The sequence below is a fragment of the Patiria miniata genome, unplaced genomic scaffold (assembly GCF_015706575.1).
Source record: "Patiria miniata isolate m_02_andy unplaced genomic scaffold, ASM1570657v1 HiC_scaffold_25, whole genome shotgun sequence".
Taxonomy (NCBI): domain Eukaryota; kingdom Metazoa; phylum Echinodermata; class Asteroidea; order Valvatida; family Asterinidae; genus Patiria; species Patiria miniata.
The window spans coordinates 10,028,533-10,134,917 of NW_024037064.1; the positions used below are offsets into that span (position 1 = coordinate 10,028,533).

At 39.0% G+C, this 106,385-nt stretch overlaps 7 protein-coding genes and 1 long non-coding RNA gene across 9 annotated transcripts; 7 read left to right on the plus strand and 1 right to left on the minus strand.

Annotated features, from left to right (window-relative positions):
* Window positions 1-11,417: 11,417 nt before the first annotated feature.
* Window positions 11,418-67,638, minus strand: LOC119733224. Of its 2 annotated transcripts, none has more exons than XM_038206812.1 (9): window positions 67,457-67,638; window positions 65,932-66,048; window positions 63,796-63,912; window positions 50,399-50,468; window positions 30,776-30,938; window positions 24,301-24,502; window positions 14,437-14,696; window positions 12,796-12,951; window positions 11,418-11,510 (listed from the first exon to the last, which is right to left on the minus strand). In XM_038206812.1, the coding sequence occupies exons 6-9, from the start codon at window positions 24,335-24,337 to the stop codon at window positions 11,496-11,498; spliced, it is 468 nt and encodes a 155-aa protein (XP_038062740.1). In that variant the 5' UTR covers window positions 24,338-24,502; window positions 30,776-30,938; window positions 50,399-50,468; window positions 63,796-63,912; window positions 65,932-66,048; window positions 67,457-67,638; the 3' UTR covers window positions 11,418-11,495. The 2 variants fall into 2 exon arrangements, with proteins under 2 accessions (XP_038062740.1, XP_038062739.1); XM_038206811.1 differs by having other exon boundaries at window positions 50,395-50,468.
* On the plus strand, window positions 37,719-44,325 carry LOC119733024 (MAM and LDL-receptor class A domain-containing protein 1-like). The gene is made up of 6 exons (XM_038206605.1): window positions 37,719-37,839; window positions 38,445-38,585; window positions 39,803-40,003; window positions 40,336-40,665; window positions 42,872-43,000; window positions 44,150-44,325. The coding sequence occupies exons 1-6, from the start codon at window positions 37,719-37,721 to the stop codon at window positions 44,323-44,325; spliced, it is 1,098 nt and encodes a 365-aa protein (XP_038062533.1).
* Window positions 45,237-60,929, plus strand: LOC119733025. The gene is made up of 19 exons (XM_038206606.1): window positions 45,237-45,478; window positions 45,652-45,987; window positions 46,097-46,237; window positions 46,360-46,515; window positions 47,164-47,220; window positions 47,913-48,239; window positions 48,703-49,026; window positions 49,439-49,744; window positions 50,829-50,981; window positions 51,419-51,437; window positions 52,017-52,078; window positions 53,170-53,382; window positions 54,442-54,552; window positions 55,142-55,326; window positions 55,936-56,058; window positions 56,794-56,905; window positions 57,944-58,040; window positions 58,978-59,077; window positions 60,527-60,929. Exons 1-19 carry the CDS (start codon window positions 45,253-45,255, stop codon window positions 60,605-60,607), a joined length of 3,129 nt encoding a protein of 1,042 aa, XP_038062534.1. The 5' UTR covers window positions 45,237-45,252; the 3' UTR covers window positions 60,608-60,929.
* LOC119733225 lies at window positions 50,660-53,419 on the plus strand. The gene is made up of 4 exons (XR_005271716.1): window positions 50,660-50,981; window positions 51,419-51,437; window positions 52,017-52,078; window positions 53,170-53,419. It is a non-coding gene; the product is annotated as an uncharacterized LOC119733225 (long non-coding RNA).
* Window positions 67,639-75,059: 7,421 nt separating the features above from the next.
* On the plus strand, window positions 75,060-77,577 carry LOC119732885. The gene is made up of 2 exons (XM_038206478.1): window positions 75,060-75,472; window positions 76,206-77,577. Exons 1-2 carry the CDS (start codon window positions 75,067-75,069, stop codon window positions 76,826-76,828), a joined length of 1,029 nt encoding a protein of 342 aa, XP_038062406.1. The 5' UTR covers window positions 75,060-75,066; the 3' UTR covers window positions 76,829-77,577.
* A 4,619-nt stretch (window positions 77,578-82,196) lies between these two features.
* On the plus strand, window positions 82,197-84,215 carry LOC119733026. Its single transcript, XM_038206607.1, has one exon. It carries the CDS (start codon window positions 82,197-82,199, stop codon window positions 84,213-84,215), a length of 2,019 nt encoding a protein of 672 aa, XP_038062535.1.
* A 2,236-nt stretch (window positions 84,216-86,451) lies between these two features.
* LOC119733027 (E3 ubiquitin-protein ligase TRIM71-like) lies at window positions 86,452-89,443 on the plus strand. The gene is made up of 2 exons (XM_038206608.1): window positions 86,452-87,748; window positions 88,484-89,443. Exons 1-2 carry the CDS (start codon window positions 86,452-86,454, stop codon window positions 89,104-89,106), a joined length of 1,920 nt encoding a protein of 639 aa, XP_038062536.1. The 3' UTR covers window positions 89,107-89,443.
* A 4,519-nt stretch (window positions 89,444-93,962) lies between these two features.
* Window positions 93,963-101,685, plus strand: LOC119733433 (E3 ubiquitin-protein ligase TRIM33-like). Its single transcript, XM_038207002.1, has 3 exons — window positions 93,963-94,055; window positions 96,323-97,625; window positions 98,363-101,685. Exons 2-3 carry the CDS (start codon window positions 96,329-96,331, stop codon window positions 98,983-98,985), a joined length of 1,920 nt encoding a protein of 639 aa, XP_038062930.1. The 5' UTR covers window positions 93,963-94,055; window positions 96,323-96,328; the 3' UTR covers window positions 98,986-101,685.
* Window positions 101,686-106,385: the final 4,700 nt, after the last annotated feature.

Here is a 106,385-nt window from a genome sequence, read left to right on the forward strand (position 1 = left end):
ATTCACTCCACTCCACAACACTGCATGGGTGAATGCTCAGGTTCCCTCCAGGGTTCCCTAAACTTGGATGCGGGAGTTGCCCTGGTGCTCCAACACTCCGCTGGGGACCCTTCGGGGTTTCCGTAACATGGATGAGGGTATGTGCCAGTGGTGTGCCCAAAACCCTGTGACTGATGTGTGGTGCTCGTATATCATCACGGGTGAGGGAGCAGGCCGGATTGAAAGCCCGAGGGGGACTGCACTGGCGAGTCAGGGTTTGTCAAGACCACAGGCTTCAATGCCCGTGAAGGAGGAGAATTAATCCATGGCTGGTGGTGCTGTTTTAATGCCGGAGAGTTTAAGTCAGTGTTTGGCTGTTTTGCTCAAAATGTGGTTGCCCTGGCTAGTCCAGCTCCATTGATAATCAGTGTATGCCATGAACCCGCCCAGTGCAAGACATTGTGGTGCAGTGCGACATTGTGGCGATGCAGGCCAGAGTTTGATGTGCATGAGGCTAGCAGGCTTTAGAAGCTTTACAGGTCCTGTACTAGACAGGCGATCCACTGGTGCCTGATAGCTCTGTGGTCAGATATTGCTATAGCATTGAGGAATCACAGGCGAACTACATGTACTTTACTGAAGTTCACCCAGAAAGGGTGGTTGATCATAATAGAATCAGTATTGACTCCGAGCTCTTGTTTTGACTTGACCGGTGCTTGGGAGTCTGGTTCGGATTGCTAAGCCCCATTATGCAGATAGAGGTTTCCTCCAGCCTAGGTCAGCTGTCAAACTCCGCACAGGGGAAAGACCGGCTTTAAGTTTGTCCCATCAGATGGGCAGACGGTGCGTTTCGAGTTACAGTGGCGATATGTAATCAGTGTCTGCATGATTTAGGTTGGTTCCCCATCTCTTGGAACACAGCTACCAAGAAGGAAGGGCGACCAAGCGTGCCCGGCCAACTTCCGGTCGATTGCCCTGCAGTCATGCCTGTAAAAGTTGCTGATGGCAGCCTTTTGACTCATTTGGGTGCAAGACTGTCCTCTCATCAGTGACTCACAGAAGAGTGCTAGGCCTGGTGAGGGCTGCTTTGAGCTCACCCACCTGATACGTTGTCCATTGTGGGGGGTGCACGCTGGATTCGGGAAAATATGTATGTGGCGTGGCTTGATCTACAAAATCCTTTTTAACAGCATTCACCAATATGCTATATGCACTGTGTTGGCCTGGGTCAGTGCGCTGCAAGGGTACATAGACATCATCCAGGATGTCTATATCTGGGCCGGCACAGAGTTTATGACGCCTTCAGGGAGGACTGAGCCCATAGCCATCTGTTCAGGATGGCTGGTTTCTGTGGCTGCTGGTCCAGCTCAGTAGTCACATGTATGAGATGCACTCCAAAAGCATTACCACTGCTCTGCAGGCTGCTGCCCGAGAGTTTTACCCCAGTAAATTACTCTCTGTGACAAGCGACCGCGGCTGGTAAATTGAATCAGCCCTCTTTCGCACCCTCTCAAGAATACTTGGCTGTCAATCAACATACAACTTCTTCAAACCACTGCTCGTCATTCAGAGTATCATTGAAAGATAATAATGCTATATAAGCTCAAGGCTTCACTCAAAGCACACAGTGACCGTACACAATCAAACAGTTTGCCATTACTCGATGCACAAACACTTTATGTATTGACTTCGTAAAACCTGTTTCGTTTGATGACAAACCTCAGCAGACACTCAAAATTTCTCTCATGCAACTGACACAGTGATTATTCCATCTGTGATGACCAGAACACGATCAGGTTGCCATGTTATTGACCTACGACACTAAAAAAATGTGTGCATTCACTGGTGGGGCTCTTGTAACATAGCCAAGATATTGCATTGCACCTCTTTGCGTTGTGAACACTAAGGTTAATGTTCGCTGATTCTGTAACATTCCGTTCTGTGTGCTCAAGTGACTTTTCGACACATCACATGAAATCGCATTTGGTTACCATTTTGATTGCCTCTGTAGGTCAGTCATTTGCTCCGGATAATAAATCTGAAAGCAAACATCTGCAGCCTTACGAGTATTTTGAGCTATCGTGCATAACTAATCTATATTATTTGCACATTCTTTGATAAGACAGGACCGGATGAGTAAGTTTTCCTCTCTCAAAATTCATCAAAAGCCTGACACACTAGCACAAGAAGAGGAACACATGTTTCAGGTGAGCTAAAAACTTCTCAATATACTTGCTTTGCAACAATATCTATGTGAATTATGGGTTGAATATAAATTTATGCTAGACATTTTCTGTGAAAATGAATGCAAATGAAGCTAACTCTCCAAATTCTATCTTCCAAACTTCTCCCTATGTGATGCGATAAAGCTACATGAGTAGTTTGTCGGGATTTTTTATTTGGAGATACAGGCCAAAATAGGGCCACTTCATCACATCTCATGGTGTTGCGACTTCCATAATTTTTGAACTAAAGATGGTATCAGCATGTGGTTTTCACAGCAGTAATGCTGAGATTGTGCTCTTTTCAAATCTGTAATAAAACATTTTTTGACCGGGGTCGACAAACGACTCATTTAGCTTGATCGCATCACCAATAGTTGTCGCAACTTTTCCTCTATCGACATTCGTTGAAAGCCTGTTACCAGTACCACAAAAAGAAGAACACAAATATACTTTTACACTTGCTTTTGCAACAATATTTATGTGAATTATGGGTTGATTATAAATTAATCCGACAGGAACTCAACCCATCAAAGCCCAACAGCAGGTGTTGTTAGAATGGGTGCAGTACTGATGGTCTTTTACAAGTCCAACAGTGTGTGTGTATAATTTCCCATGTGGGTGTTGGAATTTGCCAGGATGGGTATTACAGTTCCTAGTAAATTATGCTAGGGAGTTAGGGTTATGCTACAATTTTGCTGTGAATATGAATGCAACTGAAGCTAAATTTCCAACTTCTATCTTCCAAACCTCTTCCTATATATAGTGGTTGTCCCAACTTGTCCTCTATCAAAATTCGTTGAAAGCCTGTCATCTGTAAGCTAAGAGGAACACATGTGTTTCAGGTGAGCTGAAAACTTGTTCAATATACTTTGATACTTGCTTTTGCAACCATTTTTATGTGAAATGTGGGTTGATTAAAAATTCATGCTAAAATTTTGCTATGAATGTGTATGCAACTGAAGCTAAATTTCCAAATTCTGTTTTAACAACTTCTTTCTATAATTCTCCCAACGTAGTGGAGCCTCAAAAGCTACAAAGGCCTGCAATTTTTTTTTTTAATCCTTTACTATAAGTATACAACCATATGCTATTCATATTCAATTGGTTTTATTTTTTAACTTGAATTTCAGGTTTTCCTGCTCTTACCAAGAAGATGTTGCTCTTGATGCTGGAATGCCCTGATACTGCACCACTTCGTGATGACATCAAACATCAGAGAAACTACATCCAAGGTGCCTTGGGCCTATTTAGAATGAACTAGGCTATTAAATGAATAAAAGTATATGGGCAATTCCATGCTGGTTGACACACAAGACCAAAAAAAAAAAAAACCAAATTGATTCGCTGAAGAGACGCAATAGAACATGGCGTTTTTAAAACTGAAATATAGTCTAGTCCTATGTGCGCACTGTTTTGTGAGTTACGTACAGTACACCATCGCATCAAAGTCTGCAATGATGTCCTGATAACTTATGGAGCACTGGTAAGGAATTTTTGATCAGTCTTTTGCTATTTATACAGTAATATTTCAATTTGCTATGTTACCGTTTTGAGGGCATCTTTGTGAAAATTGGTATTATTTTCAAGTTTTCAATTTCAGTCAGATTTTGCTTGTATGAGATACATATTGAATGATTTGAAAGCCATCAAAAATAATTTTATGTAAATGGCTACATTTTCTACCAATGAAATATTCTGTTAACTTTCCTTAGCTTGAGTTCTTAGAAGTGTTTAAAAATGATTTGTCAGAAGTTTTTGTTTTTATACTTAGGGCAGCCATGAAATATTGTAATAGTATTGGGCATGTGTAATGTCATGCAGTCACATTATTGCACAGTCTGTACTCCGTAATTGAGGAATGAAATAAAAAATATATTTGTTTTGCTTTTGGGCACAAGTAGTCTATCATTGTCCATTCTGATGGGGTGGGGTGGGGAAGTCTTCCCTGTGAGAACTGAATTATTGTTTGGCACCAAATAGTTTAATATTCATAATTCCTTATTACTAATGTTGGCTGATTTTATATTTGTTGATTTTATATTTGTTGTTGGTTCATTGGATATCTTAGGAAGTGCTACAGAAACAGGAATTAAAATTGTGTTAATGTTAACATGTACAAAATACTAAAAATTGTGTTAAATATTTCATATTTTTCAGGAAAGATATACACCCAGGTTGCAACTTAATTACAGCAGCACAGAGAACAACACAGCAGAAACAAATTTGGAAGAAAAGGATTGTATGAAGACCACAAGAGGAACAAAAGAAAGAGGAATAAACAGAAAAGAAAAGAACATGAGGATTTTAATAAGTGAGCAGGGGTTAACACTTTGAGAAAAAGTAGTTAAAATTGAGGTTGGAATTTGAGACCTCAAATTGTTAACAAAGAAAATATTAATATGACATGTATTAAATATGCAAGACTATTCACACAGTTGATAATGGCGATAACTTCTAATATTTCTAGATCATTTTGACAAGTTCTTATTTCATCTGCTTTATTTTGAGGTCCTGACAGTGTACAAGTTTTTGAAAGATTTTCTTTTAAATACCGCTACAAGGTTTGATCTGAAAAGTGATTTCTTCTTGCATACAGTCACAGTTTGATATAAAAGAAAATAAAAGCCGAACCTGAACAAGTTTTGATGTCTGTTAATGTCCAATACCGTCTAGTTTCTCAATTGATTACAAATTTAAATTTTCCATGTACGCACATGAATTATATGATAAATAATGATATTATTATATGGCTATGATAAATAAATGGAATATTGTATCTGTTAACATGAAGATAAATGTAAAATTTGTTCTATCATTTGTTTCCTGCGTTTCTTTTAAAGTTGTGTCAGTCATGATAAAGTCTACTGAATATAAAAAAATAATAATACGCATCGGTACTGAAAGTGTACTGAACAGTGGCGTAGGAAGTTCATTTTGAATTTGGGGGGGGGGGATTTTTGAAAAGGGCACTTGCACATTAGTGTGGAATTGTAGACCCGTTTTTTTCTCGGGACACTGCCTCCGTAAAATTGGGGGGGGGGGGTCTGGCACCAATCTGTCGACACTGCTGCTGTACAATGATTATTCACACTAACGGACAGTATAGGGCGACAAAAGGCACTCTTTACAAAATATTTGGGGGGGGGGTTTAGGCGCTGGCAAAAAAATTGCATTTGAATGGAAAAGGGCAATCTTTCGAGACTATATATTGAAAAATCTATATTGGAAAATGTTCCGAGGGGGGGGGGGGGTTAAAATTGGGGGGAAATATTGGGGGTAAATACCTAACACTCTTAAGAGCTTCCAATTCTAATTGCAATTCGACATGTCGGGTTCAAAATGAGAAGTTGATACACATGGTAATTACGCATTTTTAAGTAAGTGAAAATATAGAAATTTGAAGTTACAGTACCTATGTCGATGTGATGACGTCACGTCTAATATTGTTCTGAATATGCGATATTTCTGCGAATTTGAAACCTGCCGAATGTCTCTTTATGTCTGTCGATCAGCATGGAATTGCCCATATACTTGCTAAAACTATAGATTTTCTGGTTGCCCAATAAGTTACTGGGTGTCATATTTCTGTTCATGTATGTATTCATCTATATTTATGTATATTGAAAAGTGCAATCCATGCAAAGTATTGTAGTAAGCCATTTGTGCATTACAACTTGTACACACAAGTAGTCAATGTAATAATAAAATGAAACAATACGCCTAAAACATCAGTGCATAAACAATTGAGGTATTTGTTTGTACATTAGAGCTTGCTCCTAAAATTAAATGAAATTTTGTAAATGTTTAGTTGGACACCCTAGTTTTAGTAAATAAAAACTAGTCTCAGTGAGCAGCGCCCTCTTTTGTCCATGAATTGCTGATGGCTGCTTAATGAATGAATTAATGCATGATCCACTTGGCGTCATAATAGTGCTTTGTTACAAGGTGTAAGATATGGTTTACATGTCAAAATGAAATGAAACCAAATTTGTGTGATGTAAAAGTTGTAATCAAACAAGAAAGTTAAACATTAGTAACTTCTTCCAAATATACGATTGATACTTTTTTTGGTAAAATGACATTTTGTGAAACCAAATTCATAATGGGGAAAAGTTATGGGAGGAAAATCAGTGTTTTAAGGAAACAAGATCCCTACAAATTTGCTCTCTAAGATATCCTTAAATTTATGGAAAGAAAAGGGAAATGGGAAGTGTTCATGAAGTAATTTGAGCGTTCTAAAATTAATTGGCATGAATATCTAGCCAGATAGACAGTTAAAACTGTTAGACGGTCTACAGAGGGCAGTATGCATATACTATATGTAACGTGTTGTAATCAGAGTTAAACTCATTTAAATTTAGTTGTACTAGAACGTATTCCTGAAATAAGGTGTCTCTCTGTATTAAATTGTGAAGTGGTTATAACTTTAGGAATTAGAAAAGCAAATATTGTATAAGATGCTGTAGGCAAAAATCACTGACAATTTAAGGATGGCCCTCAAGTAAAATGCAGGTGTGAACTTAAAATACTCCATTTTCACATTCAATCAAAAGTTTGCCCTTTTATAGAAACAAATTGTGTGCCTCCCAATATTAGTAAACATTTTAAAGTAGGACTGGCTACTTAAGCATTAAGAAATTTAGAATCTTGTAAAGGGAAGTAACTAATGTTTACATTCATCATATTAAACAGAATGGTGTTTATTTGTAAATACATGTACATGAAGTTAAGTTTAAAAACAACTGTAATATTAATTTTAAAAAAAAACCGGTGAAATGCGTTTCAAAATAGTGTACAAGCTACAATAAGTGTATGGAATAAATATGTAAATTTGAGAACCAGAATTATGGACCTGTGGTGGTTCCTTCTGAATATTCAGTTTTCTGCTTTTTATTATTCATTTATTCAAATGAAGGCGGCCATTTTTTTTCTTTTTTTTTTAAATTGCGCAATCTAACCTTTAAATATAAGTTCCGAGAACAAATTTTCGAAGAGGCCAGTGGCCTGGCGGTCTAGCTCGCTGACCGCCAGGCGCCGGGTCCCCGGTTCAAATCCAGCCGGGGACCCGGGAGGAGAATTTTTCTTCACAGCAGTGATAAATTTAAAAAAATATATAAAATAGTAGCATGGAGCAGGGTTGAACCGCGTACCTTCTGCATGCCAGCTCTCTCTTTTTCCGCTCTGCCATGGCACTTTCTTGAAAATTTATCCGGTTTTCGTAATTAAAACCCTTAGGTTGTTGGACTTAGACAATTTTTCAGCTTTGGCCAGAATTTCAGAAATCAAGGGGTACCCCTTGAAATTTTTTCAGATCTGAGGGTCTGGCTGGGAGGTTGAGAAGTTGGGAGCTGAAGGGGTTTGGAGCTGGAGGGTAGGCTTTGGGACTTTGGGCTGACTGGTTGATGGTTGAGAGGGAACTGGACTATTAGTTGATGGGCTTCCAAATTTCTGCAAGTTGAGGGGTTGGGAATTTATATAAGTTTTGGGCTTGTTGGACTTAGACTTTTTAGAGGTAATGGGGCTGACTTAGACTTTTTAGAGGTAATCATGGTAATGGGGCTAGACTTGGAGTTCGCAATATTATTGCTGCTTAGGATAAGTGTCTTTGGGCTTGCAGGACTTGGAGTTATTGGGCTGGACTTAGATTTGGGAATATCATTTCTTATTACTTGGACTAAATTTTGGATTGTATACCCGGACTTCTTTTTTGAAGTTCTGCCCTGTCCTGAAAGTTCAGATCAGTCTTCGCAGCCAATCATCAGTCAGACTGGTTGTTAGCCTTTTCCTTTTTGGAGACTGCTGCACTTGTTGATGCCTGATAAAGACCATACGTGTATATGATTGCTGGAATGCTGGTTATTAGTGGTGTGTGAGGTGGATGTAGACTTCTTAGCATGAGGGTCTTGATACAACCTGGTTGAAGGGCCTTCCTCACTTGACCGTGTAGCGTGCCGTCAGAATAAGTTTTCATGCTTCAGTGATTTTGTATGGCTCATCGCCCTCCCTTGTCGAGGTTTTTTAGAGGTCACATGATAGTCTGGTGCCGGTGAAAATATAAGAATTTTTTTCTTTTTTTTTAGAAGTAACGGTTCAACTTTTCAATTTTTCTGAGGTACATGTAGGCCATAACTTTTGCAATTATTAGATTTGTTTCTCATACATTTTCTAAAAAATCCATTGTCGCGCTTGAAGCAGCAATTTCAAAGAGCGTAGAAAAGTGAAGAAATGTACTCATTAAGGAATTGTGCAAGACTTTTTGGTACAATGCATGATAAATGCAACGTTAAATTTTCTACGGCTTTTGACTATATTTTGCATTTGTACACGTTTAATCGTTTTTTATAGTTACACAATTTCTCTTGAAATTTTATGGGGTTCTTAAAGACTTTATGAACAATCAATGGATACAATTTTAATTAAACTCAACAGGTATTTCCAGCGTCATCATACTTGTGTGTCATTCTTGTAACGCATTTGGAATATTTTTAGTTTCGATTGAAATTTTCACACCGAACATACTCTTTTTTTTTTTTTTTTTTTTTTGGTCAATTGCTGTTGAAATTAAGTAGGTTTTTAAAGACATCACAGCAAATAAATGTGTAGGTTTTTTGGCTTTTTTTTGCATAGGGCTGATTTTAATTCTGATTTTACTTTGCTCACGATTTTTTTCGCTACATTAACTGTATTGTTTGATAAATCCTGTAAAAGTTTACAGACTTCACAAAAAAGTCATAATTAATCAATTGTGGAATTTTTATTTGAATATAATGGCTATTTCTCAAGTTATCATCCGGATGAGTGTGGTTTGTTTTATTAAAGATTGACTGAGTTGTCATTGTACTTTTTTTACTGAATTAACACTCTTTGATGTTAAATTTGACACTTCCTCTTCGAATTTGGGCTTTTTATAGTTTTTTTATTTTTATTTTTATTTTTTTTTATTTTATTTTTTTTCATTTTTTTTATGCATGTATTCTGTCATGACCACAGCAGGATAAGTGTTCCTTACACCTCTGCACTAGGTAACAGCACTAATTTCATGTTGATGTTAAGCTGTACGAAGCAAGCCAGGCCACACTGTGGTATTTTCATAGGCCACTAATTTTTCGTAGGCCTATAGACATAGTTCCTACTCTGCTTATAGGTCTCTCTCTCAAATGACGTCACTTCCTACAGATTGCCATGCGCATCAGCGTTTTGGCTGTCAATTCTTCGTGATACGCATCGGCTGCGCCATATTACGAAGACATTCCGAGCAAACGAGCGCGTGTTAAAAACATTTGGCGCACTATGCGCACATGTACCTGACACTCAGTTGTGATTTTTTAACAAAGATTGCGTCCTATGAGAGAGATCTTTTGGAGAATCCGGGCCTCGTTACCACAACCAATCAACAAACAAAATTTCAATTGACTTGCATTCTGACTGTACTTTTTCCACTAAACACACTCCATTGTGTTATATTTTATTGTTGCAAGAAAAACTATGGGAATTGTTACGCACTCCCTTTTATTCTAGATTTGTATCTGCACATGTGCACTTAATCATGCCATAGAGCTATAGTAAATTATTAGAGAGCTTTTTCATATATGAATAGGATGAAGCTTGCTGGGCGCATGCATCCATGTTTGTGCAAAAATCAAAAGAAATTAGCTCAAAATGTTGTACCTGTACATGTATATTCTAAAACATTTCAAAGCTGTTAGTGTAACTTTAATTTCATTCGTCAGTGCTTTGCGCTGCACAGATTTGGGATTTTTCTCACTGTTTATCACTTTTTTGGGATTTTTTTTCACTTGGGATTTAGACCACATGCCTGCATCAGAAATATATTTTAGCTACATGTACAGAAGTGCACAAAACCCAAAAATATGGATTTCATATTGGCGACAGGACTTGCACATTGATCTCGCTACATGTACATTCTTCATACTGTGTTAAGCTCGGACAACTTCGAAGTGTGCAAGGCAATGAGGAGTAAATGCTCTCATAGTTTACTACAGCTCTATGGAAATGAAATTCTAAATGATACACTACTATGATTGAGATAACAGAGGTCAAAGGTCACCCAGGTTAACTGACCTTGATGTTGTAATGTACATGTCAACAAAAACATATTTTCAACCAGGGTAGCTTATCATCTATTAACATACAAAATCAAGCAAAAAAGCAAATTCAATTTGTTTACAGTTAGGCCAAAAAAAAAAGTCTTCGGTTTCTGGTATGGAGCTTGCCCCAAAAGTGGTGCGGCGACGCGTTTTTTTTCTTTTCTTTAACTAGTCAAATATCGGCTGATGACTGGCAAATGGTGACCTACTAAATTCAGTGCAAAAGGTATGGGAGCCCAGAGAGGCCACTTAAAACTTATACTCCATCGTAACCCCATCTAAACTGTAAAACACATGTTAAAATTGTGCAGCAGCAAGATTCCAGTCAAACAAGTGAGTGTGGCGATTTTGAGACATCTTTGAAAAAAGAAACTTTTTATTTTGCCGATGCGCATGGCTATGGCGATGCGTGTGCAGACCAGAAACAGGAGCCGTTTTTGGCCTAACGTAAATGAAGTCAAATAAAAATGAATTGCTGTTTACAATCATCTTCCATTTCACAGAATTGTTCCTTTTTATTTTAACCAAGGCTTAATTATTTTGTTAAATTATTCTTTTCTCGTAATTATACCATTAACAAATTCTTTCGGGCAAGTAAGGCAACAAACCCACAGACAAATACACGCATAGACCGCTGGGTCCTATTCAGAACTACAGTAGCATTTAGTGATTTTATACCAAGCGCCCGACTAAAATCAAAACGAACAAATTCACCTCTTGATATATAGGGTTTTTGCATACACTTGAAGAGTTCCAGTCAAACATGTAACAAGAAATTATGAAGTTAGTTTTTGATTGTAAACAAATCCATTGTGAACTAAATACGAGTTTACAACTTTTGCGTAATACAGCCCTTACCAAAATAATTTATAAATTGTATTTCAATGTATGTACCATATTAAGCATTTTGGCGCATTGAACCAGCACTGCGTAGTTATGCACGCTGTCAACAAACAATTTGCCATATAACCAAATCACACTTTCAAGTGCCTGACTGGCGGTCTATGCGTCTATTTGTCTGTGAAAAAACCCCAGATAGCATTATGGCGCCCTCTATGGCTGCTGGACATCTAAGAAAAATTATTAACTTAACTATCTCTTTGTGGATGCTGCGGCTGTGATGAACAGCGCCCTCTATAGGAATGGAAGGAGAGGTGTCGTCATGTCACATGACCGGCTGGCTTTATGCTCCCCAAACCTGGGAAAATGGAAGACAAAATTGCAAATTAATAAATTTATGTTAAAAACATGAGGATTGTTTTGTTGGGTGACTGGGGGTGTAGTTCTGATACCAACTACATGCAAATGATGTGAAAATATTATTTCAGAACGCGTAGTTTGTGTCCAACTATTTTAGGCCCTCCCCCCCCCCCCCCCCCCCCCCCCCCCCCGGGGGGAAATGGGAATGGAAAATACTATTGAACAGTAAGGATCGTTTTCGTTCCATTCCGCGGATTTAGCTTGCAAATGCCGGTGTGTGTGTTAAACGTTGCGAAAAGCGTGTGTTGTTCGTAAGAGCCAGTAGCTTCAGAGTTGGGTTCAAACGTTTTGTGAAAGGGTGGTTTGGAAGAGAGAAATACATTTCCCACAAATTTTTAACAGTAATCAAATGACAAGGATCTGTATGTTAGTTAAAGAAAACAAATGTTGATTTGCTTCAAATTGTAAAATGGGAGGAATATTATCGCTCGGTAAATCTGGACTTAAACGTCCAGATTTTACCTGGCGTTAATATACCTCCCATTCCACTCTGAGCCACTCAATATTTGTATATTTCTGAGCAGGTACTTTAGACCTCTTAACGTTTAACAACTTCAAAACTTGGGCATTCACTACATCAGGAATATATTGCGCCTGGCCTAAAGAAGGATTTTGCAGTAACTATTCAAGGAATTTAAGTTTAGAAATAATGACAGGTTTTAAAAAGTCTCCCAATTGCTGCAGCTAGTAATAATGCGCATATATATGAAAGCGGCTGATAGACACGTGTTACTGACGACCATATATGTGAGGCGTTCTGGCAAAATGAGACAGAACTGGGCAGAGGTTGAAATGAGGGTTTGCAGGTATTAGGAAAGAGAATAAAATTCTCCTTACAATACTGTTTACTTTCAATAAGAAATTCCGTTGACAAGTTATGGCTCACTTTAAACTTTGCTTTTATCGACATGTAAAAATAGCAAAATACTGAGAAAAAGGCCTGGCTGTAAAAATTCGAGTTTTGTATTCACGAAAATGAACGATGCCAATTATCTTATCTTAAAAACTCTTGAATTCCATGATTTTTAGACTACCTGTTTTGCTTACTTATACGAATATCACTCTGAAAATCAGCAAAACAACCAAAAAATCCCCCCTATCATTTTTTCGTGCATTTTCCCTCCACTACGGCCTGTGCCCAGTTGCGTCTCATTTTGCCAGAATGCCTCACATATATAGCCTGATAATATTGACACGGACTTAAGCTTTGAGACAGGACCCACCTTTGGACTAGTGCCATGAAGTTGCATGGTGGCTACAGGGTTCCAGACCACTCCTGCCATTCCATGAGCTGTCACCCCTCCCCCATCTCCCATGGCCATGTTATGATGCATGCCAGACATTGGCTCATGTTGCTCACCAAACCAGCTGACAGGTGTCTGTAGGAAATAACCAGGGCAATAAAGTTAGAGCTTGCAAGCATGATGACATTTCAGTAATGTCTTGAGATACAAAAGGTACATCTTGATGAGGTTTTGATTTCTCTATTTGATTTTCTCAATGATCGCTGTTCAGTTTGTGCTGGTCCCAGAGGGCCAGCCTACAGTCCTCTTTGTACCTCACGGCTCGACTCACTGTCACTTGTGAGCTGGGCAGTGCTGTTGTATAGGATTACCCTGTAACACCAATTAATGGACTAAATCAATTGAATAGGACTGTGTGTACTCTGGACCCAAAATGTGTGTGTTTTTTTTAAAAACTGTTTCCAAGTCCTGAACTCATGCTGATTGCAATGGATGAAGTGGGGGGGGGGGGGGGGGGAGGGGGGAGATGCTTACCAGGTATTTGGAAGCCATCCTCTCTTGACAGTGTCTAGATGGAGGAAGTTAACCTGGTATGTCTTCTTAGTTGCTACTTAGGATCCTGTCACCGCAGCTTCCTGGGGGGGGGGGATTCAGAAGACAAAGAAAATGTTAAAGGAAAACATTCTCTTGGATGGATGACAACTAATATTTTGCTAATCCGCATGTGCTGTATGTCATTTGGGTTGAGAAATCTCATTAGTTTCTTTTTAAATTCATTTTTCTGGCCTGAACGTAAATGTAATCATATCCCTGAGTTGATTTTTATAGCATGTTTTAATCAAGAAGGATGCTTTGGCTATAATTCCTTCAATTAGGATTTTTAAGTACCAGTATACTGAGCCAAGAAAATCTGGGACTATTTCACATTGCTCTTATCTTGATGCTCCAAATATAGTCAGTTTTTATGCATCCGATGAAAATGTGTATACGACTACCAGTATATGTGTGCAGAATGAGGAGACAAGTTTCATATTTTTACATGATAAGAATAAATAAATCATGAAATTGAATTGAAAGTGTGCGATGTACATTTAAAGGGAATGTACGTCATTTGCTTTTGCTGCAATTTTCAGAAATAATTGGATTTGGAGGAATAGTATGTTATAGCCAATATTGTTACACTAACTTGTTTCATGTTTTGGGTTCGTATATGCTGGAAAAACCAAGAAACCAATTATACTCTTGAAGTTTGGTTCCCCGACCCCACTTAAGATGAAACGGAGCAATTTATAGACTTTGGGGAATTGTAAGATCAAAGAATCAGTCTAGCAGCGTTGTAGTCTTCACAGGTGTGTAATCAATTGCAAAGAAAATGCAGATGAACTAAATATAAAAAGGAAGGAGCACTTTTTGAAAAAAGCCAGTTTTCTCCAACGCTGGTCGGCCGAAAAATGCAGTTTTTCTTGAAAATGTCAGCACATCAGGAGCCACAACTTTACAGGATGCTTTAGACTGTCATTCCCAAACAATCCAGTAAGATATTTTGTGACAATTTGATCATTTCGTTTTTTGATGTTTCCAAATGTTGTATCTTCCCTTTAATTATAAAACTGTGCTTACCTGGTGTATAAGCCCAGATGCTACTCCCTGGTGAACCAACAGGGTAACCCAGATCACTGACAGGTACAACAACAAAGCTGACAGGTGTCTTGAGTTGCCCTCGACTACGCTCATTGCTGATTGGAATTGGTAAGCGGCGATCTTGACCAATGGCTGCTGGAGGCTGGGCCTGAGGCTGGTCAGTTGCCATGGTGACCAGACTGAGCACAGTGGTTGCTGAATGAAGATGAGCATGATATCGCTGGATATGAATGAGCCGTCTACAATGAAATAGAACATATAAAAAATAAAATGAAACTTAATGAGAAGGACATGTGTACAGCTGTAGTCTTTTTTTTCTTCACAATTATGTAGGCTTTTGTATTTGTTTAGGCTTTCCGTAGTTGCAAGTGCAACTGAAGAGATCTAAAGATACAAAGTGATGTGACTGACGAATAACAACATTTTTACTAATTAAACCCATATCGCACTCTGTCCACAAATAACTGGTACTGCATCAGATAGCGACTTTCTTTTTCTCTGTCGTTAGGCACCAGGGGAGAGGTTGGGGAGGAGCTGAGGGAGATGCTCGGGGGGGGGGGGGGGGGGGGGGGTGAGGAGGCCAAGGAGATGCTGGGGAGGGGCCAAGGGAGATGCTGGGGAGGGGCCAAGGGAGACGCTGGGGCGGGGCCAAGGGAGAGGCTGGGGAGGGGCCAAGGGAGAGGCTGGGGAGGGGCCAAGGGAGAGGCTGGGGAGGGGCCAAGGGAGAGGCTGGGAGGCGGGGCCAAGGGAGATGCTGGGGAGGGGCCAAGAGAGAGGCTGGGGAAGGGGTCAAGGGAGAGGCTGGGGAGGGGCCAAGGGAAAGGCTGGGGGAGGAGCTGAGAGAATTGCTGGGCAGGGGCCAATGGAGATGCTGGGGGAGGGGCCAATGGAGATGCTGGGGGAGGGGACAAGGGAGATGCTGGGGAGGGGCCAAGGGAGAGGCTGGGAAGGGGCCAAGGGAGAGGCTGGGGAGGGGCCAAAGGAGAGGCTGGGGATGGGCCAAGGTAGATGCTGGGGGAGGGGCCAAGGGAAAGACTGGGGGAGCTGTCTATTTATTTATTTTATTTTATTTCTTTCTGGTAATGAAACCAAGGATTCCTCAAAAGTACCATAAGCACTGTAGCTCGAAAGCCTGAAGAAACTTGTAGAGAGAAGACAATGCGAAGAAGTTACAGTTTTAGAGGTGGGAGGAAAACCCAGAGGAAAATTTTGAGGAAAACCCATAGAACCAGGTAGGGACTGAAAACCCAATCCACATATTGGCCTGGGCGGGATTCAAACCCAGGTCATGCAGGTCACAGCAGTGGAAGGCGTGGAAAGTATCGCTATGACAACCTGACTGAAAAATGTCAAAAGGTCATTTTACTTCAAATATCCCTGACATGAAAAGTAATAGTAAATTTGGATTCCTTATGATGTTAACTTTGCAAAGCAACCAAGACTATTAAAATTGGCCCACAGGTTATGGAGATGTGGTCATTTGAAAATTGGCAGCCACTGCTATTTTGACAAAAATTGCCAAACAATGACGGGCTGTAGCGCAAAAACCGTTTGTCCGACGGCTCTAAAACTTAATATTTCAGCATTTTCAGCCTAAATTACACCATAAACTAAATATGAACCAATTTGAAGGGGGTGGGGTTTAAACTTTAAATTTTGGGGGGGTGATTTGCCACGGAATGACCCAGGACTCCAAATTTTATGCGACACTAAGTGATTAAAACCGGCTACAAGCATGACAAGACGGTCTCTGGGCTGATTGGTCAATGGGTACATTTGTAAATTGGCTTCATTGTGAATATCGAAAGAAAACTCTAAAACTCGGCTGTTCCCACAAAGATTTGAGTAGATTGAGGACTTCCCACTGTCCTTCTGATGGCTTTTGTTTGGGTAACTTTTGGCAACTCCTCTCATTTGATTAAAATGGTTTCCAACTGAGGACATAGTGTCCTCTTATGCACATGTAGTTTTTATCTTGACATTTAAAACTGACGGAAAATGTTTTTGGACAATCAAAATGATAACTTCAAATCAATTAAAATTCTTCATCAGTATTTATAACACAAGGGAAATGAAACCTTTATTTTGTGCAATATCAAAAGATATTGGATGAAATTAGTGTTCTATTACAAAGTTCTTAAATTTCTTAAGATACTACTTAAATGCATGCTGAGGGTGTAAGCGATTGAAATTCAACAAAGTGCAGCATATACATGTATGTACATGTAGATAAAATGCACAGACCTATCTAAGGTCCAAAACTCAAGTGTCAAGTAAATATGAACACAGATAGGCCTAAGGCAAAAAAAGTTCTGTTTCCGATTATAGGGAAGAATTTTTATTTTTTGGGGGGGATTTTTTTTTGAAAGATCACATGGTGTCTGCATGTAGTAAAGAGTAAAAAATAGTAACTGATGGTTTTCGGGGGGTTTTCCTTTATTTATACCAAAACAAAAATAGGGTAGGTATAGGTAGCCGGAAGTAGAACTATTTTTTATTTTGCCTAAGCCATGTAAGCAGAGTCTGTGTGTGACATATATGAAGGAAAACAAAAATCCTCAGCTCTGTATATATAAACTGTCATGTGACAATTCTGTGTTTGTCCAGCGCCATCTTTTATCCGCCCCAAACGACTGAACTGTTTGTGCGCTTTACGTCAAATTGGAACAATTTTGTTTTAAAAGTGATTTGGTGGGAATTTATAAGAGGTAAGAAAATATTGTCAGTTGTTTGAATGAGATTAAATGCTAGCTTATTACAGGTACAAGTGTATGGCTTAAACAACAAAGTGTGAAGATTGTGTATTGTAATGTTCCAACAAAACCTATTTAGTAACAACTGGAGATGGTGCTAACTATCAGAGTTCTTCAAAATGCCAGAGCAATAAAAGAATTTGACAGGAATAAAAAACCACTGTATTTGATGTCTTGTTCAAAAGTGGATACATGAATTTGTCTTTGTTCGCCAGTGTGAACCTTAAGTGGAAAGTGCAGTATAAATGTATAATGAACACGAGCATCGCCAGGATTTTTGCTAGAGGGGCAAAGCACTAGCGTATTCTCAATTGTTTTGGTTTTTTTCAATTTTTCGAGGGGGGGGGGGGGCCAGGGACATCCCCCCAACCCATGAAATTAATAGCAATACGACGTCACGCTTCATTTTCTTCAATTTCTCCCTCTCTTTTTCTTCTTTTTTTTTCTTTCCAGAAGGGGGGGGGGGGGCATGCGCACCCCACTTGCCCCCCTGACCTTGCGATGCCCATGATAAAGAAAGAAGTCCCCATCGCTGTATTTTAACCATTGCAATTTCTTTTTAAATACTATTTGTATACAGATAAAATGGCTACAGCTCCTTCTCAAGGAAAGGTGTCCTGTTCAGCAGAGCAAACATCAGATCAGTCTAAATGCCAGAAACACAAGGGGGAAGTGAACTGGTTTTATTGTGAGACATGTAAAGAGTTTATCTGCCCAGCCTGTACTGTTATAGATCATCGTGAGCCAAAACATCACATCATTGACTGTGGAGAGGCTTCTCTCAAATACGGAGAGCCACTGAAAGACATCAAGAGACTTGAACAGAGGACTGGCAACATCAATCTAGGCAAGCCTGAGGTGCAAGCAGTCAAGTGGGAAATGTGTCGCACGTTTTCTAATGAGGCAGGTGGTCCAGAAGGGTTCAATGGGCTTCTAGGTATTACTGCAAGTGGTCATGAGATCGCGGTGGCAGACAGTTTCGACTACCGAGTGATCATCTGCAGCAATGAGGGACAACATAAGGGAACCATTCCCCTACCATTACGTAAGTTTCTTGCATGCAGTACATATGCATGTTCTCAAAGCAAACTGCCATAATAATTTTGAAAATATAAGTCTTGCATGAGCGCATGCAATTTGGGGCATGAAGGAGACTTATTTATGGTTGGAAATACATAATACGTGTCAAAAAAAAAAATGTCTGGGTTGGCATTGGTATGTACTTAAAGGGAGTATACATCATTTGCTTTTGCTGTAATTTTCAGGAATGGATGGAATTGGGGGGTTGGAAATATATAGCAAATATAGTTACACTGACTTTTTTGAGGTTTTGGGTTCGAAAATGCTACAAAAACCAAGAAAAACAATCATTTTCCTGTAGTCTGGTTCCCTGACTCCATTTAAAAAGAAACAGAGCAGTTTACATACATTGGGGAATTGTAAGGTCAGGGAACCAGTCTAGCTGGCTTGTACCCGTTCATAGGTGTTTAATCGATTGCAAACAAGTGCGCGATGGTCAACTGGGGCCAGTATTTGAAAAAAAAGCCAGTTTTTCCCAACGCTGGTCAGCCGATCAGCGTTGGAAATTGATACAAAAATACCACTTTTCTTGAAAATGACAGTATACATGTACCAGGTGCCATGATTTTACAGGATGCTTTACACTGTCATTCACTAACAGTCCAGCAAGGTATTTCAAATGATTTGGTAGTTTTATTTTTTGATGTTTGCAAATGTTGTATTTTCCCTTTAAACAGGGATGTGTATACTGGTAAAAACGCAGGAATTGACATATCATGACAACTCCCTGCATCATGTGATTTTATATGAATTATTCCATTTTTGGACCTGTAAGTCATATCTCATGAACGGAAATTAGTATTTTCAAAATTCTTTTTGTACAGTAATAGGTTTGTTAGGTTATACATGTAGATATATGCACAAAATTTCGAAAAATGTGCGACTTCATCATGACGTCTTAAAGGCGGGCTATTTATATTGACAGTATATTTATATACAGAGTGTTTTAAAATAAAAATGGAACTGAGCTTATTTTGTTGATTTCTCAGGTGTGACTAATTATTTAGGAACATGGTAACCACCTTCTGTTACATAACCATGTCTTCTTTTTCTTGACACCATAAACTCCATTTTAACGTCCCGGATGACTGAGCACCAAGTGATGTAACTGACATGCCAAAAAATGGCCTTGTACCACATGCACCATAAGACCAATTGACAATTATCAGAGAGAGAGAAGCAATCAGTAATTCGTTCACAGCGATGAGAACCTGGACAGAGATGTGCGTTCAAAGGAATGGGGGCATTTTGAAGGACAGTGGTCCTTGCTGGAATTGCTCCAGCAGAGATCAAACGAGAAGCAGCCACGCTGGCCCTTGCTCGGAAGGCACAGCTGAGTGAATCTCACCTCCTCCACAAGGTAGTCACGGAGACACCACAGCGCACACGCCTCAAGTCCCGGCGTCCCTTTGCCATACAAGCCCAGGAACTGCTCCACACAACACCAGCGGACACCTCCAAGGATTCCTGGGTGAAGGCAAGATGGATGGACCAGTGGAAGGCAGCAGAACCATCCAGGCTTCACCACTACATCGAGGATCCAGCAGAAGTTCCGGGCCAGCACCTCCGCCGTAAGGAGTGGACAACACTCAATCGCCTGAGGACAGGTGTGGGACGCTTCGGGGCTGCAATGCAGAAGTGGGGTCTCACAGACAGTGCCCAATGCGAATGTGGTGACCCATCACAGACTGTGGAACATGTGATGACCAGCTGTCCCATATACCGGCCACCGAATGGTGATCGTGGCCTAATTGACTTAGACAATGACACACTGGACTATGGCTTGCTGCAACGGAGCTGAAGGTCTAAGGACATACGACAGAAGAAGAAGAAGGACAGTGGTCATAAAGAGGACAGTGATAAATCTCGATATGTTTTAGCAATTGAATAAATGACTTTGATAATGTACATTTTGGATTTTGTAATTGTCAACAAATGAAACTGTCAATTGGTCTTATGGTGCATGTGGAACAAGGCCATTTTTGGTATGTCAGTTACATCACTTGGTGCTCAGTCATGGTAAAATGGAGTTCGTGGTGTCAAAAAAAGAAGACATGGTTATGTAACAGATGGTGGTTACCATTTTCCTAAATAATACGTCATACCCGAGAAATCAGCAAAACAAGCTCGGTTTCCTTTTTTTTAACACCCTGTACAGTGCATATGCTACATTTGGGTTCTTCTTTACCCACAGGTCCAGAGGCAGTTGCAGCCATCCACAGTCCTGAGCGGCGCTTGCTCGTGTTGGAAGGTGGAAGCAAGTATGTCAAGGTGTTCAACATGAAGGACTACACTCTTGACTTTCAATTCCCAAAGGCATCACCGAGTGAGGTTGATATGACACAACCTAACCTATGGAGTGCAGCCGTGAAGAAGGGAGGAGCATTGTTAGTAGGTGATGTCAAGAGCAAGATGTGGACTGAGCACAGACCCACTGATGGTGAGATCCTACGCACCATACCAGTGCGGACTCCACCTTACTACCTGGCTGTCCATGATGACACTGATAGAGTTGTGATCAGTGGATATTACTATGGGCGAGTGGATGTTGTTGATAGCACAGGTACTGTACTATCCACGATCAAACCATCAATTGCTGGTGAACCAGCAGAGGTCTGCTTGCATTGCAAGGGTGTATGCTGTGACAGCTCAGGCATCTACCTTGCAGTGAGCCATTTTGATCATTGTAACACTGGTCATATTCACCACTATGATATAGATGGCAGGTTTCTTGATTGCCTGGCTCATGGTATCCTTGACCCATGTGGAATCACATTCACTTCTGATGGGGAGCTGGCAGTGGCTGACACCTTTGCAATCGAGATGTATCGCAAGGTGTGATGTCATCCAACATGACTTTGACTAGCAATCGTCATCTCGACAGCCAATGTTGAGCAAGACATTGTCCAGTCATTACAGCACCAATTAACATTCATATGTCCACTTATTCCACATCTCTCCTCACAAATCCAAACACAAACACAAACTGCCAATCCCTCTAATGAGAAACTTTCTAAACATATTGTACATATTCTTCAAAACAAAGTTGTTTAAGTTTATGATGACTGCATGGAAACTAAATGTTTGTCTTAATAAACTGGTAAATTTGAAATTAACACCCCTCCTATACTCAGTATGGGTTTAACTGCCATATATCTGTTCAATACTAATCAATCTGAGGTGTAAAAAAACCCAGAATTTTTGAATTAGTAATCATTACTTTTTGGGTCATGCTCTGGAGGTGCTTGAAGCGGGCTTTCTTAGAGATGGGGGAGGGGTTGTGTTGCCAGTTAATGAAAGCTCTACACTTCCTGAATTTTCGTCCAGTAGATTCTATCACCATCTCTTTGAATTGGCTCCCTTTTTCAATCTGGTCTCCAGCCGGTGGTCTGGCTAGCAGTCATGGCATCACCAAGGTTGAATTGGTATTGCTCATCCTTCATTGTCCGAATTCTACCACATTCAAACTCAGTGAAAATACACCAAGCATCCATTGGCCTTGTGTGACAGGGTTTGGGGTCTCGAATGAAAAATATGGCGCAGTATTGAACAAAAGTTACATCAGGGAAAAAAAATCAAGCAGCCTGGAGCCAGAGCCCGGACAAAGCCAAGAATGCATAAAACGCAACTAAGATTGTTAAATTGCTCCCTATGAAACTTGCTGTATATATGTATGCTGCAATCTCTTATAACAAAGATTTGAGAAACTTTCAGGATCATTTCATTCTTGGGCAACATTCTTAAAATTTGATTTGAATAGTTTTACATGTACATGTACATGTCCATGTAACTTTACAATTACTTCCAGTTGGTGTTATGATTAGTGTTCAATAAACGCCTTTAAATACTCAGTTATTTTTTGGTTACTTTTTTTGCAGTTTGCATTTACATATGCAGTTAATAAAACACTACTCTTCAAGTAAATGGACTTGTCCCAATGTATCTTAAAGATAAGTGACAAAGCTCATTCTATATTAATGTGGTTTCAGATCTTCATTCACAGCATGGAGAGTTGTGCTGACAGTGTTCATGAGGTTTATATCTTGACCTCATCAGACAATGTCAGAGGCTTTTGATAGTAGAAGCCAAAGATGGAGTCAAAGCCAAGATTCTAAAACGCAGATTCAGAAATTTGCTCCTAATGGAAACTACCTATTATATATTGTACTTATGTTAATGGCAATTTTGAGACAGTTTCAAAACTTCATCCTTGAGATGTAAGCATACTACAACTAATTTTTGACTGAATAATCATTTTAAGTATATGCATCACTATGAAAGGTAGTACTCAGAATACTCTTCGATATAAGTTTTTATTTACTAGATTTTTATGTTACTTTTTGCATTTTTCATTAACAAATTATTTAAATCTATGGTACACATACATTGAAGATAATTTGATCATTGAAATATATGCTAAAGAAGAGTGGCAATATGCATTTGGTTTCCTTTCTTAATTCACAGAATGGAAAATTATGAAGACTGTTTACGAATGTAATATGTCAATTTGAATTGCCATATTTTTCTTGGACTGTTGCATATCTTTTCAGCTTGAAAAATTTGAAATTATTTAGTCCAAAGTTTAAATCTGTGTCAAGTTATTGAATTTTAGAAAGCTATGGCCAACCAGTGGCATATCCGGGGGTGGGGGGGGGGGGGGGGTGCTGGATTTTTGTGACTGATTTTTGATGTTGATAGAGTTCATCTATCAATCCTACAAAAGAAAACCCGCTCCGTCAACAACCATAACAATGCGCCGTGAAAATGTCGATTTACATGTAATAACCATTACAATGCGCCGTGAAAATGTCAATTTAATATGTAGTATGCATAATAAAGATAAGTTTTAAAGAGCGCCCCCATTTGGGAAGATGGGTACCAGCCGCCCTCCCCCCCCCCCCCCCCCCCCACCCTATTTGACAGCCCCTACCCTATTTTTGGGGGGCAAAAAATGAGGAAAAAAATCGAAAATCATCAATTACTACCTGTTTCTGTTTCACACCTCCATAAGATTGTTCAAAAAAATTTGCAACAAACAAACTTCCCTACCTACCTACCTACCTACCTATCCTCTTTTCAAATGCCATGTAATCGGAAGCAGAATTGTTTTTTTTTGGGCCTAAAATAAGGTTTCAAAATGGGCTGCCTACAGAATCCAGTTACGAGATCCAACGAGCTTTGTACAAGCTTTGTACATTAACATTTATATCAATGGAACACCTATAATGTTGATGATAATTTTATCTTCAAAGCGCTTGGTAAAGATCAGTCACAATACTTATGGTTTCTCCGTCTGAATTTACAGAATAAAGACTTGTATTAGCTGTTCCGGTATTTGTTACTTTTTATATAATTTTAATTTCAGAGGAACATCACTGTTACCTTTTGAAAATGTTTACACAAACATACTTCAGAATAAGCCTTTGGTTTCTTCCATTTTTTTGATAGTTTTTTTTACACAACCAGGGCTATAAATGTCAGGGTGGGGGCGGGACCTATTTTATCAACTCCCACTTTTTCATGCGAAACCAGAATAAAATGCAGATTCAGGGTACATTGGAAGTTTTTTGACACTTTTCAACTACCAAAATGTACTAAGTAGTACTGGAAAAGGGAGTTCAAGTATTAAAGTTTCTAATGCACCGTTTATTTGTTGGAGGTGTGTAAGAAGGTACTGGTTATTTACAAGACATACTTCTGTATCATAAATAGCACCCCCTTGTGTCATGTGGTGTCCAGGCCTGTGATGTCATGTGCCTTGAAAGTAATTGAAAATATATATAAATGTATAAGAAAAACCTTACGTCATGAATTGGCCCCGTCAAATTTGTAAACAGCTGACTTTCAGGCATTCACTGGTTTACATGCTATATCTACTGCTCTATCAGATTCAAACCAGACAGTCCTAGGGTAGCAAGATGAAGGTTCCAAGACATTAAGTACATGTAGGATCACTAGTCATCAAATCTAGCTGATGCAGTTATTATTTTCAGACAACTTTCATTCTTACTTGACCATGTTGACTCGAGACGTTTACCGGCCATCATCTTCTTGACTCCTCATCGTCTCTCAGCCAACATTCTCTCAAGATCTTCCTTCAATCTCTTCCTGATGTCATAGAACCCAGGATGAATCCTGCCAAGAACCTGACCATGTTCCTTGAGTTGTCTCATCTTGTTGTCAAGGGAGTTTGGGATCATGCCCTTCACACCCTGGAAACAAGCCAGACAGGATGACAGGTTTATGTTACCATGGTTACAGCATTAAACAAAATATCAGCATTAATATGGAAATAAATGTGTGCTTAGCCTGTCATAAACAATATTTGTAAGACCAGTTTGAGTCTGGATGCTGATAATTACCTAAGCCTTTTTGGTCAAAATCAAATCTTTTCAGTACAAAATCAAAAAGAGTTAAACAATTAAAAATTTCCGACAATTTGTTTTCTCAATTTTACTTCATGTTTTTCAGGACACCTCTCTAGCTTAATTACGGTACAAATTATGTCCTTCATAAACAACTCCTAATGTGGAGATTGGAGAGCGCATCGTGCGTAGTCCCCATTGGCACAGAACACAGCTGTGCTGGTGTATTATGAATTTGGGACTATGAAAAACTGACTCAATCATACAGTTGTTCTGTGCATGCCAACATGAGGATTCTGAAGGTTCAACCAATAAATCAGTAAAATTTAAGCAGCTGGATTTTGATACGAGTCCAAATGTCATGTGACACTGGAAATTGATTTAGATATATTTGAAAATTGGAGGAAAACTCTAAAACTCTGTACTTTCAAACTTCTACAAAGGTACTTGTGCCGGTATATGTAGTTTTAGGACTTCCCACTGTCCTTCTGATGGCTTTTGTTGGCAACTCCTCTCATTTGATTTTGTGGATGATCAAATTGATAAACTTCAAATCAATTTAAAATGTGTTCATCAGTTTTTCAGGCATGCAACTTGGAAGAAACAAAAAACGAGGAAACTCCAATCTTTACAAGACTTTGTACAGTGTCTTTTCAATTTTCAATGGCATAAGTGTGAAATGAAAAACGAGGAAATCAGCTGATCCGAGGAAAAGTTGCATGCCTGAGTTTTTACAAAAAATATTAAACACAAGGGAAAAGAAGCCTATATTTTGTTAAGGATCAAAAGATATTTGATGAACTATTGTTATATTATAAAGGTGAGTTATAATGGTTGGGGAAAAAAAAGATTCAATACATAACAAAGTGCATATAATACACGAACCTATCTAACATGTCTAAGGTCCAAAACTCAAGTGGCAAGTAAATATGTACACAGATATACAGACTGTACATGTACATGTACGTATACACAGCAATGCAGCATCCCAAGCTACGTATACATGTACATGTACCATGTCATGTGACTTGATGACGATGCTATGTTTGTCAAGCGCCATCTTTACCAGATCCGCCTCAACTATTTGTGTTCTTTACATCAAATCGGAAAAAAAACTTGTTTTTAAGTGATTTAGTGGGAATTTAAAAGAGGTAAGAAATATTGTCAGTTATTTTGAATGAGATTAAATGCTAGCTTAATCACTAGGAATCACAGTTCACTCACATAAAATGTGAAGAGTACGTAGGGGCCTCCAGTAGGAAACTTCCAACAAAACCTATATTTGGTTATAACAAGAGTGGGCACAAACCATAAGAGCCCTTCAAAACATCAGAGCTCTTTAAAAGTTGACAATTAAAAAAAAAATGTATTCGATGTCTTAATCAAAAGTGGATACATGCATACAAAATGATGTTTTTGGCCAGCGACTGAAACGAACGTGGACAGCATAATAAAAACAAGTTTAGGCCTAATACATATCTGTACTATAACCATTCCAATTTCTTTGTACATGTATCTATTATTAATTTGTATACAGGCAAAATGGCTACACCTTTCAGCTCCCTGGAGTGTGGCATATGTCACATCAGATATAAACAGCCCAAGATACTTGATTGCCTGCACAGCTTTTGTGAAGTATGCCTGGAGAAATACCACACTGGCAAGCATGGCAGTCAACCAGAGATTCCTTGCCCTGTATGTCAAAGGGAGACAGTACTTCCAACGACAGGCATTCAAGGCCTGAAAAAAAATTTCCATTTAATGGAAATAGTTCAGGAGATCACTCTTCAAGAAAAGGTGTCTTGTTCAGCGGACCACACAACAGACCAGACTAAATGCCAGAAACACAAGGGGGAAGTGAACTGGTTTTATTGTGAGACGTGTGAAGAGTTAATATGCAAAGCTTGCACTGTTATAGATCATCGTCAGCCAAACCATCGCATCATTGACTGTGGAGAGGCTACTCTCAAATACAGTCAGTCACCGAAAGATAATTTTCCAGATTTCACCACAAACAGCCCACATGTCAAAAGGCTTGAACAGAGGTCCGTGATTCCAAGCTCTGGAAAGGAACGCCGGCAATATTTAAGCCCTCTGTTTCGCTAAATAACCAGAAACAGTTTGGTACAATCAGCAATCAGCGAAAAAAAACTCAACCCAGAACCGAAGTCAAACCAGATAGCTTTTAAGATCGAAGTTTCACTTCTTGTTAACTGTTAGTGATACATGTACAAATTACTTGCTCTCTATTTGTCTCAAATTGACTCAAGCTATTAATATTTGATGCAACTCAACTTGACTCGACGAAGTCGAGTTGAGACTTTGACTCAACTCGACTCGACCTTCTTAACCTAACGAATCGACTCGTCACTTCTTTAAATTGACTCGACTCGACTCGCGTCACAAAAATCAGTGACTCGTTACAACGCTGTGTACACATGGGTCCAATTTCATGGCTCTAACCACATAATTCTGCGCTTATTATCACCATTTGCACTAACAGCATTAACCCTGTAAGCACAGAATCCTTAGTTACGGGGATTTGGCATGCGCAGAAGCTAAAATTCCTTGCTTACCCATGAACTATGCTTACCGTATTGCATGGAATTGGCTGCTATAGTAAGCAGGGATGTTTTGCTAGCAGCGAGCAGAGCCAAGAAATTGGGCCCTGTTTTCAATGTTTTGCGTTTGTGGTCGCCTTTTCAGAAAACTTGAAAAAAAAAAAATCATCACTTAAGTTTGGGTTTCAGCCAAGAAATTATTCATTTGTTGGCAAGTATCAATCTTATTGTAGTACTATTATTGTATCTTAGTAGATTGTCTAACAATGCACACTGCTGTATATGCACTTGACTTTGTACACTCCCTTTATGTATATTTTGTTCCTAACAGAACACATCTACTCATTGTATATTGTGCTTTTTATGTGCTATCACTACATTACATTTTCTGATATTAAAAATTACAGCAACAAATACTTATCCTATTAATTTGGTTTACCTGTCCGAGAAAATATGTGTATAATAGTCAAAAGGGATTATACACATTGATAAAAATTGTAATATTTTTCCTTAACAGTAAACAAATTCTTCAAGTGTGAAAGGTTGCAAACATTTTGACAAACGTTTTAAATTAAATGTATTGAATTCAGAAGCTATGGATTCCTTTGCCTTGATTTTGGCCTGACTGCCTTCTTGAAATTTCCTTGCCTTTTCAAGTTTGTCAAATGAGCAAAAATAAATCTATTCATTAATTATCTGGAAAAAGCATAAACTGTTTTTGTAGTTCTTTGTAGTCGCTCTTCAAAATAAATCTATTCATTAATTATCTGGAAAAAGCATAAACTGTTTTTGTAGTTCTTTGTAGTTGCTCTTTTCTTCAGCTAAAAATGTATAAGAAAAATGATGCCTTGATACAACTGTATTGTTATTCCACTTCGACTATTACAATTGAACGCCGCTATAACGAACATTGCGGGATCCACAGATATTGTTCGTAATAGCGATCGTTCGGTGTAGCGATTTTAAGCTGCCGGTGCTCCGGTACTCACTTTTCAATAAGTAACGCCCTTCAGAACTTCGCCCTGCTCGCCCTGGTAGTTACTGAAAGACGACTTCGAACATGTGCCGAATAGCTCACTGTGTTGTTACACTGATACTGGGTAATTGGTTGCAACCCCCGACCCCTGGCAAAGGAACCCTGGATGTTCCACTACACAACACCATGGCTGAATCGTACTGACAGTTCATCCAGCTTCCCCCTCCCCGCCCTCCTTCCCTCACCCGGCTCAGCAGGGCTAGGGTCGCGTCTTTCACACATGCGCCGAGCACGGTGACCGCAAGGTCAGCCGCCGAGTGCATTTGGCACACACCCCACATTACTGCCTACATCCCCCTAGCCAAACTTCTATACTTCCCGAGTGTGCCTAGCCTACATAAAGCTCGTTAACTGATAGTTAAACCAAATGCTATCGGCACGTGCGGGTCGACCAGAGGCCTAATAATCATATTGGGTTCACGGCGTCTGAAAAGTACGGAAGCGTTAAAAGGCCATAATACAAACTAAAAAAAAATAAAAATAAAAAAATGTCACAATTATGATCATAGTTATAACTTATATCTTATAATAATGACTTAGTATTAAGTCATAATTATGACTTATATCTCATAATTACGACTTGGTAATTGTTAAATCATAATTATCACTTATATCTCATATTTATGACTTATTATTAAGTCATAGTTATGATTGATATCTAATAATAATGACTTATTATTAAGTCATAATTTCGACTTACATGTCTATCTTATAATTACGACTCAGTGTTAAGTCGTAATTACGACTTTGGATGTTTCATAATTATGACTTAATACTAAGTTATTATTATTAGATATGTCATAACAATGACTTAATAATAAGTCATAATTAATTTTTTTAGTTTGTATTATGTCCCTTAAACGCTTCCGTAGAAACGCGTCTCGTTTGTCTGATGATCGATCCCAGCAGGAACACAAGTTTGAGGGAAACAGGCTTGGTCCCTCAATTTCAAGATTCGCGTAGAGATTATTACAATTATTTCCTGCCGTTCCACAAACTTATAACAATAAGCAGCCTTTCTGATTTTACACATACAAGTTCCCCATATCAATTACAAGCAAAGCACTGAGGCGAAGGCTATTTGTGCCTTTTAAATTCTTTCCTTGCTTATCTTTTATTTATATCATTTTTGTTATTTGAATTGTTTTCCCTGTTTAATGATATGAAACCATTGGGACACTTGCGTTTCCGTGGTGCTAACATCAAATTCAGCTATAAAATGCTTCAGTTAAGCAGGCTTCGGGCACGACATTGTTTTTAGCCTCTTGCACTAACAGTTTTGGTTCTAATCCTGTGCTGATTTTTCAACTTTGATTATAGACCTGTCCACTGGTGCGGCCAAAGAAGGGGGGGGGGGCTTGGGGAGGGAAGGGGAGGGGGGGGGGAGGAAGGGGGAGGGAAAGTGGGAGAGGGAAAGGAGAAATTTGACCCCTAATAATTTAGACCTGCTTTTATAGATACCCAAGTTTTTACTTTGCCCCCTCCCCCTCTGGAAAATATCCTAGTGACGCCTGTGGGCCTTTTTGATTTTACATAAAATGCTTCAATGCTGCTTAAATACTACTTTCCCCATGCCCGTTATTTGATGTACATGTACATGTATGATACGCAGGTTGGTTTGATGTGATTGACAGCATTCAAGTTTGAACTAAAAAAGAAAATACATAAAAAACAACAACAGTAGTAGAATATCTGTTAAGACAATTGTATTCGTTGATTGTCGTGGCATGCATGGCTGGCTTTATTTTTACGAGGTAGGCTGAGGTAGGGTTTCTTTGCCGATAACTATCCTCAAAAGTTTCCAAAGCTTAATTTTTTTTTAATTCAACTGTAATTCAGTTTCTACGCTTAACATTTGTTCAATGAAAAGCGGATTTCACAATAAAATTAACATTTATAGCGGTTTCGATGCTGCGTTCTAAACAGGGTAGCACTACTACGATAGGCCGACTGTTAATTTTATGGAGGGCAGGTGTCCGTGAAAAAACTTGTCTACCTTTCAGCATGGAAGGAAGAAATGTTTGGGAACCCCTCCATTGTAACCTCAAGGTATTAGGAAAAAGAATAAAATTCTCCTTACAATACTGTTTAACTTCAATAAGACATTCTGTTGACAAGTTATGATTCACTTTAAACTTCGCTTTTATCTACATACATGTATCACAAAAGCAAAATGCCGAGAAAAAGACCTAGCTGTAAGGTTTCAAGTGTTTTATTCACGAAAATGAAAGATGCCAATTATCTTTCCTTAAAACTCTTGTATTCCACTTGTTCAGAAAAAAAGGGCACTTCTTAACAAAAAAGGGCACTCTTTGCAAATTATGGGGGGTAAACGCTGGTGAAACTGAAAGGGCATTGGAATGGAAAAGGGCAGTCTTTTCCAAAAAAGTGGGGGGGGGGGAATAAATTTTAAGGAGTGACTTTGCACACAAAACTGACCAAATGCCTAGAGGAAATAATTATGAGGAAATAAGTATTTAATGTGTTTGTAAATGTCAGAATATCCGAACTATAAATAGCTACCCTGGTAGTCATGTTCATCCATTTCCCCGTGGCTGTGCGTGTACTTGCTATGAAGCCCTTCTGAATGGCGGGGGTTTCTCGGACGGCATTGGGGAACTAACTCCACACGGGCGTACATTAGTATCAGAGCTTGGATAGTCTGGGCCTAGTCCACTGCAAGCATCTGAGAGAAGAACAAAGAGGTTGATTTGGGAGATGTACCGGGTAGGCTAGACAGGGCGCTGGAGTGCTCTGAAACATGCAAAACTAAAGCAGGCCCACTTTACTCACAGTTTAGCCAGCAAATTTCTCCAAAATTTCCACTGGGGCAAAGAAAATGTCCTCAGTATTTCACCAACCAAGTTTGCAGACTTTTAAAAGGAGAGAGGGACGTCAAGTGATTTCGAAATGGGGCTAAAGACTAGACTGGTGCATGTCCGACCATAGTCCAACTATTTGAAAAGACTGACCTGTTCATGTAGTGTCAATAGTCTGGTGGCTTGACTTAATGAAGAAATGTGAAGTAAATTCAGACTAGTTTCCGCTTCATGCCTCATGTTTCTTAAATTCTTTTGGCATGGTTGACTGATGCAGTACTGAAGCTGTGTTGGGACTGGTTGTTTTAGGTGCCAGTTTATTTTCTTGTTTTGCATGTTTTCAATACCTTAAGTTTGACTCTCATACACAGTACTGAGAGTCCCAAATTTTCGGACTACGGCCGGGTAGGCCTGCATGTAGTCAAATTTACATGTAATATTAAATAATAATTTGGGACTTTTGTCCTTGGTGCATCTACAAAGTTAAAGGGAATGTACAACATTTGCTTTGCTGCAATTTTGAGAAATAAGTGGATTTAGTGGATTAGTTTGTTATAGCAAATATTGTTAAATTGACTTGTTTCACGTTTCGGGCTTGTACATGTAGATGCTGGAAAAACCAAGAAAACCAATCATGTTCTTGTAGTCTGGTTCCCTGACCCCACGTAAGATGAATATATATAGACTTTTGGGATTGTAACGTTAGACAATCAGTGTAGCAGGCTTGTACTCTTCACAGGTGTGTCAAATGCAAAGAAAATGCGGAGTAACTAAATATGAAAATTCAGGAGCCACGGTTTTACAGGATGCTTTAGACTGCCATTCCCTAACAATCCAGTAAGGTATTTCGTGATAATTAGATTAATTTCGTTGTTTGTTGTTTGCAAACGTTGTATCTTCCCTTTAAAGAACAATCAATTTCATTCATGGTCAAAGTAGACAGTTTTGTTCAACAGACACCAGGTCTCCATCAAATCAAATAGTGCGGGGACACACATCTGAGAGAAACAGGGTTGGTCCCTCACTTTCACAATTCGAGAGGATATTTTAAATTTTATTTTGTAATATTTTTTAACAGTTTCATAAAACTCACAATAGGGCAACCTTTCTGATTTCATACAACAACTTCCCCATTTTAATTTCAAGCAAAGCAATGAGATAATGGCTTCACCATATGCCTTTTAAATTATTTCCTTATCTTTCATTTATAAGTGTTATTTGAAACATTTCCTGTTGAAGGATATTTAAACACTGGAATGCACTTGCCTTTTCATGGTGAAAACATTAAATTCAGCTATAAAATGCTTTAATTAATGAGTTTGTCTTTCAGTCACTATGTGGACATGTGAACAAAAGATGTCCACATACTGCAGGTTGTGTTGACGTTATGTGGACTAAGCTGTAACGTTTCGCCCTCTCTGGAAAACATGTTTAGAGGCATTTTTAGGTTAGGCTTATCTGTTGCAGAATAAAGAGAAACATTCAAGGAAATAAAAAAAAAAAAATTGGGGGCTGAAAGAGTTTTCATAGCTCAAGTAAATTTATTTATTGTACCAAATTTCCTTAACTACACAAAAACAAAGGAATGTCCACATAGCGTATGTAAAACAAACATGTATGCGCATGACATTGTTTTAAACATCCTGTCATAACAATTGTGGTGCTAATCATGGTTACATATACTGTGGTTGACTACAATGAAACATAATTATTTTATGAAGGAATTCTTCCTGCAACTTTCGATATTTTTTCTTCAATAGTTAGAGCAACACAGTGGGATGTAAATTGTATTATTTATCAGTGAAAGTCACTTGTTTTTGTTCTTTCATTTGCGCTTTTGTTTTTATTTAGCTGGTTTTTTTAAATTGGTTTCCCCCCCCCCCTTTTTGAGACAGCTTATACAACATCACTGAAACCTAACAAGGAAGTTGAATACTTATTTTTATTTAATGAACCATTTTTGTTAGCTGTTGAAACAAAGCTATCGGTACTGGTATAAAGAGGCTACATCCTTGTCTTGTCAACCACAATGACAAGTACGTCCAATGCACAATGGCGTCTCTAAACTTCATGATTGTTGTGTCATTGCTGGCTTTACTTTTACGAGGTAGGCTAACTTTTTGTTCCTTTTGGGGTTTCTATGCCGATTTCTATCCTCCTAAGTTTATTTTTTTTAAAAATCGACTTTTATTCAGTTCTGCGCTTAGCATATTTGTTCAGTGAAAAGCCGAATTCACAATTAAATTCACAGTTATCGAGGTTTTGATGCTACGTCCTAACCAGGGTAGCACTACGATAGGCCAACTTCTAATTATGTAATAGATTTTGAACTGTTTGAAGGGCTACATATTGATAGACTGTGGGTCAGAAACCCTAGCTACATGTATCTTAACTACAAAATGAAGTCCGTTAGAAGTTTCTGGTATCAACATAAATAAAATGCTGTTCTTTGCTAATATTCGGGATGCTTAATTCAATTCTGCCTGTTGCTATTCTGTCAAGTTGCACATTAAGGTGCAATCTTTGTCCGACTGTTTTTTTCCTAAAACGTCCATTTAGGGGTCATAATCTCAGGAACGGTTACAACGATTTCAATCCAGATAGCTAGGCACACAAAATAAACGAATTAATACATGTACATGTATGTAATTTAAAGACAAGTAAAAATACAGACAAATTAATGTTTGGGTTAAAAATCAAAGTATGGGTAGCCTTGTATATGGTAGGTTACATTACCATACTGGATTGATTCAAGAATGTCACACTATCTAGTCAAGCCATCTCAAATACCATATGCGTGCCAATTTATGAGAATTTGTGGTAGGATTCAGACGAAAAACAACGCCTTTTTTTTATTAAAGCTATATAAGTTTCAATGTTTCCATTCCATATGTATTTATTACATTGCTACATGTATGTAAATACACTTTTCCGAGCCAAATCAATGGTAAATCATGCCTTGTAATGCATCAAACTCTCAAGCACTGCAGGTGGGTTTCATTTTATGGAGGAATTTTGATAATTTAAATACAGAGAATTAGTGTGAGATAAACTTATGATTGTAATGTTAAATGATTATGACTGATTTGTGATTTTACACGCCGATGTACAGTGTTCAAAACCACAATACATGTACTCATATTGTAAAAACACATGCAGTCTCATAAACGACCTGTTTGCGATTTTATTTGGAGACTGCATACAAGTACGGAACATCCCCATTCAGATTTCTTATACATGAATTTAAAGCTTAGTAATGTCTAGAATGACTGTACATTTAAAGGGGCGTCCCGAAGTCAAATGTTCATGTTTTGGATTGTTTACTTATCCTAGTTCAAACATCTGGTTGAAAGGAAACCAACCTTATGTCTTACCGTTTCCGGGAAAAGATGGGGAAAAAACCGGTTGTTTACATCGGACACGACGGAGTATGCATACGTTTTTCCTGTCGTTTTCAATCAATGTACGATACACGTTTTGTGTGTCACATAAATTACACACAGCACCAATGCACAAATGTGCTTTCTTAAACGTTCGCAGAAGGCGAACACTTTATGGCTGGAATCACAACTAGCATGAACACTGTAGGTTTGATGGGCGGTTCCAATCTTTCTGGAGCCGGTTCCGGTTCTCAAAAAACAACCGGTTCTGAGTTGGAACCGGCTCCCGAAAGTTCAATGAAAAACATAAACTCTTGAAATTACATGTAAAGAATAACGCAGTTTCACCTTGTGAGGTCCGTGTTCCGTGGATTTTGATGTGGAGTACACGAATATTCAACTACGTATTTGGTTTCAAATCATGAATTTTTTTCCTGTGAAACTATTTTTGAAAGCAAGCTTAGCGTTTATTACTTTATTCTCTGTTCCTTGCCAGAGCCGATTCCAGAGCATGAAAATGGGACTCCTGTGACAATCGGACTCCTTGTTCGTTTTATTTGTTAACCCCTCTCACGCGATCGGTCCCTTTCCTAATTATCCATGCATGACATGTCCGTATTTTATAAAACCTTAAAGTAAAACACTTCACTGTTAGTGTCCAAGTACATGTAAACCCCGAGCGGTGTGGCCACGCCCCATGCACGTTTAGTATCCATCGTACAGGGCCAGTATTGGGCTAATGCTCTATTATGCACGCTTCATGGCCGACCGCAAACTAAAAAAGGGCTCTGTTGAGCTGTTTGTCTCCGACTCGTGAAATATTGTTTTGACTAGCCGGCCCGAGTGAAAGTCCCGGGCCGCGCCTCCGCGATTGATTTCCTGTGCAGTCGATTCTCGGCTTTGGATTTTGTGCACAGAAAATAGGTAATTTAATCTGGAACCGATTCTTTTGGGCCCAGAACCGACGATAGTGGGTACCCGGTTCTTGAAAATATTGGACTCACGGTTCCGGTTCCCATACTGGAACCGGTTAGAACCGGGGAACCGCCGGAACCGCACAAGCAAGTTACATCCCTAATGAACAGCCCGACTTTTTGGGGTCGCAACTAGTGGACCCGAAAGTCGTCCTCGCACGCATAACACAAGAATAACACAAAACGCCCAGCTTTTAAAGGATAGTTGTGTGGATGTTCATATCCTACTTTTAAATGTTCTTTTTCCGATTAACAGCATTTCGTTTAAAGCGCGTTTTGTAGCCGAATTGGGCGCATTCCCGGACGCAGTGTCCCTTTAACTCTAGCGAAAACAAAATGAGTTTGTGTAATAAGTTCAGAACGTACAACAATGATAGCGACAATTTTTTTTAGCCAAAACTCGTAACCGATCTTTTTTAAAGTGTGAAATAAAAACAATTCATATTTCTGAATTTGAGGAAAAAAAAACTTTTTGTAAACAGCCCCTGTTATACATGTAGAAGTTCTCTCTTTAAGTAGGCCGATCTTCCAATACTATTTTGCAAGTTTAATACTACCACTATACGCAACATTTCTGATAGGAGCTTTTTAAGTTGGAACAATCGAGCGTAGCCTTTGAGAAAATGGACAGTTCTGAACGTTCATGGTAATCAGTAAATTCCTTCGTCGTTCCCAGGCTCAACAATGCAAAAATCCGACTGCCGAGCTCATGAATAAAAGTGATACACTCAAATAATTCTTTATTAGATAGTTCTGAGAGCCATGGAGTTGGGCAAATTGAAGACATATGGCACTACACCTCTGGTCTGGACTTGGGACTTCCAATTCTGAGCTTTTGTGATACAATTGGGTCCGAAAGTGGCGCTATTTAGCCATGTTGTGGAGGGATCCTTAATCCTTTTTCAAAAAGGTTACTTTTCAAGTTTGAGAAGCATTAGTTTTAGGGGTGGTCTGCATTGGGTGAAAATTTCTCAAAAAGTCAATGGTCAACCCACCGTGAAAAGAAAAAGAAAGATGACGTGCTGATCATCATTTTTCGGCAGCGGCGTAGCCAGGGACCTTATACTAGGGGGGCGTGTGGGGAGGGGGGGAGCCCACAAATTTAATCTGTTCTGAAAGGAAGACAGGATCTGTTCTGAAAGGAAGACACCATCTTCCCATGGGGGCACTGTTCAAAACCAGGTACAAGCGCAAGCCCCTTCCTTAGCAGGTTAAACTACTGCCCTCTATCGGCAATTCCAGAAATGTCAACAGAACAAATTAATATTATTTTGGTAATTTTCAACCTTCATTTTCTTATCGACGTGCAGCATTTTCAATTGCCAACAAGCGGAATATCATGTCAAACATTGTGTTTATTGGGGGGGGGGGGGAGTAAGCTGCCACTAAAACATTGCATGAAACTTCACGCCACGATTTCTGACCCATAAGAATAAAATGTGGCTAGATTTAAATCATTTGTAAACCTTGCTACATTCTTCTGGAGGTGGTAACTCATGAGTTTTAAATAATCCTTGTATGTGGTAACCTACTACCGTACGTCATCAGTTATGAGCAATTCCTTGAGTATTATTTCCGAAGAGGGAAAATTCACTCAACATTCAAGTGAAGATTAACTCCCACCAACTGATACTATGGTCCAGACGATTTATATAGAGTTAAATTCATTCACTCTTGAACAATTTGCACTTAACATGGGTTTCCGGTTTTTTTTCCCTTTTTTTTTTACAGCATTTCAAACTAAAATGCGAGTGAATTTACAAATACAAATACTGTAGTTCATGGTTTCACTATCTCTACTATGTTTTTGCCAGGCATATAGGCCCTTTAATCCTTAATTGCACGCATGGCTTTATTAAAGTCAACCACATGTCAATCACAACTCATTCAGTTGCCAGTAAAATAATAACGAACGCATTTCGAAAAGACACCCCTTTCTGAATAATAATTCCTGTGGTTTCATTCCTGTATCATAATTTGTTTTAACTCATTTATATATAAATGAAGGGCTTCACAAGGCAGTACTCTTTCTTCCATAATAATTTCAGGTACCAATGGTTCCTCCACAACGACAAACTTATTTTTAGAGCCGAGCGAGACGGCACAAATAACGTCGCCTTCCTACCCAAACAACTATGCCAATGGATTGGACGTTAGATGGATTATCCAGACAGTTGAAGGTTGGCGGATTCAATTAATTACATCCACTTTCCGCACCGAGAGTTGGTTTGACAGATTGAAGGGTGGTGACGGCACCAATAGCTCCGACCTTTCAACTGTGCTATTTGAGTCCATGGGGAACGATGGTCCTGATGCACTCTTCGATGGACCTGCAATGTGGCTGAGGTTCACAACTGATGGAAGTGTCACGTATAGTGGATTTAGCCTTTGGGCTATCAGCATGCCGCCTAATGGTAATTACAGTTTTAAATCTTCTTCAATACAAAGGACATATGAAACGGTTTTCTGAAGTTTGTATGCCATTATTTTGGTATGCAATAATTGTGGTTTCATAAGTGATTTTCGACCCCTTGTGTAATTTACTTACAAGTTTATCATAGTACACAGGTCAGTCGTTAAAGTACAAATAACAAGCAACAAGCTACTTTATACGAACAAATATACATGTTTCAATTGGGGTGTTGATTGTTTTTCTTTTAAATTAAAATAAAGGCTTCAAATAATGTAGGCAAACATTAAATATGAGGCTATATGACAACCGATGCGTCAATCACGACGTCATCTCAATTTTTGTTACTTCAGATTTCAACTTTGTAACACGCCCCTAGCTATGTAAATACCAAATTTCAACTTGTGATTAAACAGATGAAGGGCTTCATATAATTCTTATAATTCATAATGTCACTTAAATATGCGACTAGCTTTTTCAAGAAACTGCCCAAATTGTATTATTTAGAGACCAGTTGTTTCCAGTGGAAACCTGTTGAAAACAGTGGACATTTTAACAGGTTTAAACTGAGATTGTCAGCCAAAAGCGTTTTGTATTTACTTGTTTCAGCAAGCGCAGACTTCAACTGCACCTTCGAGAGAGGGTTTTGTGGCTGGAGACAATCCAACGAGGACAGTTCCAACTGGATCCTGCAGAATGGACAAACTCCTTCCTTCAATCCCGGACCACTTTTCGACACGACATTAGGCAGTTAGTATTATTATTTTGGATCAGGATGCAGTTTCAGTTCTTAAAAATTGAATATCTTTCCCTAAATGTCGACCTTGAGCGACAGTGTGTTTTTATTTAAATATTTTGGTTTGTTTCAAAGTCTAGGCGAGAACCAATGGTCGAAGCTAGACTATAGTTTTGATTCATACTGACCTTACATTGAACTGAAGCTGCATACAAAGTAAGAAGCCAACTCACATCACTGGATAAATTTGCTTAAAAAATAATAACATCATCAACGCAAAATTTCATTGGAAATATATCTTCCTCTTCTTTCTTTATTGAATAAACATCACCCTGTTCAGATGCAAGTGGCCTTTACATATACTATAAAGGGTCCGGACATGGAAGCACTAACGCCATACTTACCAGTCCTGTCGTTTCACCAAATAGAGAACAGCTATACCAGAAGTGGTGCTTCAGTTTTTGGTACAACATGTACGGAAGGGACATGGGTAAGGATTTAAACGGTTCGAACAATACTGTTTTAAATACCTTTTTATGATTTATGGTCTGTGCATCGATGATTTAATCATGATAATTCTGGAAATGAACCAATGTATCTCGTTTACCTGTTCAATCCACCTTTTGCACCTTTAATGGTGTTTTGGGGCATATAATGTCCGTATTCGTAAGCAAAATCATCATGTCTATTGTTTTAGCTTTCGGTCAACTTTCCAACAGTCCAGATGTATCAAATGGAGAATAGAGCGGGGGAGGGTTAGCTAAAGCACTTATGAAAACAGAGAACATGCAGTGAAAAATGTTTAATTGAACCGTTTTGATGCAAAGTAAAGGGTTGTAAGCGCGCTAGTACAAGATGTAAAACTGTGTAATAAACAGCATCCCCTAGTGTCACGCGGTATCCACCCTTATAATTGACCATAAAAAGCTCCTTCAAGGAACGTTTATACTGCACCACCAAATAGTCACCCAACCTACCGAGCTCCTTAGTAACACGAGCACTAATCGGGACTTAGACACGGGTGACTTTAGCTCAATCCTACACAGATTAATTAAAGTCCGTCAGGCTCCAACAGGCCAGCTCGTATGTGCCTGCGCACGCGTGCTGCACGTCACCAAGCAAGGACCAACTATGCCTAAGTAACCACCCTGTGGGGTCAGGGGTCAATTGTGAGCTCGGTCGAAAATATATGATTGATTTTGTCTTGGTTTTATTTGTATTGTTTTCACAGGGACTCTCAATGTGTACCATGTTCCAGTTAATCAGACAATCAGTGAGGGTGAAATCATCTTTACAAGTGGTCACTATGTAAGAGATTGGATCAAAGCCAGGAGTTGTGTGAGAAATGCTACTTCAGAATTTCAAATTGCTCTTGAGGCACTCCATGGTAACAGCTTTCGGTCGTACACTGCAATCGATGACATTAATACTGGTATGATTTTCTTCCTTTTTATTCAAACTTATAACAATTTATAGCTACCCCAAATCTGGAAAATAAACTTCCCCCGCTATTCCACTGAATAACAGACTAATTTGTCAAACTTTGTCAAACATGAGAGATTCATTTTTGGGGGTTAATATTGTGATTGTTTTTTCTGTTATTTATCCCAACATGTAAGTCGTCCATGTCGATTAAACCATTAAAACCAGTAATCTGAGTCATCTTGATGTGACATTCTGTTGATAAGAACAACTATTAATTTAAATTAATTTTCCTCCAGCTATTGCCCTTCCTATATACTGGGATTCTTCCTTTTCCCGCAGTTATCCCTCGAATGTTCCTCTTTGATTCAACTGAAGACTTTCCAGCTAATGATGGAGAAGCAGTCCTTATAGAAGGAGAAGATCATGCATTTACGTGCATGGTACCACACGTAAACCGCGATGTAGAATTTGTCTGGACCTTGGCTGGTCAGCGAGTGAAACAAGTCAGTAGCAGAAGCGTTGACACCATCGACGGATTGAGTGCTAGCAGTAATATCATTGTGTCACCTAACGGAGAGATACCAGTACATGGAAAGACACTACAATGCGAAGCGTTCGACGCAGACGGTGAGCTGATCGACAATATGACTGTATCAATCGCTGTAAAAGGTGAGATGCAATTTTAACCCCTTTAATACCATTGAGCGAAATTTTCTAAAGCGTAACTGTCTCATCTTTGCAGGTGTGACAAACAGGTTTACCAAGTTAATGTAAAACCAAAACTGACAAAAACAGCGCCCTCTCTTTAGTCACCGCTTGTTGTTGCTAAATTTTGAAGAAAAATGACAGGGTCATGGAGAGCAAATGAAACGTAAATAAATATTAAACAAAACCATTTAATTCTATGGAAGAAATTAAGAAATTACACACCCCAAAGACACTTACAAAATATGCTTTAAATACATGGACAAATCTAGAGACTAATATAAGCTCTGGGCTTCCCAAAATCAACGATTATTGGTTGCCGGTACAATATCCTCATTTATTATGAACAGTTAATCAAACGTTTCGATTTACTTACACATCGTATGCAGGACTGACTTCCGTCAAATACACACAACGAATGAGCATTACAGATTTTCATGCGAATGATTGAGGTATACAGGGGTTTTCTGGGTCCACAACGGCATTCTGGTGCAGAAAATACAACCACACAGTAACGACACTGAACATTGCGTAGGCTCCATGTTGCAACTGCTAAACCTTAAAAGCATGTGCAAATCTGTAGGCACACACCCATGTGAAAATACCCTGATACAATTGCAAATTAGCTAAAATTCACAAATGATACGTACACACAGAATATAACATAACTTCAATACTGGAATGTCCCAAAATGACACCAATATGAAACAGAAATATGTTTGTGACGTTGACAAACAGCTGTTTCGGCAGTTTGAAATGATCTGTGCCTTGTGATGACATCGTCACGATGTCACTAAATTTCATGTATAACACATAACTCTATAACAAACACCAAGTTACAACCGAATCGGTCCTTTATAGATATAGCTCCTTTAACGTGACGTCACATGACCTGAGATGACGTTATCAAAACGGCACAATATTGTCATCTACATGTACATCCTGGTCTATGTATCAACCAAGTTACGGTACAACCAAATGTGGGACACACAGCTTAGTACAAATTGACATCTTGCGATACAGGCCGTGGAAAAATGCCCCTTTAATGTGACATCACATGACATGTGATAATGTCAGGATGGCGTCACTTTAATTTTCATCTATAACACATCCCGGTATAGGCACATATCAAGTTACAAGCAGATCGGGCCTATTGTTCTTTAGATTATAGGCCTTAGAAAATTGCCCCTTTCATGTGACGTCACATGACTTGTGATGACGTCATTCAGACATCGTTTCACTTGTCATCTATAATACGACCCTGTCTGTACAGAGCTGCATGTCTGATTGGGTTGATGATGGCATGCACTTAGACAGGGACGTATTATAGATGACAATTGATGTGGAGTGTGATGACGTCATCAGGTGTCATGTTACAACGTTGTAACGATGGAAATTAAACTAATGTCATGATGACGTTATCACATGTCACGTGACGTCATATTAAAGACGCATTATTGTAAGGCTTATATCTATAGACCTATTGGTCCGATTTGTATGTAACTTGGCATGCATTTAGACCGAATGTGTTATAGATGAACAATGAATGACGTCATGATAACGTTATAGCATGTCATGTGACGTCACATTACATGTGATTTTCTAAGGCTTTTATCTACAGAACTGCATGCCCAATTGTTTTGTAACTTGGTACGTACCTAGATACCGGTAGGGATGTTATAGATGGAATTTGGAGTGAGGTCTTGATGACGTCATCGAGCGTCTGGTGACGATTCATTACATGTGGAATTTTCGAAATATTATCTCTCAAAAACTCTAAAAATTTTACATCTCAAAACTTACAAGCCCCATTGGCTTTACACTTTGTATGTACATAGACGGGGATCTGTTATAGATCAACATTTGAGTGTGCCATGATAACGTCATCGATTTTACCGTGATGTCACATCAGAGGTGCAAATTTCAAATTCTCGCTTATTTTCACGCCTTGCCTACAACGGCCGTGTCACTTGTCGAAGTAATTTCACATATTAAAGCGATGAACTCATGAAACACCCGAAACAGCCCTGTGTTTGTCACATAAAAAACCCACATATATATCTACATGTAGTTCCAGTTGAAACCAATTGAAATGAGTTGACATTTCAACTGGTTCAACTGGAATTGTCCGCTGGGTGCGTTAAGTTAATATTAATCACACCAAGCGTAGGCTTCAACTGCACCTTCGAGGAAGGGCTTTGTGATTGGAGACAGTCCGATGAGGATGGGTCCAACTGGCTGCTGCAGCAGGGGCGAACTCCTTCCTCCAACACCGGACCAGATTTCGACAGGACGCTAGGTAAGTGTTTGGGTCTGGCTATAATTTAAATCTCTGCGGTTTTGGGTCTTAATTTGTTCCTTAAAGTCGACAGTGGGGTAGATAGGGGAAATATTCCGGAGAATAGTGCCTTTGATGATACAAGCATGGTATTTGGCACACAGAGTATGTCTTGCGAAAGATATTTGGCTATAGGGCCATCGCAGATTTGTCCTTTGAAAAAAAATAAAGGTAGAATATACAACCAATTTTCAAAATGTTCAAAATGGCTGTCATTGCTTGTTATTCTACCTACATGTTTCAAAGGACAAATCTGCAATGGCCCTAAACAAAATATCTTTCTCGTGACTTTAACTTTAACTTTAATTTCAATACAAAATTGGTGGGAAATGTATTAATTGGTGGGAAATGTATTTCCTCTTCCAAACCAACCCTTCACGAAATATTTGAATTTAACTATGTGGCGCACTCTCTTGGGAACAATATGCACTACGCGCAACGCGCAACGCTCAACGCGCACACATGCATGCATTTGTATACAAATACCGCGCCATGGGTATCCGGTTCGTTAGTAAAAACATCACATACGCGCGCACACAACTGATTGCTAGCGCACCACTAGCGCACCACTGATTGCTAGCACCACTGATTGCTAGAGTGGATAATCACTCAAGTTGCGTTAGCTTCCAGTTTCAATTCCATGGTTCCAATTAATGCTACTTAATGGCAAATGTGCGTGGTTTAAACTTAATTCTATAACCGACATACAGATTCTTGTCATTTGATTGGTGGAGCTCACATCACGCGACATTCGTTATTACTCCCATTCACGCCGGGTCTCAAAAAGTGCCACCCGCCCATGGGGAATGGGAAATACTATTGAACAGTTTAGTATCATTCTTGTTCCAAGACGCGGTATTTGTGTGCAAAGGCATGCTTGTGTGCGCGTTCAGCATACAGACAGCGTAGGATATTCTAATGTACCGGTAGGATGTTCGGCCGCATATTGGGCTTGACTTAATCAAATGAATCTGCATTAAAAATAAGAAGCCAACACCTACATGTTTCAGTGCTAAGTATTGTTGATAATCTGTCGACATAATTACATCATCAACACAAATACGCAAAGTAACCTTTTTTCTTTACTCTTTAAAAAATCACTCTGTCCAGATGCAAGTGGCCAATACGTCTATTATGAAGCATCCAGTGGATATGGAGACACTAACGCTATACTTATCAGCCCTGTCATTTCGCCAAGTGGAGAACAGCCATACAACAAATGGTGCTTCAGCTTCTGGTACAACATGTATGGAAGGGACATGGGTAAGCATTTTAATCCGTTCTAGTAACATGTTTCAAACGGCTTTTTTTTACGATTAATAGTCTATGAATCGATAATTTAATCATTATAATTCTGGAAATGAACTAGTGTATCTTGTTTAACTGTTCGATCCACGTTTTGCACCTTTGACTGTGTTTTGGGGCATGTTTGTATTCGTAAGCAAAACAAAAAAATACTTATGTCTCATTTGAGGTTTTAAGTCAACTTTCCAACATTCCAAATGTATCAAATAGCTATGAAAACAGAGAACATATAGGCCTATGGTAGTGCATAAGGTTTAAATGGGACAAAAGCGCGCAAGTCTGCATAAGATGTTAATCTGTATAACATGTATAATAAACAGGTCCCCTAGTGTGGTAAGCTCCTACAAGGAACGTTTATACCGCACCGCATAATAGTCCCTCAACCTTTTTCTTTCGTTTTCACAGGCACTCTCAATGTGTACCATGTTCCAATTAATCAGACAATCAGTGACGGTGAAATCATCTTTACGAGAGAAGGCCAATATACGAATGCAAGGGTTTGGTTAAAAGCCAGGAGTTGTGTGAGAAATGCTTCTTCAGAATTTAAAATTGCTCTTGAGGCAGTTCGTGGCGGCGATTTATCGGACATTGCAATCGATGACATTAATACTGGTAGGATTTTTTTACCGCTACTCCGGATGGGTAAATTAGTCATACTTGAACGGATTATAATCGTTCTGGTTTACCGACATGTACTTTAATGTAATGTTTGTGATTCTTGGATTATTTCGAAAGAAAACAACAGAGTTCAGAGGTAAATATTGATTACTTCAATTGCGTACATTCACTGGAGTATTTCCTTCTCCTCAGTTATCCCTCGAATGTTCCTTTTCGATTCAACTGAAGACTTTCCTTCTGATGCTGGAAAAGTAGTCCTTGTGGAAGGAGAAGATCATGTATTTACATGCATGGTACCTGACATAAAGCAGGAAGTAGAACTTGTCTGGACCTTGGCAGGCCGGCGAGTCAAACAAGTCAGTAACAGAAGCGTCGACACCATCAACGGATTAAGCGTTACCAGTAGTATCGTTGTGTCACCTAACGGAGATATCCATGGAAAGACACTACATTGCGAAACCTTTAACAAAGATGGTGAGCTAGTGGACAATATGACTGTACCAATCGCTGTAAAAGGTGAGATGCAATTTTTAATAAATATAAAGGACCTACACTACATTGTCTTACATTGTGTTTGTGAGAAATGGGCAGGGCGGTTTGAGGAAATACTGTGATTGCGAAATGCCGATTTATCCATGTACATCTTTAATAGCCTCAAAATGAATGCGATGTATGCTTCTCTTTTATAGTGAAACCAAAGTCATCATTGATGTCCCTGACCGGTCCCAGTGGAAACAAACTTCGACCTGGTAGCACAGTAAATGTTGTAATAACTATATCATACACCTTTACTTGTGAAACAAAGGATACGTGGCCTGAAGCTGGAATTCAGTGGTACCTTGGTGACACCAGGAGAGATACATATAGGCCTACTTTTACAGGAAGCGATGAGTTGGTCACCACAAGAGACAGATGGGCATTTACTCCTACCTCAGAAAGCAATGGATTGGAGCTGCGGTGTGTGGCAAGTATCGAGGAGCCATTCGAAGCTCAGGCATCTCTTGTAGTCAGACTGGTTGTCAATAGTAAGTAAATTCCATACTTGGAATATACAAATCATTGGGTATTACAAACTCATTACAATCACAGGGTCGCATATATGTTGAATTGGATATTATGTGCTCTATATTGTAGCGACAGTAGGTTTCAACTGTACCTTTGAAGAAGGGTGGTGTGGTTGGAAGCAGTCAAAACAAGACCGTATAGACTGGAGACTCCAGGCAGGCTCGACATATCCTTCTTCTACTGGTCCCGATTATGACAAGACTGTAGGAGGTACATGTATGTGGATGGTTTTTGAATATCCCTGATAAACGTTGAAGTCCATTCTTAACTTTTTATTACCAAAGCTTCCTCTGATGATATTTTATCGATTTATCACAACTAATATTGGCCAGATTACAGAGGCCGTTATGCCAGCTTTCATCCATACTACTCGTCTGACGGTACCAACGCTGTGCTTATCAGCCCTGCAGTTGTTCCAAGCAAAGAACAGATTGGTAACCACGCGTGGTGTTTCAGTTTCTGGTACAACATGTATGGAAGCAATATGGGTACGTAATTTAATGCTGACATAAACAAATTGTAATGTCATTTAAGGCACAAGCCCACTTGACAGCGAATGATATCATCGCAACAACAACAACGGTTGTCATGAAAAAGCGTGTAAATTAGAAAAAAATGAAAACTGTTTTGATTTTTTTCTAATTTACACAAAAGTACTTCTATATATCAAGATTCCTCTTCACGTGAAATTTATTTTGTGGCTCATTCAAGCTGACGCTTTAAAAACAAAATAAATTCTTGTTATAATCAGTATTTATATTGTATTAGAGCATTATTTAAAAGAAACTATTAAAAAACAAATAAAATAAACATTTAAAGTTTCTTGAGCACAGAGCAGCATTTCAAATATTACATATGCCGTTGCGTGACCTTTACATTCCTTTATGTAGGCCTAATTTTGAGGTTTGAAAATAGTTATTTTGATATTTAAGTATCGGCCTATGCCTTTTAAAGGCTTTTAAATGAATTATACCATTTAGGTACTCTAAATGTGTCTCGCGTGCCTATTGGGGGATCAGTCACCGGAGCTGAAGTTCTCTTTTCAAGAAGCGGTGAGCAAACGAACAGAATCACCTGGCTGGAGGCTGAGATTTGTGTCACGAATTTATCTTCAAACTTTTTCATTGCGTTTGAAGCGATTCGTGTCAACGGTCGCTTGTCAGATATCGCCATCGATGACGTTGGATCTCAAGGTAGCCTTTACACAATTTTCTCATTGAATTATCCAGGAAACTTACTTGTTTTTCACGAATACAAGCAAAGTCAACCAGGTTATTTTTGTTCAAAAGATTTCTATTGAAAAACACCCCACAGCCAAAGACAGCTTGTCAGACTTAACAGGCAGTATCATCTCATCAGGATGACTAAATTATTCTTTGCACTTCTGACATCTTGTAAAATTTATCAACATGACAAGTGCTTGAATAAACTGTCATTAACATTAACTTTTTACTTTTATTGGAGCGTATAATAACATAGCCATTTTAGTGGTACGACTTTTGAAAGTTTATATTTTGGTCGCCACATAAATTAGAAGCAAATTAAACTTGTAGTGACAACATCATAAACTCCTCGTAAAATGAAGGACGGGTTGCAAGAACGTGGTTCAGAAACCCTGAAACGAATGTTTCGTTCTATGGGAGGAACCGTTTTTATAAATTCCATCGTTGATAATTGATGGACTGCCATGAATAAATAAAATGATAAGAAAAAGTAACTTAGTAACAACATGATTCGAGATTTTAACACAACAGACTTCTATTTATTTCTGTGAGGTGCGACAAAACAAAATGTCATTGTGAAAGTCGTACGCCCCGACGAGATGTAAAATTTGGCCAACATCTTTTGTCTTTTTTCTATTGTCTTTATTTTCTTTCCTTTTAAGTGACTACACATATCGCGTTATTCGAATGGTTTGGATACGACCTTTCTATTGGAGATATAGTGTATGTATCGGAGGGAGAGCATCATCGATTCACGTGCATGGTACCCGACTTAAGAACACCCGTCTCGCTCTCGTGGATGCTAGGGGGACTTGAGATTTCACCAGACAAAAACAACAATCTCACAGAAAGCGACGGTTTCACCACTAGCACCAGTACTGTTGCAATAACCATTTCTGAGAGCAACCACGGGGAGCTACTGCAGTGCATGGCGTTTGTTGCAGGGATACATCCCGTTGTGAACATATTCATTACTCTTGATGTGAAAGGTAACAAGCTTCCTGTAAATATCTTCTTTTTTTTTTCTTTTTTTTGATTCGTTTCCTTTTGACTCGAAAATCACATTGAAGTTTGAATGTCCGCGCGCTGCTTGACTGTGAATGTCAATATGCGCATGCTTGAGAGTATCGCAAGATTAGTCATTTGTGTAACTTGACACATTTTCAAAACACAAATCACAAACAATGGTTAAAAAGATGTTTTGAAATGTATACAATGGTATAGTTGTCCCTTATTTGCCAATTGTGGAAAATTGCACAAGAAATTGAGAATTCAAGGTGGGAAAGCACAGTTCATCCGTAATCCCATAAATAAAATACCAAAATGATCCTGACCACACCTTAAAAAGGTTTAGTTTACGACATTTTACATTTATCTTATAGGCTGAAAGGAACAAACATCTCTGGCATTTTAAACGCCAAATTTGGACTTGCTATTTTCATTTACATTTAGTTAAACCAAAGGCATCTAATATGATGTTGTATGTTGCAAACTGGACTGGGAGCGATGCTTCACCTGGTATGGACGAGGGTATGCTACAATATTTCAAGTGCGAGGTAGTGGACATCAGGCCAGCAGCAAGTTTTGAGTGGTTCTTGGATGGGGCTTCGCAGCGAATTTCAAGCCCGCCCTCTGGGGACGATGATTGGTTGGTTTCAGACACGTGGTCATTCACGCCCACAAGAGCCCATCACGGCCAGGAGGTGAAGTGCGTGGTGAACAACACGGAGTCAGAGGAACCGTTTCCGTCAAAGGTCCTCACAGTTCTCGTCAATGGTATGCATTTTAACTGCATTCTATTTCAAAACTTGTTGATAATGAATCAACACTTTCAATCGTAAAGGTAACCGTAACTATGAGTCATGAAACTCCCCCCGTATGTCCAAAAGACAAAGCTTAAAAGAGGATGAATTATGTTTCGAAGGTTTTGAACATGTTCCTATAGCAACTTTTAGTTGCCCTACCAATGACTCCAGCCTTTCTTTATTTCAAAAACTAAAATAGTTTAGGACGAGGCTTATCCACAGGAGTTGAGATATGACAGTTGAGGCACCTAAAATATTTAGTATCAAACCTAGGAAGAGGACCATCTACGGAAACAAACTTACATGGCTCAAAAAACACATTTTGAGAGGAAAAAATTGTCAATGGCTGTATGCAATTACATTTATTTACATTTTTTGTACAGGGCCACCGGACATTCTGGCCATTACTGGTTCCACAATCATGACAGCCAATAAACCAAGTGTTTTGGTGTGCCGTGCATACATGGGATATCCGGACAACTGGAATCTGGCTTGGTCCAACGGTGACACACCTTTGCCAGGTACCACAACCGTATCTGCATCATGTGGCAGTGGATTCATGTTCACGAGTACCCTGGCTTTCACACCGAGGAGAGAAGACAATGGAAACAACATAACCTGCTCTGCACAAAAAACTTCTTGGACCCGCCCAACCGAAATGGCATGCTTTGGTCCCATAGACGTTCAGTGTAAGTACATGCCAACAAGACTGCCCTATAATGCTTCATACTTTGGCAATAGGGACAAAGGGTGTTTATGATAGTAATAATCCCGATGACCTGAGCCAAGTCTTCGGGAGGTTTTCCTGTATGTACAAACCTTATGAGATATGTTGAGATAAAATCCAAACAATAGTAACAAATGAAGGAGATCCTCATAAGTATAGTGTAACAAGACTGTGTTTTAGAACTAAGTTACCTTTCAGAGTCTCTTTATTAAGCAGGATGTAGCTTGCGAGGCCGTCACGACCTCTTTTTTCAGTGTTGTGGCTAAATCCCTCCGCTCACGTGACAGCAGATCGTCACAGATGGCCCGCATCCCTATTGAGTGTTGGGTTCTGGGTTGATCTCTATGGCAATTGCTCCCAGAAGCGAACCTCTCGTGATAGGAATTGTACATTGTCCAAGGTGCTGTTGTGCTTCTGGTGAACTAAATGTTCACCCACAGCTATGAGAAGGGGGGGGGGGGTGTTGATCTTGTGTGCTCCTTAAATCTGGTCCCAAAAGCTCTGCTGGTCTCCCCAATATAGATTTGGCACAGTGATACATATCACTAAGAAAGGTCTTTATAATCTCATTTCCATTTAAGTTATATATCATATAATGTTATCCAAACTCACCTACATTGTAACTCTTGCAAACTTGAATGTCCACCATCACCATTCTCCAAAGTTGACAATAGCAGAACGCTGACCTGAAGCGAGATAAAAAAATACCAAATGGTTAATTCATGCATACCACAGCAAAACAAAACCATAAGCCCCGAGATGCCTGCTATGCGTAACAAATTGCAAATGTAAAAAAAAAGTGAACATTGTAAAATGTTTGGTTAACTTCTACGGGTGACTGGTCCATATGTTTTATTTATTTGTTTTATTTTTTGGGGGGGGGGGGGCATTTACATGCTTGCATATAATGATTTTTTTTTTTTTTCAACCAAATGATCCTCTTCATATCCAGTCTGGCTAAAAACATAAAGTGTCAAAGATACACTGACAGTACATGTATATGAATGACATTTAAACGATACTCTTGATACATTGATTTTTTGTAGTAGCAACCGTTGCCCCCTCAGTCGTCGGCAAACTGACAAGCTGGCCATTTGTAACTGCCATCAGTGTACTGGGAATACTTTTGTTCATCAGCGTTGCGATACAGGCAGCCGGCTGCTTCTACCGTAAACAAAAGAAGCCACGGCAAAAGAAGGGTAAGACCTTAACTATGCAAATTTTCGAAACAATTAATATATAAAGATTTCATAGTCATTTTTAATGCCTTGAGCACAAAACAAGAGTAGTTGTGTGGCATACACACTAACTGTATATTTTTTTTTTTCTGATGAGAGATACTGGACTTTTTCCAGACCGTTACTTTTCTCTTAAAATCTAACACCAAAGTCACCAGACATGTCTCATGTTTTATTATCCTATGAAATTGTTATCATTTGTGATAATCGAAACGAATCCAACTGAAATTATGTTGAAAAGTAGAGTTTCAAATATTTTTCTTTACTAAATCAAACCTGAGTTGAAAATTCATAATAAAATTAGGTAAGAACTGCTACATACATAACATCGAATCTGCCTATCGTAATATATCATGTCGTTTTTTGAAACTTATTCAACGTTTCTACTTTCTCAACAGAACAAAATGTTTCCCAAAGGTCAGTACATATGTGATTGGTTAGAAAGAAAACATTGTTTAACCAATTTGTTAAAATTTGTGTTAAAAAAACATACATTTAATCAAGCGTGTGCCTAGATAAAGTTTAAAGACAAGAACGCACAATGGAAGTTGCCTGATTGTACCAAACCATTTCTTCTTGATTCAAACAGTACAATTATCACTTTTATTGAAGCAATTTAGCAATGTGACCTCAATACATAACAATGACTGTAAAAATGTCGTTTTCTTTTTATTTACTAACCTATGATATAACATCAAAATAACTAACCTTGTATTCCTGAGAGATAGCTCTAAAATTAAACATTGTACAGCATCCACACTGGCTTCAAAACAAGTGTTGTCCAAATAACACTACGTTATGAATATACATGTACGGTTGAACTTTCAAGATTATTCCTAGTGTACTAAGCTGCTAGACAATCCATGATTTAAAGGGCCAGTAGCCATCTTTAGACGATTTTAGTCAAGAATATGTAGGGCAAGCCTTGAATCCCAGCCCCACCCCCCAATTCCTTGAACATTTCAAACCCCCGTCTTAATTGCTTGTAACCTGCAGTGGAGCTCAGGCACGAGGGCCAGTCCGGGCCATTGCAGATACAGAATGCTACGAAAACGTCGGTGAGTAATCTGAGAAATACATTGTGAAAAACAAGCAATATGCCAATTGGTGTCACAAACTTTAAGGTAGACAAGGTTTGAATTTGGTAAACTTATCTGAACTGCTAAAGTGCCCTCCTACATATAGATGACCTTTCATTAAAAGCGTAACGAGCATCAGCGTAGGTACTTGTTAGGAAAGTTAGATACATCAGTCACTGCATCCAATGAAGTAGCAGTTGCTACAAAAGCTTTTGCTATGTTTCAATTTTAAATTAGTCTTCAAAGTTATGGTACTTTTTAGTATGAAGGATGCCTTTGAGAATATTAATGAGGGCATGCCCTTTCCATTTTCTCAGATGTTTCAAGATGCATGTGCTGTTTCTGGGCAAACAAAAGTGCAGGGTTAAATGCTTGCAGCGTGTGTTTTATAGCTGTTTATCAAATTAGGCTTTGCCCCTCACCGACGTACAAACACTGTATACATGTACTCAGTGAGTTACCTCCCAAGTGAAAGTTGGAAAACATCACTCTGGTGGGACTCGAACTCACTACCTCCCACCTTCTAGTGCAGACGTCTCACCACTCGACCACCGAGATAACGGGATCGGTTGGCTGGTTCGAATCTGATGTACATAGCAGCGGGTACCGCATCAAGTATTCATAAGATGGAATTTTGCATCGGGGTGATGTAAATCAAATTAGGTTTTGCCCCTCATACATGTCATAGTGATGTTTTCCAACTTTCACTCGGGAGGTAACACACTGAGTATACAGTGTTTGTATGTCAGTGAGGGGCACAACCTATTTTGATTTACATCACCCCGACGCAAAATTCCATCTTATGAATGTTTAGCTGTTACAAGTGAAGTAGATCTCTACAAAATGGAACAGAGAGGCCCAAAATGAAATTGACATGGAGAGGACCCTTGATGAATTAGTGACACACACGATAAAACTTGTGATGTTCTCGCATTACATGTACATTGCATGTCACATGAAAGAGATTTCAGCCCCAATCTGACTTATTTATTTGGATATACATGTACATGTACATGTATATCAAGGAGTGCTTCTGAAAAAGGCTATTCATATGAAATGCTTATTTGCAGGGATCCCTATGCAAACCATTCGCGCAGTCGAAAGTGATACGGTTGAGTCTACGTATGGTAACGTCCCGGACTGCCGCGCAGCAATCTCGCGAGATCAGTTGACCTTCCTTCAAGAACTCACGCAGGGCACCTTCGGGAAGGTGCTACTTGCAAGAGCCGTGGGCATCGAGCAGCGAGGCCTTGTCACCCGCGTGGCTGTTAAAACTGTAAAAGGTGAGAGGCATGCCAATACTCAGTACCGTATAATGCAGTACCGTGGTATCGTGGCCTGCGGGTACGATCTGCAGGTTGTGGGTTCGAGTCCAGCCTGGGGTTATGGTGCGCATGCCCTTGAATGAGGCGCTTCGTCACTCATTTCATCTCCACACGGCCACACAGGAGTCGATGGGTACGTGTGAGGGCAGAGATGGTTACTGTAATTGATATTAGCTTCTTTGCTCCAAAATGCCAGCATCGAGCTGTATACATATAGCCCCCAGTGATGTAGTACTGGGTACTCGTACTCCGTACTTGTACTTGAGTACTTCTCGAGTACTTTTTTTAGAGTACTCGTACTCGTACTCGAATGTCAAAGTACTCTAACTCGAAGTTACGGAACTTGTCCTCGGGCAGCAAAGTACTCGTACTTGACATGTCAAAATTGTACTCAATCATCAAAGTACTCGCATTTGAATAGCAGTACTCAAACTACTCGAATGGCAGTACTTCAAAAAAAATGGTATAGCTTGACTTACCACAACCTTATTTTATTATCGATACTTTCAGTTGTAAATGGTTGATTTGCTTGAAGAGAAATAAAAGTTTCCTGATTTTTCTCTTTGCACGTCCGGAAAAACACAGCTATCTGTATATGGGTCTGTATCGGTCTGACTGGGCATGGGCCAATTACGCATAATGAACCATTTGCCATATGGCTGTATATGGAAAACGAATAACTCGAACCCGTACTCGTACTTGTACCGGTACTCGGAATATAAGTACTTGTACTCGGAAACTGTACAAGTACTCGTTCTCGTAGACCTGTACTTGTACTTCGAAGAACAGTGTACAAGTACTCATATTTGTACTCAGTAACCAAGTCCCGCATAGTGGACCTCTCGTGAGTCCCAAAGTGCCATCTACATGTACGTGTACATTTCGTACAATACATTTCCTCATCCTGGAAGTATTGAGATGTGAAGTCGCTCTGAACATTATTGATATGAATTACTGTTTTATGATGCATGTCAGTGCTTAAATTTTACATACATGTACATGTATTATGTTATGTAGATGAAAGCGATCCAAAGGAGAAAGAGAACCTGATTCGAGAGTTGAATTCGATGAAACCTCTCAGTGGTCACGCGAATATTGTCAAGCTTCTTGGATACTGCATCAACGAAGGTAACAATACGGGCGTGATAATTTGGTTCACTTGTCAAAAAGTTGATTTTGAACTGCTGCCCTTAAAATAGTAACTACATGATTTAGTAATGGCATTGTCAACAAATGGGCTGAATATTTTTTAAGGAAATGTCTTAAAATCAAAACTGTGCTGGCGCACTTAACTGGTACGATTTGACGATTTTTTATTTTGGTGATACATGTAAACACAGCAACTACATTGGAAAAGAACCCAAGTCTCTGGCAGTGTGGTAATCGAATCTCCAATATGCAATTATACTTTTTTATTCACGCATTACGAAAACAGGATAGTCCATACATGACTGTACGTGAGGCCGTAAGTTTTGAAACACCTTTTGCAGTCCAGGAGTTGTTTGCACTTATGTTGGCACCGTTATGACTTTTCAGGCATATATGTGAAATTGTTTACCGCTCAGTGATATAACGATGTGTGAACGCAAAGATGGAACTACATGTAGCTTATTCAGTAGAGGTTAATATACATGTATGCTCCCCATAGCTTTAATTGGCGAAACAGTTGTGTACAGTACTTGTTCAACTGTTAATATTTTGGCAATCGTATGCACAGACCCGATCTATGTCATCATGGAACACGTGGTGAATGGGAACCTGAAGGAGATTCTGACTGATAGCCGATCCGAACACGTGTATGACAACCTACGAGGGGCTGTGTGCGCATCCCTCACACCCAAGACTCTGCTAAGTCTGGCCAGGGGCGTGGCCGAAGGCATGGCTTACTTGGCTTCACAAGGGGTGAGTCTATTGCGTCCCAACTATAGCAATGGTGCAAACTATAGTTGGGACAGTTTATACTATAGCATGCATAGTCGGAACAGTCTGTACTATAGTTGGGACTAGTTTATAGTATTAACCCTCCTATGGTAACATGCATTGTCTGCCTGCTTATTACTTGGGTCAATATTGGTCAAGACCCCCATTGGTTTGTACACAGTAGGCCAGGAGGTGAGGAAGACAATTTTGACCATTGGTGACCTCTTAAGCAAAGGGAGGGTTAAAGAATCACATGGAAATCTAGTTGATGCCTATACCGGGTCAACAGACGAGTTTATATGAGGAATTGATCTTGATTTCTATCTGACCGACTGACTGCTGATTGACTGACAGACTGACCGATTGCCTGACAGACTGACAGTCACTCGGAGCCGGGCAGTGCTATCATGTAGGATGACCCCTTAACGCAAATGAATGGGATAAATCAACCCATTGAGTAGACGCGTGTTTGAAGAGACTTCCGGTTAAATGGCCATTCTGAATCAATTCAAAAGAATTTTGTGCAAGCTTTTGGGTGAGCTACATGTACATGTTTAACAGGTTTACTTTGTTTTGTTTGAATCACATTAGTGTCTTCATAAAGACCTTGCCGCCCGCAACGTTCTCGTTAGCGAGGATATGGTGGGCAAGATATCCGATTTCGGATTCTCCAGCGATGTTGCCGAAATGAGAACATACCAACGCAAAAGCACGGTAAGGTATTTGCTTATTCGAGAATGGGCAATATATTTGATATTTTAAACCATTTGGTTTTGATTTAAGATAACAGGACAACACCGGGTTGTGGTTTTCGTGTGCATCATATGATTTGACATTCTTGATTTTTCACTCTTGTGTATTTCTTACTTTGATTGAACATGTATGTGTTCTCCTTTTGATTTAAAAAACATTCAAATTTGTGTTATAATTAAGGTTGTGCTGAGTATTGAAGCGTGCATATTTTATTACACAGTGGAAAAGAATCTTTTGTTTAAACTTTTATTGTTGATGTGTATTTGATATTACAGGCAACATCAAAATACATGACCATTTGAAAATACAAATTAATACATTAAAATTACAAAAAAAAAAAAAAACCAAAGGAAATGGGCAAGGACAAAATAAAAAGGCAATGATAATGGATAAACTAACATAAAAAGCAATAATAACTGTAGCATATGCAGGCCTGCAGCATTACCTAAGAAGCTAAAAAAAAAAGTTTATCGAAAGGCTCTCCAACTACAAGTACAAAACACATAATCAATAGCAGCAACGACACTACATGTATTTCAACACAAAATAATAATCAGGGTTTATTTTCAAAGTAATAATACGTCATGTAATTGAGATTTGTGTTCTAAATGCTTTTGGTCAAATGTTCTTCAACGTGCATTCTATCTGGACGTTTGTAATGCAATTTTATATGTCTTTGTTTCTTTTGATGCTCAGGGATTTTCCCCTCTGCGATGGATGGCGTTGGAGTCTGTTCTTGATGACGTGTACACAACAGAGAGTGACGTGTGGTCTTTTGGGGTTCTGCTGTGGGAAATAGTTACTCTCGGTATGGCCAGTGATCTCCATGTTTAAAACTCTGGAAAGGTCATGGACCATTGCGCGTTGTACACACATTTGAAGCTAGGCACTGGTTCCGAACCTTTCAATTCGAATATGGCACGGGAAACAGTTGGCCTTACAGCACTCCCATTGTTAGGCTAATATGAAGATGATTCTAGGCATGTTATCAATCCACATTTGTATCAGCAGGTTTTAATGATCTTAAAGTGAGCTTAAACCTTGTCTTGCAAAGAAGGTATTCAAATGAAATGATAGAAATCTTATTAATTTTTTTGATAGGTCAAGTCTCAAAGTATTTTTTTTTGCGGAGTTGGAATCGAGTCAGTCAACAGTCACAAGTCAATCACATGTCAACCAATTTCCAGTCAACCTCACAAGTCAACCTCACAAGCTACAGAGCAATGTACATGTAGAGCATGTTTTCTGCGACATCATACCAACGGGCAAGACAGGCAACCTAGACACTTCAGCATCTTTTGCATGTTATTTTGCCCACGTTTGTCGCCACGTTAACATCAATCACATTTCAAGAGATACATGTACACATGCAGTGCAGAAGAGAACCATTTGCTGGAAGTTGGAATCACGTGACCGCAACATCCAATTTGTAAAGAAATGTAACATGGTCTACTTTGACAGTGCCTTTGTCACAGTTCATCTTTGGTTACTCGCGACCAACTTACGATTTGACTTGTGATTTGACTTGTGATTTGACTTGTGATTTGACTTGTGATTTGACTTGTGATTTGACTTGTGATTTGACTTGTGATTTGACTTGTGATTGACTTGACAATTATGATTTGACATGTGATTTGACTTGTGATCTGACCTGCACCTGTGATTTGACTTGTGATTGACTTGTGATTGACTTGTGAATTATGATTTGACTTGTGATTTGAATTGTGATCTGACTTGTGATTTGACTTGTGATTGACTTGGGATCTGACTTGTAATTTGACTTGTGATCTGACTTGTGATTGACTAGATTACAAGGCTGGTTTGTCAATTCCAATGTTCCTCACAGGTGGCCACCCATACCCGACCCTGAGTGCCAAGAAAGTGGTTTCCAAAGTGAAGTCAGGGTACCGGATGCCCCGTCCCGACCACTGTCGCATGCAATTGTAAGTTTCATTACATAAACATAAACCAAATTCTTTATGATTGAACTTTAAAGAGGTTGTTGAATGTTCCGTCATTTTTCGGGTATACGTAGCCTAAGGCGTGATGAAATAAAAACGACTATTATGTTTGTCATGAAATGAGTGCAAAAGGTACTTTTGAGAGCTGTTTTATACATAATAAATCGTGACGTTATAAACAGGACTCCCGATGCAGCGTAGTATACACGAGTCCTGTTTATTACATTTAGGGCCTACTACATGTACGTCATGATTTACTATGTTTTTTTTTTGCTTCCCCTAACGACGACTGTTCAGGTCGAAACAGGACCTGAAAAACAGCTCTCAAAAGTACCTTTTGTACTTGCATGTATTTCATGACAGACACAATAGTCGTTTTTATTTCATCACACCTTGGGCTACATATATACCTGAAAAATGACGGAAATGTCTTGGAGCATTCTACAACCTCTTTAAAACATGCAGAAATGCTTTCTGTTATAGCAGTGATTGGTTAATGTGTCAAATCTGAATGATTATTTGATGACGCTTAATAATGTACTATCTGTAATATATGTTAAGACTGACATAAGGGTTCGTCAAGAGCGGAACAGATCTAAGGATAAGACCCTCACATCTAATGGCACAAAATAAATCAAAGGGGAGAACAATTAAAAACAAAACTCGAATTGCACCATTAGAATGGAATTGTGAATAGATTTCACACCTAATCCCATTCCATGTCCATTTTGGTCCTAACATCACTGTACAATAAAGTTGGCTAAAATACTGCCTAGCGTTGGTAGGAAGTTACCATTGGTAGGAAGTTACCTTATTGTTGGTTATTTAGGGTAAAAATTGACCAACTACTGAGAAAAATTGGTTTATTGATCAACATTGGGCAAAATAACAAATCAGTAATGCCCATTTGTTTTCTCAGGTACCAGGTGATGCGTGCTTGCTGGTCTAAGAACCCTGCAGCCCGACCAACATTTGCAACAGTCAGTGAGAAACTTGGAGGACTGTTGGACAAAGCTAACGTGAGTATGCTTATCAAAAAGTCCAACGATTGTTTCAAGAGGGTACTGGTTTTGACTGAAACTGACAAATTAAAGATTGGGTCGGGTGAGGTTGATTAGCGTCTGATTTACCAGGTTGTCATTGTTTTCGTATCAACTATTTAATAGGGTCATTCTAGTGTCTATGGTCATCACTAGTGTCAAATCACCCAATGGGTTAAACCCCATCCCCTTCAAAATTGCTCATACATGTATTTAGTATAGGGTAATTTAGGCTGAAAAAGCTGAAATTTTAAGTTTTAGCGCCATCGGACAAACGGTTTTCGCGCGACCGCCCACCAGTGTTTGGCAATTTTGGTCAAAATGGGCGTGGCCGCTAATTTTCAAATGACCATATTTCCATAACCTGTGAGCCAACTTTGTTGGCCGTGGTTGCTTTGGAAAGGTAACATCATAAGGAATTCAAATTTACCATTACTTTTCATGTCGGAGTAATTTGAAGGATGGTGACCTTTTGACCTTTATTTTGAACTTGAATTTGACCTTGTGGATCAAGGGAACTTGAGACAAACTTTGATGAAAATTAAAACTTTCACACGTTTTCTACAAAATATTTAAAAATTGGGGGTATAATATTTTTTGTTTTGTTACTGGCTCGTGTCAAAGTTGGCATGTGTTGCAAAATGTGATATCCCTATACAGACATGTATTGAACAAAATCAAATGATTATTATGAGGTGGCCTGGCTTCCACTTTACCTGTCAATTGTATATTTAGACTTGGGTCGCGTGTGGCTGACCCACGTGAGGTTTCAATTCGTTGGTTTTCATTGGCTATTTACACTTCTTAAGAGTTATTTCATACCAGCAATGTGACACTGCAAGCGGCGTGTTACATTCTCAACACTGCGGGTTTGATACTAATATAATAACGGAGAACATATGTGACCCGCTCTGCAAAAATGAGTCTGATGTCGCATAATTTGAATTCAAGCTTTTGCCATTTTGAAATGGAAACAGTAATAATTTGCTCAAAATTTGGATTTTTTGTTTTAGTTTTATTTTGGTTGTTTGATAGTTTTAGTTCAAATATCTTACACAGAAATGTAAATATTGTAAGAAAAAGAAAAAAATATATGAATCTTTGGTGCTTTTCTTGGTTAGTTACAGTGTATTTGTCATTTTTTAAAGCCTTTTTTCTCCATTGAGACACTTCTAGCTTTGCAAAAACTTTACAGAATGAAACAAGCACAACAATGCAACCAAATGTCCTAGAGAGGTCCGTGATATACCAAATGAAAGCTTATATCATTCCCATTTTATTAATGTAGTTAACTCAAAATGTCAGTTTTGCCACAACAGACTCATTTTTGCAGAGCGGGTCACATATGTCAGACCTACAAGACAATATGGGATGGGTGGATGAAGTTTTAAAACCATCCATTTCTTACTCTTTCTTTTCTGAATTTAGGAATGCATATCATTGGAAACCTGCCAGAAGAGCGTCTACAAAATGTCGGTCACAGGTGGATCAGACTTTGAAAAGATCTAAGCGCAGACTCTTTGGATTGAATCAATGAACAAAATCAAATTGACCTTATCATGAATCTTTACAATTTGGGACATTAGCTCCAGACAATGTCTTTTGCTGAGACGTTTGAGTACCAAATGTAAACTAGCGACATATACATTTTTATGCTTGCGTAGAGTTTAAGTCATGACAGCGACATGACAAATAATGCTCAATGAAGTCGTTTATTAGATTATTTTAACAAGCTATGCAGTGTAACCAATTCATGAAGTAGCCCAGTTACACATGAACATGTAAAGAAAATGTCATACAATTTGTAGTAATAACTTTTCCTGTTTTCTCATTTAGGCCACACAAAAAAAAGTTCTGCTTCCAGTTTCCCTACCTACCCTATTCAGACAGCCCCTACCCTAATTTTTTATGGGAAAAATGAGGGAAAAAACACCCAAAACCATCAATTTCTACCTTTTGCCCTTGACAACACGCAGACGCCTCCATATGATCGTACACAAAAACAAATTGGCCAAAAAAAATTATTTACCTACCTACCTACTCTATTTTCAAATGCCATGTAATCGGAAGCAGAACTATTTTTTTTGGCCTTATATCAAAAATGTAGTTATTACATTGTAAGTTACCTGTATCCGAGGTAACTCGGATACCAGATTACACGATTGGCAAAAATGTAAGTGTATGTATCACAGTAAGTACGTAGTTGTAGGCATTTTTAGGATCAAATTAATCAAACTGTTTCTTCTGGGATTGAGGAACTGAAATCACAGCCGAGTCCAAGATTCTGTAGCAGGAGTCTAATTGTAAACAAAACTGAAGGCAAGATTTTGTTTCATTTACATTTTTTAAAAATAATTATCATGAACAGAATATTGTATCCATCCTCCTTGTGCCGGGATTACGGAACTATTTTATTTCTTTAGAAAATGATAGAGTTTCCATTAGGTAGTCCATATTTCTGCATTAAAGGGAACTTCATACATTGTATACATTGTTCATACATTGTTTATACACTCCAGTTCATGTGAAGCAATGGGATGGTATTTGGGGATTCATCAATGAAATACATGTGTACATAATGGAGTGTCACTACATTCCTCTTTGTAATTAGTTAGGAAGCATTAGTCTCCTTTTCAATTACTAATTGAGAAAAAAATCCCGTAAGACGTTCGTGCGTGGTTGTTTAACATGTTTAATCTAAAAATTTTGATTTCTTAATCTTAATGTTATTAGTTTATTTCAATTGTAGCTAAGTTCAAGAGCAGAGTGACTCATTTATTTATGACACTTACAAGCAGATGTAAATTAGGCGCTTAATACATGTAGGTATACATGTATATCCATGTCAGTATGTGTTGCGTGCACCATAGACCTTATAAATAAACCAAGCCTTAAATAGAATTAAACGAAACCACGATTTACAAGTATGCCATATTTTGTGGTACATTGTACATTGTATATCATACTTTTCAATACTTACAATTTTTCAGGAAAGCGAGTCTGTGTTATATTTTGCAGAGAAAGCTGTTAGAGTGTAGATTTGTGTTGTTAATGTCGTAGTTACCGGTAGTTGTTTATATTTTATGTTTTTAGAAAATGATATGGTTTGCATATTTCTGCATTAAAGGGACTTTTATACGTTTATACACTCCAGTTCATGAAGCAATTGGATGTTATTTGGGGATTCATCAATGAAATACATAATACATGTAGATAATACATTATGGCGTAGAACATCGTGGTCCAGTGGTTACGTAGAACGCCATGGTCCAGTGGTTACGGTGTTTGACTCATGTACGAAGGTGCCTGGGTTCGAACCCTGCCAGGAACATGGTGTTTGTGCCCTTGGGCAAGACACTTAACTACAATTGCCCTCTCCACCCAGGAGTACAAATGGGTACCTGTGAGGGTCGAGGACCGATTGAGCGCTGATATCGGCATTGTGGTCCAATGGTCTGGTGAACGGGGTAATAATTGTAAAGCGCTTTAAGATTGTTGATACGATGGAAAGCGCTATATAAGCACAATTATTATTATTAATTATCATTGTTTATTGTGGATCTTACTCCATTCTCGTCAAGCTTGTTACTCCTTTAACCCTAACCCTCCAGGGTATTTTGGCTAGAAACCCTGCCAAACGCAGCAACATGCAACACTTGTCTAAGTGACAAGCCTGCCCAGTGTAGCAAGATCCATCAGGTCAAAAGTCTCGAGGCCAAACTGCCTCAGAGTCTGTGGTCCCCCAACGCAGCAGGATACAACTCGGGCATTGTTCCATGGGACTAGCTCTCAGTGTCTCAGAAGTGGCCGGTTTCTGCACTGGTGTTGGTAGCATTTTCCATCAAAGTGCACCAAACTTTTCCACCTGATGCACTGTGCTGCGTCTGGCAGGGTTAGGGTTAAGCAATAATTGTTTTTACAGCTTTTCCTTTTTAAACACATCAATATTACTATACTTTTCAACGTTCCTATCTGTTCTCTAATGAATTTTTAAAGATTCTTTTGGCTGTATAAATGCGCTATATATAATATCAAGGAGAAAACTTATTTCCTGATATGTTTTTATTTCACATTGAAAATAGTCACTCGTCCACTTAATCATTGTTTGAGATTGTTTACTTCAAAAAAGTGAAATAGCCGGATCTTGTAAGTCATGCTTGAAACCGCATGCCTGTATTGAATCATACATGTATCATGTTGTTTTTTAAGAGCTTAAAAATCGTATTTGTATACAAGGAACAAGTGTTGATTTTTGTTTTTGGTGCGTGTGTTCATGGTAACAATATTAACCCTAACGTCCTGAGGGCTCTTTGGGGGTCAATGACCAAATACCACAGAATACTACATGAAGTGTGCACACTTGTATGGAAAGAAATGCATACATGTACCACAGGTTACTACTGAGTAGTATTTTGTTCTAAGTCCAAAATGATGCAATGCTGCCATCTGTTGGTGGCTTAAAATGTGTAACTTTTGGCCAATAGCAACAGATTATTTGGCCATGTGACCTGCTCTTAGTCAATTTGCCACCATTTGTCCGCATGGTTCCGTTCTTGTGTGAACATAACAATGTATCTCATTTAAAAGTCGCAAGGTAAACATTCTATTCACAGTCTACCAACAAATAAATTATAAAGTTTTACACATAAAGTTTACTTGTTGGTAGACTGTCTAACTAGTGATAATAACTAGCTTACCTGGTGTATAAGCCCAGATGCTACTCCCTAGATGTTACTGGAGGTGGGGCTTGAGGTTGTTCAGTTGCCATGGTGACCAGACTGGACGTGATGGCTAACTGGCTAAGCCTCCATGAGCTGCTCAAGATGAAATTGAAATACAAAATATAATGAGCAACAACACATTAACATTTTTCTGAATTCCGTACGCTTTTGTAATTGTCAAGGCCTAAAGCGTAGTTGCGAGTAAAACTTGCGAGTACAATAAGAGACAGTTTGCAGATACACCAATTTAAGTGACTGTCTAATAATAAGGGAATAAATACATGTATGTCCTTGGCTGGTTTTAAACAAGTCCGTTTAAGCCTGAGCTGAAGGCCAACCCATGTTTATTCCCATTCGTAAACACGTTTTGGGTTAAAAAGTCAATCAACAAACAAATTACAAATTTCCAACGATTTTGTTTAACAATTTTACTTCAAGTTTATTTAAAGCTATAGTCCATCATTTGTAATCAGTGCATTTTGTTCGTTTGAAGCAACAAAAGTGTTCAAAATCTAATGAAGGATACTGAAAGTTTTAGAAGTTTAAGCTCAGCTTCAGCTTCATATTCCGAGAAAAACAGCATTCTAGGATCTCAATTTAAAATCAAAAGTATCATGTTTCGAATTGTTCTGAATTGCAGCTTTATGCGATGTTGCGCACTGATCCACGAATTATAGCAACCGCGCGCGCCTGTGCGTCGTTCCATTACTTGTGCGCGCTGCGCCGAATACCAAAACGAACAACTAATTTAAATTTTCCTACGGTGCTTCTTAAGAAGCACCGATGCCTTCTTTCGTTGATTTCTTCAAAATGAGAGCTTGCCAGAAAGGATAATTTCACAGGGAGTTTAGTCCCCTTACTATCTTCCAACCAGTATGTTTTTCAAGAATAATTACGCAGATTACTTTTTTGGATAGCTGCAAATGATGGACTCGGGCTTTAAACAGCCCTCTATGGTATCTCTATCTCGTGAGTATTCACGAGATTGGCACGCGCGTAGCGCATATTGGTTAATGTGGAGCAGATGTTCACTTGCACATTGGTCATCATTTACACATGATGCAATACTATGCAAAGAGTAAAAAAAGATCTGAATTTGGTTTGTTTAAGTACTACAATCTTCATTTTATACTTAATTGAACCAAAAAAAACCCAGACAATAATTGTAATCATCTGATTTTAATCTTAAGTTTTATACATTTCCCATAAAAAGTTTTAAAACTTCTTCAAATGTGAACGATTGCATGTATCATTGTAACAAATGTTCAAATCGATCGTATTGACTTTCAGGAAGCTATGGCTAAGTTCCGTTTCCCTGATTTCAGCATTGATCTTTGACGTTTCCTGCCTTTTCAGGAAGTACATGTACCTCTGTTTGCATTGTGTTACTGAATTGTGGCTGCCAGTTCAACAAACTTGAAAAATTAAAAAAAGGACCATCACTGCAGTTTGCTTTTCAACGAAAAATGACACAATTTTCATAAGACAAGACATTTCTTACTCTATAGTAAGGGAATAACAGTGTGAGGAGCCGGTCTTCACTGCGTGATAATGACGGGGGGGGGGGCTGACCGCTGTTAATGGACCGAGACGAAGTTGAGGTCCGTAAACAGCGGTCACCCCCACACCTGGTCATTATCACGCAGTGAAGACCGGATCCTCACACTGATTTTTATTCCCATTAATAAATACCTTTTTAACAAAATAAACAGTTAAAATGCTCCAATTTTGCGACTTTCTTTCGGCGATTTTTCCAGACTTTTTTGTGTTCATGTTCATGGGCCATATTTTAGCTTACATGTAACAGCTATAACGACGTAAACTCAACAGAAACTGCTCAGTGCCATAGCGAAACAAATTACAACAATGTTTTCATATCTTTACCTGATGGAGGAAGCTGAAATAAAATCTGAAATAAAATAAAATTTGGCCGGGGTCGACAATCGACTCTTGATCGCATCACAAATGATGTTAGTTCAGTTCAAAATCTTTTTTTTTTCTTCACCATGTTCACTTTGCAATGACTGCCAATCATTGAGTTTATAAACAGTGGGAAAAAATGCCATCAGGATATTGCATTCTATTTGAATTTCAAACGAGGCCAAATCTTACCAACTTGACACGGGGTCTTCTCATAACCGGGACCGACGACTTTCGATATTCCGCAGCTTCCATCAATAAGTTGGGGCCAAACGTGCTGAACGCCGACACCCAGAGGGCACACAACGCCTGAAACATGCAAATACCGGTATTCATTTTTTAAAGACATTTTATACAATGTTTGTATCACTGCAAAGAGTATGAATCCTAACTTTGGAACTTTCAGTTCTACATGTACATGTAGATGAGAGAATAGTCATGGCCTAGCAGTTAAGAGCACTGGACTCATGCTCTGGTGTTTCAGAGGCAACAGTGGCATGGGTTCGAGTCCGGGCCCGAACACTTGTGCCCTTGAGCAAGGCACTTAACCATTATTGCTTCATTCTTCGGATAGGCATGATAGGACGTTAAGCTGGAGGTCCCGTGTGTTGTATAAGGCTTAACGCACGTAAAAGAACCCAGTAACACTTATCACTGAGAGAAGGGGTTTGCCCCGGTGTTTCTGGCCTCCTAAGTTATACTCCCTTGTGGAAAGTCCTTAGGAGAAGAACCAACAACCAACCAAGATAATTTTAATTAAAATCAGTAGCATTTAGGGGAGCATTGCCTGTCTGGCCGTACTCATGGAACTTGCGATCGTGGCGATACCGGTAGTACTAGTAGTACAGCCAGAGCCAACCTCGTCCTCAGGGTGTTGAGCAGTACGTACAACCACTAGTGTTCTCTCCCCCGGTATTGGATCATTTGCATAATTTGTGAGATTTTTTTGGAAAATGTATGAGAAATAGTCTGGTGCCTGCCTGTGCATTACATTAGCATTTATTTTTGTATGCAGTGTCTGGAGTAAAAATAGCATCAGTTCTTCGCACCGTCAATAATGAAAAATATGCCCTTTCCGCACTGAGCCAACCGGACACTTGAAATGTGCATGCAGAGATTATGATCGGAAGCGCAACACCCGATGACTGTTTCATGCACTAATATGAGGTTTACCACTCGCATCACAGCTTTGGTACTGGAACCGCAACCGATTGTGCATGAAACAGTCATTGGGTGTTATGCTTCCGCGTGACGTCATGCGCCAACAGCCAGCGCAGCCGGCAAAAACGAGTAGTTGACAGCGCTCTGTGCCTGATAATCGACCGCCATTTATTGTACACAATTTTTTTTTGTGCACAAACCAATTGTGGTCCTGGCCACGCCAGCAAGGTTGTCAGGTTAGCGGTTATTCCTCCTGTTTTCACTGCAATTGTAGGCTGAATCTTCATCGTGGATCGTTTTTTACTTCAAGGACCTGTGTAATGCTAATGGTTATTCCAGGCAAGTTTGGGGTGAGTTGCAGTTGCAATTAGTGTGTAACGGGCACAAAATTGAACATTTTCCTAAAAAATTTGCCTATACTATCGTTTACGAGAAAAACTAGCTCCAGCCCTAATACTAAATACATGTAGACAACCCAATGATAAAACTCAGGGCTGGGTAACTCCAGCTAGTTACATGTATACACGCGTTCGTCCACGGCCACAAAACTTCTTACCAACACCAGCGATAACAACTCGTGTACGGCCCGTAGAATACCTTCTTCCTCTGGAAGTATCACAGACTTAACCGACGACAATACTTTCACTTTCTGCTGGACTCTCATAAGTTTTGTGCACTGATTTTGCATGGTTTCTTTTCGAAGAGACCTTGACTTGCGCGGTATATATACGGCGCGCCCTCTGACATGTGGTTGGACATAAAATTCTTACCTATTGAGGGCGCCCTTCTCAATTAACGGCATGAATAACTTTTTCGCTCGTACCCCCGCCCTGCAAACAGGACGCTGGAATACTTTGAAGAATTCACCCTCTGATTGGTTGGATTTTGCGTGACCAGTGAACTTCGTCAATGTCAGCTTTCCATCTTGTATCCAACTTCACCCAGCATTAGACAGATCCCAACATCATCTTTACTATCAACCAGTCAGGGCATTCAGATTCTCATTCTTCGTCCGCACAATATGCCAGCTTGGCAGTTTCAGCTTTTCAGGCAGTGGCCCTTCCGGCGGTGAGAGACATGCGTCCCACCACCACCCACCAGCAACTCTAAGAAGTGAGAATGTTTTTACTTGCACTTGTTTCTCTACCGTCCCTGCACAACTGCACAACTTGAGTCACCTCGACTGCTTCTCCATGGACAAGCAATGTGCTTCTTCGGAGTCAACACATCAAACATCAAGCATCAAGCACCTGAGTGTCATCAAGGTCATGACTCTGCAAGGTTTGAAATGGTCGTTAAGACTGATTCATTACTCTTTTATTCCAGTTTAGGCCCAAAAAAATAAGTCTACGGTAGTCTGGTATGCGCGCGCGTCGCCGTAGCCATGCGCGTCGGCAAAATGATTTCTTTTTCAATGAAAGATGATGTCTCAAAACCGCCAAACTCACTGGTTTGACTTGAATCCTGCTGCTGCACAATTTTAACGTGTTTTTAGATGGGGTTATGGTCGAGAATAAGCTTTATGTGGCCGCTCAGGCTCTCATATATTTGCACTAAGTTTAGTCGGGCACCATTTGCAGTCATCAGCCGACATTTGAAGCAAAAAAATCAGGTAAAAAAAAAAAGCCGCGTCACCGCACCACCTTTTGGGCAAGCTCCATACCAGAAACCGGAGACTTTTTTTTGGCCTTAGAGATGTTTTTTTCTCGTTGAAAAACGTAATAAGGAAATTGTGTAAAACTCATGTGTTGTATATAATTTACAATTCCCATCACTTGCTCTGGTTCCGATTCGAATCACGAAAGGTCGGAATGCATCATGCAACGCTCAAAATGCTGTGCACATCGTCCGCAATGAAACAGAAATCACATCCGGTATGAATCGAACGTGCGCACATTTCTATGGGAAGTTTTCGGATAGCATTTGCGCACATTATTTGTGCATATATGTCTAACTGCAGTCTTGAACAGCTGCAGCCAGATGCTTTATACATAGGTCATAGGCCACTTCCTTCACAATGAGACTGCGATATAAAGACCCAGTATGCTAGGGCGCTGTCAGACCTTCCTACGGGATTTACTGCACAAAGTGAAAACTCTGTACATCATGTAGTACATCTTGCATTTTCTCCTCAAGCCTTGAGTCTAAAGGTTTGCTTCTTTGTCAGTTTGTTGGCCTATTCATCAGCTTTCGAACAATGCATAGTTTGTCTAAAACTGGAATTGTTAAGGTACCTTTTGACTGCGATATAGAGAGCCAGTATGCTGCGGCGCTGACAGGACTTCCTGTGGGGTTTACTGCACTAAGTGGAAACTGAGCGCATCATGTACTACATCTGGCATCTGTTTTCTCCAAAAGTTTCAAATCTAGAGCCTTGCCGATTTGCATACAAATTAGCCCTTCATCCGCTTTCCAACGGTATAAAGGTTGTCCAGAACTGTCCGTGTTAAGGTACCTTTAGAATGCGATACATGAGAGCCATGCAGGTTGGCGCTGACAGGCCTTGATATTTTACCCACTGCACAAAAACGAAACTAGTGGAATCAGCTACTACCTCTGCGGTTTTCTCCAAAAGTTTCTGGTCTAGATATGAGGTCTTGCCGTTTTGCATGCTGGTTAGCCCATTCATCTGCTTTACAACGGTATAAGTTTGTCCAGAAAAGGTACCTTTAGCCTGCAATACATCAGAGCCATGCGGGTGGGCGCTGACAGGCCTTCCTATGTGATTTACTGCACAAAAACGAAACTAGTGGCATCAGTTACTACATCTGCGATTTTCTCCAAAAGTTTCAGGTTTAGACCCTTGAAAATTTGGTTGCGGTTGGCCCATTCATCTGCTTTTCAATGGTATAAAGTTTGTCCAGAACAGTACATGTTAAGGTACCTTTAGACTGCGATACATGAGAGCCATGCGGGTTGGCGCTGACTAGCCTTGCTATGGGATTTACTGCACAAAAACGAAACAAGTGGCATCAGGTAATGCATCTGCAGTTTTCTTCAAAAGTGTTAGATGTACAGCCTTGCCGATTTGCATGTTGGTTGGCCCATTCATGCGCTTCCCAACAGTATAAAGTTGTCCAGAAGGGCCCATGTTAAGGTACCTTTAGATGGCGATACATGAGAGCCATGCGGGTTGGCGCCGACAGGCCTTGCTATGGGATGTTCTGCACAGAAACAAAACAAGTAGCATCGGTGACTACATCTTCATTTTTCTCCAAAAGTTTTAGGTCTACAGCCTTGCCCTTTTGCATGCTTGTTGGCCCATTCATCCGCTTCCCAACGGTATAAAGTTTGTCCAGAACGGTTAATGTTAAGGTACCTTTAGGTGGCGATACATGAGAGCCATGGGGTTGCCGCCGACAGGCCTTGCTATGGGATTTACTGCACAGAAACGAAGCAAGTGGCATTAGGTACTACATCTGCAGTTTTCTCCAAAAGTTTTATGTCTACAGCCTTGCTCTTTTGCATGTTGGTTGGCCCATTCATCCGCTTCCCAACAGTATAAAGTTTGTCCATAATCTGGGGAAAATGGTCTGTTTGGACTGGGACTGCATCTTATCGCCAAGTTTTCTCCGTGCTGACACAAGACACTGATGAGGAAGAGAACAAGAATATTTTGTCTAAATCTTCTATCTAGTTTGTCTATTTTTCATGATAAATCACCTGGCCACCGTTCAATGCAATGCATTACTTAATTTTTGAGATAGTTTGTAGACAAGGACTATCGTTTCCGAGCAAATACTGGGGAAAATGGTCTGTTTGGACTGGGACTGCATCCTATCGCCAAGTTTTCTCCGTGTTGACACAAGACACTGTTGAAGAAGAGAAAAAACAATATTTTGTCTAAATCTTCTGTCTAGTTTGTCTATTTTTCATGATAAATCACCTGGCCACCGTTCAATTTAATGCATTACTTAATTTTTAAGATAGTTTGTAGACAAGGACTTATGTTTCCGAGCAAAATCTTTGAAAAATGGTCTGTTTGGACGTGGCCTTCATCTTATCGCCAAGTTTTTCTCCGTGTTGACACAAGACACTGTTTCCGAGCTAAATCTGGGGGAAAAGGTCTGTTTAGAATGGGACAGCATCTTTACGCCAAGTTTTCTCCGTGTTGACACAAGACACTGTTGAGGAAGAGAAAAACAATATTTCGTCTAAATCTTCTGTCTAGTTTGTCTATTTTTTATGATAAATCACCTGGCCACCGTTCAATGTAATGCATTACTTAATTTTTGAGATGGTGTGTAGACAAGGACTATCCTTTCGGAGAAAAATGACATTAAATTGGTCTGTTTGGACTGGGACTGCATCTCATCGCCAAGTTTTCTCCGTATTGACACAATACACTGTTGAAGAAGAGAAAAACAATATTTTGTCTAAATCTTCTGTCTAATTTGTCTATTTTTCATGATAAATCACCTGTCTAAATCTTCTGTCTAGTTTGTCCATTTTTCATGATAAATCACCTGGCTACAGTTCAATTTAATGCATTACTTAATTTTTGAGATAGTTGGTAGACAACGACTATCGTTTCCGAGCAAAATCAGGGGGAAATGGTCTGTTTGGACTGGGACTGCCTCTTATCGCGTAGTTTTCTCCGTGTTGACACAAGACACTGTTGAGGAAGAGCAAAATAATATTTTGTCTAAATCTTCTGTCTAGTTTGTCTATTTTTCATGACTTAATTTTTGAGATAGTTGGTAGACAAGGACTATATATCGTTTCCGAGCAAATACTGGGGAAAATGGTCTGTTTGGACTGGGACTGCATCCTATCGCCAAGTTTTCTCCGTGTTGACACAAGACACTATTGAGGAAGAGAAACATAATATTTTGTCTAAATCTTCTGTCTAGTTTGTCTATTATTCATGATAAATCACCTGGCCACTGTTCATGATCAATTTAATGCATTACATAATTTTTTAGATAGTTTGTCCACCAGGACTATCGTTTCCGAGCAAAATCAGGGGGAAATGGTCTGTTTGGACTTTGACTGCATCTTATCACCAAGTTTACTCCGTGTTGACACAGGACACTGTTGAGGAAGAGAAAAACTAAATTTTGTCCGAATCATCTGTCTAGTTTGTCTATTATTCATGATAAATCACCTGGCCACCGTTCAGTTTAATGCATTACTTAATTTTCGAGATAGTTTGTCGACAAGGACTATCGTTTCCGAGCACAATCTGGGGGGGTATGGGGCTCTTTGGACTGAAACTGCTATCGCCAAGATTTCTCCGTGTTGACACAAGATCCTATTTAGGAAGAGAAAAAGAATATTTTGTCTAAACCTTCTGTCTAGTTCGTCTTTTTTCATGATCGGTTCTTGGCCAATAGGAATGTTTTAACCGTCCTAAATATTTTATGACATGGTTGACTCCCAACCGGAACAAAATATAGTGTTGTTAAATTTAAACAAAATTAGCATGATATTAAATTATTTTAATTGTCAAAGCGAATTTGACACAATGTCCTGACGGACCTGAGAGAACTTAAAAACCGTTTTGTTTGTAATATTACTTAAGGTTTTTCATGAGCTTAAGTGCATGTTGTGAGGTAACCAATGACTTTAAAATAATCTATTGGAACCAATTTAAGAAATAAAATAGGCTCATTTTACGGAACATTTTGATTGAAAGCGTTATTTACATTCCATAATTAATACCGTATCTTCTTTAAAGATGAGGCTATTACATGTACATGTATCGTTTGAAAAACAAAGCGTGATAGGCCTACTTTATATTGAGTTAACGTTGTATGGAAAATTCAAGGACTCTGTGTTTCCTGGGATCACCTTATGAATATGGGACCCAAGACGAAATATTTGTCCCTTCCAGATGGATTGACTCCTTACTTTAATACTGGGCCACAATTATTGTCCAATGATATAAAAGTTTGTATATATGAAATATGTATTAGCAAATCCCAGTTACAACCGTTTGATGTTTGTCGTGAAATATAGCAAAATGTCTATCCTCAAAAGTTCAATTGATTCTCTGTACCGTTGATCTTCTAATTAACTGGGTAAAAAAATGGTAATTTCAATGGACCCTTTTATGAGTCAAAGTTAAGTTCAAGTTGAATTTGATGTCTTTTGTAAGTTCTATGTAAATACAAGAGTTGGAAAGCTATGGCTCCCTCCCTAAAACTGCAGAAAAGCTAGGGTATCCAGAGGTGATCCAAACTCCGCCCGTTGTTACATTCAGCCATGTTGACAAATGCAAAATACATTGATTAAACCAAAAGGGGTTAGTACTGGTTAACATTTTAAACATTCCTTTTTCATAATAAAATAGATTGCCGGAGTATGTTGGCATTCTCCTGGGTCACTTGAAGACATATCACATGTTTTGGTATGTCAAGGACCGTGCTTTGAGTTTGGACTTTCAACACGAAATAAATACAAATCATTTTCGAATCCGTCCAGACATGAGGTCATTTTTAATAATTTAGTAACCACAATCTTCTTTTCAGACGTGTGAATTAATGTAAATATCGGGGATATGTCAACTTTATAGAGTGTTTTGTTCGAAAAAAAAAAGTTTGAGAACGAGCGCAATTTTTAACAAAAGTATACTGCCACCCTGCTGCAGCTAGCTTAATTAAACTCTGGTGCATCATTTATACGCAGGCTTGTACTTTGGAGTCTTGCGTTTAACCACTGCATTGTGTACAACCGATACATGCACTAGGCATCACGATACCATTATGCGATTGTATAGCTGACTTTAGGTTGCGCAAACAGAAAGGGTTAAATAACTCTGACACGGGATACTAAATATACTTGAGTGCAAATTGAACAAAGTCCAGATATCAACTGCGTACTCAGTGCCGTACACATACACCAGTTTATAGTGCACCACACTACACTGTTGTCCGCCAATTTATCCTTGGATCATCCACATCAGTAGTGCAGTATTATAAGCCTGGAAGACAGTTGTTCCATGAAGAGCAGTACGTACGACCAAGAGACTCTATTGACGCCACAAGACGACCAGCTAACACACAGCAGATGCAACAAGTGAACCTTGTAATTAGGGTGAGTGACGCACCATGCTGGCAAATATAAACTCATTGAAAAACTGCTTTGGTTATAGTACACTAATCTCAGCCAAGAGCCAGTGCATTGCTTCAATCATTAAAGTAGTTGGAGATTAATAACAATGACAGCACTGATCAACTATTCAAAAATAAAATAAAAACTGAAGTGATTCGCTTCTTTATTATGTTGACTAGCGGCTGTTAAATTATATTTTTGTTCCTCGCAGAAATGGCGACTGGACCTGCGGTAAGTTCAGCTCTAGAGACGATCAGCAGACATCATCTTGAGTGCTGTATCTGTCAAGAGAGATACCAACAGCCCAAGATACTGGAATGTCTGCATAGCTTTTGTGAGCAATGTCTGCTGAAATACTGCAGCACGAAGCACGAGGGCTCTACAGCGATTCCTTGCCCCGTGTGTCGGCAGGAGACAAAGCTTCCTGAGGTTGGGGTGCAGGGTCTAAAAACAAACTTTTATTTGAAAGGTCTGGTCGAGGAGTTTAAACTTCACGAGAAGGCGGTGTGTTCTGGCAGCAAGCAGCTGCTGTGTGAAGTCTGTGAGAAAGAAAGTGAGGCAACGGATCACTGCATGGACTGCTGCAAAAATATGTGCTCCAAATGTACAAAATTTCACATGAAGTTTGCTCAGTTATCAGTTCACGTTATAAGTAGCTTAGATGGCATTCGTAAGGGTAAGGCTTCATCTTATCAAATCAAATCAAAGCATCAACAACTTTCAAAATGTCCAATCCATGTGGGCGAAGTGACAAGGTTCTTCTGCAAGACCTGTGAAACACTGATCTGCCGAGATTGTACCGTCATCGACCACTGTAAGCCAGAACACTCGTACATCGACAGAAATCTGGCCACATCGACGTACAAGCAATCGTTGGCTGAACTGCTTTCTCCACTTGAAAACTCAATGACGGAGCTCGAGAAGTCACGAGAGAAAGTCTCAAAAATGAAAGAAGATTTAGATGTCACAGTTCAGAGAGTCATGACAGAAGTGCAAGATAGAGCAGCTGAGATACGAGCAGAGGTAACGGCTCAAGAAAATCGCATACTTAATGACATTAAAAACATCCGAACAGATCGTGAACAAAAACTGGACGAATGCGAAAAAACTATGGGCTTGGCAGCGGAGAGATTTCAGTTTTCACTAGACACAGCAAGAGAGGTGACAAGGACTGCATCGGATAGTGACTTTCTCTCACTCTATCCAACAATCAGCAAAGACTTGAAATTGTTGGCAGATCAGAGTATGCCTAGAGTTGACAACAGGCTTGCATTCCTGAAGTTCAAGCAGAGTGAGGGTGTTGGTGGCATCAGTCTGGGTGAGGTGGTGGTGGAAAGCAAATGGGAGCTGTGTCGGGAGTTTGGTAAATGGGGAAGCGGTCCACGAGACTTCGATGTGACTTGGGGCATAGCTGCTCGTCGACCTGATGAGATTGCAGTGACTGACGTCGACAACAAACGAGTTATGATTTGCAGCATTGATGGCAACCAGAAAAGCACGATACCGATGCAAGGGCGTAAGTTTAAATTACCGTGCATTGCAATCTGCCGAATCATGCACACAAACAACATTTTCTTTGCTTGTCATTATATTTTTGTTTTTAATTTTCCTCACGAGATCTGATGAAACGGAATCACACTAGCTTTGATGCGAAACATTTTAAGTGAATACCTTTGTGTTCATAACATGTAGATTTTTAAACGTAAATGCATCGTCCATGTCAAAAATCAAATTTCCTTGCTATTTTGTTTATAAATTGAACAAACACTACTGTAAATTAAACCTCATGTTTGATATTTGGTTTTTGCCCTTTTTTAATTACTTTGCTCTTGTTTTTTTTCATGAACTTGGTTTTCTCGTTTCATGACATTTTTTCAAAGGATGAAAGTTCAAGAAAAATCCATTTAAAATGAAAGAAATATAAGTTTTCCTGATACACTGGTTCACCAGTTAAATTCTCAATTGTTGTCAGAAGTCTTTTCGGGTTTGTTTCCTATTATCCCACTGAATGATACTAAAACCAAATCGTCCTTCATTATCGGTGGTGTAGATATAAAGACAATGTTAAACATCCCAACTTACAGACGAAGTGATTTCTGAAACATTTTTATCGAACTTTGACAATGTCTAGTCTTTGCCAGGGACACAACTAATTATCACTCAGATTCATTTTTGATTTTCTATTATAAATTGCAATTCAGATTGAAATTGACCACTATTGTTTGTTTTTAACATCTCGCCCCCTACAGATCCACGCGGCATCGCAGCTACACGCAGCGACAATCGCTTGGTGGTTGTTGAGGAAGGTGCATCCCATGTGAAGGTGTTCAACAGCGACAACACGCTGGCATACGAGTTCCCAACGGTGCCACCGAGTGAGGTTGGTAAGACCACGGTTGACCTCCGGAGCGTAGCTGTCAAGAATGATGGTACCATTGCAGTGGGAGATGTGGCGAGGATGGTATTGACAGTGCACAGCCCCACTGATGGTGTGCTCCTTCATACCATACCAGTCAAGATTAAACCTCATTTTCTGGCTTTTGACAGCAATGATCGAGCGATAATAAGTGACTATGAATCAAAGACAGTGGATATTGCCGGTGGCAATGGTACTACAAAACGCACCTTCAAACCCACCATCAATGGTCAACCAGTGAGATGCTGCAACGGTGTATGCACTGATGGCTCAGGTATCTATGTTGCAATGCATATTGGTGATTACAAAGGTCATATCCACCACTATGACCCTCAAGGTGGCTTTCTCAAGTGCATCGCACAGGGTCTGCACTTACCCCTGGGAATCACACTTACATTAGATGAGCAGCTGGCAGTGGCTGACTACTCCTCAGTCAAAATTTATCACCAGGTGTGATACAACATTGTAATCAGTCATGTCAATTTCGCATCATTTGAGACATGTTGATAGAAAAAGTAAAGAGCGGTCCTATCACAACAATGAATTAAAAGTTTTAGATTATTGATACATCACGTATTATACAAAAAAAAAACCGTGTACGGTATTGGATTGCATGTGTTACCTGTATTATTTTGACTTTCTGATCAATCGATCGATTTTGTCCACAAAAGTGGGCGGTTGTCTTAACTTCATCAGGTATAATTATAATGAGTCACCTTTGCAGTTCATTCAAAAGAAAAAAAGATAAGATAAAAAAGTTTACATTAAATCAATCCGGTGATAATTTTGAAAAAGCTTTATGAATCAAATTGAAGAAGAAAAACTCTAAAAGCAAATAAGGTTTTTAATTCATGTATATTAACATTCATCCTCAGCTCAAGTACTGTAAGGATAAACAAATTAAAACGCTATTCAAGAGAAAACTTGAAATACCACGATTACAGTTTTGTTTCAATATCAATTTTTCTGATACGTTAGATGTATTTCGTTTTTCAACAAACAACACACTGGTTCTGACAACTGAGGGTGTCAATGTGATATGAATACAAATTGTAGCCCATTGGCAAAATTATGTATGTGCACAATATACGCTCATTGACCAACTGTGAGAGACTATTTAAACAATGAAACTCCAGAAAGACAACAACAAAAATGAATTCGGCCCGAAAGCCTAGCAGGCCTATATCGCAATAGTTCTGGCAAACTTTCATCTTACAACAGCAGATAGAAGCCTTTGCCAAGAAATTGCGTCACTTGTACAGCTAAGCTTGATCGTTCTGGTACAAAACATAATTTTAATTTATATTCAGCCCGCCTGTAAATACGCAGTTTAAGAAACATAATCATCCTATGCTGATTTTGACTTCGCTTATTTCAAAACAAGGTTTTATTAGTTGGTTTCAGTTGCCTCAATGGGTTGAGTTATGTAGAGAAATTGAAATTCGAGAAGAAAGTGAAATAAAAAAAATCATTCCATGGAAACAAATGCAGTGATTATTACAACTCATGATGTTAATCATGTGAGCTAGCTCCTATGAAAAGAAACATTGTTTTGTTTCTTTAATTAAAACCAGCATAACCTTCAGGTTATTATGTACTGTAAAGAAGTCACGAGAAATGTTTGATGTTATAACTGACACAACTATTTTCTCGACATCTACGATAATATGTTGCGAGAACATTTTAGGTTACATGAGACTCAGTTTGTAAATATTGAATACCGAAAGTGAGATGGCCCGATTTGTTACAGGGTTTCATATAAAACCCTATAAACATGATAAAACCCACGTGATGGGTTATTGACCAAAAGGAATGTATAAGCTTTCCTAAGGACTTTATGACAAGGATTAGCTTTCAATTAAAAAAAAAACAGTGTTGGGAATTTTTTTAACTCAATTATCAACTACATTTCTAATTGTCCCAGAAAATTGGACACATTTTCCCAAAAAATCTTGAGGAAATATAAACAAAAAATGTTTAAATTTGTCAAGTAGAGTCAAATTCAAAATTAGAGTTGATTGTTGATTGTTAACCTGTCTGTAAATACTCAATTTCTCGAAATGTGATTATTCTCTGTTGATTTGATTTTGCTCATTTCAAATCTTACATTTTTTAATTTATTTCAGCTGCTTCAGTGAATGGGTTGATATATTTTAAGCAGCTTAAATTCAAGAAGAAACTTGATCAAAAACGTTACATGAAAACAAATCTTGTGATGTTGCGAGTACATTTTAGTTACGTGCAACTCCATGTGTAAATATTGAATACCGAAAGTGAGATGGCCCGATTTGTTACAGGGTTTCATTTAAACCCACGTGATAGGTTATTGACCAATATGAATGTATAAGCTTTCCTAAGGACTTTATGACAAGGATTAGCTTTCAACTGAAAAGAAAAAAAAACAGTGCTGGTAAATTTTTGACTCAATGATCAAGATACAAACTACATTTCTTTTAACTGTCCAAACAAATTGGACACATTTCCCAAAAAATATCGACAAAATATTTAAAAAATGTTTAAATATTTCAAGTAGAGTCAAATTGAAAATTAAGTTTGATTGTTCTGTCAGAGATATTTTGTTTAATTGCTGTTAACCTGCCTGTAAATACACAATTTTACGACATATGATCATTTTGTGTTGATTTGACTTAGCTCATTTCAAAACTTACAATGTAGTTTTATTAGTTGATTTCAGCTGCTTCAATGAATGGGTTGGTATATTTTAAGAAACTTGATCAAAAACATTACATGAAAACAAATCATGTGATAATTACGACTCATGATAATCATATAGACGAAATCCTACAGTGACAAAAAACGGCCTAGGGAAGTTTTAGCTCTTGTTTTCATATTTGCATCGTCGCCAACATACATGTAACACTCGAGTTATCATGAACAGAAGTTACGAGAATTGTTGTATCTTTTAACCAAAAGTCCAATTAAACAATGTATATTCTCGACATCAACGATATGTTTTGAGAAGATTGTGGTTCATATGGATTTCATGAGATAAAGTATGTAAATAGTGAATACTGAAATATACGCAAGATGCTAAACCTGATTTTTACCAAAGGGTTAAATTCAAGCAACGTGATCGGTTCTTGGCCAATAGGAATGTTTTCACTGTCCTAACTACATGTAGGTATTTCATGACAAAGTTCCTAATTGGAAAGGAAAATAGTGTTTTTAAAACAATTAAATGCTACAGCTATAGCTTATTAAACTGTGGTGCATGTTTTGTATGCAGGCTTGTACTTTGCATTTGTGTATGTGTAAGGCCGATACGCAGGGCTTCATGATACCAGTACGCGAATGTAATTGACTTTGCCCAAACAGAAGGAGTCACACAAGCCTGACACGAGAAGATGCTATTAAATACCCTTGAGTGCCAATTGAACGAAGTCCAAAAGATCGACCGCGCACTCGAGTACCGTACACTCGTCTACAATGCACTACACTATACTTGTTTGTCTGTTTATTTTGGCTAAAAAACTTGTTTATTTTCAATAAAGCGGGGATTTCTTTACACTTATCAATGATGTGCTAACTGTGTGTTTTGTTCAACTTTTTAAATGACTTACAGGAGGTAGGCGTTACTCATTTAGCAGACAACACTCTAATTGTTTGGACATTTTTTTAATGACACTTTACATTTTGATTCCTTATTAAATAGTCCTGTTATTGAGACTGTATTTGAATTTGATGGGGGAGTTTTTAAATGGCAAAGAAGCGTTTTTTTATCTAATTGAATTTATTTTGTGTATTTTTTGCAGTACAAATTTATTTAATTGAAAATGGGGAAAAGTTGTCCCATAATAAGTTTAGGAGTAATTATGCAGCAAACGTAATTTGAATTATCACCCCCCCCCCCCCTCAAGAAATTCAGGCGGGTATATTTTGGAGGACTCGAGTCAGTTTATTTGTTCATTTCTTGTTTGACTCGTGACTGGCATCAGACTCGTTACCTTTTGGACTCGGTTTGAGTCAGACTCGGCTAGTGACTGATTCGGACTATGTTCACCTCGAATCGAGTCCATTTCCAAAAACAAAAACGTGTTGAAATGTGAGGGAAAAGTTAAATGAATTTGTTAATGTACTTTTTTACATTTTTTTTCATATTCTAATGGAAACGGCCCCTTTGATTGGTGTGGAATAATAATAATAAAAAATTGTACATTTGCAATTGTGAGTGTGAATCACCTCTAAATCTCCATCCACATCGGTTAATGCCGTAGAAGTAGCAACATAAAGTTGCAAACAATCTGAATGATGACGAGACATCCAAATTCTACACAATAATCAAAACTACAAAGTGTATTTTGTCCATGAGCTTTAATCCAAGTGCGTTCATCATATACAGCCACTTGCCAGATAGATGGTCAGTCTCATCAGAGCTCTGCAAACAGTGAATTGAATAAAAGTCAAAAGCAACTGCATGGTTTCTTGGGGATATCACTTTTTTTGTGATCGCAAATAGACTTTTCATAAAGAATGACTTGAGAATGAAACTGAAAATCATATGAGAAATGCATGTTTTCCGACATCATATTGGGTAAGATGCAGCATTTAATGGAGTTTAGAATTTATAAAGAAAAATAAAGAAAAAAAGTAAAAGGGACTTAGATATCCCGTTTCAGGCGATAAACGCGGGTTAATTTTTAAGAAAAATGAAGAAAAAATGATATCGCCCTTAGATCGGGAATCAGTCTCATTTGGACGTCATCAAGTGTTTGTTTTTTTAAAGGCCGTAGGTACTTTTGAATCTTCCCCAACCCCTCCATCCCCACACCCCTCCCCCTTCAAAAAACAATGAATGCATGGAGACATTTTATTTTAAAAATACAAACAATGGAAAATGGAAATTAAAAAAGTATATACATATCTAATAAAGTTTTTGTAATGAGGTTGGAAATGAGGAGTGCACTGCCAAACAAAATGGCCATCCCTTGTTTTTGCTAAACAAGGAAACACAATAATCCGTTCAAATTACCCCCTCAACGGTAATAAAGGGAGAGTTTGGGCAGACAACTTGAAAAAGACATGCACTGCCGATGGCGCTTGATGACGCCCTCGGTATTAATCCTTAATTGATTTTAGATTCAGGTTTTTTGTCCAGAGTCAGAGTGAGTAAAATATTCGAACAGCTGATCACGAACATCTACTTAACTTGTACCATAGGCCGAGTTCGGGCGGTCCGTTAATTGACACGGGTATTTTGTTCGTGCAGGGAGCTATAATGATTAACTCCATGGTTCGTGCGAAACACAGACAGGTACATATCCTGTTCCGAGTGCAGTGTTCGTGGGTCGTGTATGTTCTTGCCGCCGTTCGGTCGCGCATCGCGAGAACAATACGACCCGTGTCAAGAACAGGCTGCCCAAACTCGGCCCTTGGAGGCGCTCTTAATATTACATTTCACGTCACGTCCACTTCTACTTCCGCGTTGATTGCTTCGAGCCTGAAATTTAACCAACCGAAAGATTCGCTTCTTTCTGTAGTTTCCAGAATCCCGCCCTTATATGTTCATCAATGTTTACAACTGTTACCCTTTAACCTTTAGCCCCACCGTGAATAGTTTAACCTTGCCCGCACTTCATTTGCATAGAAAGCATGGTCGCGCACAGTATTATGGGGCGATTTTACGACCTCATGATTCTAGCGTTTTCTCCGTGGAGCTGATACCTATCTTTTACCGTACTCGTACAACTGAATTCCGTCCAAACTTGAAGGAGTTTCAAGCTGAAAAGGATTCTAAAGATACCACTGCGAGTTTGTGTGTGCCAAAGCCAGAGTTGCACCTCTAAAGACGCACACTATTGTCAAGATGGAACTAACTGCAGCCACCTCCGCAGTCCGTCAAGATGACCTCTTGAAGAGAGAGCTCACAGTGAACATTGATCAGACTGTATTCTGGACAGATAGCCAGACAGTTCTGAAATACATCATGAATGAGACCACCAGATTCCCAGTTTTTGTAGCGAATCGCATCGCCGTGATCAGAGATGGGTCCGATATCAGCCAGTGGAGATATGTCCCCACTAAATTGAACCCTGCTGACCATGCTTCGCGGGGCCTCAGTGCAGAAGAACTGATCAACAAACCGGAGTGGCTGGGAGGCCCAAACTTCCTCAGCCAACCAGAAGAAAGCTGGCCCGGTGCCGAACAAATTCAGATGGAAGATGACGAGGAAAATGACAACTGCGAAGTGGCTGATGGTGCTTCCCAAGTGAACATAAATTTAGTGATGACATCCAACGAGACCAGTGCCATAGACCAGCTGATCCATCACTACTCAGACTGGACGAAGCTAAAAAGGGCGATAGCATGGTGGTTACGCCTAAAGACCATGTTGCAGCACAGGAAGACCAACTGTAACAAGAAACCCCTGCAGAATAAGCCTCTAACAGTTGAAGAAATGCAGTGTGCCGAAAAGGCCATCTTGAAGTATGTTCAAGGATGTGCTTTTCCCAGAGAAGTTGAGGCTCTCAAAAATGTGAAAACAAGCGACCAAAATCCAGACAACCCTTTGGCTGCTGGAAAAGAAGCTACCCCAATAGAACACCAGAGAAAGCCGATCAATAAAGGAAGTCCATTGATTAGCTTAGACCCAGAGCTGCGTGATGGACTCTTAACAGTTGGTGGCAGGCTTCGGCATGCATCAATCCCCGAAGCTGCCAAACACCAGCTGATTCTGCCAAAGGACCACCACATTTCCACTCTGGTGATCAGACACCTCCACCAGAGAAGCGGACACCAAGGGAGAAATCACATCCTAGCGGAACTCAGACAAAGGTACTGGATACTCAAAGCTGGTGTAGCAGTCAGGAGCGTAATACACCAATGTGTTATATGCCGAAAGTACCAAGCTGGACCCGGTAAACAGAAGATGGCTGATTTGCCAGCTTACCGTGTACGGCCTGATGCCCCACCATTCACATATACTGGAGTGGACTATTTCGGCCCATTCGATATCAAGTATGGGCGAGTTATCAGAAAGAGATATGGTGTAGTATTCACCTGCCTTACTAGCCGTGCCATTCACATTGAGGTGGCCGATTCCCTCGACACCAGCTCATGCATCAGTGCACTCAGACGATTCATGGCTAGGCGTGGCAAAGTGAAAGAAATCCACTCAGACAATGGATCCAACTTTGTTGGAGCCGACAAAGAGCTCCAGCGAGCAATGCAGGAGTGGAACCATGGCGAAATCAACAATTTTGCCTTGCAGCATGACATCAAGTGGCAGTTCAACACACCAGCAGCCTCTCATCATGGAGGTGTGTGGGAGAGGCAAATCAGAACAATACGTAAAATTCTCCACGCCATATTGAGTGAGCAGTACATGAAGACGTGCCAAAGTGAGGAACAGTTGCGCACCTTCATGTGTGAGGTCGAGGCTGTAATTAACAGCCGACCCCTGACACGAGCATCGGATGACCCTCATGACCTGAGTGTCATCACGCCGAACAGTCTGATACTTCTGAAACCTGATTCAACACTGCCACCTGGAGTCTTCTCCCAGGAGGACCAGTACTCACGAAGGAGATGGCGTCAGATGCAGTACATGGCGGATGTCTTCTGGAAGAGGTGGACTAGAGAGTACCTACCTACCCTACAGCAACGTCAGAAATGGTCCCAACCTAGCAGAAACATAGAGAAGGGTGATGTTGTGCTCATCGTTGATAACAGCGCCCCGAGAAACTCCTGGCCAATGGGACTTGTTCAGGAGGTATTCATGGACAAACGAGGACACGTACGCAGTGTTAGAGTGAAGACCAAGACTTCAGTTTTGGTCAGGCCTATTACCAAGCTGTGTCTGCTTCTAGAGCAGGACGTCGAGTAATCATCAAGACTTGAACTCTTAGGGAAGGTATGCAGATGTCCGTCAAGTGGACATCTCAGGGGAATAGACTCCCCTGCCTTGCATAGTCTCAGGTCACCCTTGGGCAAGGTGTAGTACCTGTTTGCCTCCCGAACCAGGGTTACGGTCTGATGAATCCTCATCTGTCAACTTTACCGGAATAGTGAAAACTACAGTGACAATACCTTGCTTACCAGGAGAACCGGAACCAGCTGTACATGCATCGAAACATGGACTGTAATTTGGTGACTTCATCTCGGCAGATCACTTGAACAGTTTATTCATTCTGATTTGTGTTAAGTTTCAGACCATTTTCCAAAATATTTGAACGTCAGTGATAGTATGAACTTCAAAGTATGGACAGTAGAATACGAACTTTCGACTACGCAGAATTGGCCAAGTCAAGTTAGCGGTCAAATTTATTTAGTGGTTCATAAGTTTATAAGTAGTTTGTTGTAGTTTAGAGTTTTACTAATAGTTCTGAGATATTGGAAACTAGAATTGTTATCGCCCTTTATCAGTGCGACTGGGGCCGGAATGTAGTTTCCAGAATCTCGCCCTTATATGTTAATCAATGTTTACAACTGTTACCCTTTAACCTTTAGCCCCACCGTGAATAGTTTAACCTTGCCCGCACTTCATTTGCATAGAAAGCATGGTCGCGCACAGTATTATGGGGCGATTTTACGACCTCATGATTCTAGCGTTTTCTCCGTGGAGCTGATACCTATCTTTTACCGTACTCGTACAACTGAATTCCGTCCAAACTTGAAGGAGTTTCAAGCTGAAAAGGATTCTAAAGATACCACCAGAGTTTTCTCATGCTTGTGAACATTTCAGTGCGATCCAGGTCGCTGTGATAACTGTGTGATTATAAGAGGTTTCCGATCCGAACTTCGTGAACTTTTGTGCATGTTGTGAACGACTCTGTGAGTAACGATCCCTTTGTACTCCAATATTTGGTGGAATAAAGTGAACAGATTTCATTGATTATAGAACTATAGAAGTACGCGTAAAGAATATCAGTTTTCTTTGACTTAGTGTCCACGGTCGCTACACTTTCGACTCAACAGAAACATCAGTTTACCATCCAAACCGGGAACGTCGGGTAAATGTGAGCTCAATAATCTTTGTCTTCTTTAAAGTTAAATCCTGGAGAAGCAATTTGTTGTAAAAATCAGATGTGTTATTTTGCATGTCTGTACGTTTGGGAATACATACATGTACATACCATGACAAACGTATGTATACATACATGTACATGTAATACTAGCCCCATAAATGTGGCCTATTTACTGAACTGCCTCCGTAAACATAGGCCACACATCCACATGTACAAAAACGTGTCGATTTTGCCAAATTTTAATTTTCACATTTAGGCTTACTTTGTTGTTGTTTTTTTTTGCTTTAGAAGCATTCTCGCCCTCTATATAGGCTAATCAGAAAGTGCTGCCTTTTTCAGATGTCCATTTTTTGGTGAAATTTCCAGATACATTTGCACACGTTTGCGTATCAAAATTTCAACATAAAATTTCACAAAAATTAGACATCTTAAAAAGGCAGCACATCGGACCTGGGGCAGCGCGGGGTGGGAGGGGTGGGGAAACATTTGATAGGCACATAATGTAAATGCAGATGGAAATACTACGACTTGTCGTGTTATCTCAGAAAATATAATGGGAAAGAATGTCCATCTGTCCATGATAATTACGAAGTCCTTCGAGAGTGAATTTTCTTTTGAGGAAATCTTAGCATTCACACCTATTGCTGTGCCCTCTAAATACAAAGGAAGTCCAGGGAAAAATATTCATGGGCCACTATGGAGCATCCTATAACTTTGTACATGTATATTGATGTTTTGCATTCAGAAATTTGACATAATGATAAAGTGCAACATTAGTTGATAAAGTCACTTTCAGATTTCTGCCTTCCCGGATTAACCAACAATATCACAAATCCAAGGAAGCATCACAGATAAAATGAAATATGTGATGTTTTGAAGAGGAGGTGCAGTTTATGGATAAGGATATGATTTTGCACTTGTTTCTTTTTAATTTACATCTTGAGATTCCTGCACACATCGATTCATTTCAAATGCAAAAACACATCCTGTCAATTACTAGTGGTCCCCACCCATAAAGGGAAACATACGAGTGATACGTTTTTATCACTGTTATGTTTTAAATAAAATAATTTTCTTCACATTTATTAGACAAAAATGGCGACTGGACCTGCAGTAAGTTCAGCTCTAGAGACGATCAGCAGACATCATCTTGAGTGCAGCATATGTCAAGAGAGATACCAACAGCCCAAGATACTGGAATGCCTACATAGCTTTTGTGCGCAATGTCTGCTGAAATACTGCAGCACGAAGCATAAGGGCTCTACAGCAATTCCTTGCCCCGTGTGTCGACAGGAGACGAAACTTCCAGAGTCTGGGGTGCAGGGTCTGAAAACCAACTTTTATCTGATTGGTCTGGTTGAGGAGTTTGAACTGCAGGAAAGGGTGGTGTGTTCGGGTGACACAAAGCTGCTCTGCGAGACATGTGATGATGGCAATGAGGCAACACATCGGTGTCTGGATTGTTCACTTAATATCTGCTCACGATGTCACAGTTCACACAAACGAGTTCCTGTAACATCAAGCCACGTAATAGCTACTTTGGAGGACGTTCGTGAGGGAAAGGTGAAACTGAAGAAGGAAAACCCAAGACAACATCCAAAATGTCCAGTACATGAGGGCGAAGTGGCAAGGTTCTTCTGCAAGACATGTGATACTTTGATCTGCCGAGATTGTACCGTCATTGACCACTGTAAGCCAGAACACTCGTACATTGACAGAAATCTGGCCACATCGAAGTGCAAGCAATCGTTGGCTGAACTGGTCTCTCCACTTGAAAACACAATGACAGAACTCCAGAAATCACGAGAGAAAGTCTCAAGAATGAAAGAAGATTTGGGTGTCGCAGTTAAGAGGGTCATGACAGAAGTGCAGGACAGAGCAGCTGAGATACGAGCAGAGGTAACGGCTCAAGAAAACCGCATCCTTGACGACATCCAAAACATCCAAACAGATCGTGAACAAAAACTGGACGAATGTGAGAAAACTATGGGCTTTGCAGTGGAGAGATTTCAGTATTCACTAGACACAGCTAGAGAGGTGACAAAGACTGCATCAGATAGTGACTTTCTCTCACTCTATGCCACAATCAGTAAAGATTTGAAATTGTTGGCAGATCAGAGTGTGCCTAGAGTTGACAACAGGCTTGCATTTCTGAAGTTCAAGCAGAGTCAGGGTGTTGGTGGCATCAGTCTGGGTCAGGTGGTGACGGAAGGCAAATGGGAGCTGTGTCGGGAGTTTGGTAGAGACGGAAGAGGTCCAGGAGAGTTCAGAGGGGCTTGGGACATTACTGCTCGTCAACCTGATGAGATTGCAGTGGCTGACCGCTTCAACAGTCGAGTTGTGATCTGCAGCATCGATGGCAACCAGAAAAGCACGATACCGATGCAAGGAGGTAAGTTTTAATTACTGTGCATTGCAATCTGCCTAAGCATGCACACAAATAAAATTTTCTTTGCTCTTCATTATCTTTTTTGTTTTTAATTTTCCTCACGAGATCTGATGAAACGGAATGACACTAACTTTGATGCGAAACATTTTTAAGTGAATACCTTTGTGTTCATAACATGTAGATTTTTAAATATAAATACATCGTCCATGTAAAAAATTTCCTTGCTATTTTGTTAATAAATTAAACAAAATCTACTGTTAATTTAACCTCATGTTTGATATTGGGTTTTTGCCCTGTCCCCACGCATTTTTAATTAGTTTGCTCTTGTTTTTTTCATAAATTTTGTTTGTTCGTTTCATGACATTTTTTTCAAAGGATGAAAGTTCAAGGAAAATCCATTTAAAATGAATGAAATATAAGTTTTCCTGATACACTGGTTCAATGGTTAATTTCTCAACTGTTTTCAGGAGTCTTTTAGGGTTTTTTTCCTATTATCCCACTGAAAGATACAAAAGGCAATTATCGAAAGGCTTAAACATCACAGTGTACAGGATACCTTAAGACGCAGTGATATCTCTAACATGTACACGTACAAATGTACATGTATATTTGACAAAGTAAATTTTTTGGCCAGGGACACATTAATTATCACTCCAATTCATTTTTGATAGTTTTATAACTTGCAATTCAGATTGAAATTGACCACTATTGTTTGTTTTTACATCGTGCCCCCTACAGTTCCACTCGGCATCGCAGCTACACGCAGCGACAATCGTTTGGTGGTTGTTGAGCAAAGCGCATCCCATGTGAAGGTGTTCAACAGCGACAACACGCTGGCATACAAGTTCCCAACGGTGCCACCGAGTGAGGTTGGTAAGACCACGGTTGACCTCTGGAGCGTAGCTGTCAAGAATGATGGTACCATTGCAGTGGGAGATGTGGCGAGGATGGTATTGACAGTGCACAGCCCCACTGATGGTGAGCTCCTTCATACCATACCAGTCAAGATTAAACCTTATTCTCTGGCTTTTGACAGCAATGATCGAGTTATAATAAGTGGCTTTTCATCACAGACAGTGGATATTGCCGGTGGCAATGGTGCTACAAAACGCACTATCAAACCCACCATCAATGGTCAACCAGTGAAATACTGCAACGGTGTATGCACTGATGGCTCAGGTATCTATGTTGCAATGCAAAACGGTGCCAACACGGGTCATATCCACCACTATGACCCTCAAGGTGGCTTCCTCCAGTGCATTGCACAGGGTCTGTACTACCCGCGGGGTATCACATTCTCATCTCACGGGCAGCTAGCAGTGGCTGACTACTCCTCAGTCAAAATGTATCACCAGGTGTGATACAACATTGTAATCAGTCATGTCAATTTCGCATTATTTGAGGCATGTTGACAGAAAAAGTAAAGAGCGGTCCTATCATAACAATGAATTAAAAGTTTTAGAATATTGATACATCACGTATTATACAAAAAACGTGTACGGTATTGGATTACATGTGTTACATGTATCATTTTGACTTTCTGATCAATCGGTCGATTTTGTCCACAAAAGTCGGCGGTTGTCATAATTTCAACAAGTATAATTATAATGGGTCACCTTTTCAGTTCATTCAAAAGAAAAAAAAATACAAAAAGTAAACATTGAATCAAATCCGGTGATGATTTTTAAAAAGCGTTTAAAAATCAAATTAGGAAAAAACCTAAAGGCAAAGAAGGTTTTTAATTCATGTATATTAACATCCATCCTCTGTTCAAGTACTATAAGGATGAACAAAGTAAAACGCTTTTCGAGAGAAAACTTGAAATACCACGATTACTGTTTTGTTTCAATATCAATTCCTCTCATACGTTAGATGTATTTCGTTTTTCAACAAACAACATACTGGTTCTGACCACCGAGGGTGTCAGTGTGAAATGAATACAAATTGTAGCCCATTGGCAAAATTATGTATGTGCACAATATACGCTCATTGGCCAACTGTGAGAGACTATTTAAACAATGAAACTCCAGAAAGACATCAACAAAAATGAATTCGGCCCGAAAGCCTAGCAGGCCTATATCGCAATAGTTCTGGCAAACTTGCATCTTACAACAGCAGATCGAAGCCTTTGCCAAGAAATTGCGACACTTGTAGACCTAAGGTTGATCGTTCTGTTAAAAACTTATTTGAATTTATATTCAACCCGCCTGTAAATACGCAGTTTAAGAAATATGATCATCCTACAATGTATGCTGATTTTGACTTCGCTTATTTCAAAACAAGGTTTTATTAGTTGGTTTCAGTTGCCTCAATGGGTTGAGTTATGTAGAGAAATTGAAATTCGAGAAGAAAGTGGAATAAAAAAAAAACATTCCATGGAAACAAATGCAGTGATTATTACAACTCATGATGTTAATCATGTGAGCTAGCTCCTATGAAACGAAACATTGATTTGTTTCTTTAATTAAACCCAGCATAACCTTCAGGTTATTATGTACTGTAAAGAAGTCACGAGAAATGTTTGATGTAATAACTGACAGTTCAATTATATATTTAGAATTTTCTCGACATCTACGATTATATGTTGTGAGTACATTTTAGATTACATGCGACTCAGTTTGTAAATATTGAATACTGAAAATGAGAAGGCCCAAATGTTACAGGGTTTCAATTAAACCCACGTGATGGGTTATTGACCAATAGGAATGTATAAGCTTTCCTAAGGATTTAATGACAAGGATTAGCTTTCAATTAAAAAGAAAACAAAAACAGTGTTGGTTAATTTTTAACTCAATATGATTAAGATACATGCATAGCCTACATTTCTTTCAACTGTCAAAAAAAAAAATTGACACAGTTTCCCAAAAATCTCGAGATAATTTAAAAACTGTTTAAATATGTCAAGTACAGTCAAATTAAAATTAAATTTGATTGTTCTGTCTAAGACATTTTGTTTAATTGCTATTAGCCTGCCTGTAAATACACAATTTCTCGAAATGTGATCATTCTCTGTTGATTTGACTTAGCTCATTTCAAAACTTAGTTTTATTAATTGAATTCAGCTGCTTCAATGAATGGGTTGGTAATTTGGTACATTTAAGAAGCTTAAATTCCAGAAGAAACTTCATCAAAAACATTACATAGAAAACATCATGTGATAATTAAGACTCATGAGAATCATATAGACGAAATCTTGAAGTTAAAAAAACGGCTTAGGGAAGTTTTAGCTCTTTTCGTATTTGCATTGTCGCCAACATACATGTAACACTGGAGTTATCATGAACAGAAGTTATGATTGTTGTATATATATCTTTTAACCAAAAGCCCAATTATACACTAATGTTTATTCTCGACATCAACGATATGTTTTGAGTAGAATTTGGTATATATGGATTTCGTGAGATTAAGTTTGTAAATAGTGAATACTGAAATATACGTAAAATGCTAACCTGATTTTTATCAAAGGGGTGCATTCAAGCAACGTGATCGGTTCTTGGCCAATAGGGGTGCAGACCAGTACATCGGTCCGAAATTGCCTACGCCGGCCAAATCACGATTTGCATGCCCTCAAAATCGTCAGTATTTGGGCATGATGTGGGCCTTGAAATTGAGGGTTTGTAAAAAATATGGGTGGAAGCCGTGCACAGGAGTGAGAGCTTGCAGTTCTGTGTAATTTGGATGTAATTTGGACCCTAAAAGCGCTCTATTTTGCAATGGAGTGTAGGCATCGTTTTTCAAAATGGCGATGGGCTTCAGGACTATTTTCAGGGGTGATCATCTTCAGATGGAAATTTCTCCTGAAAGTCATCAGTTGCCCCCCAAAAATTGAAAAGAAAATAAAAGACGATGAAATTAGCTTTAATTTGATGTGTGTCTCGAACATCTTGGAGAGTTGTGAGTATTTTTTCCGAATTTTTGAAGTTGGAGCATTTACCCATGGGGGTCTATGGAAGTTTATTTACTGGTCTGCTACCATAGGAATGTTTTCACTGTCCTAGCTAGGTATTTCATGACCAAGTTCCCAATTGGAAAGGAAAATAGTGTTTTTAAAATAATCAAATGCTACAGCTATAGCTTATGAAACTGTGGTGCATGTTTTGTATGCAGGCTTGTACTTTGCATTTGTGTATGTGTAAGGCCGATACACAGGGCTTCACGATACCAGTACGCGAATGCAATTGACTTTGCCCAAACAGAAGGAGTCACACAAGCCTGACACGAGAAGATACTAATAAATACCCTTGAGTGCCAATTGAACAAAGTCCAAAAGATCGACCGCGCACTCGAGTACCGTACACTCGTCTGTAATGTACTACACTATAGGCCTACTTGTTTGTCTGTATGTTTTGGCTAAAAAACTTGTTTTATTTTCAATAAAGCGGGAATTTCTTCAAACTAATCAATGATGTGCTATAACTTTGAAGTTTTGTTCAAATTTTTAAGTGACTTAAAGGAGATAGGCGTTACTGATTTAGCAGACACCACTCTAATTGTTTGGATATTTTTTAATGACACTTAACATTTCGATTCCTAATTAAATAGTACTGTAATTGAGACTGTATTTGAATTTGATGGGGAGTTTTTAAATGGCAAAGAAGCGGTTTTTTTTTCTAATTGAATATATTTTGTGTAGTTTTGGCAATACAAATTTATTCGATTTAAAATTGGGAATGGGAGGAAAAGTTGTCCCATAATAGGTTGAGGAGTAATTATTCAGTAAACGAAATTTGAATTATCCCCCCTCCCCCCTCAGGTGATTCAGGCGGGTATATTTTGGAGGACTCGAGTCAGTTTATTTGTTTATTTTTTGTTTGACTCGTGACTGGCATCAGACTCGTTATACCTTTTGGACTCGGTTGGAGTCAGACTCGGCTAGTGACTGATTCGGACTAGGTTCAAATCGAATCGAGTCCATTTCCAAAAACAAAAACGTGTTGAAACGTGAGGAAAAAGTTTAATGAATTTGTTAATTTATTTTTGTTACATTTTTTTTAATCATATTCTAATGGAAACGGCCCCTTTGAATGGTGTGGAATAATAATAATAAAATTGTACATTTGCAATTGTGAGTGTGAATCACCTCTAAATCTCCATCCACATCGGTTAATGCCGTAGAAGTAGCAACATAAAGTTGCAAACAATCTGAATGATGACGAGACATCCAAATTCTACACAATAATCAAAACTACAAAGTGTATTTTGTCCATGAGCTTTAATCCAAGTGAGTTCATCATATACAGCCACTTGCCAGATGGTCAGTCCCATCAGAGCTCTGCAAACAGTGAATTGAATAAAAGTCAAAAGCAACTGCATGATTTCATGGGGATATCACTTTTTTGTGATCGCAAATAGACTTTTCATAAAGAATGACTTGAGAATAAAACTTAAAAGCATATGAGAAATGCATGTTTACCGACATCATATTGGGTAAGATGCAGCATTTAATGCAGTTTAGAATTTATAAAAAAAAAATTAAGAAAAAAAGTAAAAGGGGCTTAGATATCCCGTTTCAGGCAATGAACGCGGGTTATTTTTAAAAAAAATGAAGAAAAAATGATACCGCCCTTAGATCGGGAATCTGTCTCATTTGGACGTCCTCAAGTGTTTGTTTTTTAAAGGCCGTAGGTACTTTCGAATCTTCCCTAAGTGCGCTGCCAAACAAAATGGCCATCCCTTGTCTTTGGTAAACAAGGAAACACAATAATCCGTTCAAATTACCCCCTTGAACTGCTACAAGGGAGAGTTTGGGCAGACAACTTGAAAAAGACATTGGAATGCACTGCCGATGGCGTCTACCGATGGCGCTTGATGACGCCCTCGCATCGGTATTATTCCTTAATTGATTTTAGATTCAGTTTTTGTCCAGAGTCAGAGTGAGTGAAATATTCGAACAGCTGATCACGAACATCTACTTAACTTGTACCATAGGCCGAGTTCGGGCGGTCTGTTCCTGACACGGGTATTTTGTTTGTGCGTGGAGCTATATTAACTCCACGGTGCGAGCGAAACCCAGACAGGTATCCTGTTCCGAGTGCAGTATTCGTGAGTCGTGTACGTGTTCTCGCCGGTCGGTCGCAAGAACAATACAACCCGTGTCAAGACTAGGCTGCCCGAACTCGGCCATTGACCTACAAGAAGCGCAGGTAAAATTGCCGTGCTGTCCCTTGGAGGCGCTCTTCATATTACATTTCACGTCGACTTCCACTTCCGCGTTGATTGCTTCGAGCCTGAACTGAAGATTTGCTTCTTTCGACTCAACAGAAACATCATTTTAGTTTTTACCAGCCTAAACAGGGAACGTCGGATAAATGTGAGCACAATAATCTTTGTCTTAAATCCTGGAGGAGCATTTTGTTGTAAAATTCTGATGTGTCATTTTTTGCGTGTCTGTATACATGTATTGTTGATGTACCCTAACGTGGCGCGGCCCCTAACGTGGCGCACTTTGATTTTTCGCCTGTAGCGCCTACCTAGAGCAAAAGTTTTAACTGAAATTTCACAGAAAGTGAAATTTTATCAAGTTATAAACACTCCCGTTCATAAATCGCGAGTTTATTTACCCGCTACAAAGTTAAAAGAAAAACTTATTTTGGCGTGATTTTCCGATTTTATTTTCAAGTGCAAAGTGAACCCTTTGAAAATGCCCCGAAAAATAAGAAAATAATTTTGTGACAAACATCTGGCTGCGTATGCAGGTAGAGATAATAATGATTTATCAGAATTTATCAAGTTTACAGAAATTCTTAAATGTTAATTTGGAATTTTCCGAGATTTATTTAAGTGCGCCACGTTAGGGAACACTCCGCCAAATTGTGCCCAATTTCCGGACGCCACCGTTTTTTAATTTCGGCTTAAATTTCATGAAACCGAAATTGTTCACAAAGGTTAAACAGCAAGCATTAATAAGGTAAAAGTACCAGCATTTCACTGCATGAATTTGAGGTTTGTCAACAAAGAGGTTTGGCAACACTTCACGAGGAAATTTGGGTAAGCTTCGAAGTGCGCCACGTTAGGGAACACGACTATACGTTTGGGAATCCAAATACATTTTTTTATGATACATGTACAAACATGACAAATGAACATGTGCATGTATAACGTACATGTACATGTTGTACGTGTACTCGTTATATGGCTGTTAATATATATAGAGTAATGGCATTTCTCGATCATGTCGATGCAAAGGACTATGGATTTTAACATGTTTTAAAAACGAATGACACTGACAGCTTGTAAAACAATATAATTATAAACGTAGATGGAAATAAAACGATAAAGAGGAACCATGTCATGTTATTCCAGAAAATATAATGGGAAAGAATGGAGTATCCATCTGTTCATGATAGTTACAAATCTATGAGAAGACTCTACATACATGTAAGGAACAACAAAAGTGCTAATTTCAACCTCGTTAAGGACCTTTTTATGAAAACAGAATATATATTGTAATTATGAAAAAAGGTCGTGTCTTCTTTTGGCAGTATTGCTGACCTATATGGTATGACTATAACTTTGGAAAGATTTCCATATACGAAGTTCACTAATTTTCCTCTGTATTGACTAACAAGCCCCCAGATAGCAATTTCATGTCATCAAAGTCAATTTGAGCAGTGAGAAAATACAAGCATTTTCTTAGAAAACACTTAGAATTGTTCAGTCCAATCTCATAGGGTTTGTACACAGGGTGTTGAGTGAACTTCGTATATGGAAATCTTTCCATAACTTTATCCATGTCTATACACAACGTATTGTGAAGTTAGCCCCATAAACATGTCTATACTGGCCACTTTTCTATATTGAGTCACGCACCAATTGCGATTGTACTACATTTGTACGTTTCCTACAATGATGTGTTTCCTGAATTTCAAATTAAGACTGTTTTCCAATTGATATCCGCTATGAAATCTACCTAAGTGCACAAACTACACAAAATAATCAAAAGGTCAATGGTGCATCATGGTACATCTGTAAATCCATGACCTCGAGGTGCCTATATACTAGTTTTACTCCAAAATTCCCCTGAATATATTACATGATGTACGGATTTCGATTTTCCTGGTTATGCACAAGCATATATAGGCCTGTATAGCAGTCCTTCGAAAGTGAATTTCCTTTTCAGGAGATCTTAGCATGCACGCCTATTGCTGTGTGGCTCTAAATACAAAGGAAGTCCAGGAGAAAAATTTCATGGGCCGGGCCACTATGGAGCATCTTACAACTAAATTTGCACATTTAGTGATGTTTTGCATTCAGAAATTTGACATAATGATAAAGTGCAATATTAGATGATAAAGTCACTTTCAGATTTCTGCCTTCCCGGATTAACCAACAATATCACAAAATCCAAGGAAGCATCACAAATAAAATAAAATATGTGATGTTTTGAAGGGGAGGTGCAGTTTATGGATAAGGATATGATTGTGCACTTGTTTCTTTTTAATTAACATCGATTCATATCAAATACAAAAGTACATCCTGCCAATTACTATTGGTCCCTACCCATAAAGAAAGCGTGCGAATGATGCATTTGTATCACTCTTATGTTTTAAATAAAATATTTTTTCTCACATTTATTAGACAAAAATGGCAACTGGACCTGCAGTAAGTTCAGCTCTAGAGACGATCAGCAGACATCATCTTGAGTGCAGCATCTGCCACGAGAGATACCAACAGCCCAAGATACTGGAATGCCTGCATAGCTTTTGTGAGCAATGTCTGCTGAAATATCGTAGCACGAAGCACCAGGACTCTATGGTGATCCCTTGCCCTGTGTGTCGACAGGAGACAAAGCTTCCTGAGGTGGGTGTGCAGGGTCTGAAAACCAACTTTCATCTGATTGGTCTGGTTGAGGAGTTTGAACTGCAGGAAAAGTTGGTGTGTTCGGGTGACACAAAGCTGCTATGTGAGACATGTGATGATGGCAATGAGGCAACAAGTCGGTGTTTGGACTGTGCGCAAAATATTTGTTTACGTTGTCAAAGTTCACACAAAAGAATTGCTACTACATCAAGCCACATCATCGCTACTTTGGAGGACATTCGTGAAGGAAGGGTGAAAGTAACGAAGGAAAACCCAAAGCAACATTCAAAATGTCCGAAACATGAAGGCGAAGTGACACGATTCTTTTGCACGACATGTGAAGTGTTGATCTGCCGAGATTGTACTGTCATTGACCACCGTATGCCAGAACACTCTTACATTGACAGAAATCTGGCCATATCAACGTACAAGCAATCATTAGCTGAACTGTTTCCTCCACTTGAAAACTCAATGACAAAACTCCACGAGTCACGAGAAAAAGTCTCAAGAATGAAAGAAGATTTAGGTGTCACAGTTGAGAAGGTCATGACAGAAGTGCAAGACAGAGCAGCTGAGATACGAGCAGAGGTAACGGCTCAAGAAAATCGCATCCTTGACGACATCAAAAACATCCAAACAGATCGTGGGCAGAAATTGGACGAATGTGAGAAAACTATGGGCTTAGCAGCGGAGAGATGTCAGCATTCACTAGACACAGCAAGAGAGGTGACACGGACTGCATCAGATAGTAACTTTCTCTCACTTTATGCCACAATCAGCAAAGACTTGAAATTGTTGGCAGATCAGAGTGTGCCTAGAGTTTACAACAGGCTTGCATTTCTGAAGTTCAAGCAGAGTGAAGGTGTTGGTTGCATCAAGCTGGGTGAGGTGGTGGTGGAAAGCAAATGGGAGCTGTGTCGGGAGTTTGGTAGAGTGGGAAGCGGTCCAGGAGGGTTCAGTCTTGCTTGGGACATTGCTGCTCGTCAACCTGATGAGATTGCAGTGGCTGACATCAACAACAAATGTGTTGTGATTTGCAGCATCGATGGCAACCAGAAAAGCAAGATACCGATGCAAGGATGTAAGTTTAAATTACCGTTCATTGCAATCTGCCGAATCATGCACACAAACAACATTTTCTTTGCTCGTCATTATATTTTTGTTTTTAATTTTCCTCACGAGATCTGATGAAACGGAATCACACTAGCTTTGATGCGAAACATTTTAAGTGAATACCTTTGTGTTCATAACATGTAGATTTTTAAACGTAAATGCATCGTCCATGTCAAAAATCTAATTTTCTTGCTATTTTTTCATAAATTGAACAAACACTACTGTAAATTGAACCTCATGTTTGATACTGGGTTTTTGCCCTGTCCCCACGCATTTTTAATTAGATTGCTCTTGTTTTTTTTTCATGAAATTTGTTGGCTCGTTTCACGACATTTTTTCAAAGGATGAAAGGTCAAGAAAAATCCATTTAAAATGAAAGAAATATAAGTTTTCCTGATACACTGGTTCACTGGTTAATTTCTCAACTGTTGTCAGGAGTCTTTTAATTTTTTTTCCTATTATCCCACTGAAAGATACAAAAGGCAATTATCGAAAGGCTTAAACATCAATATGTACAGGATACCTTAAGACACAGTGATATCCCTAACATGTACACGTACAAATGTAAATGTATATTTGACAATGTATATTTTTTGGCCAGGGACACATTAATCATCACTCCAATTCATTTTTGATATTTTTATAAATTGCAATTCAGATTGAAATTGACCACTATTGTTTGTTTTTACATCTCGCCCCCTACAGGTCCACGTGGCATCGCAGCTACATGCAGCGACATTCGCTTGGTGGTTGTTGAGCAAAGCGCATCCCATGTGAAGGTGTTCAACAGCGACAACACGCTGGCATACAAGTTCCCAACGGTGCCGCCGAGTGAGGTCGGTAAGACCACGGTTGACCTCCAGAGCGTAGCTGTCAAGAATGATGGTACCATTGCAGTGGGTGATGTGGCGAGGATGGTATTGACAGTGCACAGCCCCACTGATGGTGAGCTCCTTCATACCATACCAGTCAAGATTAAACCTTATTTTCTGGCTTTTGACAGCAATGATCGAGTTATAATAAGTGGCTTTAAATCACAGACAGTGGATATTGCCGGTGGCAATGGTGCTACAAAACGCACCTTAAAACCCACCATCAATGGTCAACCAGTGAGATACTGCAATGGTGTATGCACCGATAGCTCAGGTATCTATGTTGTAATGCATAATGGTGATGACACGGGTCATATCCACCACTATGACCCTCAAGGTGGTTTTCTCAAGTGCATCGCACAGGGTCTGCACTACCCACAGGGTATCACATTCTCATCTGATGGGCAGCTGGCAGTGGCTGACTTCTACTCGGTAAAGACGTATCGCCAGGTGTGATACGACATTTTGTTATCAGTCATGTCAATTTATAAGCATGGGTGAAATGTCGATAGAAAAATGAGAGAATGGTTCTAATTGCCACAATAAAAAGGCACACTGATACCACAAGTAATAAAAAAAAAACCTAGGCTATACAGTATTGGTTTACATGTGTTGCCTGTAATTCTTCGACTTTTTTATCAATCGGTCAATTTAGTCCACAACTGTGGTCGGTTGAAAATTTTTCGTCTTAATTCATCAAGTATATACATGTCTATGTAGAGCTGTCAATGTTGGTCTTTGGTTTAAACCTTATTTTAACACAATGATCACTTGAAAGAGAGAAATGATGAATTTCTTAAAACATTCTTCAATGCGACACCGGGGAAACGTACCATTTTTCGACTGTAAGCAGTTTATATTTTCAGTAAATTGCATATTTCAAAAAGGCAATATTTTCAATGTTCAACAAAACTTATTTTTCTTTGATAAATGGCCGTTTCGGATTATAATGAGTCACCCTTTTTAGTTGTTGCCTTTACTTAACAAATAATGCGCAGTTCCTGATAACTAAGGGTTTGGTAATTAGAAGACAACAAAAATGCTTCGAATAAAAGCTCAAAATAACTCGGGCAACTGTCAATATCGACGCACAGCAAGAACAAAAAAAGTACATGTTTTGCCAAAAATGACATCGCAGTTTTGCTTATGACTTACATGCGCAATACGATATTACGGCTCTTGCAACAAATTTATACCGATTATGACAATTGAATCCAATCAATTCTATAAAATTGACTGTATTGACCCCATCAATGGTATGGAATAATACTGATATCAACGATCTACTCGTTATAATATTGGCTAGTCATTATCCCTCCTATGCAAACAAACATTCTGTGCAAGTTTTCCTTTCAGTCAAAATCAGTCTAGTGACTGTTTTTCACGATTGAGTGCTCTCTGACAAAATAAAGCAGGATTGACTGGCTGTGATAGTTTATGTGTCGTGCTACAGCTATGCTTTGACTGTAGGTGATAGATAAGACATGTGCCTACTACTTATCTGCTTGTGTCTGTTGACTTAATTTGACTAGTCACAGTGCTTGCTTGAAATACATGTATGATCTGACTGTTTGGTGACTAGCCATAAGAGGCATGATAAGAAAGAGGGTTGATTTGTTGACTGTCTGTGACTGATCAGACAGCAGGAGGGTTGAACAATACATTGAAGTTTAGCCTAGATGTCCAGTTGGATGCGCATACACTAATGACAATGTATCATAGTTTAAGCAATACATGCCAACTGTGTTAAGTATAAGTATGTTAGGTATTTGAATTCTAGTTCAGCTCGCCTGTAAATGCGCAATTCTGGGAATTGTATCATTCTATGTTGATTTCACTTTGCTCCTGTTAATTAAATGTTAATTTGGCTGAGTTCAGCTGTTTTTCAACTGAAAAAAAATGGCTTGGTTGATGGTTATAGACTTGAATTCCCCCCAAAAGTAAGAGAAAACAAAATATCACATTGAATCAAATGCGGTGAAAGTTTGTAAAAAAAAATGTTTAAGAATGAAATTGAAGGGAAAACCCTAACCGTAAGCGTGGTTGAAGCAAATAAGATTGTTAATTCATGTATATAAAAATTCGTCCTAAGATCAAGTACTATAGAGATGAATAACTTAAATCGTTATTCGAGAGAAAGTTTGGGATACCATTATTACGATTTGTTTGTATATCAATTGTTCTGGTACGTTAGATGTATTTTATTTTTCAACAAACAATACACTGGATCTGACAACTGAGGATTATTGTTCTATCATTATCAGTCCTTTGTGCAGTCCTTTATTATCAGTCCTTTATGCATCATGAACAGAAATTACGAGAATTGTTTTATCTTTTAATCAAAAGTCCAATTATACATGTGTTATTTTTTCTCGAAATCAACGATATATTTTGACTAGATTTTGGTTCATATAGATTACATGAGGATAAGTTTGTAAATCGAGAACACTGAAATAAACGTAAGATAACCTAATATTTTTTAAAGGGTAAAATTCAAGCCAAGTGATCGGTTATTGGCCAAAATGATTTTTTTTAAATGCTACATCTTGTTTTTATAGTAAACTGTGGTGCATCATTTGTATACAGGCTTTTGGAGTCGTGTATTTAACTACTGCATGTGAAAGGCCGATACACAGGGCTTCATGACAACAGTACGTGTTTGTAGTTGAATTCAGGTTGCGCAGACAGAAAGGGTCAGCCTGACACGGGACCATACTAAATCTCCTGGAGTGCCAATATTGAACGAAGTTCAAATAGATCGACCGCGCATTCAGTGCCTTACACTCGTCTCATGATATACTTGTCTATCCGTATATTTTGGCTTAATGTTTTCCATTTCCACGGAATAATTTTAAACAAATAAACAACCTTATTTTTTATTTCAATAAAGCGAGGATTTCTTTACTAATCATTTGCTTACATATGAAGCTTTGTTAAAAGTGACTTACATGGGGCATGTTTTACTCATTACGCCGACAACCCTCTAATTGATTGGACTTTTTGTCAATGACATTCATCCTTTAAAGTCCTAATTAAATAGTCCCGTTATCGACACTGTATTTGATTACACAAAGTAGGAATTTCGTAAGTCAGTCAGAACATTTGCCCCACAATGCTAAATAAATATAACCCATGCACGTTAAAAGCAAAGTAATTACGCGGTTAATATCTGATTTATTTATGTGGGTTTTTTTTCCTTTTTCAGAATACAAATGTATTCAATTTAATTGAGAAATCGAAGGAAAAAATTGTACTTTATTAAGTTTAGGAGTGATTATATTACAAACTTAATTTTGAATCACCCCGGATGACTCTTTGAAAACACCTTCCAGTACGGCACCGAGGATACATGTATTTTTTTTTTTCACTTTAAGCGGTTTATTTTTGTAGTAAATTGGATATTTCAGAGAGGTTATATGACCTCCAATTTTTTTCAAATATCCATTTCTAATTATTATGTTTTACCGTTTTTAGTGCAATTTAGTTCTCAAGAAACATATGTAGTTCCTGAAATTTAGGGGTCAGTTTGGAAAGGAAACCCGTAGACAAATACATACTCTGAACAAAAGCTCAAAATAATTCTGGTGACTGCCAGCATTGACGCAGTATTTACAAATCAATTATTACCCCAAAAAGTTAACCCACTTTTCCTATGATCGTGTTATTTCGCATAGACAAAAACTGCTCATACAACAATTGCATCCCTGCAATTATATGAATACGAACCCTTTAAATGATATGGGAAAACGCTGAAGTGCTTCTATGAAATATCACCTCTATAGAATTTCGGTGATTTTTTTTATTTTCTGTTTTTAAGTGATGAGCAGTTAATACAAACATTGGAAACAAAGGGTGGAATTACAAAAAGTAATGGAATTGAACATTATACACAATAAAAACACTTATTTATGACAGCACTACTTTTATTAACCGAACAAAAGAAGGGAGCAAAGGAGAGTAAAAAAAAAGGAACAGAATGGTAAACAAGTGATTCAAAACAATTGCATTTACATTTCCCTTTCTGAAATTGAAGATCAAGAAAATTGAATTTACATTTGTATTATGTATTCAATGTCGTGTCAATCTCTCAAAGTTAGTTGTAGACGCATAATGGAGGGAATTTGGGCTTGCAGTTTACATCTGTAAAGACAGAACTTAGTAGAGAAAATCATGAGTCAATAATGTGTTATTGGCAAAACCAAAACCAAAACAGAAGCAAATTATTGGCAAAATCTCAAACCTGCCAATTCGGATAGAGTCTTTGAGTTTTTAATCGAAGCACTGAAGATTGGTGTGATACACTCACAATCAAGAAACATATGAACAGAGGTCAGTTTCAGGGTATTTTCCACAAAAGCAACAGGTTGGGTGTCTTTTCTTCCAATTTCGGAGGGAAAATTATCAAACACACTGGCCGGGCTTAACTATTGTTTATGTTTATAATTGCGAGTGTGAATCACCTCCAAATCCCCATCTACATCGCTAAGTGCATAAAGAAGTAGCTATATGAAACAAACAAGTTGTAAACAATTTAGATGATCGGATGAGACGTCTCAATCCTCCACAATGATCAAAACTGACCAATCCAATTTTGTCCACGGGCTTTAATCTGGTAATCATACAGTCACGTACTTGGCAGCTCCGAGTCAGAGCTCTGCTGTGCAAACAGTGAATTGTATAAATGTCAATTAAAGGCGCCGGAATAAATACCAGTGGGTTTAATGAGGAAAGGTTTCCAGCCATCTTTTGAATATCGGAAATGGATGCATAAAGAAAGGCTTGAGGTAAAACAAAACAATAAAAAACATTGGAATGCACATTGGAATGCATATCTTCCGACCGTTGGACGAGATGCCGCAATTGAAGCAGTTTAGAATTTAACAAAAAAATAATTAAAAACTCAACAGTAACAGCAGCTCGGATAATATTAGCGCATGAGCCTGGGTTTTTAAGAAACGTGAAGAAAAAAATTGAAAATGTCCGTCTACATCAATGATATACATTCCTTGTAAGGTTCATTTTAAATTATTTAAAGGCTGGAGCTACTTTTGAAACCTCCCTACCCCCAACCGAGCCCATCCACCCCCACGCCCCCCCCCCCCGAAAAAAAATCAATGAAAAATAAGCAGGGGGAAAATAGCTATTAAAACATAGTAATAAACAAAAACGAAAAAGGCAAACACTAATACAATATTAAAACAAAAGTTAACACAGTTTATTTAATGCAGTTTTGTGGAATGAGATGAGAAGGAGAAGTGCCCTGGGAAAAGAAAAGAAAATGTGTGCAAAGTACCCCCTCGACGGTAACAAAGAGAGAGTTGAGGAGACCACTGGAAGAGACATTCGAACGCACTGTCAACTGAACCTGATGACGCCCTCTAAGTTAAATTTCAAAATTAATTTGAGAATACATTTTTTTGGGCACGATTCAGAGTAACAAAAAGTTCGAACAGGTGGTCACCAACACAATCTAATAGTCCGATAGAATTAGCACAGAATAAATTGTCGTGCTGTCTCTTGGAGGCGCTCTTCATGTTACATTTCACGTCGACTTGTACTTCCGCGTTCATTATTGCGTCCAAGATCCAGGAAACCAACTGAAAGATTCTCTTCTTTTGACTCGACAGGAACATCAAGCTTTTACCATTCAACCCAGAAACGTGGGATAAATGTGAGCAAAATATATCTGTCAACCGTGAATCCTGGAGAGGCATTTTGTTGTGAAATGATGATGTTGTTTTTTTGGGGTGTGTGCGACGTGTGAAATTATAACGTTCGTTAGGCATGTTATTGTTTAGTTCGCAAATTTGGGACTCTCTCAATACTGTGTATGATGTTACTGTAATGTTGGGCTTACTTGCTGTGTTAGTAATGGCAGTACCCGATTGCAAAGTACCGGTGCAAGCAAAACTAATCGTGAAGTGGAGCACCGGCCTGTTCAATATAAGAGAAAGAAAAGACACTTGAAGTTTTATGTTTTGAGACTTAGGCCTTTTTATAAATTAAAACCTAAACACCTGCTAAACATTTGGCAAACATGATATGCAAGCATGAAAGGTCCCTTTATGTGTTTGGAATCATCTAAATAGTTCGCTAACATACCATGTTGAATATCAGCTAGCTTAATTTTGTGGAAAGAGGGCAGGGTTTTGATTTATGAACACAATTTGTAAATAATAAAAGAGGTGTCTTATAAGCTACCATGACTACATAATATCGATATTTTAATTGACATAATTACATGACACATTTTATTAGAGTGTCTGCGCTCATGTGTGTGCTACCTGGTCCTGGCTATTGCTTTGTCCTTTTTAGAAGGCTGTGAATATTTGGGCGGCGGCGTTTTCTTTTAGTAAATGTTAATTTGGCGGGGGTCGTAGATTCCTCCGGCAAACTAGCGTACGCTAAAAGAAAGCCGGCGCAGCCACGGTGTGAGGTAATTAGTATCAGATACTTTAGGAAATCCTCTTCAAAACTAACTTTTAAATCAACTTCCTTTTTTGTAAACGAATGACAGCTTGTAGAAGAACGTAAACATAAAGAGAAAACCATGACATGTTACCCCGTATGACGTGTGATTTTCACTTTCCATATGATGAACAACAAAAGTGCCTTCTTTAACTTGTTCTGAAATAATAACATTTTACACTGCAAACATGATAATTGTGTGGGTGTGTGTGTGGGTGTGTGTGCTCTTGTATTGTATTACGCTCGAGGACAGACAACAAAAGGAGCACAAACGGGCCTTTGATCCTCGGACGACGGTGCCTATTGTAAAAACCAGTCTTCGATTGTACGGTTATGTGCTTAGTCTATGGGATAGTGTTATATTAGAGGGACAAAGGGAAACACAATAGGTTGTCCTCAGGCGTATAGTAAAACATGACTGGGTGTGTGGGCGTGTGTGTGTGTTTTTTTTTTTTTTTTTTTTTTTAAAGTGTCGTCAACATTCACAATTTCCCCTGTAAAGTGCATGATGTACGAGATTCGCTTTACTTTTCTTCTGGTTATTAACCACGCAGCTTCCATAGTGAATGTCCTTTTCAGGAAATGTAGCATGTACATAAGGCCATAATGCTTTGTGCTCTCAATACCAAGGAAGGCCAGTATGTAAGACACATATTTTATAGGACAACTATGGAGCATCTTACAACTCTAACTTATCACAAGTAAATTGAAAGATTGCATTCAAAAACTGGACAGGAATGATGAATTTCAACATTAGATGATTAAAGTCACTTACAGATTTCTGTGCCTTCCCGCATTAACCCACATCTAGAAATTCCAAGGAAGTATCACAGATAAAATAAAAGTTGTGATATTTTGAAGAGGATGTTTGGTTATGCATAATGGGTGTGATTTGGACTTTTTAATTCACATCTTGAGAGTCCTGTACCTGGCGATTCGTTTTAAATACAAAGCACATCCTGCCAATTACTATTGGTCCCTACCCATATAAGAAGACGTGAATAATAAACTTATGTTACATTTTTATCACTCTTGTTTTTCTTACTAAAATATGTCTCTTCACATTTGTTAGACAAAAATGGCAACTGGACCTGCAGTAAGTTCAGCTCTAGAGACGATCAGCAGACATCATCTTGAGTGCAGCATCTGCCAGGAGAGATACCAACAGCCCAAGATACTGGAATGCCTGCATAGCTTTTGTAAGCAATGTCTGCTGAAATACTGCAGCACGAAGCACGAGGGCTCTACAGCAATTCCTTGCCCTGTGTGTCGACAGGAGACCAAACTTCCTGAGGTTGGGGTGCAGGGTCTGAAAACCAACTTTCATCTGATTGGTCTGGTAGAGGAATTAGAACTGCAGGAAAAGTTGGTGTGTTCGGGTGGCACAA

Excerpts from the sequence above, each read along its gene's own strand:
- LOC119733026 (XM_038206607.1), top strand. The coding sequence starts at position 82,197 with ATGGAACTAACTGCAGCCACCTCCGCAGTCCGTCAAGATGACCTCTTG.
- LOC119732885 (XM_038206478.1), top strand. The coding sequence starts at position 75,067 with ATGGGCTTGGCAGCGGAGAGATTTCAGTTTTCACTAGACACAGCAAGA. Across the intron at positions 75,473-76,205 it reads CACGATACCGATGCAAGGGC|ATCCACGCGGCATCGCAGCT; the intron begins GTAAGTTTAAAT and ends CGCCCCCTACAG.
- LOC119733024 (XM_038206605.1), top strand. The coding sequence starts at position 37,719 with ATGGGGAACGATGGTCCTGATGCACTCTTCGATGGACCTGCAATGTGG. Across the intron at positions 37,840-38,444 it reads TATCAGCATGCCGCCTAATG|CAAGCGCAGACTTCAACTGC; the intron begins GTAATTACAGTT and ends TACTTGTTTCAG. Across the intron at positions 38,586-39,802 it reads TTTCGACACGACATTAGGCA|GGACTCTCAATGTGTACCAT; the intron begins GTTAGTATTATT and ends TTGTTTTCACAG.
- LOC119733027 (XM_038206608.1), top strand. The coding sequence starts at position 86,452 with ATGGCGACTGGACCTGCAGTAAGTTCAGCTCTAGAGACGATCAGCAGA. Across the intron at positions 87,749-88,483 it reads CACGATACCGATGCAAGGAG|TTCCACTCGGCATCGCAGCT; the intron begins GTAAGTTTTAAT and ends TGCCCCCTACAG.
- LOC119733025 (XM_038206606.1), top strand. The coding sequence starts at position 45,253 with ATGGTACCTGACATAAAGCAGGAAGTAGAACTTGTCTGGACCTTGGCA. Across the intron at positions 53,383-54,441 it reads GGCTGTTAAAACTGTAAAAG|ATGAAAGCGATCCAAAGGAG; the intron begins GTGAGAGGCATG and ends TATGTTATGTAG. Across the intron at positions 59,078-60,526 it reads GACTGTTGGACAAAGCTAAC|GAATGCATATCATTGGAAAC; the intron begins GTGAGTATGCTT and ends TTCTGAATTTAG.
- LOC119733224 (XM_038206812.1), bottom strand. The coding sequence starts at position 24,337 with ATGATGGCCGGTAAACGTCTCGAGTCAACATGGTCAA. Across the intron at positions 14,697-24,300 it reads TCTCGAGTCAACATGGTCAA|ACGGCTCATTCATATCCAGC; the intron begins GTAAGAATGAAA and ends ATTTCATTGTAG. Across the intron at positions 12,952-14,436 it reads CATCTGGGCTTATACACCAG|ACACCTGTCAGCTGGTTTGG; the intron begins GTAAGCACAGTT and ends TATTTCCTACAG.
- LOC119733433 (XM_038207002.1), top strand. The coding sequence starts at position 96,329 with ATGGCAACTGGACCTGCAGTAAGTTCAGCTCTAGAGACGATCAGCAGA. Across the intron at positions 97,626-98,362 it reads CAAGATACCGATGCAAGGAT|GTCCACGTGGCATCGCAGCT; the intron begins GTAAGTTTAAAT and ends CGCCCCCTACAG.